General features: G+C 36.6%; 7 protein-coding genes across 9 annotated transcripts; 4 read left to right on the top strand and 3 right to left on the bottom strand.

Annotated features, from left to right (window-relative positions):
* Positions 1–1698: 1698 nt before the first annotated feature.
* Positions 1699–40697, bottom strand: LOC306874312 (protocadherin-23-like; the record flags this gene model as incomplete). Its single annotated transcript, XM_079424287.1, has 20 exons — positions 1699–4295; positions 4468–4609; positions 4838–5124; positions 5252–5382; positions 5548–5699; positions 5946–6157; positions 6636–6749; positions 6913–7764; positions 10209–10418; positions 11337–11471; positions 17224–17463; positions 18591–19431; positions 24848–25005; positions 25130–25226; positions 25797–25984; positions 26387–27415; positions 30969–31205; positions 35022–35253; positions 35336–35527; positions 38958–40697. The coding sequence occupies 20 exons, from the start codon at positions 40695–40697 to the stop codon at positions 1699–1701; spliced, it is 9786 nt and encodes a 3261-aa protein (XP_079280413.1).
* A 2718-nt stretch (positions 40698–43415) lies between these two features.
* Positions 43416–50455, top strand: LOC306873986 (pleiotropic regulator 1-like). The gene is made up of 15 exons (XM_079423626.1): positions 43416–43735; positions 43936–44042; positions 44288–44424; positions 44603–44656; positions 44762–44855; positions 45745–45835; positions 46032–46130; positions 46353–46445; positions 46901–47050; positions 47149–47250; positions 47339–47441; positions 47579–47687; positions 48096–48235; positions 48402–48595; positions 48810–50455. Exons 1-15 carry the CDS (start codon positions 43727–43729, stop codon positions 48867–48869), a joined length of 1542 nt encoding a protein of 513 aa, XP_079279752.1. The 5' UTR covers positions 43416–43726; the 3' UTR covers positions 48870–50455.
* A 2701-nt stretch (positions 50456–53156) lies between these two features.
* LOC306874193 (fibrinogen gamma chain-like) lies at positions 53157–57753 on the bottom strand. The gene is made up of 9 exons (XM_079424043.1): positions 57642–57753; positions 57490–57546; positions 57195–57378; positions 56451–56535; positions 56156–56286; positions 55925–56058; positions 54655–54839; positions 53717–53994; positions 53157–53619 (listed from the first exon to the last, which is right to left on the bottom strand). The coding sequence occupies exons 1-9, from the start codon at positions 57699–57701 to the stop codon at positions 53438–53440; spliced, it is 1296 nt and encodes a 431-aa protein (XP_079280169.1). The 5' UTR covers positions 57702–57753; the 3' UTR covers positions 53157–53437.
* A 7296-nt stretch (positions 57754–65049) lies between these two features.
* On the top strand, positions 65050–66627 carry LOC306873528 (lecithin retinol acyltransferase-like). Its single transcript, XM_079422880.1, has 2 exons — positions 65050–65573; positions 65855–66627. The coding sequence occupies exons 1-2, from the start codon at positions 65055–65057 to the stop codon at positions 66005–66007; spliced, it is 672 nt and encodes a 223-aa protein (XP_079279006.1). The 5' UTR covers positions 65050–65054; the 3' UTR covers positions 66008–66627.
* Positions 66628–68938: 2311 nt separating this feature from the next.
* LOC306874311 (lecithin retinol acyltransferase-like) lies at positions 68939–70613 on the top strand (the record flags this gene model as incomplete). Its single annotated transcript, XM_079424286.1, has 3 exons — positions 68939–68951; positions 70009–70517; positions 70605–70613. The coding sequence occupies 3 exons, from the start codon at positions 68939–68941 to the stop codon at positions 70611–70613; spliced, it is 531 nt and encodes a 176-aa protein (XP_079280412.1).
* A 7718-nt stretch (positions 70614–78331) lies between these two features.
* LOC306873805 (uncharacterized protein) lies at positions 78332–95943 on the bottom strand. Of its 3 annotated transcripts, none has more exons than XM_079423292.1 (14): positions 95496–95943; positions 95311–95398; positions 95082–95160; positions 94336–94926; positions 93881–94080; positions 93262–93358; positions 93039–93094; positions 92756–92826; positions 92024–92180; positions 91818–91907; positions 91571–91732; positions 90354–90499; positions 86974–87109; positions 86019–86606 (listed from the first exon to the last, which is right to left on the bottom strand). In XM_079423292.1, the coding sequence occupies exons 2-14, from the start codon at positions 95383–95385 to the stop codon at positions 86487–86489; spliced, it is 1980 nt and encodes a 659-aa protein (XP_079279418.1). In that variant the 5' UTR covers positions 95386–95398; positions 95496–95943; the 3' UTR covers positions 86019–86486. The 3 variants fall into 3 exon arrangements, with proteins under 3 accessions (XP_079279419.1, XP_079279418.1, XP_079279417.1); XM_079423291.1 differs by having other exon boundaries at positions 94336–94929; positions 95496–95908; XM_079423293.1 differs by lacking the exons at positions 86019–86606; positions 86974–87109; positions 90354–90499 and adding an exon at positions 78332–78573 and having other exon boundaries at positions 95496–95934.
* LOC306873736 (neuropeptide Y receptor type 2-like) lies at positions 81857–82981 on the top strand (the record flags this gene model as incomplete). Its single annotated transcript, XM_079423221.1, has 1 exon — positions 81857–82981. The coding sequence occupies one exon, from the start codon at positions 81857–81859 to the stop codon at positions 82979–82981; it is 1125 nt and encodes a 374-aa protein (XP_079279347.1).
* Positions 95944–101805: the final 5862 nt, after the last annotated feature.

The following is a 101805-nucleotide window of genomic DNA, read 5'->3' as shown; positions in this document are numbered from 1 at the left end:
ATTATGGATTGCAGTGAAAATGAAAAAGGAAACATCCCCAGATGGTTTGTTTTGATGCTCCTGTATAACTTGTTTCTCAAGTCTTGTCTGAAAATGATCCATGTTGTCCACCCTGGAGAACATCTGTTCACGTTTAAGAGCATTGCTTCATAGTGTTTTCTTTGAACGCAACATTAAGCCCTGTTTAGCATCTTAAAATGGATTTCAGGCTTTTTTCAGTAAACAAAAGTTTATTTGTTGTCTTTCAACACCATGGTTAAAACACATGCAAGAATGCAAGAAAGTGATGAAATTTCACTGTGGCATGATAAATAATTTATTGATGAGCTCCATGAATTAGTTCTAGAGTTTTAATGAAATGTGTTTATGAGGAGAAAGAAAAATAAGAAATCATACATGCAACAAACTGTATAGTTTCTAAAACACAGTATAGAAAACTTTTAAACCTATTTAAACAGACACACAGACACAGACAGACAGACACACACACACACACACACAGAAGAAGGACCTGTAAACGAAGCAAATCAATAAGTAACACCGATTAAAAAATCATAACATATTCCAAACTTATTATGACAGCTTTCGTTCTCTGAAGATAGCATGGTTACTTTATTGTTAGCTGTTCATTTTTGTTAATGTACAGATCTGATAAGGAGAGAAGATTGATGGCTTAAAGCCGCTAAAGCATTCAAAGTACATCACATACGTAAATTAAAATGATGGTAAGTGGTGGGGGGTGGGGTGATTTGTGGGAAATGTGGTAATAGGCTTTTACTCAGTTTGAATTATAGGAGTTGTTAAACTGGCTAAGCCATAGCTGCTACCTCACTCATGGTTTTGGAGGCCCTTGTCATGGTTCTGGAACTTAGAATTGGCAAACAGTTGGCCATATTTAACAACTCAGCTATTGGAAAAAAATCTGTCTCTTCGTTCCAACAAAGCCTTAGTTCCACTTCTTCAAAGTAACACACAAACAAAATATTTGGCCACAATGTTTTGGTCAGCTTGACACACTGGCTTGAAGAGTCTTAATGTTGAGGTTCATAATTTGCATAAGGCCTTTTCTGTAATTTCACTAACTCGCTCAATGTTTTAACATACTGAAAATGCAAGAAGTGAGACAAATTATAATTACTGAGGACATTTTCTCATAACAGCAAGCCTGAAAATCTGGGTCAGTCAATACATTGGTGCATCACTAATATCGTAATGTAATCTTATGGGTATTTATAGATATTCCAAAATGTACAATAAAGTGCTTGATTTAACACACACACACACACACACACACACACATAGATAATTTCAGTGTACTTAGAGAGATCCTTGCATAGCTTTCTGTTTCCTAGCCCCCACAATTCAGGATTCTGAAACTATTTGGCAAAATTAAAATGAGATAATGAGAACAACATCTAATTTAAGTGAATCAGCAAAAACGAACAAACAAAAAAATAAATAAATAAAAAGCTAATATAATACAAATAATTGTGTGTTGTATTATGGTTATAACTGTGGTTATTAGAATTATTTATCAAAAATAAAATAAGTCTTTACAGTCATCTTGATTCATACAATAAATCAATCCAAAACAGTAAAATTCAAATATTACCCTAAAACACAAAAGCACACTGCAACTTAAAGAAGTGAAGATTTTTACATTTGTTTTGAAAAAACAAAAATATTTGAAATACAAGATTACACTTGAATCTCTGCTTCATCCAGGATATCTCTTGGCAGTGTTGCAATTTTTGTGTAGCATCCCAAACCTGTTTCTGAGACCACTGGAGAGGTACTAGGTGTCCTAACGGTAAGTACTGACAGAGAGGGGGAGAAACTAGGATTCATTGCTGAATGGGTCAACTCTGTGTTTCTAGTGTGAGTCTTGGTGTATGTGGGCAATCTGACCAGTGGTGATCTTCTATAGGGCATTCTGGGAGGGACAGCACGTATTCCTGGCTGGGCAACTGCTGTGATGAGAGGAGGTGGGCGTAGAAGGCTCTGAGACTCTGGCTCCACATCTCTGGCCCTCATTCCTTCATCTGGAAGCATCCCAATGTCTGTAAAAACAGAGGCCAAAGATTGGAAGCATGGCTGCCAGTTGAGAAAGTAGTCCCAACCGTAGCTTCCATGTAGCTGTTCCTCAGAGGAAATCAGATTGGTGAGTGAGCCCTCAACTGAACCTTGGTCATCAGGCATAGACATGCACCTTCTCATGACTTCCTCCACTTCCTTCATGTTGACCACCTGAGGGAGCATTCCCTCACCCCCTCCTTCATCCTTGAAATTATTGAGACTTTCAGAACTGGGCATGTCCAGTATTTGGACTATACCTATATTGGCACTGGAAGATGGGTCTTCATCTACCGAGTGGAAGGAGAGTTGGTCTGAGTCCCCAGGGATCCCTGAGTCTGAGACTCTTGACGCCTGTTGTGCTGTGACAGAGCTGAGCCGTTTAAAACATGCAAACTTGTTGATAATTTTTATCTCTTGATCTTCAGTAGTCTCTTCCTCGGTAGATCCTCTTCCACTCGAGGTTTTCGAGTTTGAGTTTCTTGAAGGATTTGGGATATCCATTCTTTGCCACATGTCTAATGGTTCTTGTAAATCTTGGAGGTTAATACCGCTGATACTGCTGTGAAGGTTCTCACCTGTTGTTCCTAAAGAGTCAGACTCATGGTTGAGGTTAGCAGACAAGGAAGTTGCTTTCTTTACAGATTTCTCTTTGAGCCTAAACCTTAGAACAATGTAAATAAAGCTAATTAAAAGTAGGAGGAACACTATCAATGACACCGTGAGACTGGCAGTTTGGACACTGAGATCAACACTTGCTGAACTGGATATGTTCACAACTACATGGCAGATTGACGTCCTGGAGACTAGTTTGGGGCTGCTTGCTAGAACAATTAGGTCCTCTGTTGTCTCATTTGAGATGGGGCTGCTTTTCTGATACACAGAGTTTGAGAGATATAGGTAGCCAGTTGTTTTGTTGACACTGAAAAATGGGGATGGGTTGACTAAAGAGTATTCCACCAAACCATCCAGACCACCGTCATGATCCATAGCCATCAGCTGGCCTATACTTTGGCCAACCCTGACATTGGTCGGCAGAGAGAAATGGTACACGTTCTGAGTGAAGATGGGGCTGAACTCATCAATGCCTTCAATTTCGATTCGTACTCGCAAGGTTGCCACTTGATCTCCTTTGTCACGTGCCTCAACCACAAAGCAGAATTGACTCTCTCCTTCATAGTCAAACGTCTGTTTTGTATGGATGTCTCCAGTAAGAGGATCAATTCCAAAGGCTTCTTTCTTCTCTGGGTTGCTACTGTCATAATCCACAAAACAGGCGGTTAAAATAGAATAAGTAAGAAGTCCGAAGGTTCCTGCATCTTCATCAACAGCATGTACTGTGCACACGTGGGTAAAAGCTGGCAGGTTTTCAGGCACAGAGCAGTTGTGGGTGGGGAACATGAAGAATGGGGAATGATCATTCTCATCCAGTACCAATATGTAAACAACAGCAAAAGATATTTTTTTGTTACTTGGGTTACCATCTGATGCTTGGACTGTTAGGGTAAATTTGCTATCCTTTTCATAGTCAAGTGTACCATTAACTTCAAGAATGCCTGTTGAAGAGTCCACTCTGATCAAGCCTCTGCTGTTTCCTGCGATAATGTTGTATATTACAGTCCCATTTTCTCCTATATCAGGATCATAGGCAGAGACATAGATAAGGGCTGTACCTAAGGGGCTGTTCTCAGTGACCTGTGCATGGTATTCTGGACTACTGAAAACAGGTGAATTGTCATTAATATCAAGGACTTTGACTGATACCACAGTTGAGCTGTTAAGGGGAGGGGTTCCCCTGACTTTTACAGTCACAGTCAATAAGTAAGTATCTGTGGCCTCTCGGTTCAGAGTATCACAGAGCACTATTTGGCCAACAGTTCGGCTTTGGGCTTGACCTGGAATGCTAACAACAACAAGGCAGAACCGCCTCTCGTCATTTCCACCTATGATTGCATAATCCAAATGCGTGTTTTTATTTGAGTAGTCCTTATCCTCTGCGAAGAGAGTGAGGAGAGTGCTTCCAACAGATACATCCTCAGGAACACTTACCCCATATGAGTTCTGCGTGAAGAACGGGGCATTATCATTAAAGTCCACCACCTCTATGTCCACAGAAGTGACACTAAATAGGTTTGGGTCACCACTGTCACGTGCCTCCACCAGTAACCGTAACATGTTTCCATTTGCAACATAGTTCAGAGGTTTGTTGGTAAACACTGAACCTGTAGGCAGTATAAAATTCACATTAATTCTTATTTTACACAAAGGATTGTTTTATTTTTATATCAAGACGCACTAAATATTACTATTTATACTACTATTTCTATCATTTAGTGAGTTAAAATTTCTTGTATTACTGTAGTTTGTGAGCAAATCATTTTTGTAGAAGATTACCATTGTCAGGATCAATGTAGAATCCTCTCGCTGGGGAGGAAAGAAGCCTATAAGAAATTCTTCCATTTTGGCCAGAGTCTTTATCAGTTGCTGATACAGACACAACATAGGAGTCTGCTGATGTCCGCTCCGGCAACACAACCTGGATGTGTGTAGCAAAAGATGGTCAAGTAAGAAGAGCATGAATACTGCATGATAGTATCCTACAATACTAATATGCATAATGTCCAGTGTACCATTAACTTCAAGAATGCCTGTTGAAGAGTCCACTCTAATGCACAGCCAGTTGGTCATTATTGCAAAATAAACATTGACAAAGTAATCAAGGCCCCTTCCAATAGTTTAATATAATACAATATAACAATTTTACCTGGTATGACTCCTGAGAGAAGACTGGAGGGTTATCGTTGACATCCAACACCTTGATGGAGATTTCAGCCTCAGTTTGATGGACAGAGTCTGATGCTTCCACTCTTAATGTATAGACAGCTTGATCTTCATAGTCCAGACTTTTAGTTGTGGTAATTACTCCTGAGTACTGGTTAATTGCAAAACTTCTGCTGATCTGATTCTTCTCTATGAATCTGTATGTTGCAGAAGGGCTAAGGTCTACATCATTTGCAGTCACTTGCGTGACAATGTAGCCAACAGGAAGATCTGTGCAGATTAAAAGGAACAAATATTTTCAGTGTGTTGTTCTTCAACACAGTGAAACTTATTAAATAAAATAAGAAAGGTGTCAGACTGCTGGAATTGTACTAGAACAAATAGATAAGTTTCATACTTTCTGCAATGGTTACTGGTTCCATGGATGGAATTGTAGGACTATTGTCATTCACATCTACAACCTGGACACGGACAGTGCAGGTGCCTGTAAGGGGAGGACTTCCCATGTCCTCAGCCTGAAGAATTAACCTTATTTAAAAAAAAAATACAAATAAAAATTCCTAGCCTGTTGAGCTACCAAAAAAAAAGGAATGATGATGTCTAAGGACATCCATGATTGGTCAAACAATTTCCAATAGACCATTTCCACATCAAATTAAATGATCGTAGAAGAAGCCAAGAAGTGTGTCATACTTGTAGGATGAGACAATTTCTCTGTCCAAAACAGCATTGGTGGCAAGAATCCCACGAACAGAATCGATCACAAATGCATTATTGTGGTTCCCATCCACAATGAAATAGCTGATCTGCCCATTTACACTGCTGTCAGAATCTGTTGCTAACACCTACAAAATGAAATCATGTTTGTTAAAATTGGGTCTGGTATGTAAGTTTAGTTTTTTTTGGTTTAACTAATGATCATACAGACCTAGCTTAAATTTTTATTCACAGTAGTTACTTCTATGATTGTGAAGTTATAAAAACTCTCCTTGTGCTATTGTGTGAATCAGTTTTATATAAAAAGTTATTCCATAAAAAAATAATTACCATAACAATCATGGCATTGTGAAGCAAAATCGCAAGATTATTACCTGCATGACATAGGTGTTATGAATTTGTCCCTCCCATACAGCTGTTCTATAGTAGCTTTGCTTGAACACCGGTGCATTGTCATTGACGTCCTGTAGAGTGATAGCCACCCTGGCGTAGGCTGTTTGGTGTCCGTTTTCAGCCAGAACCACTAGGTGAATTTTATGCTGTACCTCAAAGTCCATCAGTGTCTGCTCTTTAACTGTGATATCACCTGTCAACGGTGTCAGAATTATTACTACAAAGCAGCATGATACTGTTTATTCTTCTAGAACAACTGTTAGTTACATTTACTTTTTCAATACTAAAATATATATATTTTTAGAAATGCCTAACCGAAGGATGCCTAAGTTTTTTTCTTTTTAAATTTGTATTCTATTGTCAACAAAATGGCCAAAATAAAAGATGTTTAGTGATATTGCCATTCTTATTCTTCTTATTATTATTCATAAAATAAATTTATAGTATATTGCTATTATCATCATTAACTAGAATTACTACTAATAATAACAATGCATTATCAATATATTACATTAATAACAATTATTATATTATATGCAAAATTATGGTGTGTGTGATATATATATATATATATATATATATATATATATATATACACACACACACACGTTTTTTTTTTTTTTTTTCCTTAAAACACTATTAAATTGTTATGGTGGCTATACAATTCTCACCTGTAATTGGGTTAATAGTGAAGGCTTCATTTTCATTGCCACTGAAAATACTGTACTTGATCGCTCCTTCATCTGCTGCCTGGTCATGAGCTACAACATTTGCCACCCAAGAACCTTATAAATAAGAAATGGTAAAAACAAACAGTCAGTCTGGCATCCACAAATAATGACCTTCTCAGAAATACACACCTCTAATTTGACAGCGAAGTACATCAATTGTGAAACGTCAAGAGAAAATATCTCAAATCCGTGAGCTGAAAAATTGCTCAAAGTATACCTGTCTTGCTGTTCTCTGGCATCGTGACTTCATAGAGTTCTTCAGTAAACTGTAACGGTGGCTCTTCACCGTTAAGCTGAATGAGCACAAGGCAGCTAGAGGTGAGGGAAGGTCTACCTAGATCCGCAGCCCGTATACGGAGCAGCTTTGTCCCATACAACTCATTACTCAGGGGGGCTTTCAACCTCACAGCTCCAGACTCATCAACCTGAAACATCTCATCTTCTTCTGCTAAGCTAAAAACTACTGTCCCATTGTCTCCCTGGTCCGGATCCTGGGCTGTAACCTTTATGATGGGTCGACTGGGACGTGTGGTCATGGAAGACACTGACACATGCATGGACTTGTTAATACATGCCGGTGGATTGTCGTTAATATCTTCCACTTGTATTGTAACTGTAGCGACTGAGCTGCGTGGACCCTGGCTGCAGCCGTCAGTAGCTACAGCACGGAAAACATGCTGGGAACGAGTTTCACGGTCCAATGGCTTTGTGAGCCTTATCACACCAGTAGAGCCATCAACATAAAAGTTTCCAGAATTTTCCTCCTCCAAGGAGAAGGTCACTACACCATTGGGCCCCTCATCGGGATCCCATGCAATCAGATGTAGGATCTCTGAACCTGCATGGAGCCCCTCGCTAATGCTGGAACGATAGCTTTTCCGAGTAAACAAGGGGCTGTTATCATTTTCATCTGAGAGGGTAACATGCAGCAGTGCAGTGGAGCTCAGAGGTGGATGCCCATGGTCAGCTGCAGTGATGACGAGCGAGTAGTTGGATCGCTCCTCTCTGTCCAGGATTCTCATGGTGCTGATTCCTCCAGTAACAGCATCAATGCTGAAACACTCTTCATCTTCTAATAGTTGACAAAAAAGAGACATAAGCACTGATCTTCACATTAGGATAGGTTTTTTCAAGTATACATTTTTCATATATATACTACTTTTCAACAAAGAAAATAAATTTTTAAAGAAATCAACACTTATTCAGCAGGAATAAAACTTATCAAAGAATACTGAAAATACAGTTTCCACAAAAATATTAAGCAGCCCAACTCTTTTCAACACTGATAATAAAAATAAATGTTTCTTGAGCTTCAAACTAGCATATTAGAATGATTTCTGATGGATCATGTGACACTGAAGACACTAATGAAACACTGAAATTTCAGCATTGCCCTTACAGGAATATGACATTTTTAAATATATTAGAAAATAGCTATTTTAAATTTTAATAATAATTCACAACATACTGTTTTTTTTTTTATATATATAAAAATGCAGCCTTGATGAGCAAAAGTGAATTCTTTTAAAAACATAAAAAAAAATCTTAAACCTTAAACTTTTGACCAGCAGTTTGTTGTACAAGTTGTTTGCACATTAAGTAGCAAATACAAATTTGGACACTACAATTCCAATATATCAAGCAGGCATTAGAAATGGTTCAACAAACCATTACAGTGAAATAATTTTTTTTAACTGAATAATTATTTTTAAACAAATACATATACAGACATGGCCAAAGATATTGGCACCCTTGGTAAATATGATCAAAGAAGGCTGTGAAAATTAATCTGCATTGCTAATCTTCTTGATATTTTATAAAAAAAATCTAACCTTTCATTGGATAATAAGAATTTAAAATGGGGGAAAATATCATTATGAAATCAATGTTTTTCTCAAATACACAATTGGACAATTATTGGCACCCCTAGAAATTCTTATGAGTAAAATATCTCTGAAGTATATTCCCATTCATATTCACAATTTTGAGCACTCCAGGGTGATTATGAACATGAAATTATCCAGCCATGGCTTCCTGTTTCACAGAAATATAAATAGGAGGGAAAACAAAGCCCAAATTCCCTTAATCATCCATCACATTGAGAAAAACCAAAGAATATATTTCTGATGTGCAGCAAAAGATAATTGAGCTTCACAAATTACTGAAGTTGCTTTAAGGAAGGGAAAGGGAAAGGAAAGGGAAAGCGAAGTGGTGTGTGGCCAAGTATGGTGATTTGTGCTCTGCATTTAACCCATCCAAGTGTACACACAGTAGTGAACATACACCCGGAGCAGTGGGCAGCCAATGCTGCGGCGCCCGGGGAGCAGTTGGGGGTTCAGTGCCTTGCTCAAGGGTCTCACCTCAGTCGTGTTATTGAGGGTGGAGAGAGTGTTGGTTATTCACTCCCCCACCTACAATCCCTGCTGGACCTGAGACTCGAACCCGCGACCTTCAGGTTACAAGCCCAACATGTGTACAATGAAATATACTGCTGTATTTTTGATGTTGTGGGCCTATATTTCTGCTGGAGGTCCTGGACATCTTGTTTAGACACATGGCATCATGGATTCTATCAAATACCAACAGATAAAAAAATCAATAAGAGACTGACTCTGTTAGAAATCTTATAATGGGCCATGTTTGGATCTTCCAACCGTACAATAATCCAAACACAAACCTCAAAAACAACAAAAAAATGGGTCACTGGGCATAAAACCAAGCTTCTGCTATGGCCATTCCAGTCCTCTGACCTGAACCCTGTAGAAAATGAGTGAGGTGAATTGAAGAGAAGAAGCACCGTCATAGAGCTGTGAATCTGAAGCATCTGGAGAGATTCTGCATGAATGTATTGAATAAAAGGGTGCCGTTAATTGTGGCCAAGGTGTATTAGAAAAAAACATTTATTTCATAATAATATTTCCCCCCATTTAAAATTCTTATTATCCAATGAAAGTTTCATTTTTGTGAATTTTTTAAATAAAAGATCACACGAGTTACAAAAACAGTCAGTTATGTCTATGAAGGTAAACAGCTGGGAAATAAATTGCATGATTATTTTAGATCTGTGTGGCAGCAGCATAAATGAATTAATAAATCCACTGCTCTGTTGTCTCCTCTGAGGCTGGGACTCTAAATAGTGTTCTGTGCTCGTCTGTGCAGCCAAAGGCAGAGCAGTTAGCATGTTTTGCTCAAACTTTCACCATGGCATTAGAACTGGTTGTTGCTTGCGAAATCAAAATGACGGCGCCGTGGGTGGAAACTTACAGATTAAGGGGCGGTAATATTATAATGAGATCCCTTTGCCCAGTCACCAAGGGAGCGAAATCAGACGCGCTCGTTTTTCAGAAGCTTGCAGAAAAAGGCTTACTAAAACAAAGTCACTGGGTTAATCTTTTTCACGTTTCCTTGGTTGATAGATGCACTGGGGACCTGATTATAGCACTTAAAACCTGGAAAAGTCAGATTTTCATGATATGTCACCTTTAAATTAGAAGGCCAAATGAAATCGCTTACCTTCTATGGAGTACTGAATGGTTCCATTTAGTCCATTATCAATATCTGAGGCCTGGAGGATGTGAATAACTCCTGGTGGCAAGTTCTCTGGGATAACTATGTGCAAGTCAGGCTGAGAAAATTCTGGAGTGTTGTCGTTATCATCCAGGACAGAGCACAGGACTGTGGCAGTGCTGGACAGAGACGGAGTCCCACTGTCCTCTGCCTGAACTGTAAAGCAGCCAAAAATACATGAGGAGGTGACCTTGTTATGTTAAGATTTGTGACCCTGGACCACAAAACCTTCTTAAGTGTCAATTTTTCGAAATTGAGATTTATACATAATCTGAAAGCTATATAAATAAGCTTTCCATTGATGTATGGTTTGTTAGGATTTGAAAAACCTATACAAATACAACTATTTGAAAATCTGGAATCTGAGGGTGTAAAAAAAAAAATATTGAGAAAATTGCCTTTAAAGTTGTCCAAATGAAGTTCTTAGTAATGCATATTACTAATCAAAAATGAATTTTTGATATATTTACGGTAGGAAATTTACAAAATATCTTCATGGAAAATATCCTTAGGATTTTTGGCATAAAAGAAAAATCTATAATTTTGACCCATACAATGTATGTTTGGCTATTGCTACAAATATCCCAGTGCAATTTAAGACTTAAGAAGGTTTTGTGGTCCAGGGTCACATTTTGTAATGAGCATGCAATTACAGCCTTTTGAAAACACTGCCAACATGTCCTGAAACAAAGAAAAACAAATCGGCTTAACAGGGTTATTAAAGGTAACTGAAACTGAAACCTTTATTTTATTATAACACTCCATAAGCAAAAAATGACTTGTAAAACATCTGAAACCATTTACTAAGCAAATAGCCCCATTCCAACCAATTACAATTCTACAAACAATATTAATACAGCATCAAATGTACTAGTTAATGTATCATTTAAGCACGAAAAGAAAACAAATACTGAACAGTTAAAAAAACTGCACCAATCAAAACATGCATGTTAAAGGAAGTAAATAGTGGACTGTGTATGATTTTGGTGCTTGTTTTCTGGAGAGATGAGTGAACTGCAGTAGTAGATATAGGGATAAGAGGGAGGGAGGATGCAGGCAGACAGTAGATCTCACCTCTGAGAGTAAAACTGGATTGGATCTCTCTGTCTAGCCGAGTGGAGGTGCTGATCTCACCAGTGTGGGAGTTTATCGTAAAAAGCTCATATCCAGGACCAGGTAACAAGCTGTAGCTAACAGCAGAATTCGCCTCTGTGGGAAATATACACACACTCTTCACACAACGCTTCACAGATTGGTCTTCAGATCTGAAGATTCGTTTGTCTAATAGAAGTTTATGATTATGACTGCATGACAGAGAGTCTTACTATTGTATCGTATTAGTACCACTGTATTAGTAATTGGCGTGTATTTTCCTTCACTTTCGTGTTGAGGGTTACAACAAATACAGAAATGATCAGTGTTTGAAAGCTGAATGAGGTCTGTTTACCATCTTGTCTGGCAAAGTGCTGTTTCTGAGCTTCTTATCTGATCTCTGAATTGAAAACAACACTAAAGAAAAAAAATCCTACTACTTTTAACAGCATTGCCAAGAAAATACAAAGGAAAAGTAGGGAAAAATGGGACAAAAGAGCTGGCCTGGCATATAACCATCACACTGGTGGAGAATTTGGATTTGTGGTCTATGTAGAGCAGAAGTGTGAAAACAAACACACAGACTTAGATGCACACAATTTCAGACAAAAACACAGATTTATAATCAAACACACAGCGTGATTCCACATTGACCCTCATTCAGACACACTTACAGTTACATACAGACATGGGACAATGACAGACAGTTTTGGTTTCATATGGTTTTGAAAAACCTTTCTAGGTAACACTTTATTTTGGTAGTTAACTTTAGACATTCTACCAACTGTAAGTCACTTTGTTTCTACTGACTATCAGGGTTGGGAAGGTTTTAAAATATATTTCAATACAGATTATAAAATACATGCTTTTAATTTGTAACATTTCATTAGATTACAGAAGTTTAATATGTCATGTAACGACAGACAGTTAATATTTAACCCCTTAAGTGTCACCCCCCCTTTTTGGGGGTAGAGCTGAAAAGGGGGTGTCCAGATTCAAATTAATGTAATTCTGGAACGGCTTGGAATATGAACCTAATTTTGGGCTCGTTTTTAAAAACACACTTGGAAGTTTCTTGTACAAGTGAAAGAAGTTGAATAAAATTTTTAATAAAAAAGTTATAGGTGTTTAAGTTTGTTGTAATAAAAAAAGTAATTTAATATTTATTTATATTTCATAAAAAAAAAAAAAAATTAATTTCATGTCAAATGAAAAGCCTTCAGTCTAAAGAAGTTGTGTTCCAAATTTGACATTGATATCACAAAAATCACAAAAACCTCAGTCCCTGGATGTGGCAGGGACTGAGGACCATCTGTGACTTCGGAAACAAATCCTCCGCGGAGGTGAGAGCAGATCCGTTGCTGGCCGACGAGTTAAACATCTTCTACGGCCGCTTCGATGGCAACGGCGGCGGCGCGTTTCTGCCGACCAGCGCGTTTCTGCCGACCAGCGCGTTTCTGCCGACCAGCGCGTTTCTGCCGACCAGCGCGTCAGGAAGCAACAGGCAGAGCAGCGATGATCCTGTAATCACCGTGTCGGAGGATGAGGTTCGGAGGGCGCTAAAGAAAGTGAACGTCAGGAAAGCAGCCGGACCTGATGGGATAACCGGCCGTGTTCTGAGGTCCTGCGCCGATCAGCTCGCTGGTTTGCTCACTTCTATCTTTAATGAGTCCCTTGCTACCGCCGTGGTTCCCACCTCATTCAAAAAATCCATCATTATCCCTGTGCCAAAGAACAATAAACCCTCTTGCCTGAATGACTATCGCCCAGTTGCCCTCACATCTATAGTCATGAAGGTTTTTGAGAGACTTGTAAAGAGCCACATTTGCTCCTCCATCCCTGATACTCTGGACCCTCTTCAGTTTGCCCAAACAGATCTACGGACGATGCCATTTCTCACGTTCTCCACTCTTCCCTCACACACTTGGATAGCAACAATGGAAATTATGTAAGCCTGCTATTCATTGACTATAGCTCAGCTTTCAACACTATAGTCCCCATCAAGCTGGCATCTAAACTCACAGACCTCGGCCTAAACTCCTCACTCTGTGACTGGATTCAAGACTTCCTCACCAGCAGACCTCAAGTGGTGAAAGTTGGCCAGTTCACCTCAAACTCCATCACTCTGAACATAGGAGCCCCACAGGGCTGTGTCCTGAGTCCCCTGCTCTACTCTCTCTACACGCATGACTGCGTGTCCTCTCACAGCTCCACATCTATTGTCAAATTCGCTGATGATACTGTGGTTCTGGGCCTCATCTCCAACAACGATGAGACCGCATACTTGGATGAGGTAGAGAGACTCACATCATGGTGCCAGGACAACTGTCTCTCTCTGAATGTGAGCAAAACTAAAGAGCTGATCATGGACTTTAGGAAGAGACAGCAGCAGCCCTACACTCCTCTTATGATCAGTGGGATCCCTGTGGAGAGGGTGAGCAGCTTCAAGTACCTCGGTGTAAACATCTCCGAGAACCTGACTTGGACTACACACATCCAAACACAGGTTAAGAAAGCCAGGCAAAGACTGTACCATCTGCGACAGCTGAGGAAATTCAGGGTCTCACCAGCAATCCTGAAAACTTTCTATTCAGGGACCATAGAAAGTGTATTGACTCAGTGCATCTCAGTGTGGTATGGAAACAGCTCCAATCAGGACTGCAAAGCACTACAGAGAGTTGTGCGCTTAGCTGAGCGCATCTCAGGGTCTGCTCTCCCCTCTCTGCAGGACATCTACCTCAAACGCTGCAAAAATAGAGCTGTCAAAATAATCAAGGACTCAAATCACCCTGGTAACCGACTATTCACTTTGCTTCCATCTGGTAAGCGCTTCCGTAGCCTGATGGCAAAAACTGAGAGACTTAGGAGGAGCTTCTTCCCCCAGGCCATCAGGCTCCTAAACTCTAACTCTGTGTCATAACATCACTTGACTCCATGTAAATATCACCATATCAATAAGCTATGCATAATTTTTCTCTACCTCATATTGCTGCTATTATATACCCTGTACAACTTTTTTGCACATTAGTTTGCACATTCCTCTTAGTACTATTTAAGTCAACAACATACTGACCTGCACATTTATATTTATATTTTTTATCTTATCTTTTTATTTTATTCTTTTATTTAATTTTATTTTTTCTACTTTTCTTCTCTTAATATTTGTATACTTTATAATTGCATTGTCCTTGGAGCGGACCTGACCTACATTTCACTGCTGGTTATACTCTGTATAATTGTGTATGTGACAAATAAAACTCTTGAATCTTGAATCTTGAATCTTGAAAAAATGAGGATTCTGTGTTATTTTTAGTCGCTATACCAACAATGTCCACTAGGTACTAGTCATGCTCCCTGTATGATTTGTTATGGACGACTGATTTGATTTACAATTTTTGTTTTTATTCAAACAGCAATAATAGGTTGTAAATGATTTTTTTAAAACCATAAATATGACATAAAAAATTTAATATGACCATATACAATAAAACAACTACTACTGAAAACACATTGGCCTTAGAAACAGCTCTGGCTGCTTACTGAGACTTATCTGAATATCTCCCCTGTTCATTATTGCATAAAGTTATGAGGATGGGCTCTTTCTAATCAGAAATCTTAATCAAACATAGCTACTAGACTGTTGTTACAGAAACTTCACAAAAAAAGTTTATTTCATGTATGATCATACATGAACTTGACATGCATTAAATTTTTTACTGAATACTTGCATCAATCATATACAAATATACATATTCAATTTATTCTCAAAGTTTTAGATAAAAACTAGAAAATATGTTTTGTCTGAATTATTGGCAGCCAAAAAATAAAAAAAATAAAAATTATTTTGTGATTGTATGTGTATGTATCAACTTTTTGTAACAAAAGCCAACTTCTTGGTGTGTTTTTTTTTTGTGCTAAATTTTCTTGTCACAAATTAATGAATTACTGTCACTACATAATTTTAAATATAAAACGGTGGTCAAATATGAAAATACAATCTCTAAGGTTTCCAATGATATATAGTTTGTCAAGATTAGTTTAGGTTTAGTATAGAATATTACGGTTTTAAATATGTAATGGCTTTGGGCCCACCGGTGGGCCGGGGACATTTATGTAATTTTTTTGAATGAGGCAAATTTGATCAATTCAGTCATTTTGTCTTTTGGAGTATATGTAAACATTTGTTATGTGAAATAGCTTATTCAGGGCAGTGCTAAATAAAAATTGTTATGATCCTCTCATTTTGCAAAAATTATTAACATTTTTCATATTCCGCAAGGGCTATGAAACTTATGAGGATGCATTTCCAGAGTGTCAAACAATCACCAATTGCTGTTTACATTATTTGCCCGTTACAGTTACACAAAAGAAATAGAAATTATGCCATATTAATATATAATTATGTTTCCCTTTTCAAGAATTTCATTGTTTTAATGAGGCTTTTTTCTTAGGATATCAGTTGTATCACGTTAACATTTTTTGTTTTGTGCTGGCAAACAAAATCAACATTTTAATGAAAAATCTAAAAATATGCGGTTCATAGAAGACGTGAATGGCATATGCAATGTATTTTTAAATAAGTGAATAAATAGGACAAAAAATGAGTGTCAGGTCACTGACCCACATGATGATACACTCACTCAAATAGACACATAAGCTGGAAACTTCACAAGCAGCTACAAACGTCATATATCAGCTTAATGAGTTTACTCAAATCAAACTGCATTAATGCAACAGCAAGAGACAGTTGAATCAATTACTTCAATTCAATTGAATAATTGATTAATATCAATCTTTATCTGATGAACATTTGGCACAGCGGTTTTAGATGGGGTTTCGTGAGGTTTAACGTAATGGAAGATAAAATCAATGAAAAACCATAGACCACACTGCTGAAAGGAGTGAATTCTGGGAGAAAAAATAACTGGCCTTTATTAGCACAGATGGCTTGAGTTAGTGAATCATCACACACAATTTCAAATATCCTGCAGGAGGCCTGACTGCTGTTCTAGAATAACGTCAGAAAGCAGAGACAGGCAGACACTGATATTGCGGCTGAGGTATTTTAAAAGGGTCTGGTAGGTTTGTGAATATTTGGACTAGGTTTAAGGCGCACAGAATAACACACGGCGTGCAAAAAAGAACACAAAGAGCTGTTGATTTATGTTAGCAATCAAGTTAGATGAAACATAATTCAGGAGGATGTATGTTTTTAACAGAAATCTGCTAACTAAATAAATTTCAAGTCTGATGACCAAGGCCATCTGGACTTCCAGACTGAAATCATGATGGACAAATATGAAAGAAATCCACTACCTTAAGTTACTCATGCTGAAATGTTTTGCACACTTGAAGCTACATGGAGACTTGCTTCTGTTACAGAAATGTGTAACATGAAACAGTAAATGACAATACTATACTATTGGATAAAGAAAACTATAGATTAATACTATTCAAATCAAACCTCACAAACTGTGTATGTATACTGACATCAATGAAAGGGTTATTTCAAAAGCTAAACATTGATTAAGAAAATAATATGGCAAACTTAATGCAGGTCATGTGAACACTCACAGTTCAGCCAAACAAATAAAAAAAATAGTAAGGCAGCATGATGAAAATTTTGTACATAATGCAGAAACTGTGACAATTATAATGAAACCATTTAAAAAAGCATGGAGGAAGTTGGAAACTTTGTGTAATGCTGTGTCTGTGAGTAACCATACTGCCATCTTGTGGTGATTTCTGCAACAGTTTGAATATCAACTGATATTTCATTTACAATACATGTTGTTTGACCCAGTTAAATGTTAAACCCAGTTTAGCTAAAATATTGTAAAGGTCTCATGATGAGATTTTGAGGTCTTACCTGAATCCAGGTCAAAAGCAGTGACTGTGACAATGATCTCTACGGGTTCTCTGTTCTCCATGACGGTGGTATTGTAAATGTGCTGCTGGAAGACAGGAGGATTGTCATTAACATCCATAATCTTCACTGTGAGCGTCTGAGTAGAGGACAGAGAGGGGATGCCGCTGTCTCTGGCCTGGATGGTGAGGATATGGACATTCTGGGATTCATAATCCAGGGATGAACTCAGGTACAGATGCCCTGCAAGAGAGAAATATTATCTGTCTAAGATTTTCCAGAAAGGGTGCATTAAATTGACTAAAATTGAGAGTACAAATCTTTACATTGCTACAAAAACTAAAGCAGTCAAACTGTTAATCAGCTAAACTGTTCTTAACATTAATAATAATAAGAAATGTTTGGAGCACCAAATCAGCATATATTATTTCTGGATAATGTGAAACTCAAGACTGAAGTTAAAATGTTTTAAAATATATTAAAATAGAAAATCGTAGTCATAAATTGTAATAATATTTAACAATATTACTGTTTTTATTTAGCCTTGGTGAGCAAGTCTTTATTTTTATTTTTTAAATATATAAAAAAAAATCTTACTGACCCAAACATATTACTAGTTAATACTATATTCGCTGCATGTGCAAATTGGTTATGTCAGGGATTTAAGAGGCAGAGTAAATTAAATAAAAAATGTAAGAAATTTTATTCAAGATTTAAGAGTAAATTTAATTTTATGAATTTTCTTTATTTTGAATAATGTGTAGTGATCAGTCATGCCAAATAAGACCAAAGACATTTTTATGAAGGTAAGCTAAATTTTACGTTATCTTTAACTATAAGCGATTTTATCCTAGACCTACATTAATTTACATCCCTAAACCCAACCTATAATAAATCATTTATAATTCCCATATAATAAATACTAAATTCTGCTTCTCACATTCAAGGCACTTTAAAATCTTGCTCCTCCATACCTTACTGATCTTCTTCATATCTACACCCCTCCTCACTCTGAGATCTTCACACTCACTCTCTCTGGTGTCACCACGTATATCATTAACTACCATGGGAGCTAGAACCTTCGTCTATGGAACTCTCTCCCTCTCGAAATTCGGAATAGCAACAGTCTACATATTTTCAAATCCCGTCTTAAGACATATCTTTTTACCAAGGCTTTTCTATGACCTGTTTTTTTTTGTTGTTGTTTTTTTTTTTTACTAGCCTGTACTGTATTATACTGTTTCTATGATGTGTGTATGTTTTTAAGTTGTGGTGTACATCTGTTTTAACTATTGCTTGTTTGCTTGTAAGGTGACCTTGGGTGTTATGAAAGGTGCCGTTAAATAAAATGTATTATTGTTATTATTTACCTGTACTTTCCATATGAAAGTAGCCCATCTCATTTCCTGAAACTACACTGTAAATGACATGCCCGTTACTCCCTTCGTCTTCATCTTTAGCCATCACATGATGAACCAAAAGTCCCACTTCTGTGTCCTCTGGGACACAAGCCATTTCAGTGGAGACAAATGTGGGACTATTGTCGTTGATATCCAACAGAATCGCCTGAGCTATGACTGATGTTTGTTTTCTATCAGTGGGCTCTTCTCCGTTGTCACTGACAGTGACTATGAAAACAATGTTTTTGGTGTGCTCACGGTCCAACCGTCCATTTGTTTTAACAACTCCAGTGTGAGGGTCGATGTGTAAAGGCAGTCCCTCAATGGCAGGGTAGGGGTCATAGGTCAAAGAATAATAAAGCTCACTGTTACGCAGACTTCCATCACCATCATGTGCATTAAACACATACACCGACGTTCCATTGGTAACATTCTCATAAACACCGAACACAACAAAGTTGTCATTACCAGGAAACCAGGGGGTGTGGTCATTGACATCAACAACACTGATTGCCACAAATGCAGTGACATTATACGTGGGAGGGGCTTCTGCACGTACAACCAGGAAGTAGCGCTGTGTGACTTCGTAGTCCAGATGTTGTGCCACATAAAGCTCGCCACTAGAACTTTTGATGCCAAACTGCAACCTACCATCACCTTCAACAATAGAATATCGTAACTGCATATCTGGTGCATTAGAAATCCCAAGTGATCCAACGACAGTTCCCAGTTTTACATCTTCCCCCACAGTGAAGTATTTGAGGCTCTGAAAATCCTTTGAGTTTCCGTTTTGTTGGTCAAAGGCATAAACCTGGAATAAAAAACAAAATTTACTTAAAATCCACTTAAATTTTTTTAACTATTCTTAAAACATTTACGACAAGACACTGCAGGTGAATTAGCTACAGATGTTTTTTTAATGTTCCGCTTATTATTTGGACTAATAAACATATAAGTGTTTATTTTTTATTGCACTTCATCTATATGTGTCTGTAGATGTCAATTAAAATACATATAATTAAAGACTGTTTTCTCAAAATGAATATTTCTCACGCACTGAGCCAGAAATCTCCACTTAATTAGCACTTACACATACACCAAACTTTCCAGTACAATACATATCTATATTCTGAAGGTTTTTGCAGAGGGATTTGTTCATGTATTATTTACCTGATTTATATGACACCTTATTCCTGAAATCCTCATAACTCTATTTCTGTCATGACAACTCTCGGAGGGATTAGCATGGTAATGTACATGACAATTTTAATGTATTTGGTCTTGGCAGAATAGATCTGCTACGCTGCTGCTGCTGCGGCAGAGCAAGTACCTAGACTTGCTACTGCCAATACATCCACAACATGCTGCCTTGAGCATGTAGGAAATACTGCTGCTGCACACATAACACATATGAATAACCCCCATATAGCATACATGAATCACCTCATAGCAGATCTACAAAGGTGGAGCGGGGGAAGGTGGAGGGTTTCTAAAGTGTGCTGCTAACTGCTACAGCAACAAAAGCCAGGTATTTTAATATTGAGCAGTGAGCTCACTGGCTACTGATACAGGAGAAAACGAATCAGCTGTGCCATGTGATAATGATGTCATTAGGTCAGATTGAGTTAGACATATTGGATTGCGAGTTTCATGCCAGAACTCTGAATCTGTCCTTTATTTAACTCTATTTATCCTTTTAAATAATGCAAATTACTGCATGTTTACCATCTTCAAGAAACAGCTAAAAACACATCTATTCCATATTTATTTGACCCTCTAATTCTAGCACTCTCTATTCTAATTCTATTTGATCTATTTGTTGACTTGACTCTCTAACACTAGCTTTCTCTATTCAAAATTGTGGCCAGTGAAAATGCTGAGTGGCTGGTCAATTTGGAAAACCACTAGCCACAGTGGCCGGTGAGCAAAAAAGTTAATGACAAGCCCTGTATATATCCTAAATAAATAGCTTCCAAACAGCCTTCTTTTTAAAATAATTTTATAATACTGAGGTGTAGAGTGCAAAACTGGTTGAGTAGCCACTGCCAGAATAAGCATCTCATCCATTGTGGATCGTTTCTCAGTTATGAATCTCTGTTCACTCAGAGAGTCAGGTCTCTGGCATACCAAGAGGCTTGTTACTGGTCGGCCTTGCAAAGTTCACAAAGGTAAAAAAACTTGAACCTGACAAAATTTTATGGCAGCGGCTATTTGCAATAGATGCTATTTACACTCAGTGCAAATAGCAATTAGATGCTATTTTCATTAAGTGCAAATAGCAGTGTATTCTAATTACACCAAGTGAAAATAGCAGTATTTTTTAACGATATGCTATTTACACTAAGCGCAAATAGCTATAGATTCTATTGACACTATGCTAAAATGGCAAGATTTTCTGCTATTTATACTACTTATTGCAAATAGTGGCATTTATCTGCACCTCAGTATTGTAGTACATTATAAAACAGTACGCAATAATAACATACTGAGTGTAAATTATAGTTTTAATTCAAATTATTAAATGGATGCCACCTTATTGGGACAATAAAGCCCTCCCTACACCTACCCTAACCCTGCCCGATACTTTTATTTTCAACTTTTTGATTATTTCCATTATTTTTATTGAAAACAAATGCCTTTCTGATGTTATATGAGATTTGAAAAGGGAAAAAAAAGTTGGCAAAAGGAGGGCTCGAACTCGGGTCGATCTCGTCAAAAAGCATGAACCTTGCCATCTACCCCACTGAAAGTAATGCTGAATTAGCATCTTTTTTTAGTATTGACAAACCCAATCACACATTAGTGAGCGGAGTTAGTGTAAATAGCCATTGCCAACAAGGCGAGTTACTTGCACTTAGTGTAAACAGCAGGGGCGTGTCTAAAGCATTTTAAATGGGGGGGGGGGGGGGGGGGGGGGCAGTCTGGGGCACTGCCTTAAAAGAGGGTGGCCGGGGGGCGGGGATTATCTCTTTCCTCGCAGCAGGCTGGAGGCTCAGAACGTGGTCGTATCTGTTGTTGCCTCAAAGCTGTCTATTAATTGCACAGTGTGAGATTCATTGGTCCTCACAGAACTTTGTGAGATCGCGATGAACAAAGAGTGACAGCTTTATTGGTTATGAGCACTCTTTGCGAGCTTTCTAAGCAATCCATTTAAAATGTAGAACTTTGTTTTTTGCCCACACACACGTTGCAAAGTTTTGGGAATGACATCTGCATATTTATGTGGGATTCGCTCTCGAAGTAGCAGCATATTGATAGCAATAGAATGGACAAAATATGTGAAAATGTGCATTAAGAAAGCACCCCCACTTATTTCAGAAGCAGCCTTAGTGATTACTTCTGGAACCTGGTTGATATGCTTCTATAACTATATACAAAAACAACAAAATACAAATGTACTACATAAAATAATTTAATAAATGCATATTTACAATTTAAGCACTTAACTAAAATAAGTATTAATAAAATTAATAACTAGAGAAGGCTAACTATATTCAGCTTGCTTCCATTTAGTGAGAAAAGCCTACTCTTCACTTGAATTAGAAAAAAAAAGCTTTTCTGGTCTTCAGTGATGCGAGGAAAACGTTTGAGCATACACACAATATCTGAGTGAGGCCCGAGCCAATTCATAAAAGAACAATGTAGATTTAAAAGCACACGTCCAGTTTTGTGCGAGTGACGGAAAAGCGCTTGCGAGTGGAGAGATTTGTGCTCGCGCATTACATGATCGCGTAACATTATGCGCTCTCGACATCTGTCATTTAGATCACGCTAAAATGCCTAAAATGAATAAAGAAGAGAAGAAAGCGGCCCTAGGCAGCTGCCTACACATGCCAAGATACGCCAGATGCAGTTAGAAATTAACTAAAAACAAGCCTATCGCAAGACATCTGGTAGGGGGGGCACCTGGGGTGGCCAGCCAAATTTCAGGGGGGGCCGGTGCCACCCCTGGCCACCACGTAGACACGCCCCTGGTAAATAGACACTCCGAAATTATATTGGCACAGGAAGTCCTTATTGTGCCAGTTCTCATTGAAATGACTGGATTTCGCACACATTTCACATATAAATGATAAATGTGACCCTGGACCACAAAACCAGTCTTAAGTCGCTGGGGCATATTTTTAGCAATAACCAAACATATATTGTATGGGTCAAAATGATCAATTTTTCTTTCATGCCAAAAATCATTAGGATATTAAGTAAAGATCATTTTCCATGAAGATATTTTGTGAATTTCCTACCGTAAATATATCAAAACTTCATTTTTGACTAGTAATATACAGGTCCTTCTCAAAAAATTAGCATATTGTGATAAAGTTCATTATTTTCTGTAATGTACTGATAAACATTAGACTTTCATATATTTTAGATTCATTACAACACAACTGAAGTAGTTCAAACCTTTTATTGTTTTAATATTGATGATTTTGGCATACAGCTCATGAAAACCCAAAATTCCTATCTAAAAAAAATTGCATATTTCATCCGACCAATAAAAGAAAAGTGTTTTTAATACAAAAAAAGTCAACCTTCAAATAATTATGTTCAGTTATGCACTCAATACTTGGTCGGGAATCCTTTTGCAGAAATGACTGCTTCAATGCGGCGTGGCATGGAGGCAATCAGCCTGTGGCACTGCTGAGGTGTTATGGAGGCCCAGGATGCTTCGATAGCGGCCTTAAGCTCATCCAGAGTGTTGGGTCTTGCGTCTCTCAACTTTCTCTTCACAATATCCCACAGATTCTCTATGGGGTTCAGGTCAGGAGAGTTGGCAGGCCAATTGAGCACAGTAATACCATGGTCAGTAAACCATTTACCAGTGGTTTTGGCACTGTGAGCAGGTGCCAGGTCGTGCTGAAAAATGAAATCTTCATCTCCATAAAGCTCTTCAGCAGATGGAAGCATGAAGTGCTCCAAAATCTCCTGATAGCTAGCTGCATTGACCCTGCCCTTGATAAAACACAGTGGACCAACACCAGCATCACTGACTGTGGGTACTTGACACTGGACTTCAGGCATTTTGGCATTTCCCTCTCCCCAGTCTTCCTCCAGACTCTGGCACCTTGATTTCCGAATGACATGCAAAATTTGCTTTCATCCGAAAAAAGTACTTTGGACCACTGAGCAACAGTCCAGTGCTGCTTCTCTGTAGCCCAGGTCAGGCGCTTCTGCCGCTGTTTCTGGTTCAAAAGTGGCTTGACCTGGGGAATGCGGCACCTGTAGCCCATTTCCTGCACACGCCTGTACACGGTGGCTCTGGATGTTTCTACTCCAGACTCAGTCCACTGCTTCCGCAGGTCCCCCAAGGTCTGGAATCGGTCCTTCTCCACAATCTTCCTCAGGGTCCGGTCACCTCTTCTCGTTGTGCTGCGTTTTCTGCCACACTTTTTCCTTCCCACAGACTTCCCACTGAGGTGCCTTGATACAGCACTCTGGGAACAGCCTATTCGTTCAGAAATTTCTTTCTGTGTCTTACCCTCTTGCTTGAGGGTGTCAATGATGGCCTTCTGGACAGCAGTCAGGTCGGCAGTCTTACCCATGATTGCGGTTTTGAGTAATGAACCAGGCTGGGAGTTTTTAAAAGCCTCAGGAATCTTTTGCAGGTGTTTAGAGTTAATTAGTTGATTCAGATGATTAGGTTAATAGCTCGTTTAGAGAACCTTTTCATGATATGCTAATTTTTTGAGATTTTCAAAAAATTTTGGGTTTTCATGAGCTGTATGCCAAAATCATCAATATTAAAACAATAAAAGGCTTGAACTACTTCAGTTGTGTTGTAATGAATCTAAAATATATGAAAGTCTAATGTTTATCAGTACATTACAGAAAATAATGAACTTTATCACAATATGCTAATTTTTTGAGAAGGACCTGTACATTGCTAAGAACTTCATTTTGACAACTTTAAAAGTGATTTTCTCAGTATCTTTTTTGCACCCTCAGATTCCAGATTTTCAAATAGTTGTATCTCAGCCAAATATTGTCCAATCTTAACAAACCATACATCAATGGAAATCTTATTTATTCAGCTTTCAGATGATGTAGAAATCTCAATTTCTAAAAATTGACACTTATAACTGGTTTTGTGGTCCACCTTTTTTAGATTGAACACAGAAAAGACAAATCAATAAGCAAGTCTTCAGCCCTACTTTGACACACACACACACACACACACACACACACACACACCAGTGTTGTGATGTGCCAGTACCAGCTCCACTAACCTGTATGTGAACAACTGCAGTCTCCTCCAGAGGAAAAAGACCATCATCTGTGGCAACAACTCTCAGGGTGTAGCGCTTCTGTGGGTTTGAGGAGAACCGTGATGTCACCCTGACATCACCATTACGGTTATCAATACTAAAGTGGCCCAACTGATTATCTAAAAATATGAAGAAACATTAGACATCTCATACTAAATCACAATATTTTTCCTTCGAGCAGGGGGATATAAACACAAATGACCCATGAATTAAAAATAAATAGTCCTCTCCTCATCAGTTTACCTTTCATTGTGAATGTGACAGTTCCATTCTCTCCAGCATCCAGGTCTTTAGCAAACATAGTGATTACAACATAATTCACTGGAATGCCTGCCCACACCTGCACAAAAAGCCACATAAACAATTTGCTAATTATATATGCATTTGGTTGATGCTGTTACCCAAAGTAATTTACAGTGCACTGTAATTTTTAGTGAATTTTTTAGTAGCATTACTCCAGTCTTCAGTCACATTATCTTTCAGAAATCATTAGTATGCTGATTTGGTGCTCAAGTTATTATCAATCCTAAGAAAAGTAGTTAATATATTGTTAAATCCAATGAATTTTGATGAATATAAATTTACATGAACAGAATTTATTAAAATGATTAAAATAGCTGTTTAACAATGTACAAGTCTTTACTGTCAGTTTAGATCAATTTTATGCACCCTTGCTGAATAAAAGCATTGATTTCTTAAAAAAAAAAAAATTACTGACTTTTGAACAGAGTATACATTTACAATATAAAGACATTGTACTTTCAGAATTACAGAAAAGCATCACTGAAACATATTACTTCTTGTGCTCAATGTACATAAACTCTATAATTAACCTGTTAATTTAATTTAAATAAAATCTACAATTATATTTTCTATTGCTTGTGTTTTCTAGAAAAAGTATTATTATGACCTGTACGTTTAGCTGTTTAGTGGCAGGTAGGTGTGTGAACTGTGGGGGGTTATCGTTGACGTCTGTGACAAGGATGTGAAGAGTAGTGGTGGTGTTAAGACGTGGTCGACCCTGATCTGTGGCCATCACCCTCAAAACATGCTGTGCCTGCTCCTCACGATCCAAAGCCACCATGTTTATGATCTCTCCTATAGCCAGAAAAAGAGAAAGAAGACACAGAACTGGTGTAGGATTTTTGCAAGGAAATTTCACAAATAATTACAAAGAAATAGCAAGTAAAACATTGAATTGAAGGGGAAATTTTGAAGTAGAAAGACAGAAATTGTATTTTCTTGTAAAACATACTCCAATAATCTGTTTTTACAATGTAGAATATTTTGTATAATGTAGAACAATATCCATAAAGAAAAGGTTAGAAGGTTATTTTATTTATTATGGTTATTTTATCTTGGTTTATTTCAGTTTAGTTTGGTTTACTTTTATTTAAAATACAAAATCATTTTTAATGAATTTTTGGATTGCTTTTTTGATAAAGCAGTGTATGAAACAGTCTGAATGAAAATCAGCACTAATGTGAAAGTAATTCTAACCTGTTCTGGGGTTGATGCGAAAGTTTTTTCCCTCAGACAGCAGGATGTAGGACAATACTCCATTGTTACATGAATCTCTGTCTGTAGCTTTTACTGTTCCAATCATCCCATGAGGAGACGGTCCCTCCTGCAAACTGAAGAAGTACACATCCCTACTGAACACAGGTGCATTGTCATTCTCATCCTGAACCATGACAACCACCGTTGCTGTGGCCTCCGTTTTGCCATTTTGTGCCTTTGCACACACACTAAATCTGTAGATGGGTTCAGTTTCGTAGTCAAGACTCTGAGATACAAACATCCATCCAGTCTCTGGGTGGATTCTGAATGGTGGGACTCCAGAGAGGGTTTTAAGGGAGTAAGTAATGGCAGGGGGCGCTTTGCCAGGGGTCCCTCCATGCTGGGATCTGGCTCCATGAGCACGTACCTGAATCATTCTAGTGTCTTTTGAAGCACTTTCTCCAATTTCCACTTGATAAACCAAAGTTTCAAAGGCCAGTGTGTCTTCCACAGAGCCTAAGGAATCCATCTCTATCACAAGACGTAATGTAGAGCTCAATGAAGGATGACCGTCATCCTCAGCTATGACGCTGAGCTCGTACCTCTGGCTGGAATCTCCAGAGAGGTTGCTATTTAGCATGAGAGTCCCAATACGTGGGTGAATGGAAAACAAGTGGCTCTCAGGACGTAACATATAGTGTATTCTGCCATTAAGACCGCTGTCAGCATCATGGGCATGTGCAATGAAAATTGGCGTGCCTGGAGGGGTGTTATGGGATATGGTGATGTGTTCTGCGGTCTTCTGGAACACAGGAGGGTTGTCATTGACATCAGTGATGGAGATATTGACCTGAGCACTGCTGTAGATAGGAAAAGTTCCCGTGTGGAACTGTATGTTCAGAATAACATAAGAGAGGGACTCATGGTCCAGTAGCTGGCCAGTGGTGATGATGCCCAACTGGGAATCAATTGAGAAAAGCCGCTGAGGGTCACCTGAGGATATGATGTATGAGACTAGCTCCACTGAATCTGAAATTACAAGGAAAAAGACCACAAAAATATCATTAATATGACATGAAAAAATAAGATACACAAGATAAAAATAAATAATAATAAAAAAATATGTTTTATAAGTAAACACTATTTCAGTCTTACTACTTTAATATTTTACATTTTATTTAATGTGTTACTTGTCATTTGTTTGTAATTATTTTTTTAATTTACTAACAATTTCTGAACTTAATAAAATAATCCTACACAACACTTTATTTTAAGGTACAATTCTCGCTACTAACAAACCAGTAACTATGTATTTTGCCTTAATAAACTCTAATTTGCTGCTTATTAATAGGTAGCGATTAAGTTAGGTATTGGGTAGGATTAGGGATGTAGAATGTGGCCATGTAGAATAAATGCTTGATAAGTACTAATAAACAGCCAACATTTTAATAATAGGCAAGCTAATATGCAACTAGTTAATAGTGAGATTTGGTCCCTATACTAAAGTGTTACCCAGTTTTTTTCAGTGTACTTTTACCTTTAAAGGTATAGTTTACCCAAAAATGAAATTATGCCATTAATTACTCATGTTTTTCCAAACCCATACTCTTTTTCCATGCACCACAACATGAGAGTTTCTGAATAATAATTTTGAACAATTCTCCATTAATTCTCCCTTAGAGTTTTATGAAAAATAAAATAAATATTTTTATTCTATGTGTGAACTATTGGTTCACAGTTTTATTTAAAGGATTTAATTTGCAGGTCAAGTATGAAATGATCTTATTGATAGGGTGTTAAAGAAAATGGCTGAATATTTTTAATGCATCACCTATTAACTGTAACATAAATCTTTGTCAATGTCACACAGACTGTATACTTATAAATTTAGAACTTAATGACACACTTACCCCTAACATATGTAAAAGTGGTGTTGTCATTATCCTATTGTTTGACAGTTGAGACTTTGAAACGGCTGGAGAAAACCAAAGCCCCCAGAGATTAAGCGACCTGCCCCCCTCTGCAACTCAGAATTTCTGAACCTACATTTGACTTGAAGAGAGGGTTAATCAGCTAATCTAAATGTTAACCTCAACTGACTGTCTACTGTTGAAGTGCACTCTAAACATTTGTGTGTGTGTGCATGTGTGTAAGCCAAAAAACAATGCAAATCACTTAAATAAATAAAAAATTTAATATTTTAAGCGAGTAATTCAACATATATATTTATAACGCTTAATTTTATGATTAAAACCAGTACATTTTTACTGCAAAACCAAATCATAATCTAATATTTACTAGCCTTTTATGGAACTTTTTAGGCATTTCCACAAAAGCACATATACTAGGTATATACTTTGATAAGAGCATACTATTATAAAATAAAAATCTAAAATGACCTCAGACTAAGTAAATGTGAATCACTGAGTATGTTAAGAATGTGTGATTAACCCTAATACCTTAATGAGCATAAAATACTGTTCACTAAAAACAACTGATTGTAGACAAGGAGAAACAGACCACAGCAAATCTCATTATCTATCCCAACAACCCTGCCAACTAAGACTGATATTTAACCCTCTGATCAGCTCATCCCTGACCCACAAACTGGATTAGCCACTGGGGGTAACAATGACTGGAAATAGTTACTAGTGGAAAAGCAAGTAATGTATGTAATGTAAAAAAAAAAGAAGAAAAAAAAAGGGTCTGCTTCTTCGGTTAATACCGTTATTTTTTAAATTGTCTGTGCCTATAATAATAATAATAAAGTAGTGTTTTCTTTACACAAAAATAAAAAAATACAGACAGAGATGGTATCTTAACCTGGTATCATAGTCACAGCCAATACAGTAGCCTATCATATTTTCTAGATTTTTAAATTTCTAAATGTAGGCTACTAAACAAAAGAAAAAAATCTATTAATGCTTTAAAGACATTAAAGTATTTTTTAAAGATATTAAAAATGTTTGCTGCAAATTGTTAAAAAAAAAACGCTACTTGTATAAAATTGCGTTTTGAGGAAAAAAAACAAAGGGTATAGCCTCATCGCATTTTATTAGGCTATTATTCAGAAATGATGTAGGCTAAAATGCCGGTAAATCAAAAATGTTTATAAACATTATAAACAGTTATTAGTTTCTCTCCACAACAAATCTTCTAAACTTAAGGATATTGCCTATAGGTTATAAAAACGTCATTCCAAAAACAAATTAAAGGTGAAACTGATGCCTACCTCTCTCACTCGGCACGAATCCAAATGTTTCCATATTCTCGACGTATAGCCTACTAAAATATTATTTATTGGCTTTTACTTTCATCGATGTAAAACATCATCCTTCACATCGGCAATAACAGCACAGTGAGGCGGTGGTCACGCTTAATGCAACAGACTGGACAACGGAGCACTGTAACTTTTTACAGGTTTCTTTAACTGTATTTTATTTTGATAATGATCAGGCTGCAATGTCGCAAAAATATGTGTCTTTGTGTGCGTGAGGCGCCAGCGCGATATGGCCATACCAACGCTGGTTGGTTATACAGATGCAAGACATTCAAAACTGTCAAGCAATTGCAAAACAAATAAAACTGTAAAATAAAACTGTAAAACAACTTTCTGCAGTCTCGTTTTCCTTTCCGAGAACGTTGGAATGTCACAATGAACCGTAGGCCTAACTCAGCATTTTTTTTTCTTTCGTTTTGTTAATCTGTCAGTGATTTACGTGAAATATATTTAGTGTATAGGCATATATATTCCTTTTTATGTAAGCCTATAGTTTTATTGTGTTTTCTCACAGGTGCATAAGATCTGTTGAATCCAGCTTACACTGTCGTCGGATAAACTCTAACGCTGATGTTCTGACGATGTGTGCACCCTGTCAGATTTTGCTACCTCCCATTAAAACAGATGGTAGCAGAATTCATTGCCATTGCGACTAGAGTTCACAGCTGAGCGCGGGCGGGCATTTCACTCGCTGGATGCGTCAGCATCACATTTGCATAGTCTGTACTACTTGAATTCCTGATTGGTTGACAGTAAATTTCAAATATTAAATGGAACCATAAAATAACGTTATTAACCGGTTAATGGCCATTTCAAATTTTCGATTCTGTTCAGAACTATAAAATTTGATTTTGTTTCTGTTTCCGGTTCTGTTCCAGTCAAAATTTCATTCGTTTCCAGTTTTCGTTTTCGTTTTCGTTCCTTGAACCTTGAACTGGCTGCTCTGTAAATTCTTCGTCATCAGTTAGGAACCTGACTTGACTAATAAAGAATTTATTATGCACTTTGTAAACCTTATTGTAAAGTGTGACCTATTTCACATGATGTGTTACAAATGTTTGTTGGGTCTCTAGTCTAATGTTATTTAACAGAAAAAAAAATATATATATAATACTGTATAAAAGTGTTGTTCATTGTTAGTTACTATTAACTAATCCATTAACTAATGTTAACAAAAACAACCTTATTGTAAAGTGTTAACAAATAGGTTTCTTCTTCAACTAAATGAACGTAGTGTCACACTGTCCAGTCTCAAATAGGGCAAAGTGTGAACATTTATCAGAAGAAGCAGGGAAAACTCACTGGCAGGGGTAACAGCCTGAACCAAACCAACAGAGGAGCCCACGGGTGCATCCTCAGAGATAGAAAAGGTGTAGTGGGCTTTTTGGAAGAGGGCAGGAGGCTGGTCGCTCTGCAAGATGTTCACGGTGATGTTAGCAGGATAAACAGCAGACATGCCTCCTCCGTCCTGAGCAGAGACAGACAGCTTCACACTGCTTCTGTGCAGCTGGGAAAGTGAAGCGTTCAGGCAGACAGAACCTGAGGAACACAAAAAAACCCTACATTAACATCATAGAGGACACATGCACAAGGTGTTAGCTATTATTGCCGCATAGATGTTTGATCAATTCAAAAAGAAGGTTTAACTAAGTACATTACAGACTGAAATTTAAGGGTCCTGAAATTAATAATCTTAATGACAATATCTTGATTTTAATGTGTAATAAAAGCTAATTATTTAACTGCTAGATAACTTAGAAACTTGGTAAGCACAAGGCCATGATGTTTTTTTTAGATGTATGTCAAATCTTTTAAGAAAAACATCTCATCCCTGATGGTGACATGGTGGATATGTTTGTGCCTAGCTCCACTTTTGACAGATGGTGGTGGTGGTGGTGGTGGTGGTGGGGGGGGGGGGGGGGGGGGGGGGGGGCTGCTAGATTCTGTCACCTTGATCTAACTTAAAATCCTTAGCATCTGTTGATTTAAACCAGGAGTTGTTAACCTTAGACATGCGTGCCCCCACTGGTACACAGAAGGGTAATCACTGGCATGCAAACAAAAGAGATTAATATGTGTGTATTTTATTTGGTTGTTTGTTTTAGAATTTCCTAGCACCTGTATGCCAATAAACAAGAAATAAAATAAAATCAGTGTTCCGCTGATATTTAGTCAAAGCTGACATGAGGCGATATTTGTCAACTTTTATTTTGACAGCACTGAGAACTGTGCATCTGAGTCAAATAAGTCATAATAAAAGTCAAAAATAAAAGTTGTTGTGTTTTGGGATGCACCAACGAACATAGGAGTCTCCATAGACTCCCTCCATCTGAGCTTCTGAGGACACTGTGGTTAAATTACGTAAAAAATATATATCTTTAAGGATCAATACCCAAGCTTTGTGCACGAACATCAGCTCCAGACAAAGTATTACAGTTTTGTTTTCTAAATTGCCTTCTTGGCACTGTAAGGCTAATGTTGCTAAAGCTATTCCTGTTTTCACTGATGCTGCCTTCACATGCTACCAGAATGATACTATATAGGAATGTGGCAGTTAAAAATTGCATATGAAAGCAATGTGAAGTCGACTGCTTGAATTTGTCAAGCTCAAAATCACATGTGGGACTTATAAAGTTTGAAAAATGAGAACAGCTGTCATTATTTTTATCGCGCTGTGTAATTCATGAGCGATCATTTATTATGCACAGTACAATCAGATTACTGACTTTTAAACCGAGTACGTTTTCTGTAAAGATAACAGGCTTGTACTAATAGTGGAATGTTTATTTGCAAAGGCTTGCTGAAGCTTGAGCTCTTGGAGCTCTGCCCTATTCTGAAAAGGGCCAGGAGCACCAGCTCATTTGCATTTAAAGGGACAAACACAAAAACGGTACGTTTTGGCTCATACCCTAAAAGTGGCAATTTTAACAATCTATAAAAAATTATCTATGGGATATTTTGAGCTAAAACTTCACATAATCACTGTGGGGACATCAGAGACTTATTTTACATCATGTGAAAAGGCATAAATAGGTCCCCTTTAAGAAATTGCTATTTGAAGTACAAATCTGTTTATTTTTAAGATAAAATTTTTGGGAAGTTGACTTTTTTCAAATTGATTAATTTTCAAATTATTTATTTCTAATAAATAATTAGGGCTGAGGATGGCAGATGTGGCCAGAGCAATAAACTTGCAATGCCCATACCTAAGACAGTGCTACAGCGAGACAGGAAACAGAGCATGTGTAACCATGTATCTCCCTAGATGTGTTCAAGAACTTGCAAATGTCTTGGTGGAAGAGTGGAGGAACATCTCTCAAATCTGCTGCAGTCCATAAGAATAAGATGCACTGTAGAACTTAAAGCAGTCCCCTTTTTCAGGGACTCATTATTCCATTTCTGTTTACCAAATGCCTGTTAAACTTGTCCAGTTTATGTCTAAGTTGTTTAACTTTTTATGTTAATCCAAATATTAAGAAATGTATGAAGAAAACATTAAGAAATTTGCTGGAAATAAATGCAGTTGAATTTATTCTCTGATGAATTCAATTTTTAGCTTTGCCCAACACCTGGTCATCTAATGGTTAGACAGAGACCTGGACAGGCCTACAAGCCACCCACTGTGAAATTTGTTGGAGAACCGGTGATGATATGGGGGTGCTTCAGCAAGGCTGGAATTGGACATATTCATCTTTGTGAAAGGACCGGATTCTTTCTTTTCTATCGTGAAGAAATCAAGCTGCATACAAGGTTGTCCTGGAAGACAAGAAACTTGCTTCCTTCTGCTCTGACAATGTTCTCCAAATCTGAGGACTGGTTTTTCCAGCAGAACAATGCTCCATGCCACACAGCCAGGTCAATCAAGGAGTGGATGGAGGACCACAAGAGCAAGACCCTGTCATGGCCAGCCCAATCTCAAAACCTGAACCCCATTGAAAACCTCTGGAAATGTGATCAAGTGGAAGACTGATGGTCACAAGCCATCAAACAAGGCCGAGCTGCTTGAATCTTTGCGCCAGGAGTGACATAAAGTCACCCAACAGCAATGTGCAAAGACTGAGGAGAGCATGCCAAGACACAAGAAAGCCGTTAAAATCAGGGTTATTCCACCAAATATTGATTTCTGAACTCTTCCCAAGTTAAAGCATTAGCATTGTGTTTTCTTAAAAATGAATATGAACTTGTTTTGTTTTCTTTGCATTATTTGAGGTCTGAAAACACTGCATCTTTTTTGTTATTTTCACCAGCTGTCATATTCTGCAAATTAATTGCAGTGAATTAGTTTTATATGAATTTCTCATGTTTTCTCATGTTTCAATGTAAAAGGAAGAATATTTACTCAGGCTTCTGAGCACTACTTAAGGAGTAAACACACTTAGGGCATACAGTAAAGCATAGGTTCATTCATCTTTACCACTGCTGCATTAAAGAGAGAGAGACACATATATGTAACAATTAACGGCAGAACAGTGATTGTATGGGCTTATGGAAAAATAAATCACAGCCCTCCAACTTCATTACAGAGTAATCTGATTACTGTAATGCGTCACACCAAACAACACAGCTCAGCAGGAGCTCTATGTGTGCGAACAGTAAAGGACACTGACAGTAACGTACCATACAAATAATTTTAATAATAACAGTTATCTGTATTTCCTAAACTACTAATGTGATTTTGATATTTGACATCTATATACTGTATTATAGACCATTACTTAAAATAAATTAGGGAAAATTTAATGTTTAAATATCTATGTCATTGTCATTTTCAATGTACTATAATTGAAAATTATAGAATTATATGTAGATATGTAAATATTCCAGATTAAAAATTAAACATTTTGCCAACATTTAATTTTATGGATCTATTCAGTAACTGGAAATTTTCACTGTATGTGTTTTACTTAGCAACAATTGCAACATTTTATAATAATATAACTGAGTACATTATATGAAGCATAATCACAGATTTATGTAGACACTTATGTAGCACTGCATGACAGTCCACTTCACACAATCTGCACTCATGTTTAGTCAGGATTTAGAAAGGTGCTGTGTAAATCCACAGGCCTCTTACTGATATGTGACAAAAGCAATTACTGTATCTGACTCTCAGTCTGACCGTCAAGAAAAGCATGCACTATGTTGTCTAAACAAAATATATGAGTTATCTATGCTGTCCTATGGACTATAGTATCACACACACATCTGACTTGTTCAAAGTTAAATTTTAGCTTGATCTTAACAGTGACAGCACAACAGTTTCCTTCATTTGAAGTCTTTCTATTTAAGGTTATTTAATTGTAAATAAAAGATTCTCGGAAGTAAAAGCAGATTTCAGTCCTAACATGTTACCTGTTGACTGGTCCACAGTGAATAAAGAGGCAGAATCTCCTGGCAGAAGCTCATAGCTGATTTTTCCATTGTTCCCAGAATCCCGGTCAGAAGCAAAAATACTGAGTAGCTCAGTGCCAGGCTGCGCATGGATGCTCACACTTGTGACGTATTTCTCAGGACTAAAAACAGGAGCATTATCATTCACATCCTCCACATTAATGTGAACAAATGTCTGCGAACTGAGCCCATCCTGTTCAGAAAGAAAACATAATTACTAGCTTCTTTTTCCATTTAATGTCAAATTCCACAATGCCAGTATTAACAAAACTCACTTGATCTTCAGCTTTAATTGACAGGTCAAAGGTCACAAGGCCAGCTTCATGATCAATATCTTGAGACACACAGATTTCCCCAGTAACAGAGTTGATGTGAAAGTAAGGGTGGTCATTCTTGCTGCTGAAGCCATCATAGAGGGAGTATTGCACTGATCCAAACACAGCATCATCAGCATCTGTGGCAGTGACCTGGACCAGATGGAAATGTATAAATAAAGTAAATCTTATCTAGACCTGCAGCTGATACAATTTCCTTGGCCTCCAGTGCGAGAATTACTCAGAATCTCATGTAATGTTGTGGTCACACCAATATGTTTTTGAGGTAAAATACTTCTCATATTGCATATTTAACGCCAATAAAATCTATAACTATTCTTGCACAGTTTATACATGAATGGCACCATTCTTCCAAAACTAGGAGCCTGTAATCAATCATCTGTGTATTGGGAGCACCAAAATGACCATGCGGGCAAGCATTATCTCATTAACACTGCTTATGGTGTTGGCTCAGCAAAAGGTGTCTCAGATTAACGTTTTCAGATTTACTCTTTAAACCTTTTGCGTGGAAAACATACTTGTGTGTACTTTCTGAGTAATTTGCAGGTGATGAACAACAGTATAAACACAATAACCTTGTTTTCTTCATGACTCTAAGACAATTCACACTGCACCAACAGATGCAGACATAACAACAGACATACGGCAAGCCTGTTTTTCGTCAGGTTTTGACGGATCAGTGTGTTGGCGACTGTTGCCATTGGTCAGTGTTTGTCTTAGCTGATTGAACATGTTGCGTCTGCATTTGTCAGGTCTTGGAATGTCTGAGAAGTGAAGTACTATAATTGGTTGATTGCGTTTGTCTGCATCTGTTGGAGAATTGAATTGGTCTTCAGACTAATTGAAGATACATCTTTTGAAACAGCTGGAGAAACACATTCGTAATGATATTATATTTTGGTGAATCTTATTTTGTACATATCAAATGTGTATGTCCTACTGACATGCATACCTTTTTATGGAAATAGTATGTTTACTGTTAATCAAATTGAATGAATTCAATGAAGTTGCTAAAATGTTAAATAGTTGAGTTTTCTGATTTCTGATTGTGGCTATGGACAAAAAGAGAGATATCTAAAATATCCCCTGAAGACACAAAATTATCTGAAAATATGCAGTACTGTGTAGAAGTGTTTTTTTGTTGTTCTTAGTTTTTTTTACAAAAACATTTGTCTAAATTAATTTGACTAATTAATATATTTATATAAACAACTGATATGATTTGGTGTGGGGTTAGGATGGACCTTCATGCATACTTTTCTTTATAAAAAATAATATGTTTTCTATTAATCAGATTCCTTTTTGTGTTAAAAAAGGAATGTGTCTGAATTTCTTGTATTATTAGGAAATACATCAAAGAACGAAAAATGTGCTTGTCAAGCTATTTCATGGAGTCTTTAAGCTTTACACTAAAGTTTACTATACCATAAATATATATTTTTTAAAAAAACAGACATTTCCTTTCTCTGGGGAACCAAATAGTGTGTACTGACATAATTAATAATAACAAATCAAATACAAGTCTTTTTTTAAGTAGATGAATTACACAGAGTGGAAAATGTTGCTTAGTTTTTCTAAATCAAATTTTCTGTTGCTGAGTCACTGGAGTAAGATTTTATGTTTTTTAGTGTTCTACATGTTAAGCGGTGGTACTGATTCTTATTATCATCTGTCGTATCTTTAGCAGCACCTTTTGATCTAAGCCTTTCTGTCATAAAAAAAGATATCATACTAACATTTATGAGCCCAGGAGTGGGTGGAAGACTGAGATCTCTGTTCAAAGTCTAAAAGCAACTGTCTGAGATCATGAATTCCAGAAACACTCTTTGCACGCAGAACTGATTGTGGCTATGATCAAAAAGAGAGATATCTAAAAAATATATCCCCTGAAAATATGGCAAAATGTTTATGGACATGGAGTCCTACAACAGATGGCACAGCACCCAGAGCCCTGATCTCGACTTCAAAGAGTCAGTCTGGGATTATATGAAGAGACAGAAACAATTGAGACTAAAGCCTAAATCCACAGAAGAACTGCTGCCACCTCTCCAAGATTAAAACTTTCTTAAAAACTGCACAAGTGTACCTAGTAGTACTGTTTGTAAAGCAAAGGGTGGTCACACCAAATATTGATTTGATATGATAGTTACTAAATTATTGTTACTGATATAACAAAAACCATCCAAAGTATTGTTTTATAAATGTATACCAAAGTAATATTACTATAATTTAAAATAACTCTAATATATTTTAAAAAGTAATTTATTCCTGACGGCAAAGCTGAATTTTTAGCAGCCATTACTTCAGTTCTCAGGGACACATGACCCTTTAAAAATGTAATATCCTAATATTATAAATGTTGAAAAATTTTAGCAACTTTTGTAACATTTTAAGTCTTTTAATGTCACTTAGGTATAAGGGAAAGGGGTTCTAAAATATGGTCATGCATTATTATGTGCTTTAGAAGTACTACTAAACAGCCAATATGCTATTAATATGCATGCTGAAAAGCAACTAGTTAATACTAAACAGTGTTCCCTAACCTAAAGTGTTTCCAATAAAATATTGAAGCTGCCAATGAAACTGTTTGATTTGTCACGCCGAGTGCACTTGTGCCAGGCGACAGTTTCCCACACAAGGAGACAAAGCAGTGAGCGGTGTGTTGTGGCTATTTTGCAACACAGCTGTCTTTGTCTCAACAAAAAGTCTTAGTACTGTCTCTGTTTTGAGAGGGAGTGTGTGTGTGTGTGTGTGTGTTGTTGTGATAGTAATTGAGTGTTTCTTCTAACCTTGTGATCCCTACAATCATATATTTGTTGTGCAAAGGCTTCATCCACAATAGCTGTATAATTAGTTAGTCAGTTAAAGGGCTTACCAGAAACAAAACATGCCTCACACCTGTCTTGGCCATGTTGCACTGCATATTCTTCTTTGTTTACAGCTAGGATAGTTCAACCAAAAATTAAGATTCTGTCATCATTTGCACACTCTCATGTCTTTCCAAACCTGTATGACTTTCTATCTTCTTTTAAACATATTGAGAATTTTTGGGGCATTGTCTTCTTTTTTTTTTTTGTCCATAGAATGTAAAAAAAAGAAAAGATTTTTCGAAGTTGTCAAAAATTATTCAAAGTTTATTAATGGCATATTTTACAAAACAATACTATTTAAGTCTTTCTACTTTAAAATGTAATGTTTAATTCAATGTGTTACTTGCAATTTCTGTGCAATTATCTGTGAAATTTCCTAGCAATTTCTAACATTTTAAGTTTACAATACAAGTCAATGGTTACCAAAACTTTTTGGTTACCAACATTGTTCAAAATATCTTCTTTTGTGTTTGCAGATGAAAGAAAATCATGCAGGTTTGTAACAAAATGAGGGTTTGTAAATTATGACAGGATTTTCATATTTGGATGAACTTTAATGCTGACTTAAGCTTTGACTTTTGACAAAGACATTTTTTCTTAAAAACACAAATGAATTTGACAAGAGTAATAGTGGCATATTATTACTGGTTGAGGTACAAATTCATGAAAAGGAGTGTAATAATAATTTTTACCTGTAAGATGCATGTCCCAACAGCTGTGTGCTCTTTGACTGTAACGTTATAGAATTGTTGTTTGAATATAGGTTTATTGTCATTGACATCTACCACATGGATGGTCACGGTGGCTGTAGAGGACAGAGAGGGTGAACCACCATCAGTAGCCACCACCAAGAACCTCAGCTCTGTCTCTCTCTCATGGTCTAGGCCTGCAGCAGTGGTAATGAGACCTGATGTTGCATCTATATTCAACAACTGCTCCTGCTCTGGCTGCGTAATAGAGTAGATGATTCCAGAATCTCCTCCTAGATCTCTGTCTGTGGCCTTGACTCGGAAGAGAGCTGTTCCCTCATACACATCCTCAGGAACGCTCTCCTCATAGATGTTTTGGTCAAAAACAGGTGGATTGTCATTCACATCCGTGACCTCAACCTGAAATGTTGTTTCACTGCTCAGAGGAGGAGAACCGAAATCTCTGGCTGTCACAGTGAGTTCATACAAGTCCTTTACCTCTCGGTCCAGTGGGCCATTCACACAGAGAACATAAAGAAAATCATCAGTGGATTTGAGGGAGAACATCCCATCCCCACCTTGGAGGTGCACATCAATCTTCTTGACATCTCCTAAATCTGGATCTGAGACTGCAATCCTTGCAACATAGTCTCCAGGTCTCGCCCCCTCGGATACTTCAGGTGCTCCGGCCTCATTAAGAAAAAGGATGCTAATATTTGGGTGGTTGTCATTGACATCCAGGACTTTAATACTTACAAATGTGCTGGAGGATTCAGGCTGAATCCCAGAATCCCATGCTGTCACAACAAGCTCAAAAAATGACTGGTTTTCATAGTCCAAAAATTTATTGACACTGATGATACCTGATGAACTATCAATAACGAAAAACTCATTTGGGTCACTTTGACGGCGGTTGATCTTATATGTGACCCAGCCATTGCTGCCAAGATCTGGGTCTGTCGCAAATACCTGGCAGACAGGTGTCATTAATGGGGTGTTTTCCCATACAACAGCATGGTACTCTGTCTGATTGAACACAGGCTGGTTGTCATTTTCATCAAGTACAGTAATATGCACTTGCAACTGGCCTGTTTTGGGTGGTAAACCACCATCGAATGCCTCAATTGTGAAACTGTAGAAGCTTGTAATTTCTCTGTCTAATCTTGCTTGCAGAATAAGGTCAAAACTGAACATATCACCTCCACTATTGCGGATCTCAACTTTACAAAGTTTCCTCATGTCTCCGTCTGCAATTCTGTAGCCCTGGATGCCATAATCACCCTCATCCTGGTCCTGAGCTCCTTCCAACTCAAAACAGGTTCCTGGAGGGCTCAATTCAGACACATTCAACTGTATTGTTTTTACAGGGAATACAGGGGAATGATCATTCACATCCTTCACCTCGATGATTACTTTAATAACTTCTCCTGTTAAAGTGGCGGCCGCGAACTCGTACTTATTTGTGCGCTCTCGATCCAGCACCACGGCAGTGGAGATGATCCCGGTGTCTCCATCGATCTCAAAGTCTCTGAACACATCTGAGTCTCTGCTCTCAGATACAAAGAATCCAGAACTTTGGGTTTTCGCAGGTAGTCCTGCTCTTATGTCCCCGACAATAGTTTTTGCAGGTAAACCTTCCTCTATGGACAGACTGAGATTGAACACCTGTGCGCAACCGTCCTCACAAAATAAGGCAAATAAGAGAAATTGAAGTAAAGTCTGTACGTAAAACTCCATTTTCATATGAAAACATTAGTATAAGTTTGTAAAGAGGAAACAATAAGTCTTCGCACTATCGCTTCTGGCTGAAGTTCACTCTCCAAAGCGCGTTTCTTCAGAGGCGGATGCTGCTCCGTGTCTTAACAGCTTTACAGCCATCTCCCCTCCGCTGTGTGTGTGTGTGTGTGTGTGTGTGTAGCTTGAATACAGCATGGCCTACTGAATGAGAGGTGAATGCTGCAAATGAGAAAGAAGTCAGTATGAGCTGTGTTACTTACAGCACGAGCGCCTGATGAGTCACGTGATGCGAAGTATCTTGAAGCAGGTGTAAAGACCTTCTGTTAATTGCTTAATAATTATAATATATTATATTATATTAGGCTTTATTATGCCTTGTTGCGTCATTCAATATATTATTAGGCAAATAAACTGAAATATTACAGCAATTTAGGCATGTCTGGCAACCAACAAATAGGAATAGCTATATGTATTTACTATCATTAAAAGTAAATATGACACTTTGATAAGTTTTTTTGGACACCTCAGTTTTCTTTGCAAACTACTTATATTAAACATAGGAGACATATGTGTGCCATGGTTGTAGAAATTAATTTCTTTACATCTTGTTTATGTGAACCCATTGAACCATACTGAAACTAAACTAGGAGAACTAGAAAAACTATGAGACTATGAGGAAGAGCAATTCTCATCCTGTGGCTCCTCTTAGTGGAGAATAGTATTACATTAATTTGTGTCTTGATGAGCTTGAGCGTGACATCTGAAAAATATTAATGCATCTTACAAGTCCCTATTATGATGACACTTTGCAGAAATTTCACAGTTGTATCAGAAGCCAGCAATCAAACACAAATAATGAAATGAAGATAACCCCAAAATGAACATAATTATCTCCCAATAAAATATGTTAGAGCTGGACTTAAATGTAGTACAATTAAGTTTTTTAATTAAGTACAATTTAACATTATTTTCCATGACTTTTTCAGGTTTACAAATCACACTTTTTAAAAGACCTCATCTAATGAGTTAAAATAAGAAATATGGTGTCAGTTTATATTGACTTTAAGCTGGTTTCGCTTATGTTTTGGCTTGTTTTGTCTTATTGTAAACCATTTCAAAATATTGTGTGACCCAGGAGTTGTGCTGGGACCCCTACTGCTTCCTGGCCCTCTGGTTTAGATAATGTTGTTGGCATTCATCTGGTATGATCCTATATAAAACTGAGCTCTGTTCTGACTAATTAAACCCTGTCTTTAAGGAAGTGTAAACATGCTGACCTCACCTCACTGTGAAAATCCCTCTCCACCACCCCACCTGCACTCTTATCTGCTTTTTATTGTAGTTTACTATGCTTTTTAAGCAAGTATCTCTATGAAGCCACTGTTTTTTTCCTAATAACGGGATTAAAATTATCACAACATGCTACTTATTTAAATTTAAATAAAAAATATTAAAAATAAGTTTTTATTCATTAACTGTGAAAGTAGTATATATGGAAGATGCTGTTCAATTTTCATTAGCAGACCAGGGGTTTTGAAAAACAGGTTTATTACCCCTTAGCTAATATAAATAGATAGATAGGTAAAATACACGTTTTTGGCGGGATTCCTCTGGTAAAAAAATAATAACGTTATTGGGATCAGTGTTAAAGTGTGTTTTTTTTTTTTTTTTCAACAACATTATAACAGAACAAAATAGGCTAACAAATACAACTGTAAATCCTCTCAGACTGAGACATTCATATTATTCATACTATAACAGAGAAATAAACCACCATACCAGATATTAATCAAAATTAAACAAATAAAATAAAATAAAATAAATAAAATAAATAAAGAATACATTCATGCATCCTTAAGCAACGTAGGGGATCAAACAAACATTTTATAAAGGGGAGAATACATAGCTAGATCTTAAACAGTGGATCGTTTAGCATTGTTATATATCACAATATTGCCCAGTAAATCTGCTCAGTGTAAAGAATTAAGCCATTATAGAGGTAACAGAACTTACTATAAGCTGCTTTGAATCTATTTATTGTGAATGCTGTGCAAATAAATAATGAACCAAGTTGAAGATTCCTTATTATTAGAGATGCCGGACAATGATAAACGATCAAATAAATGAATGAATGAAACTTAATCCTTACAAACAAGTGTCCTGGGATCAAAGAGCTGCCACATATAATATTTCCATATATGATTTTCTTTTATTTATAGTGTGATGGCGAACAGTTTAATGCAAATCACTGTATATTAAATCTACAGAGATCAATTATTAAGCCATATCTTATTTGAGTTGTTACCGTGTTTCAGTTTAACTTTCATCCGAGTTCAGTAGTGAATGTAGACATTATATAGGCTATTATTTTATGTTTATGTGATTCAACTTAAGATCGCGTTGAACGATTAACGCTTAACTGTATCAACAGCGTTAATAAAAAGCAGAGGTATTTCATGCAGACACTGTTAAGGGCTAACTTATGGCATCTATTAATGTCTGCAGAAAATACCTCTTTCAGCTTTCTAAGGCTAAAAAAACACGTTTTTCACACCGGCTGTGCAAAGGGCTATGGCAAATCATGTAAAGTGAGCCTTAACCACTCCAACGCGATCTTAAGTAGAATAATAGAAACATTAAATAATATCAACGTCTATATCCACTAAGTTATATTTGTCTCCGCGGTAGCTCCCGTTACCTAAATTCCCAGAATGCATTGCCGCTGTGACGACACATTCCCAGACTCTACACTGGAGTTTTTTTTATTATTTATTTATTTTTATTTTATTTGTTATTATTATTTTTTTGGCAACACTAGTTTTTTTTATTATTTATATTTTTTGGCAACACTGGAGTTAAGCGGACTTCTCACATATTTCTGACGTAACGCTCTACCGGAAGAAGCTTTGTTGCACCCGGAAGTTGATTGTTTTCCATGTCCGGTGCAGATTGTGATTGTTTGGTGTGTGGTGAAGCTTTAAGTTTGTTTTTTTTAGTTTGACCGCCGAGTCGGTTTTTTTAAGAAAACAGCAAACATGACTGAGGTAAACTGGGGCTTTTGTTTCAGATTGATAGTCTAGCCACATAGTTCCGTGTTTGTGCATGAATGCGGCGTGCTGTGTTTTTACACATGTGTGGTCATCTGGATAAGTGTATCTCCAGCTTCTAATAGCTTATAGGTTGTTATTTTTGCCTGACTGATCCGGTCGCCTCATTTTGAATGTCGGTGTTTGTATTCCTACAGGACGTGCAGAAGCACTCCGTCCACACGCTTGTGTTTCGTTCTTTGAAAAGGACGCATGATATGTTTGTATCAGATCATGCTAAACAAGTAGCGCTGGACGAACAGAGGTAAATACTCAACCCTGTTGCTCTCAGGCTTATAATACTGAAAATCTGGCATGTTGGTGATACGATGTAACCAACGAACATTATTGGTTTTGTGCAGGTAGTTTAACTTGACAGGATAATAGATGAAATACTGAAATTTTACGTTGAAACATTTTACAAGTCTGTTCTTTATGAAAAACCTGTAATTATTGTTTGTGAGTCTGTATATCAAGCTAAATGGCTCGTTAATACTACTTTCTCTTTAGCTACAAGATGAAGATGACTGTGAAGATGAGAGCAGAATACAAACCTGTGTTACACATGCCTGTGTTGAAAGAGGGCAGAGACAGAGGGCCACTCCATGCCTCTGACCCATATGGCCACCCGGGATACCCACTGCCTGGTATAATGTGACCTGTTTCTTCTAGGAATTGATTCACATAAACTGAACTCTTGGTCCTTTGTGTTTTATTATATTAATGTTTTTAGGGACTAAACGTCTCAAATACTTTATCAGTGTAATTAGCAACATTGACTTTGACTTTTCAGTTTGCTGTAATTGTTGGACTTAATTTATGCAGATGTTGGTCCAGATTACTTGGTGACAGGAACTCATCCGTATCCATCAGCTCCAGGTAAGTCTGTTTAATACTGGAAACCTAGATGCTGAACATTTAAGTTGATTGCACAAAACTGTATTTTCCAAAGAGGCCTAATAATTTATTTTCTAATGTTTTCAGGAGTGGCCCTCACTGCAGATACACAGATACAGAAGATGCCCAGTGAAGCAGGTGTTCACTCAATGGCTCTGGCCCTTCCTCCCTCTCAAGCAAGGTGATAAACTAGTTCAAGTTGAGCTTTATTGTCATTCCGCTACATGTGGGGACATACAGTGGAACGAATTGTCATGCCTCACAGGACCACGGTGCTACATAAATACAGACATACAACAATGAAGTAAAACACTGTAAACCTATACACAAGCTAACCTACTGACATATTTTGACTATATAAATATAATATATATAAATGTTAACCTATACATAAACTAAAAAAATACAAACTATGCGAATGCTTCACATAATACTGTACATGTGCAAAGAGAAACATCGTAATTCAAGCAGCTGGCTGGGGAACAGTGCAAGATGATTTGTAGTGCATGAGCATGTAAACATACATATATTATTGAGTCTTTTGTGGCATTATGTACACACAGCAGTGTGTGAAAAGTGTCTAGTGCGCATAGAGGAGGAGATTGTTACTTCAGGTGGTTTGTACTGGCCCACTCACCTGTGTGTAGCTCACTTTTGTGTTACTTTGAGACATTGAAAATGCCATCTCATGAGCTGCTTGCATATAAAAGAACAGCTCTTCAACCAGTGCATATAAGCTACTTATTTAATTAAATCACAGTGTTTGCAATTTGAAAATCACACTAAGCCATAATCTTGATTTGGTTCCAATATAAAAATGTAAACAACATGTTTCAGTTCCTGTCTACAGCCTTAAACTGACAAACTTGTCGTATGTGGATAATTCAAGATACACATATCTTATTGAATCAAAAATCAAAAATTTCTTCACGGGTGCTTTAGTCTTTGCACTGCAAACATTTTGGACCATGTTCTACTCCTGTATGTAATGTTGCTCACCTGTGATTATATTCTGATACTAATTTAAATGTAAATGAGGTTTTGGAGATGTGTTATTCCTCGCTTTGTAGGCAGGAAGCCAGTCGAACTGCAGCCAGTGTGGCAGATATCCACAGACATGCAGGAGGTGCAGAGAGATCTCAACCCCCACAACACGTGCTGGTGAGCATCAGCTTTTATTTTTATATCAATTATTAAAATTAATCGTTTTAGATTTAGTTGCTTGTTCTTAGAACGTAATCTTAACCCATATGTATTTTAGTAGAAGTACAAAATCATTTAACTAATGATTTTGTACTTCTGTGTGTAGATGGTAGCAAATTTTTTTCAAAGATGTCTTTTTTTTTTTGCCTTGTAGTCTTTCATGGATGGAGGCACAAAGACTTCTGCACTGGTGCCAAGAAAGGCTCCTACCATGCCTAAACCTCAGTGGCATCCACCATGGAAATTGTACAGAGTGAGTGCTCAGCCTTCCTCCAGGAGTTATTCAGCATGTTTGTTTATTTTATTCCTGAGTAGTACTTTTGAATAGAAACTGTCATTGTTTTTAATTTGCTGTGTGTTTGGAAATCATGTGTAATGGTTTAATTTTAAAGGCCATTATGATACAGACAAAAAAAGTCTGTATGGACTTGGAGTTTCTTTGGATATGATGATGTTCTTTGGTTCTGTCTCTCAGGTGATCAGTGGCCATCTAGGCTGGGTCAGATCTATAGCAGTGGAGCCTGGAAACCAGTGGTTTGTGACTGGATCGGCAGACAGAACTATAAAGGTGATCTATCTGACTTCAAATTAATTGAAAGAAAACAAAATGATAAAATGGCTTAGTGTGATTTATCATATTGCGATTATCATATTGCAAAGGCTGTTGTTTATGTTGTTTAATATATATATATATTAGTTCACACTAAGCCATATCATAAATTCTGTAGTAATATAAATCCGTCTGTCCGTCCAGCCGTTTATTATCTGTCTGTCTGCATATTATCTATACATATCTATTTATTTTTATGTGTGTATACTGTATATGAATTGCCGAATTGTTCAGCCCTACAAACAAGTACAGCAAACCGTTTTTAAAAACAGTTTTTTTTAAATGTGAAAAATCACAATGACCCCCCCCCCTCACACACACACACAACATGGAAAACTAGTTAAGATAATTATTAACTTGTATAGAATGTTATGGATCAGGATTAGTGTTAAGCTTTTGTTTTGTAATGCTAGATCTGGGATCTTGCCAGCGGTAAGCTGAAGTTGTCTCTGACGGGTCACATCAGCACGGTGAGAGGGGTGGCTATCAGCACACGCAGCCCTTACCTCTTCTCCTGCGGGGAGGACAAGCAGGTTAAATGCTGGGATCTAGAGTATAACAAGGTAGAACTATACAAACAAAAACAACGTGTATTCAGTCTAAACTTTACTTGCAGGATACAAGCATGGATACATTTTTCAGATTTCTGTGTTGTCCGCAGGTTATTAGGCACTATCACGGTCATCTAAGTGCAGTGTATGACATTGACCTCCATCCTACCATTGACGTACTGGTGACCTGTAGTCGAGATGCCACAGCCAGAGTAAGATAGCAGTCCTCACACTTTTTTCCAGCTGATTGACCATGAACCTACTGTACAAAAGTATTAATGTATATTGTCTGTGTTGTAGGTTTGGGACATCAGGACCAAGGCAAATGTCCACACCCTTTCTGGACACACCAACACAGTGGCTACAGTCAAATGTCAAAGTGCCGAGCCACAGGTTATTACAGGTATGCATCCATCTTTTGTTTATTTAATTTTTTTCATTCTGCCTTCTAAACAGATGCTGCTGCTACATTTCTAAAGGAAATACCTTGTGTTTTTTCTGTTATGTTCATGCTTAGTGTGCTTTATATTTCTTCTTCAGGAAGTCATGACACCACCATAAGACTCTGGGATCTGGTTGCTGGCAAAACAAGAGCCACGCTGACAAACCACAAGAAGTCTGTCAGAGCATTGGTGCTCCATCCCAGACAGTAGGTTGCTTATGTGTAACGTGATTTTAAGTGAACAAAAACAAGTAATTCTGTAAGAAACATGGTAAACTAATATAAATATAGTTGTAAACAGTGTAAAGTAATTTAAGTTGTAAATAACAGCCCTATGAAATCCAGTTCCCAATTTGTGCCACATTTGCATTTGTCATTTATTTTATTTTTTATTTGTTTTGGATGCTGTCTTTGATGGTATTATAAAATGTATTCATTAAAAATTATTATAACAATTTTAGCCATAATTTAATTTGTTTACCATATCACAAAAATCATAGGTCTCAAATCAAATAAAACAATGTTACAGATTGTTGCTTGTCTCACACACTAAATTCCAGCTCCATAAATCTGATTCAAGTCATTATTTTCCTTACGTAACCCTCTCTTTAATAGGTACACCTTTGCGTCTGGTTCTCCAGACAACATTAAGCAGTGGAAATGTCCTGATGGGAACTTCATCCAAAATCTTTCAGGACACAATGCTATTATCAACACACTGGCTGTCAATTCAGATGGAGTTCTGGTGTCCGGAGGTGAAATACTCCTTCACTCTTTTTATGTTTCTAAGCCAGTCCTGCTAAAAATCTGTTGTATATAAACAGTTGAATTTTGTCTTCTACATTTGTTCCCTTTTTTTCTTGATGCCTTCTCGTACATGCCATTGTTGCATCTGACCTTGGTTATCCTTTTTCTTGTCAGCTGATAACGGCACTATTCACATGTGGGACTGGAGGACTGGCTACAACTTCCAGAGGATTCATGCAGCAGTGCAGCCTGGTTCTCTGGACAGCGAGTCTGGCATCTTTGCGTGTGTGTTCGATCAGTCTGAGAGTCGGCTCATAACAGCAGAGGCTGACAAAACCATTAAGGTCTACAAAGAGGACGACACAGCTGTAAGTTATTGGTTTATTATTAATTCTTACTCTACTCAAATGTATTATTGATAATAATAATACAATCAATTTGTAGACTCTGAAATATTTATAATGGGAAAAGTTTATCAGATGGAAAAGAATTACCTTGATTTTCTGCTGTAAACTCTCTAAATCAAGTTTTTTCTTAAAGATTTTCAAATATTTCATTTCAATTTTTTTTGTTTTCTTTCAGACTGAAGAATCCCACCCGGTTAATTGGAAACCTGAGATTCTGAAGAGAAAAAGATTTTAATTTTTTCTGTATTTGAAATCTTTCATTTTGTTACATTTTAGTACGCTGATTTCTAACAGTTTCTACTTAAGGCATAAACGTAAACAGTACATTCACAATTTAAGTGAAGTCAGGAGACTTAAAATCAGATCAGACATTTAGCTTTGTTCTACCTATTTTAAAAAAAGAACATTGCTGTTGTATACATTTCTTGTATACACTGTTTCTTCCCTGTCTACTCTAAAAAGCATAAGCAGGTGTGACCAGGCCTGCCAATTATTCCTTCTGAAAGGCAAGAAATCTAATTGCAATGTCAAATGTTCTTTTTCACATCTGATCACTATTGCTGCTCTATCAGAGATACAAACAAAACAACTTTGTAAATATTTGCAAATGATGGTTGTTTATGGTTTTCCAAGTTTAAATAAACTGAGCAGTTGACACATTCATAAAATTTTTTGACAATTTACAACAAATCCCTATGAATTAATAAAAAAAACTGTCTGTACCATAGATTTTGTCTTGAAAATTGTATTGTTTCCTGACATATTTTGTAAAATAATAGAAACTTGGTTTCAAAAAACATGGGTTTCATCATATTGGACTAGTCATCATTTCATGAAAATCATACATTTAAGAACAGGGAGTGCAAGCCAAAAAAAAAGGTTCCAGATCCTCTACAGCCCTCATTCACCAAAGTGTAAGTTTATTTTAAATATATAGTCTGATTAGTTCAAGAATTTACTGTGTAAAAAATGTACACGCAGAGGTTTTGTTCATTCAACGATTGTGTATATGTGCTGTATTGTTTCTTGGGTGGCTACATATGGCTGCCAACCTGGGGCTCCAGAAACATGATTGGGAACAACTGGATTAGTTGAAATCTTTATGCATAATTTACATTGCACAGGTATATCCTCCTCCTTTAAATGTAAGAAAGTCATGGAAATATTTCCATTTTGCTGTCAGAAGTGCACGAGCCTTTTGCTTTGCGATTCTCCAGTAAACTTGTGAACGATCGCTGCTGTGCGCATGCACGCCAAACAAACAATGAAATAGGAGCGCAATAATTTGAAAATCCCGATATATACCATATCGCAAATCGGCCAAAAAATACTGAGATATGAATTTTTGCCCATATCGCCCAGCCCTAGCTTCTTCAGTTAAAGATAAAACTTAAAGCACTCTTTTTGATATGTCCTTTTTAAGACAATGTTTAAAAAAAGTAGTTTTTTCTTTATTTTAATTAAATCTAAAAAATATTTAATGCATTATTTAATTATACCATTAATAATTAACTGAATTTGTAGTTTAAATGACATTATACTTTGTGACTTCCTGCACTTGCTTTACTTCATACTTCAGTATAGTAAAATATCTCAAATGTTATAGTAGTTATTTTATAGTAAATCCAAAAGCACTAGGGAGTGGAAATGGTAACCGAGCTAATGAGTGATCCTCTGCTGCCATCTACAGGTTATAATGGTGATTTCATGTCATTTTCATCTTAAAAGTCTTTGTTTTCCACCAGGAGACAATTTTTGGCATATTTTGTTCATGTCATCTTCACGAATAAAAAGTGAATTTAACTGCACAACTGCAGAGATAAAAAATAATAAGGCTTTGTATCTGTGTCACCTTTTCCATTCGTGCTGAGCTTGCATCCTTGAAGACTGCAGTCCTTTGTCATAAAACTAAGCAGTATATATCATCTTACCGTCCCTCGGCTCCTCCCTTCCGTTCACAGTCCCAGGAATTCTGATCATGCACACCTGATGCCATTTACCTTAATCAAGGGCACTTTTTAATCACAACTAATATTATCTTTTGACCATAAATATCAGCAGCTGTACCAAATTGCATATTTTTGCTCAGTTTGGGCCTTTGAATAAAACTGATGTTTTTTCCACACTTAACCACCATGGCTGCAACAGCATTTCACAAGTTTGTGTGCCCATATAATCTTAGCATTAGGGGTAAATGTATTTGGCTTGATGTCTGCAATGGAGGGCTCAGAGAGAAACCATTCTACTCGAGCTCCGATAGCCCCCTATCACAGAAAGATAAATAAATAATTAAATATGCATAAAAGGAGGAGATGGGGAGGAGGATGGATGCCGAAAGAACTAACGACGGAAGTGGTAAGAGGCTGTCTTTAATACTTGGATATTAATTGGAAGAGTAGATGTGCCAACAAGTACTCAACACCTCAGGGAACTCCTTCAAGATTGTTACAATACAATTCCAGGTGACTTCTTCATGAGGCTGGCTGAGAGAATGCCAAGAGTGTGCAAACTGTCATCAAAGAAAAATGTGGCTATACTTTGAAGAATCGAAAATATAAAACGTATTCTGGGTTATGTAATGTTGACTACATAATTCCGTATTTGGTCTGTCATAATTTTAATACTTTCAGTATTAATATACAGATTGAAAACAATAATAATAACAAAAAACATTAAGTAAGAAGGTGTGTCTAAACTGGTAATGTATGTCAGGTTTTACAGGGTTAAAACAGGGGCGTGTTATTGCCTGAATAGGAGGTGTTTCATTATGGACCAAAAGGCTAGGACTGGCTCCAGCATCTCTGCCATGCTGTGACCATGAATAGGACAAGCGGTTTGGAAAATTAATGGCTGGTTTGAAGGAGAGTCAATCTACGCTCACAAATGTTCTGATCTTAAATTCTGTCACTCGAAAATTGAGTGAATTCATGTGCAGCAAGATATGGCTTTGGACCGAGATATGTAGAAATGCATAAATATAATCATTCACAATTTCACATCTTCGCTAATAATTAAATTTATTGATTGACCTGACAGATTACCCCTTATATGATGTTACTGAGCAAAAATTAACAGTGATAAAGTTCCCAATACAGCAATATTTCTGACACAAACAGGTACATCTCTACTGATGCATTCATAATAGATGAGATACAAAAACTAATTGCATTTGAAGGAATAGTTCACCCAAAAATTAAAATGTACTGAGAATTTACTTACACTCAGGCCATCCAAGATGTAGATTTTTTTTTTTTTGGTAACAGATTTAAAGAAATTTAGCATTACATCCCTTGCTCACCACTAGATCCTCTGCAGCGAATGGGTGCCGTCAGAATTAGACAGTTGATTTTGCTTCTGATTCCTCTCCTCATTCAGATAAGAGAACTTTTTCACTGAAAGAAAGATTATGGATAGACCCGTATTTGAGCAAAGGTTTCAAGTAAAAACGTGTTAATGATGGATTTGTTTTTATCAGCTGTTTAGACTATCATTTCTGATGGAACCCATTCCCTGTAGAGCATCCACTGGTGAGCAAGTGATGTAATGCTACATTTATCCAAATCTGTTCCAATGAAGAAACAAACTCATCTACATTTTGGATGGCTTGAAGGTGAATACATTTTCAGCCTTTTTTATTTTATTTTTGTGTTATATTTGTGTGTGTGAAATATTCCTTTAACTCAATGACAATAAACCATCCACACATTTTCTTTTAAAGATAGTTACATAATGCTGGGGGGAAAAAAAATTATAAACACTGATCATCTATCTATTTTGTATGTGAACAAATACATGAAAAAATACAATACAAAAAAGAAGGCACTTTCCTGTGTCGAAATAGCTGACTTAGTATTTATTGATTAATGCACCACAGTACAGATGATGAAATCGTCTTTCAACAGGGAGCTTGGAGTGCAGCCTGATTACCCCCATGGCAGTGTTCTATCATGACAGTGGGGCAATATTGACTTACTGATCATGTGGTCCACAACTCCTACACCGAGGTTAACACAACCTGAATAACAAACACTGATGCACTCCCACTCTCACATTTTTAATGGGGTTGACATTTATATATTTTTATTATAAAAATCCTTAATAATAACCTTGTATCTTAATAAGGTTTCTCTTTACTTTTTACTTTTTTCCTAGCAAATTTGCACTTTTCTTTTTTGCACCTTTTGGACAAATTGTTTGTGTGTCTTTGTTAAAGAGTATTTACATAAATGAGTACTGGAATTTAATTCATTTAATTACTACAGGTTTAGGGTAAAGGTTTGGTCTAGTGTTAGCTTGAAGTTATGTGTAATTTATTACTATAGTTATTACTAAATGTAACCTGTGTTATATTTACCAGGGACACATTAAAATAAAGTGCTACCCAGTTATTTATTATTATTATTATTGAAGGTTCCATGTGTTTATTTGTGTACCTTTGTAATATAATATACCTGTTTTAATTTTTACCTGACCTACATTTCCAGTTCTCACAATATTTAAGTAAAGAGGACTACAGAATACCTTTCATTTAAAAAAGACAGAGAATTTTATTCAGTCATTGACAGTGCAATGTGTTAGATCAGCTGCAGCAAGTGAGTTGATCAAATTTTTTAAAATGACCAATATGACTTGTGTATGAAGCTTTTCCAGAATTAATAGGTGTAGAATGGAAAATCTCAGAAACCATTAGACAGATGTTTACGCTCCCTTGAAAATGCCTTGTCCATGTCATTCCCATGTACTTTTAGCTTCACAATAACAAAATGATAGCTCAGAACAATGCAGGGAGCTTTGGTGAGGTCTTTAAATGTCTCCCAGGCCACCAAACTGCTTGGCACCACTATGCTGACCATCAGTACTGATTCTGTTGATGGGAATGATCTTCATAGTGGTCTCCTTCAGAGAATACCAGCGACTGTGCCATGTACCCCAGATAATGCCATTGTCATATCCATTCTGTGTGTCCTTCTCTGTGTACTTGCCACCTGTGAGGACAGAAATAATACATCAGCAAAGAGACTCCTGCATGTATAGTATTGACGTTTGATGGATTTATGAAGATGGAAGGGTGGAAGGGTTTACCCTGGTAGTATTTCCCGTTGAGATGAGCAGCATGGCAGCGGTTCATCCACCAGCCAGACCCTTCCTGCAAGGCACAGTTTTCATGGAACTTGTCGTTGTCTTTGTCAGGTGTACTGAACTGCATGCCATTGTGAGATGTGTAGAATTTGTCACTGGGATCATCCCCAAAGTCATGACCATCAAAGGCATCACCAGCATCTCCACCAAAGTAATAAGAATATGTCAAGCGGTACGCATCAACTTCTGGTCCAAGTTTGAAAGTGGCGTAGTCAGCATACCTAAGAAAACAAGTTTAACAAGGTAAATTTAAGATAAACATTCCTATTGATTGTTTTGCGCCCTACGGTTCAGCAGCATGTTTGATCTGACTGAAAACATGATGCAACATGACTTGGCAAGAATCAATTTTGGTTGCAGAGCAAAGTCCTGTTTGGTGACTGCCGATAGGAAAACTTCTGCTTTGGGAATTCATGGATAATTCTTGCTCAGGTTTGACACCAAAAGCATTCCTGTTACTCAAGCTGTAGAGCATGGTGCTAGCAACGCCAAGGTCATGGATTCACAGTGAATACATGTACTCATGAAATGTATAACCTTGAATTCAATGTAATTCAGTTTGTATAAAAGTGTCTACCACAGGGGTGCCCAATCCTCTTCCTGAAAATCTTTCTTTTCAGTGCCAACTGCTCCAACAAACCTGTCTGTAATTGCAAGTCTGCACGTGTTCTTGAAGATCATAATAAGCTGGTCCAGGTGCATTTGATTACGGTTGGAGCGGCACTTTGCAGGAAGGAACAGTGGGCACTTCTGGTCTACCGAGTGTGTGAATGTGAAAATAGGTGATTTGTGAGCTCCGCTTGTGAAATTAAAACCTAAAAATGTGCAATATTAGGAAGAAATGTGTCAGAGTAACAAAATTAGTTTCCATGGTTCATTACTTTTTTTTGCCGTCCCAGTCGACCATCTCTATCCTCAGTACATAAGGCACACTGGACTGAACAGACAGCAAATGCATCTTCTCATTCCCCAGCCAGAACTCTGTTGTGTCATCTGGTGAGAGGTACCCAAAACCTTCCTTATACTGAATCCACTTTTTGTTGAAGTCAACACTGCCATCACGTCTCTGAAAAACATACAATGGATTTTGATCAATAAAGCCTTTGTAACTGGTTCTACTCGCACAGTTCAGGGCAGTTTTTGAACAAGTAGCATTAGGATTTTAAAGATCACAGTCAGTCTTTAGTGGCCTCTTGTGGCCAGGGTAGTTTACCTGAACAGCACTTACTAGCTGGACTACATTATACTCACCCTCCTTATACCTCACTCCCATCTGAGTCACGGCACCAACATACTGGTCTTACTCGCATCTACTCTGAGCAGGATTTGAACTAGCATAAACCAGCACAAGAGGCTTCTTTTTTCTTAGTAATGCACTGATACCAATATTTTGGCTGAAATGATAATTGTCATATTTTCACATTATTACTCTCAGATAAATGGCTAAAGACAAATAAATAAATAATTTAATCAATTATTTAATAAAATCAAGACTAAAAACTAATGTTTTAAAAACAAAACACTATAATTTTTTAAACAAGTGCATGTAAGCGTCACAACATAAACTGTATATTATGAATAATAGCTCTCTCTATATATATTTTCACTCATGACAACTCTGAAGATTTTAGCATGGTAATGGTTATGACAACGTTAATGTATTTGGTCTTGGCGGAATAGATCTGTTACACTGCTGCCGAATTGCTGCTGCTGTTAGTTATTGCTGTAGTTGTAGATTATTGCTGGTCCTGCAAGCAAGTACGGGAACCAATTCATACTGCAATATGGTGCTGTGAGTATTTAAGACATACTGCTGCTGCACAAATAGCATATAAACTAACCCATAGCAGATATATACAGGTGGAGCTAGGGAAGGTGGAGGGTTTCAGAGGAACTCTGAAAGCGCACTGCAAAATGCTCAAGGGAATGCTAACCACCAACTTAAATGTAAAGCAGCAAGCTCATTGGCTGTGTATGCAACATGAACTAATCAGCTTGTGCCCAGTCGTTTAACGCTGTGAATATCATCAGTTACGTTAATACCCATCAGCCTGCGTCACCTAAAGTTTCATGACTATATATATAATTGTATATCCTTACATTTTCTCAAAGGAAATTATGTCACTGTGCATTCTCTGTTGTGCCACGTACCCTCTGAAGTACAGTCCATCCACGTCCAAAGCTGTCTATCTCACAGTACACCAGGAATGCCTCAGGAGCCCTTGCTGGTTTCACATAGTAAAGCCCACTGACCTTACCACCTTTGTTTGCAATGTCTTGACAGTCTGGGGGAAAATAAACATACTTCAGCCCTCTAATCTTATGTACAGCAAATTCAGTGTGTCAGTTGTCATTAGGATGTTAAAAATTGTCTGGTTTTACCTTTGCCTGTGACTGTCTGAATCTCCACAGTGTCTTTGCAGGGCTCTTTGCACATCTGGTCCAGCTGGACAGTCATCTGCTTCAAATCGGTTATTCTTTTCTCATTAGACTGTAGGATTGACTGCAGTTGACTGGGGAGGAGAGGGGAGGAGAGGAGAGGGGAGGGGAGGGGAGGGGAGGGGGGATAAAAAATAAGAATACTTTTTAAAAAGCTATAAATTTCTATAATGACATTTATTAAACTTATGACCATATTTAAGATAAGTAATATAAAACAAAGAAGAAAAATGCTCACTATATTTGATCTTCCTGAGTGAGAATGCTCTTCTCAAATCGCAGTATATCATCAAGCATGCTTGTAGATTTTTTGATGTATGAGTCTGACAAAAAGATGGTGGTTATGAAAATCAAGTGAAGTTTCACATTTACTTTAAAAATACAGTTCAGACATACAAAGGCCTGAATATACCTATTCAATGATAATCATGTTTTACTTTCCGTATTAAAATTCATTTTGATATGTTTTGGGAGGCATAAAAAGTATATAGTGATGCAACTGAAGAAGCCCTTTTAAAATAATAAAAAAAATTAAAAATGTAATCTTTATTTCTTTAAGTTTTTCTCTTATGGTCCTGTGGTGCGACCAAATTGCAGAAAAAAAATCATAAAATAGGAAATTATATAATGTCAGTAAGTCTTATAAAATATAATATAATTTTAGGTCATGAAATGTCATGTGGTGTGACTCCGTAATCTTATTTATGAATTAATAATTTCCGATGTGTAAAAAACTAATAAATAAATAACATTTAAAATTATTTTTTAAACATTTTTAAATTATAAAATATGTATATTCACATGTATTCAGGGTGTAAGAAAAAATATTTTTACTTGATATCCTTATCTATTATTTTTTTTTTTTCAAATAACAGAAATCTCCAAAAAGCACCTGAGAGGTCATCCAAGACCTCTGTAACCTCTGTACACATTTTGCATTAAATAATTTTTTCAATTGATAATTAATAATATATTGTGCTACCTGGTGCTTGTTTCTGTGCTTGTGTTTCTGAGTCTCTCAAGTAGACCACTTTGTCCTGCGCTCCTCTGGTAAGGTTGGCGAGATCCTCTAAATCCTGTTCCATTTGATCCAGCTCTCTGTCCATATCAGGCTTGTACCTCTGGAAATAATCAGCGACTCCACATGTGGTTGGGCAGTATATCCCCTGAGGAAGAGAGAATTGAAAGTCACTGTTAAAATAGTGACTGTTACCATGAAGCTTCTTAAATGCAAATATATTACATGAAAAAATCCAGAGCAGACAATCTGTACTTACAAACCCATCATTCGGGTTGCATATATCTTGTGCTGTTGAATAGTCCCCTCTCACTTGCTTAAAATGATAAAAGGAAGAAAAGACAATTAGTAAAAAAAAAAAAAAAGTAAAGAAAACTTCTAGCAATAAAATAACATTTTTATGTTGCTCACCGCTGACGTTAATGTGGACAGCAGCAGGATGGAAACAGTCAAATGCATGAAGGAGGCCATGTTGGACCTGCAATCAGTCTGGTCCCTTGAGATTGTGAGGGACTGTTGACTGCTACAGGATATTTATCCGATCAAGGTCCTGCTCAGAGATGGAGATAACGGTTCACTATACAAATAAGAGCTATCTCCACCCCTCTCTTACTCACGGTGTGACACAGATCTAACCGTAAATTAACAGAGATTGGACAACATGTCCATCTTAATGCTGAGAACATGCTAATGAACATTAAATGGGCAGAGACAATCGTACCGTAGCCTGCTACTGTATTTACTCAGTTAACTTAAAGCCAATAAAGCCAATAACTCACTTAAAGCCAATAAATAATCCTTATTGATGACAATTTTATGTAACTTTTTAACTTTAGTTTAATAAGGAAAAGACAATGAAACAGTTAGTTAATTTTTTCCCCACAAATTAGTTTGTAACCAACCAAAAATTGACAATAATTTAAAACCTTTAGATTACATCTTGTAATCAAGATGAAACACTGCTTTGTTGAAAATAGTTTTCTACTTATAAGCATAATATACAAACAATATAAACAAACAAACAAACCAAAAAGACAAACAGATCTATTACCATGACGCAGCACATTTCTATTGCTACAGAGCCTATGGGTCACTATCCACTCTATTTTAAGTTAATGATTTGTAATGTTTTTCTTGTCCAGTGCTGGGAGATCAAATGTTTCACAAATCTCTTGGTGACATGTACACACAAGCATAGACAAACAAACACTTGTGCTGACATACTTTAATCCAGTGTCACTGAGGCAAAAAAAAAAAAGATGTCTTTCTTCATTTTACTGGTAATGACCTAAGTCAAGGATTGCTAAATGTGACCCTGGACCACAAAACCAGTCTTAAGTCGCTGGGGTATATTCGTAGCAATAGCCAAAAATACATTGTATGGGTCAAAATTATAGATTTTTCTTTTTATGCCAAAAATCATTAGGACATTAAGTAAAGATTATGTTCCAAGAAGATACTTTGTAAATTTCCTATGCTATAAATATATTAAAACTTAATTTTTGATTAGTTATAAGCATTGCTAAGAACTTCATTTGGACAACTTTAAAGGCAATTTTCTCAATATTTAGATTTTTTTGCACCCTCAGATTCCAGATTTTCAAATAGATGGCCAAATATTATCCTATCTTAACAAACCATACTTCAATTGAAATGGATCAGCTTTCAGATGATGTCGAAAAATTGACCCTTATGACTGGTTTTGTGGTCCATGGTCTCAAATATTGAATATTAAATTATATATATATATATATATATATATATATATATATATATATATATATATATAAAAAAAACCTAACAATATTGGTCCAGTGAACCACCTGAGGCCAAAAATATTGTCTTTCATCATTTTACTGGTAATAACTAAAGATCAATGTGATATAAAATGGTCGTCCATATTTTCATAGTATTTATGATCAAGAAGTTACTTGCATTCAATTTTCACTACTTATTTAAGCAGTATTGCCGCTGTTTTCCATAGATTAAAAAAAGAAAAAAAAAGTTATGAGGTGTTTGCGTTATTACTATTTTGGAGTATTTGATGACTGAATATTGCTAGTAAATATTTAATTGCTTTGAATATTAATACTGTTGCTCAATACTTGTCTATGTTTTCAGGGCCACAAACACCAGTACCAAAGGTGATAAAGACTTTGAACGTGTTTTTACCAATTTAACCACTAGGGGATGTTGCACATCAAAATATTACCGTACATGGTCCAGATCTCTGTTACCAAAGAAGCAGTACACACATCAGCAGTTGTTAAAAATATTACTTGATATACTTGTACAATAAACTAAATGGGTAAAATGAATGAGTTTCACTAAGCTAAATTGGGTTCCGGAATTAGAGGTGGGAGAAAGTTTAAGCAGAAATGGTTCAGCTTCATAATAAAATAAGCATCATTGTTTGTCTCAAAGCAGAACTGAATGAAACAGAACTGTGTTTAGTGCAGTGTTCAGACAGGACTTGAATTCTCATGGGCCTGAAACTATTAAAAAATGTAAAATATCACAACAAAAAAATCAAAGTTTGGACACTGAACATTTATGCAAACTACTGTTTTTGGTCTTCTAATATTAGTCTAAAAAGTAAGCGTTCCCCGTTCTATTTATAGAAAATAACACATGCCATTTATCAATGAAGCCTATCTGGTAAAACTATATAAAGTTGCATTTTTTTTTTTTTTTTTTTGAGGACTGTTGCAAATGAATGTTGATGCATTTTATTCACAAAAGTATCGCTGCATGAAGGGTTTGGTGACAAATATCCAGCTTCCTTTGAAACAGATTAAACTCTTATAAACAACAAGTGATAAACAAGATTCAGTGAGTCAAGCAAAGGCCAGCTCTGTTTTTCTTCTTTAACTGCGGTAGCAGTAAAGGACATCTGAAAGAAGACTGATCTTAATCAGAGCTCTTCATTATAACTTTTTTTTTTTACAATCAGCTCAGAAATAAAACTGCTGGATTCAGTGTCTGTCAATAAAAAGCTTAAAATAAGATAAGAATGCTGATCCACAGGGTCGACCCAAAGCTTCCTTCACTGTGCATTAACAAATAGCAGATGAGTTTACTGGGGCAGTGGGTCTAGAGAGTGACATTCTTTACTTTTATATTTCTACAAAGATCCCCAACAAGGTTTCTTCGTTGTGTTTATTTTCTGCTTAGGTGTATCATGAAACTCTGACTCTGCCAGTAACAACATTAATGTGACCAGGCTGTGACCCGATTTTATGGTGTGAAACCATATTGAACGTGGTAGACGACAGATATAAGGCATGGCTGACCTGAGAGTCAACTTCAGCGTCTGTGAACTTAAACAACTCTGAACTCTGCCTGAACCTCTCTAAAAACCAGATGGAGAGCTGCTTCCATTTCACAAGTCCCAAGATGCAGCCTGCCAACTCTTCAGTCTCCCAAACAAACGATAAGAAATGTCACCACCATTGAAGCGATCATGGGAGGTCATTGCCGTCTAAACTGCACAGAAATGAACAGAAAGCCTTAGGTCATTTTGAGGTTATTTAATACAAAGCCTGAACTGAGATTCCTCCAGTTGTATATATACCATGATGAAATTTGTAAAACTGCAAGACCTTCCCTATTAATATGATTGTGGTTTTGGCTTGTATACATATATTGTATTGTGAAGATTATTAGACCTTGTGGTGCAGAGCTAAACAGTAGCTCAGCCCTATCCAAATCCAAACAACCATATAACATTCTAATGTGTACAAATGAAGTATTTCACATGGGGCCTTTAGATAAATCAAACAGAAGGATGGATTAGCTGAACACAGCTTCAGAAGTGTTTGAAAGTGCATTTGGAAAAAATGGCTGGTGTCAATGCCATCCACCTGACTTTAACCCTATAAATCCTGCTGTATCATATTTGACACACACATTTTTAAATACCTGTTGTACCCAGTCTACTGCATCTGTCATCTTAAATGATAGTTAAATGATAGTTTTACACTTTTAGTTTTTAGTATCTTTTCTACTTTTTCTTGAACTGATTATTAGAAAGTAAAACTTATTGTTAGAAATATTTCAAGATAAACAGCTACTTGTCTGAATTAACTTACTCTAGGTTTACTTGATTGATTTTTTTTTTTTTTTTGGGGGGGGGAAATGTATGCTAAAATGTGAGCATTAAATATGATACATCAGCCTTTCAAGAAACATTTGTTTGTACTTCATCATTGTATTGCATTGCAATACGTGTTGTCTCCCACATTAAAAATACAGAGCTTCCATCATACATTATTAGGATATATGATGATATTTATATGCATTTTATGTAAACAATCTGATCTACTGTTATAAAGAGTTCATTGATTACATTTCAAGCTATCAGAATTTCATCTTACTTTTTAGCCATAAATAACTGCACCAAATTTTATATTTTTGTTTAATTTGGGCTTCTTAATAAACTTGATGTTTTTCCCCCTTTTTTGAATATGAGCTCCTGTTTCATACTATATGAGCTGTTTTTGAGTTTTCTAATTATTTCATGCTTTACATTGTTAGAAATATACAGATATTTTTAACTGCTTCTCATTGGTATTGTTTATGTGTATAGTCGTGCTAAGCAGTTACTCAGGTTTATGTCTCCTGTCCATTTGATTTACTGAAGTCCTCTGCTCCTCTGTCCTCAACATTAAAGCACTCTGCTGATCCTTTTTTTCTTCTTCAATGTTTTCTTCAAAACTTTGTAAATAGGATTGGAAGGAAGAATAAAATAATAATCAATAAATGTACAAAAACGTGTTAAGTTAAAACGAGTTAAGAATAGTACATTTCTCAAGCCATTATCTGGCATCCTGTAAATGTGATCATAGTGCATTTGTAAGTGGGGAGGTCATACCGAGGGCAGTGTAAGTTCAGCAGCCGTCACTTCAAGTGAGGTTCTGTAATGACCAGAGTTTCACATCTGCCCTTCAGACCTTAGACTGCCTGTTGATCACAGCTGCCAAATATTCAACACAAAATAAATGGCTTTAAAGGCTAAAATAATGATTACACTATGATTATTTATGCTACACAAAAGCCTTTTGCAAATGAGGAATGCATGTGATTTAAACAGAAGACATTGAACGTGATCAAAAATATATATATATATTTATAAAGGATCTCCATTTTATTGCATCACAGTGCACGCTGGTGATGATTTTTTCCACTGATGTTTTAACTGTTGCACTTACTATAGTTCTACTTAATGAAATCTGCTTAAATTAAGAGTTATCATAGCTAAAAGCCAAAATACTAAACATACAGCAGGTACAATGACACGTCCAGTTCTAGCTCAACAAAGAAAAACAAAACTGGCCTATATTCAGCTATTACAGATACCTTGAGAGATTTATTGGGTCTCTCTCTGATGTTACCATCTGTCCATATATTACAGATTCCTTCACCTCTCCCAGTTTGTCAACTCAGCTGGCAGCAATCTTCCACAAAGTCAACAGTATATCCATATAGGCAGACATTGTGTGCTGAAATACAGCTGATTTAAAATTATGTTTGAATAATTTTATGCTGAAGCTTAAAAGAAAATTTACTCACCCTCAGGCCATTCAAGATTGTAGATTAAATTGTTTCCTCATTCAGAACAGATTTTGAGAAATGTAGCATCATATTACTTGCTCACCAATGGATGGGTGCCGTCAGAATGAGAGTTCAAGCAGCTAATAAAACATCACAATAATCCACCTGACTTCAGTTTATCAATTGACATCTTATGATGTGAAAAACTGCATGTTTGTAAGAATCAAATTCATCATGAAAATGTTTCTAACTTCAAACTGCTTCTTCCGGCTAATATAAAACCCATCAAATTGCTTTCCAGTGAAAAAGTTGTCTTATTTGAATCAGAAGAGAAATGTGCACAGATTATGCACCGTTTACAAGCAAAAACTGTCCAAAGGTTCTATACAATTTTGTCTGTGGATACTGATGTGAGAGGAAAACAGGGGACTTTTTCACTGGAGGAAGCATTATTATGGATTATGGACTGGTATTTTGGCCAGAAGTGACAGTTTGAAGTTAAAATGCCTTAATGATGGATTTGTTTCTTACAAACATGCAGCTTTTCACTTAACAAGGCGTCCAATAAATATTAACAAGGAATCAATTATGAGCAAGTAATATTTCTCTAAATCTGTTCTAATAAAGAAACAAACTCTACATCTTGGATGGCCTGAGGATGGTTAAATTTTCAGCAAATTTTTGGGTGATTCCTTTAAGAACTAATTATAAACTAATTACATTAGGCTACTTGATTTTACATTATAAACTATATATTATAAAGTGGAACAAAAATACATAAATGCAATATAATAATGCTTCTTGAAAAAAAAAAAGTTTCTTGATTTTTTTTTTTTTTTTTTTTTTTTTTTAATGCATTCACATTGTAAAAAGAATAGATATTGTTATGATTGTTGTGGACAGAAAAATCTCAGTCTTTCTCTTTAAGATTTTCTGCTGTCTTTTCTGATTAGCCACTGATATGTAGGTTAAATCGCACTTGGAGCCAAACATTGTGGAGGAAGAATAGTGATTCTGATTTCATGCACTAGATTGGACAAATAGGTCTAATGATTAAAACAGAAGTTTTAAGAGGTTCTGAACGGATCTGGGTACAAAATATTTCAAGATTATCCATGCAATGACCTGATTACGACAAAGAATTGTTATTACATGCCACTGCTAATTAAGGCCACTTCTTCTACTGACGCTTGCAGAAATCTTTTGGGTGCTTAGGAGAAAGGCTGGGAGGACCAATGTGTATGAGAACAGCAAGTGTTATTGTTAGAGGATAATCAGCCTCTGCCTCTAATTAAGGGGCTCACGTTTCACAAACTAGACTACAAAATCAGCTCAAAGGGAATTCAAAACATGTTTTGAGCAGAGGGGAATCTGGTTCTGGATAAGCTTCTTCACATGTTTGAAACAGACATGCATGAAAAAGTAGAATGCACTATATAGTGGCCACAAAATATATGGATTTTAATGTCTTTTTAAACAGTGGTAGGCAAAATAATGTTTAGTTCTTGGTTTGGTTTACTTGGTAGGTTAATTTACAGTCACATACTTGAGTTCTTGTACGTGAATAATTATTGCAATGCAAAAAGTATAAAAAGTATGTTTATTGTCAGACTATTTCTATACACTCTTAAAAATAAAGGTGCTTCACGATGCCAAAGGAGAACCTTTAACATCTGAAGAACCTTTCTATTTCACAAAAGGGTTTTTTTTGTGGCGAAAGAAGGTTCTTCAGATTATAAAAAAGGTAAGGAAGAGATGGTTCTTTAAAGAACCCTTGATTGAATGGTTCTTTGTGGAACCAGAAATGGTTCTTCTATGGCATTGCTGTGAAGAACCTTTTGAAGCACCTTTATTTTTAAGAGTGTACAGATAGATAGATAGATAGATAGATAGATAGATAGATAGATAGATAGATAGATAGATAGATAGATAGATAGATAGATAGATAGATAGATAGATAGATAGATAGATAGATAGATAGATAGATATCAGGAATGTTATACCAAAGTAAAAACAGCCTATATTAATCAAGATTTCTAACATTCTTTTTTTTTTTTCAATAATGTTATTGTAAAATGCTACCAATAGGGTTACTGTTTATTTGCGAAAACCACACAACATTAAGTAATCAAGTGTTGAGCATTAAAGTGGTTTAGTGTGGGAATGTAACTTCCAGCCAATCAGAATACTGGGGACCTCGGACCTCCTCAGTCCTGAAGCACATGCCATATATAAATTCTCCATCGACTGTGAAGTCTGCAAGACATAAAAATGCTAGACTCGCTGACGCTTCTATTTGAGAAATTCTTTCTTTTCTCAAACTTTAATATTTTTAAAAGTCTATGGCAGGAGGAGCCGGAGCGTGCGGTGAAATGGCCAGTGCTCAGGAGAGGAGATCTATTGGAGGTGCAGCGCACTCTCTTCATTCATTACGGCATCTATCTGGGCGATAACAGGGTGGCGCACATGATGCCTGATATCATGACAGTATTAACCAACAACAAACAGCTCATCAAACCAGTCGTCACTAACAAAAGACTCATATTAGGCTGTATTTACAGAAACGCGAGTATACGTGTAGACTCGGTTGAAGATTTCGCGTATGGAGCTCAGATTATGGTGAATGATATGGATGTGAAAATGAAGTGTCAAGCACTGATGAGCGAAGAAGTCGCGAGGAGAGCAGAGAAACTGGTCGGCGATATTCCGTACAGTTTATTATGGAATAACTGTGAACATTTCGTGACATATTGCAGGTACGGGACACCTGTGAGCCAGCAGACAGAGAAGGTGAGTTCGACAAAAAAAATACGATTTTATTTAACATCGAATCTTTTGATATTATAATAGCCTGCATAATACTATAATCTACTTATTAAAATGTCATAGAATTAATATTGGTTAACAATATATTGTAGGATTAATATCATGTTATCTGAATGTCAATATTGCAGCAAACATGCATAAATAAGCCTATTCTGTAAAACCAATATTTTGGTTGGATAAGAAACAATTGAATTAGATTTGGACAAAGTCTGTTAATGGCATGTTTAATGTATTTTCTTTTGCAGTTCTGTGACTGTCTGAAAACCATCATTCGGGACCAGAGAAGTGTGGCCTTAACTGTTGGAATAGGAGTGATGTACATCATGTGCTTTGGCCTGGCACCTTCAACTACATTACCCACAATCTTTATTCCCTTCATTCTGTGGATGGCTGGATGAGAGACACTTTCACTACATCACGTTAAACAACAAAGCTCAGTTTTAAAGGGGACAAGTAGCCTACACAACAATGCAATGCATTAGTGCCACAGTGGAATATGTGTAAACATGCAAAGTCTGATTATGGAGTCAAACAATGTTTGAGCATCATTTGCTTTTTTCTTCTATATATGTTAAAAGATAAGCTCTGTCATTTAAATAGTTCATGACAACATGCTGTTAACTCCGCCTTTACAGCACTGCTATATATTTTTCATCTTAAACCATATGCCTAAAATTGGTAAAGCCAATATTGTTGTAGATTAAAGTTACAGATTGCATGTACTGTTCACTAAAGGTGCCTTATTTGTATTAAGCAGAAGTGTTTATGATCACTGATATGGAAATGAACTGATATGATCAATTTTAATGTACTATGGACTGTGATTTAAGACCTACCTGTATTTTTTAAATATTTTTTTATTGTTATTAAGCTCTGACGATGCTTGATTGTGAATTTGTACAGTTTCAATGTATATTTAATACCATAAGTTTCTGAACAAGAACCAGAACAAAAATATGCAGACAGAACAATTTGATGAATGTTGGCATTATGTATAAATAAAATTATTATTTCTAGTTACTGCTGTAAACAGTTGATTGGATGTATTACACTATTACAAAAATACAAAAATAGGCAGGTTGTATACAAGGTTAAGACAATGTTAGTTAGTTAGTAAAAGTTAGTGAGCTATTTTTTTTATTCAGTTACATAAAAATCCAAATAATAAGACTGATTAACCCTTGGCTAACTGGTAGTTTGTCAGATTAGTTCTTAAGACACTGTCTTAACATCTCTGAGCTGTTCATCTCTTAGTCTGAGTTGCCATCACTAAACATTTTTAGGCCAGGTCAATTTTCTATTCATAAAAACAACAACAATGGCGAAAAAATGATTTCAAATATTTATTGCAAACTTCTTCCAAACATGAATTCATATAGGGAAAATGAGGAATAAAATAACTGAATCAATGAATAATGGCACTAAAGCAAGGATGTGAGCTGAATTTAAGAAGTTAAAAAAAGTGGTCTAAAACAGTGGGTCTCAACCTTATTGACCCTCCTGTCACGCTGCTCGGGGAGCAAGGAACGAGGAGACAAGGAGAATGTTCAACATTATACTTTTAATGATGGTAACATGGAGTACAGGGGTGAGACAATCAATCCCGGAAATGGGAGACAGGGAGACACAGGGCTTAAGAACACTGGGAAATCAAACGAGGAAGAACAGAAACAGGTGAGGAGTAATTAAACACAGGGCTGGGGACAAATTAACTAAAGACTAAAGACTCTAAACGAGGAAAGGAACAGAAAGTCCAAATATGGGCACGAGAGGAGGGGGAAACAAGACACAGGACTGACATTACGCCCCCCTCCAGAAGGCGCGTCCTTGCGCCATACACCATCCAACGGGGAGGGGGGTTGGGCGCCCTGGAGGCGGGACAGGAGACTCGGGAGGCCATGGCGGGACTGGAGACTCGGGAAGCCATGGCGGATCCGGGAACTCTGTGGCCTTGGCCTGGCCACACAAGCCGTGAACATATGGCCCCTCAAAAACATTTTCTTGGTGAAATTCCCCTCTGGGGGCCATTGAGGAGGAGCTCTGTGGGGCGCTCTGGAGGAGCGGGCACTTGGGGGCGCTCGGACAGCGCGGACTCTTGGGGGCGCTCGGACAGTGCGGACTCTTGGGGGCGCACGGACAGCGTGGACTCTTGGGGGCGCTCGGACAGCGCGGACTAGGGGACAAGTAGCCTACACAACAATGCAATGCATCAGTGCCCCAGTGGAATATGTGTAAACATGCAAAGTCTGATTATGCAGTCAAACAATGTTTGAGCATCATTTACTTTTGCAAGACACTGGACTGACATTACGCCCCCCTCCGGAAGGCGCGTCCTCGCACCATACACCATCCAACGGGGAGGGGGGGTGGGCGCACTGGAGGTCTCCAGGGGACAGGAGGCAGGACTACCGGCCTCCAGGGCGGAGCCCGTTCCGGGAGCCATGGCAGGACAGGGGACTCAGGAGGCCATTGTGGGACAGGAGACTCGGGAGGCCATGGCGGGACAGGAGACTCGGGAGGCCATGGCGGATCCGGGGACTCTTGGGGGCGCTCGGACAGCACGGACTCTTGGGGGCGCTCTGGAGGAGCAGAGCTGGATGGAACCAGCGGAGACGCAGGAGACCTGGACGGGACCAGCGGAGACGCAGGAGAGCACTTGCGCGGAGCAGGCACTGGAGGGCACTTGCGAGGAGCAGGCACTGGAGGGCGCTGTCGAGGCACAGGTACCGGAGGACACTTATCTTTCTCTGGCGGGCTTGCCATATTCTCGGATGGCGGGCTTGCCATCCTTTCCGCCGATGGGCTTGGGGGAGCCGCGAACGGCGGCATGAATTTTCCCGCGAACGGTGGCTTTAATTTCGCCACGTACTGCGGCTGGCCTGGGAGAGCCGCAAACGGCGGCGGACTTGGGAGAGCCACCGACGATGACGGGCTGGTTCTGGCTCGGGCCCAGACGTCTCCCAGACACCGGTAGATCCCTTTTCTCCAGCTCAATCCTGTGGTGTCTGGGGGGTCCATAGGGCGGTGGTCCATAAGATGGCCGCGTCGTGCAGCTTCGTCACCGCGGCGAGCCCACAGAATTCCCCGGCGTACTCCACGAAGGGGAGATCGCGCTGGATAAGGGCGAGGAGGCGGGCAGGGAACTCCATCGCCGCGGGAAAAACGGGAAAAAAAACAAAAGAACAAAAACTTCTCAAAAAACGGAAAACAAAACGAGGGAGGAGAAGTGTCGCTTACTTCGGTTAGGTCCGGGATTCTGTCACGCTGCTCGGGGAGCAAGGAGCGAGGAGACAAGGAAAACATTCAACATTACTTTTAATGATGGTAACATGGAGTACAAGGGTGAGACAATCAATCCCGGACATGGGAGACAGGGAGACACAGGGTTTAAGAACACTGGGAAATCAAACGAGGAAGAACAGAAATAGGTGGGGAGTAATTAAACACAGGGCTGGGGACAAATTAACTACTAAAGTCTCTAAACGAGGAAAGGAACAGGAACTCCAAATATGGGCAGGAGAGGAGGGGGAAACAAGACACAGGACTGACACCTCCAGTGTTCAATACAATATTAAGAGCCCTCCTCGTTTAGAGTAGATCTTAGAAATAAAGGTTAACAAAGGCCATAGAGGAACCATTTTGGTTCCCCAAATAACTGTTTTTGTCTTAGTGTGAAGAACAATTTAATATTCTAAAAAAACTATAAAGAAACTTTTGTGCAATGAAAGTTGTTTTCATAGTTTTTTTCCCCATATACATTAATTTGTTTTATGTCAGCAAATAGCCCACCATTGTTTAGTTGGGTCAGATAAAATAAAATTATAAAAGAAACCAATCTAGATTGGCTTGAAGAGTAAACATGTTTGAATAAGCTTTTGATGCAGCCGTACCGAATTAAATCTACCTTTTCTTCTCCCATTCTCCTCCCTCTTCCCATTGCATATAGATGCATAAAGCTCATTTTGTTATCACATTAAAAATTAACCTGGTTTTGAGGTTCTCTACTGAAAGATTTTTTATACTAGAAGTGCAAAGCCACCATCAGGCCTGTACTTGACCAAAATGATTTGTCTAATGACATACTTATGATACAATTGGTCAAGGTACAAACAGTCTTCACGTTTTGTTTAAACCTGTTTCAACAAGCAAGCATTATACAAGCATTAATCTTGCTGTTGACCTGGGACTTTCACCTCCTGGCAATTAAGACTGACTTACTCAGCAGGCCATTTAAATATCTATTTATACATGGTGTGGTTTGTATAAAACTTGTAAAATCACTTGTAATGTGATGCACAAAAGCTGCTTTATTCAATGAACAACATCACTTCTCCCAGAGCAAATCAAATAAATTGAACATATGTGAAGTGAACAGCATCAGTGTGTAGACTGCCTTCAGCCACGATCGCACTCAGACTGCTTAATTTCTTCTTCATCACCTCAACACTGGAGGATGAATATGAAGAAGACAGGCGGAAGAAAACCTACGACATCTCTCTTTACAAGCGTGATGACCTTTTGGATGTATCCAGGACTCTTTTTATACATTTTGGAATCTACTTAGGTGAGGGTCGTGTTGCTCATTTCATCCCAGACATCCTACAAGTGTTCACTAAAGAGAAGTCCATCGTTGAGCAGATGGTGACCAACGAAAGACTGATTTTGGGAGTTTTGGCCAAAGCAGCCAGTGTCCGTGTGGACTCTTTGGCGGATTTTGCATACGGTGATCAGATTCAGGTTAATAAAATGGACAGTATGGTCAGTGTACCGTCACTGAATGGAGAGGAAGTGGCACGACGGGCAGAGAAGCTAATTGGATCTTTCTCCTACAGCTTACTGTGGCACAACTGTGAACATTATGTCATGTACTGCCGCTATGGTGTTGCATTTAGCTTCCAAACCTTTCAGGTAAGAAAACAAAAAAAAGGTGGAGGGTGGATATATATAGACAATTTGAATATAGATACACTATAAATCTTTTAATTTTTTTGATAGAATCCTTAACGCTCACCAAGGCTGCATTTATTTAATCAAAATACAGTAAAAACAGTTATATTGTGAAATATCATTACAATTTAAAATACATGCATCTATTTCCTGTATGCGGTGAATTGGCAGTATGAGACTAAGAGGAGACATTTATTGTGCAGGCAATCAATGAGCCTGAAAATAACATTTTAGTTTAATGACAAAGCAGATTTTAACATAAATTAATAATGGACACTAGATTTAAGCACCTTGCGTTCTATGTGTGGACATAACAGTTGCACTCTAAGCCTCCCATAGCATTTATTTACTTGTCCACTTTTGTTTTCAAATTCCAAATATGATTTCACAATTTCCTCCTACACAAGCACAGATTATCTCCTATTTGAATATGTCAGTGAACTCCTCTCCTCGTGGTTTATTCCCCATAAATAGAGCTGAGAAAGATGAAAGGCATCTTGAACATTTTGTAGTAACCTTAACCTCATGTGCCATGAAAAACTGCTAAATGCAAAAGAATAAACAGGGTTATTTTCAGAGCACAAAAGCCTCGTTTGAGCTATAGCTACAGTTCATAGCCTTTATATGGAGCCAAACAACTCAAACTATGAATATGATTCATTGATCCATTTCTAATTTCTAATTTCTTGCTGTCATAGGCTATATATATATATGTATGCTCAATTAGGTCTGAATAGGTAACATAAACTAACACTGACAGTATTGCAGTAATCTATAGGTTAATGTTATTTTTTGTTTAATTTTTCAAGTTATAAATGAACAGTTTAAGTATTATGAATGAATGTGAAGTAGGCTACTAATAAAACTGTACATTTCTAACACTAATATTAAAAATCTATTTAGAACAAACTGAAAATGAAAATGATTGTTAGTTAGTGAAAACTAATGCATTGCTAACGAATGTAATCTTTTTGTAAAATATATTTTTTTTATATATATTTATACAACAGTATTTAATCAAATAATATAAAATGAGCGTAGCTATTTCCTTTTAAATGTGACGAGCATCATGCTACTACATTTGCGTAAAATAGTTTTAATTAAATTTCAGTACAGATTACAATGCAATACTCTTATTATACTAAAATCGGAAAATGTGACATTCAAAAATCCTTTTATTGTGCATTTTGCAACACAACAGTAGCAGCACCATCTAGTGGACAGTGGTAAGAACAACACTGTAAGAACAACACGAGCAGAAAGATGGCCTTCCTGTCAGCTATATTCGAGGTCTTTATCATGTTTTATCTAGGCGCTTTGACACCTCTCACCGCCCTCCCCATTGCCGTCATTTTCTTCACCATCTGGATGGCATCTTGAAGACACTCCGGGAGGAATCTGTCCTTTAATGTTGATCCAGAAACAGCCACAAAAGCATCAAAGCATTTACTCTTGTCAACAACTGCAGACTGTCCTTCACTACATGGCAACAAAATGTCTTGGTATCTGTGTCTAGAATATGTGTATGTTATGCAAACTATAAATGTTAAGATATGGCGATAATGATACCATCATGAAACTTTTCATTAAACAAGTGTTAATCGCATGCCATTTAATTATAGGATATAGGCTCCTACATCTGATGCATCATGAATGTATGTGATCTTTGATAATTATGATGATCAGTTTCACCTAAGCACTATTTTTGTAATAAAGAAGGAATACTTATAATTAGGAAACAATAGACTAGTGTAATGTGCTTGAAGATAACAAGCCAAAAGCGGAATTATACCCCGGAATAAGTGAAATAAAAAAGTAAAAGAGAGAGAGAGAGGAAATTTCATACTACATGACTGAAGGGAAAAAACAAAACAAATATCCAGGACGTCTTGAAGTGTTTCCACAATTCCAACATGCACTGACAGCATGGAAACCTTAAAAGACAGAATAAACATGATAGCCCTTATTTCTTTATTTACGTAATCAGTAAATTATACATACAGTCATGGCCAAACAAATCTGTAAATATGATCAAGGAAGGCTGTGAAAATTATCTGCATTGTTAATCCTTTTATCTTTTATTTAAAAAATTCACAAAAATCTAACCTTTCATTGGATAATAAGAATTTAAAATGGGGGGAAATATGAGAATGAGAATGAATGACAATGTGCTTTATTGGCCAGGTATGTTTACACATACGAGGAATTTGCTATAGTGACAGAAGCTCCACAGTGCTTGATAGAATGAAAGAATGACAGAAACACAACAGGACACAGATAATAAAAGAATCATATACAAATAGGCAATGTACAAAATAGCAAAAATACAATATATAATATAGACAATTATGTATGTACAGGTCTGGTATGTGCAAATTTGAAATGAAAATAAGTATGTGTGATGAATAAATTTTGTATAATAGTGTTGTGTGTTCCACGTTTATTGTGAAGTGTTCATGAGATGGATTGCCTGAGGGAAGAAACTGTTTCTGTGTCTGGCCGTTCTGGTGCTCAGAGCTCTGTAGTGTCGACCAGACGCCAACAGTTCGAAGACTGAGTGTGCTTGATGTGAGGGGTCCAGAGTGATTTTGCCAGCCCTTTTGCTCACTCTGGATAAGTACAGTTCTTGGAGAGTGGGGAGGGTTGTACCAATGATTTGCTCAGCAGTCCGGACTACCCTCCGTAGTCTTCTGAGGTCAGATTTGGTAGCTGAGCTGAACCAGACAGTTATAGAAGTGCAGAGGATGGATTCAATGATGGCAGAGTAGAACTGTTTCAGCAGCTCCTGTGGCAGATTGAACTTCCTCAGCTGGCGAAGGAAGTACAACTTCCGCCGGGCCTTTTTCACAATGGACTCAATGTGATTGTCTGACTTCAGGTCCTGAGAAATTGTGGTGCCCAGGAATCTTAATGACTCCACTGTCGTAACAGTGCTGTTCATGATGGTGAGTAGGGGGAGAGCAGGGGGGTTTCTCCTGAAGTCCATGATCATCTCCACAGTTTTGAGCGTGTTCAGCTTCAGGTTGTTAAGACTGCACCAGACAGCCAGCTCCTTAACCTCCTGTCTGTAAGCAGACTTGTCGCCATCCTGAATGAGGCCGATCAGTGTGGTGTCGTCTGCAAACTTAAGGAGCTTGACAGAGGGCTCTTTAGACGTGCAGTCGTTCGTGTAGAGAGAGAAGAGCAGTGGGGAGAGAACACAGCCCTGAGGAGCTCCAGTGCTGATCGTACAGGTGTTGGATGTGAATTTTCCAAGCTTTACTAACTGCTGCCTGTCTGTCAGGAAGCTGGTGATCCACTGACAGATGGAGGTGGGGACGGAGAGCTGAGTTAATTTGGGCAGGAGGAGTGATGGGATGATGGTGTTGAAAGCGGAGCTGAAGTCTACAAACAGGATCCTCACATGAGTCCATGGTCTGTCCAGATGCTGCGGGATGAAGTGCAGTCCCATGTTGACTGCATCATCCACAGACCTGTTTGCTCTGTAGGCAAACTGGACCTATAAGGGTCCAGTGGTGTCCTTCAGATAAGCCAAAACCAGTCTTTCAAATGATTTTATGGCCACAGACATTAGAGCCACAGGTCTGCAGTAAGTCCAGTAATTTTGGGTCTCTTTGGGACGGGGATGATGGTGAAGCGTTTGAAGCAGGAGGGGACTTCGCACAGCTCCAGTGATCTGTTGAAGATCTGTGTGAAGATGGGGGCCAGCTGGTCAGCACAGGTTTTCAGACAGGCTGGTGTCACACCGTCTGGACCTGGTGCCTTCCTTCTCTTGTTCTTTCTGAAGACCTGGCGCATGTCATCTTCACTGATCTGCAGTGCAGGAGGGGGGAGAGGGGGGTTGCAGGAGGTGTGAATGGTGTTTTTTCAAAGCTGCAATGGAACTCATTCAGAATGTCTGCCAGTTGTTGATTCTCCAGAGTGCTGGGGGATGGTGTCTTTGTCACCATCCCCCAGCACTTTGCTGGGGGATCTTTGTCACTCTGATTTCCTTTTCCAGTGTGTATTTGGCCTGTTTGTACAAGACTTTGTCCCCCTTCCTGTAAATATCTTTTTTGGCCTGATGGAGCTGTCTGAGTTTTGCTGTGAACCACGGTTTGTCATTGTTGTAGGTTAAATGAGTCCTGGTAGGAATGCATATATCCTTACAGAAGCTGATATATGATGTTACAGTCTCTGAGCTCGTCCAGATCGTTTGCAGCAGCTTCAAAAACAGTCCAATCAGTGAAGTCAAAACAAGCTTTTAAATCTCGCTCTGCTTCATTTGTCCATCTTTTAACAGTTCTTAATACAGGTTTAGCTGATTTCAGTTTCTGCCTGTTGGTCGGTATAAGATGAACCAAACAGTGATCAGAGAAGTCTTAAAGCTGTCCGTGGAACAGAGTGATATGTGATAAACACAGAGCTGCAGAGTTTGAAAAATCCTTGTTTGTTCGGGAGAGCAGAAGGAGTTCATCCGTTTTGTTGGGTAGAGAGCGGAGATTCGCCAGATGGATGCAAGGCAACTGCATTCTAAATCCGTGCTGACAAAGCTTCACGAGCGCGCCGGTTCGCGTCCCCCGTCCCCCGTTCTGCGCGTCCTGAAGCGTCTGAAGAGCGCCGCAGCTCCGCCAACTACAATGTCCAGCAAAACGTCCGAATAATCGAAATCCGGTAAAAGAATTTGTGGTGTGTTCTGCCGAATGTTCAGCAGTTCATCCCTGGTAAAACTGATCGTGCTTGAGAAACAAAAAACAGAAAAAACTAACAAAAACAGTACAAACACTGAAGAGCTAAGCACTGTAGCTGCCATGTGCGGTGCCATCTTAGATCGTATGATTTATTTCATAAATCATTATGAAATAAATGTTTTTCTCAAATGCACATTGGACATAATTATTGGCACTATAAATTCTTATGAGTAAAATATCTCTGAAGTACATTCCCATTCATATTCACAATTTTGAGCACTCCAGGATGATTGTAAACATGAAATTATCCAGCCATGGCTTCCTGTTTCACAGAAATATAAATAGGAGAAAAACAAAGCCCAAATTCCCTTAATCATCCATCATAATGAGAAAAACCAAATAATATATTTCTCATGTGCAGTAAAAGACAACTGAGCTTCACTAATTAGTGAAGTGGCTTTCAGAAAAGAGCTAGAGCGGTGAAAATTCCCATTTCCACCATCAAGGCAATAATTAAGAATTTCCAATCAACATAAAATGTTACACAACTGCCTGGAAGAGAACGTGTGTCTGTATCGTCCTAATGCACGGTGAGGAGTAGAGTTTGAGTGGCTAAAGACTCTCCAAGGACTACAGCTGGAGAATTGCAGAAAATAGTCTCAGGATCTATGGAAGTAAATAATAAAAATAATATATTTTTTATTTTAATAAAAATAAAAAATAATGACAATAGTTTTTGAAACATAAAGCATGCTGAATTCCACAAATCGAAAAAAAAGAAAAGAAGATGCATTGCAATTAACAGTGCTTCGTCGCCTTAGAATTATAAGGTTCTATCTGACATTTTTATCAAAATGGAATTATTCGCATATTCTTATTCTGTGACAACTTATTTATATTATGTGATGTTTCTTTTGTAAGCTGTGTACATTTTGGGCCTTTTTTTAAAAACAAAATGGGTTCTATCTACAGAAGTCTATGGAATGCAAAACCTTTGAAGCTCAATATCTCAATATTGCTCAGAATTCAGATAGAACCTTATAATTCCAAGGTGACGGCTTGCATTTTAATGCCTTGTATTTCCAGGGCTTGCATTTTTAGGTCCTGAAATTTAAAATAGTTGTTTATTTAAGCTGTGAATATTGCAATTAAAAATATTTCACACAGATTTTCTTTATTAAAAATTCAATAATTCATATTCACCTTGCAGAATTCACTTCAAAAATATTAAATCTGTTTAAAAATACGATGCATAATATTCGACAGGCAGATTTCGGTCATTTTATTTCACTTTCCAAATTCGCTGCCACAAATTTAGAGGTTAAAATTCGGCAGAAAATTCAGCGGTGATCATCTTGGAACCGCAGGAATAGCAGTAGAGCACTGATGCATGATCTCCAGCTGATGTCAGCCGCTCACCAGCAGGTGGTACAAGCGGCTGTTGATGAAGGCCATATGTGTATCAAGTCATTCGTTTACAAAAACTGTTTTGCAGAAATGGAGTAAGCGTTAAGTAGAAGTTTTGATTATCAGGGCCAGTATAAACGTGTAAATGCTGATTGTGTGTATGTTTAATTCAACATCTTTGCTGTTTCCCGTAGCCTACATGCAAGCAGCTTTATACCACAAAGGAGATTATAATGCTCTTTTACCCAACGCTAAAATACAGAACTAAAATTACATCTGAGGAAGACATATAGGCCTACTGCTTTCGGTTGCTTAGTTTCTGTAACTTTGTATCATGGCTTGTGTGATGCTGTGCTGTAATACTGGGGTTCCCCTCATACGTCACACTCCAGGATTCCCCAACGACACGTAACCTCAAAAACAACACAAAAATGGGTCATTGAGCACAAAACCAAGCTTCTGCTATGGCCATTCCAATCCTCTGACCTGAACCCTGTAGAAAATGAGTGGGGTGAATTGAAGAGAAAAAGCACCGTCATGGAGCTGGGAATCTAAAAGGTCTGGAGCGATTCTGGATGAAGGAATGGTCTCTGATCTCTTGTCAGGTGTTCTCTAACCTCATCAGGCATTATAGGAGAAAATTTAGAGCTGTTAAACTGGCAAATGGAGGTTTAAAAAAGTATTGAAGAAAAGGGTGCTGTTAATTGTGGCCAATGTGTATTAGAGAAAAACAATTATTTCATAATGATATTTCCCCCATTTAAAATTCTTATGATCCAATTAAAAGATTTTTGCGAATTTTTTAAATAAAAGATCAAAAGGATTAACAATGCAGATTCATTTTCACAGCCTTCTTTGATCAGATTTACTAAGGGTGCCGATATTTTTGGCCATGACTATTCATATATGATGTATTGAAATGTGTATTATTTATTTATCTCATTTCTAAAAGCTTCATATGCAAGATAACAAATTCAGTGTAATGCATATGCAACGTTAAGGACTAGGTATTTTAAGGACAGTCCATACTAATTCTATTCAGCAATTATGGATTACAATGAAACATTTAGTAATATTTGGATGGTCCTGAGTGCCATAATGTAGTCAAAGAGAACAGTAATGGGGATAATGATGATTAATAATTAATGGAAAGATGCTGCAGACAGCATTTACATTAGCTAGTGTCCTACACAGTCTGGCTCCAGTTCAGTGCAGGGGGTAATTACTTAGGGAACATTCTTACTGCATCCACTTGAGTAGTTTAAGGAACTATTCAGGCTTGTTTGTTTGCATAATTCAGGCATCCTTCAGTTATTTTTAGATTAATTGAGCAGACAAGTACTATTTCACCTTTGAATTAAGAAGATTGTTGCACTTGCAACAAGCAAGTTGTTTAAGTTGAGTATGAAATGACGCTGAGCATACCTTTTTAACAGAGCCAATAAATCAGCTTCCTTTGTTTTTACATGTGAGTGAAACCTTGCAAATATCTCAAAGTATGAGGCCATGAATGTCATATTGAAATAAACAAAATTGTTATGCTACATTCTAGATAAAAAAAGCTGCTTTGATAAAATAACATCGTCAACATGCATCTCTCTTAACACTTTAAAACTGCAAAATGAAAAGACCTCAAAGTTAGAGCAAATTTGGACAACATCTTACTAATAAATAAAATGAATAAAAAATAATTTCTTTAAGAAGTTATCATTTTTATTCTAAATTTGACAACAATACATATGTATAATCTATTTATAGTGTATACTATAGCGTTTTTACTGTAAAGTAAAACAGTTGACAGCACAATGGATCACAGGATCAACATCAGAAACAGCGCTTCAGGGAGATGGTTATTTCTGTCCTTGTGTTCTCTGTAGTGTTGTTGTGCTGCTGCTTCTATTTAAGCCTATTTGCCTGGCTGGACATTTACCTCAGTCTCCCTGTGGAAGAGAATGAAATGAAAATCAATACCAATTAATCACACAGTCAGTAAGTGACTAATGCTGCCAGCTCAGTTCAATCAAAAAGCTATTGCACTGAGATTTAGGAGGATTTAGATATCATAATGTATATAGATCATTTCTTCTAATTCTTTTTTCTACCCAAATGTGTCATGGCAACCAAACTGCAATTATTGATTCAACAACATATAAAAAGAAAATAGAAGAAAACACATTCCACAGGTCAAAAATAGGGGTTTTCATATGCTACTGAAGGAGAAGGTTGTTTAAACAGTTGTTCCTGCAGTTACTAATAACATGCTGTAGTTTGGTAATGCTGTGCCAAGAATATTCAAGAATATAAATCACTATGATTTTCCCACATGGTCTTTCATTATCCACAATGGTAACATAAAATGCACAAAAAGCACATATTCTGCTCTTCCAAATGATGTTTCTTTTATTTCTTTATTTTTTTAGCTGTTTATTTTTTATGGATGGCCCCAAAATGAAATTTATTTCACATTTCTGAAAAGATTTATAAGGCATTTTATAATTGTATTTATAAACATATAAAACATTTGTTATAGAAATATTTTTCACTCAGAAATTGCTAGTAAACTCCACAAACATTACAAAGAATCAGGAAGTAGCATATTCAATTAAACATAACAAAGTTTGTCATACAATTGTCATGTGGGTTTAGAACAACATGAGGTGAGTAAAGGATGACTTTTTTTTCGCAAATGATCACCTTTTTCTTATTTTTTGTCTTATTGTGAACAATTGATTGGTGCACATTATACCAAAGAGAGGAAAAAACTAAATTATTCTTAAACCACGAGTAATTTGCTCTGGGTTGCAAACAGCAGACCATGTTGACTTTATCTTTAATCAATATCCTTAATGAAGCACAGCAAAACTAATTTAAAACCAGAGGGCACCTTCCTCAAAGTGTACGCAATGGTGGACAGGAACTGGAAAATGCTATAAATCACTCAGGATCATTTAATGCTGTGATGTTTAACTTGAGAGCAAGACAAGAATGCATTTATAGTCTCAGTGCAGTTCTGCATGGTTGAGAATATTAATGCTCTGGCAGTTTGTGAATTTTTAAATTGAATTATTGCAAGCAGCAGTCTGGTTCCTAAAAGTCGTCCTGCGAAAGTATATCATAATTGCTGTCTGACTTAAAAACAAAACCTAATGGACTAAAATTTTGAGGTTCTTGCATTTCTGTTTCTTAATAGTGGCCAGCCGGTTACATCTATTAATGATGAAAACTTTCAGGTCCCTGATTTGAAAACTGAATACTGTATATTCATACTAATTAATCTCAAGATAATGAATACATTATGCTAACATAGCTGTATTCCATCAGATGAAACAGGCCTAGTGTTATATGAGAGAATAATTATAAAATACTAAGACATGATGCCATCATCACTTGACAACAGACAAGATCAGATCTTATGACCTACAGCAGCAAAACACAAAGGACTATTGCTAAGGGTAGTGCATACATTTAATTGAAGGTCTGACAACAAAATTGGGAGATTCTTATCATGATAGTTGACGTCATACATCCATGTCTACCTAATGTGGATCAGGAGGACAGACAATTGCACTTTTGTCTTTATGATTACATTTCCTTACATTTGAAACCTCTTTGTACCTGTGCCATAGGCTATGTAAAATGACAATGTGAAACAAAGAGCTGAGCAAACATGTGAATGACATTAAATTATTCATGAGTAAATCAACTGTAATTTGTTGCAGATATCAGAAAAGGAAAGTGATAATTGAGTTATTTTCATGTCAGTAAATGATCTTAAAACACTTAACACTTTGTAATAACTTTAATTAACATTAGAAAACATTATTAGCATAAATTATATAGGCTATACTAGTACTTAAATGTAGGCTAAAATTTGAATGTCAAGAACCTTTCATAGACTTTTTTTATATGAAATATTAATTAACATAATGACATATCCATAACCTCTGATCTGTTAGCATTAAGCTTATATTATAGCTGTAATTGTAAAGCAAACTGTGGCTCATTATGAAGTCGGATGTCAATCAACAATCTCGCTAGCACAGCTGGATTTGCTCACATACAGATCATGTAGAGGCAGCCTGTAGACTCCCAGCAGACGCTCAGGGAAGCGATCCTTTTCCTTCTGTGCATCGAATTCATTCTGACTCGTGTTACTGACACTTCTTGACGACTGTCGTGATAAATTTGATATGGATTCTGTCTATTTTTTATCTTCTGCAAGATACGTACGTGAGCTCATATTGCATGAAACTTGACAACTTGAAGGTAAGACACCTTAAGGACTTACTCTTTTCAAAAAATCAATTGAAATTCAATTTCCTTCCTAAATTCATTTTCTTTCTTTCTTTCTTTCTTTCTTTCTTTCTTTCTTTCTTTCTTTCTTTCTTTTGATCAATCCAGTTGTTTCTTTTCTTTTTTTATATATAGCTATAATTTATTGCCGCATGTTATTAGTGACAATACCTGCAAACTTACATATGCAAATAATCATATACTATAGATAATAAGTGCACACTCATTTATTAATATAAAACATGAATGAACGTTTATATATGCATCAAATGTGAGTACGGGCAGTTTTAGCTTATAATAAAAAATAATAATCAAAAATTATGAATTACAAAATTATAATAGTCTATTTGAAAAAAAAAAAAAAATTGATTATAACTGGCTAACTAGTTACCTGATGCTAACTTGAGGTCATTTTTAAATATAAAGTCCAAATATTTTTATTTAACCAACTAGTTGGGGTACATTTGATGGAAAAACAAAGGATTTGATGTTCAGAACAGAATAATTGCCCTCTGGGGGCAGGCGTTTTACCCCACACACTATGATTGAGAAAAAAACCATGTCATTTTGAAAATATATTTATTTTTGTATTAAATTTTATATTTATATTTTATTAAATAACACGTACTCTCTATCTACAGGCCTTACTGTTCTCATATCATATATAACTGTGATGTTCTACAAAACAACAATAAATAGTAACAATAGTAACAATAAAAATTTATTTTGACTTTATCTTGAGGTTATTTTGGGAAAAACAGTGAGGGGGGGGGGGGGGGGGGGGGGGGGCCCATGGGGTGTTTTTCCCTACTCTACTCTAATTAATTTTCTGTTTTGAATACAATATATATTTTTAATTCGCCTAATTTTTCATTTTCACTTTACTCTTTTTTTTCCAGAGTAATTGACTTAAGTGAACGAATGCTAAAAATGGATATAAGAACTGAAATGAGCATATCTGAAGACGAAATTCAGTCTGCAAACTTTTCTACACCAGCCACTATCCAAGTTGAGGGTGTCTTACTAGACGGTCTGGAAGACAGTACAAAACTTGTGGGTGTTCAAGTGATCTTGATTTTGGCTTACAGCATCATCATCGTCTTTGGCGTGACCGGGAACTCCTTGGTCATATATGTTGTGTACAAGTTTAGAAATTTACACACAGTGACTAACTATTTCATTGTCAATTTGGCTGTAGCAGATTTGTTGGTCAACACATTGTGTTTGCCTTTTACTTTGATGTACACGCTCTATGGAGAGTGGAAATTCGGACAGGTGATGTGCTACCTGTTGCCGTACGCACAAGGCTTAGCGGTCCACATTTCGACCATCACACTCAACGTTATAGCTCTGGACAGATACCGCAGCATTGTCTACCACATGGAAACCAAGATGTCAAAAGACATGTGCATAGTCGTCATCGTGATCACATGGGTGGCAAGCGCAATCCTTGCCAGTCCTCTAGCTATCTTTCGTGAATACGTGACCTTTGACTTGACGCCTGACCAGACAATTCAAGGTTGCGCTGAGAAGTGGCCTGGAAGTAGTGCGGATGGGACCATCTACAGCATCGCCATGTTTTTTCTACAGTACGGCCTGCCATTGTCAATCATTTCATTTGCATACACTCGGATCTGGAACAAGCTAAGAAATCACGTCAGCCCTGGCGGTGGCCGTAGCGACCGTCATCAACGGCGACAGAAAACGACAAAAATGCTGGTTGCTGTAGTTGTGGTCTTCACCGTTAGCTGGCTACCCTTTCACGCTTTTCAGCTTGCTGTGGATATTGATAGTAGTACATTGGAAATGAAAGACTTCAAATTGCTCTATACGGCTTTCCATATTGTGGCCATGTGCTCCACGTTTGCCAATCCCATCCTCTATGGCTGGATGAACAGGAACTATAGAAGATCTTTTATGGCTGTGTTCAAGTGTGGATGGTTAAACAATGGAATGAGACGGGTTTGTAGCAGTGAGACAGTAAGGGAGAAATGTACACGCAATAAGCAAAGTACAATCAGTGTGGCCTTCACACAAGAAAACACGATGCTGTGAAGGCTGTTTGCTTTTTACAAAATGTGAACAAAATCCAAAAAGTCTACTGTAAAGAAGCATTGTAAGTAAATCTAAAGACTGAACACTCAAATTGTCTGATATTTGACAAATTTATGAGATATTTGTGGTGACTTTGTGACTAAACACTTATTTAGTATGGAACATAGTTTTTTTTGTTTGTTATAATGTAATATGTATTTGGTTTTATATTATCTGTAAAAAGAGTAAGTGAGGGATCTCATGTTGAATATATTCCAGTGTTTGTTTCCTGTGAAAATAAATGTTATTTTATGGAAAATAGTTAATTAAAAAGGTATATAAATCACTCATCTTGTGCATGTGATTCAAACATTTTAATTACTTGAAATAAAAACAAAGCATTTTCATTTAATGTACTAAAATAACTCAAATTAAAACTGAAAAATAAATAAATAAAACAACAATAAATAATACAGTTTAAGGGCATATAAAAAGCAAATAAAATGACAAAAATACTCATCAAATTTGCTAAAACTAAAATTTTAATGAAAAATACTAAAATAAAATCTAAAAACGTATAATATCTCAATTTTACTAAAATAAAAATGGATTCAACAGACCACCAAAAGATAACAGTGCAGTAAAACTGATTTAATTTGTCTGTAGTCAAAGTGTTTTTTTCTAAAACTCACTTGAATTTAATATATTGGTGCCTTTACAGTTCGTCTGAAACAAGTTTAGCAAAAGTATAAGAGGTTTATACAAAAATGCTGTGTGTGAATCAACAATTTTATTGAGCAGCGAGGCAGCAAGCCAGCTGCTTTCGGTTTCAGACACCTCATGTCTCGCAGGTAATTAGGTTACTTGGCCTCTAATACTTCACATTGTTCACAATAAGAGCTCTCACAAGCGATGAAATAATACGGAACCATTTCGATTCCAAGGGTGAAGTGTTTTCTTTTTCAAATGGAATACTCTTAAAACAAAATATTCTCATAAACAGCAACAAGTCTGTCTGGTGGGCAGTTGTCTCAACTTTTTTGTTATGGATATTCATGTTTCATATTACTGAGCTCTTCATTATAAGATGACCAAATGATTGCATTATGAATCAGCCTTTTGTTGTAATATAGAAAGGGATTGTGATTTTTTGCCCACCAAACAAGCCTACAGACTATAAAACAATCAAGAAATATGGTTTACAAATGTAATTTAATCCATCAAGACCCACATCCTAATTCTGATAGCCACTGGCCCATGAAAGATCAATCAACTGACAGGAGCAGACCGATCAATAATTACTGAGCACAAGGGGACAACATAAAAATAGAATAAGAGGGTCTCAGAGTATTGATTCTGTCAATTACTGCCCTGTCTGTCTTTGAATGTCCCAAAAGCCACTCCTATTATATCTACAATTTAATATTGAATTCCTGTCTCTGCACAAAATGATTTATCTATAGACATCTTGCTGCATTAGGGATTTTATTTCAAGCAGATGGCTTTCAGCCTTAAAGCTTCATGTGCATTACCAATGGTGCCATCTCATAGTCATCCATTGCTGATTTGCTCTTATTGCATAATAAACATAATAAAATTGCAAGTTTAATAATAAGCCTATTAACCTATTTAACAATTATTTAACAATGGGTTAAATAATAAGAATATAAGCTTAACAGTACTTTTCTGTGGATGGCAAATTTTGCTCTAATGTTAAAACAATAGCTCACAAAAAAAGAAATTTGCTGAAAAACCTTTAGGCCATCCAAGATGTAGATGAGTTTGTTTCTTTATCAGAACAAATTCAGAGAAATTTAGCCTTACATTATTTGCTCACTAGTGGATCCTCTGCAGTGAATGAATGCAATCAAAGAGAGCTGATAAAAGCATAACAATAATCCACAAGTATTCCACACAACTGCAGTCCATCAATTAACACCCCATGAAGTGAAATCCAAAATGTTGATGGATTTTGGTGTGAGAAAAAAATAGGGAATGGTCTTTACTAGAGGAAAATGTTATTATGGATAGAGGACTTGTATTTTGGGCATAATCAACAACTTAAAGTTAAAACTCCTTAATGATGGATTTGTTTCTTACAATACATTTAATTTCACAAGACTGGATAATGGACTAATTGATGGACTGGAGGGGTTTAGTGGGTGATTTTTTATCAGCTCTTTCTGATGGCACCCATTCACTGCAGAGGATCCATTGGTAAGCAAGTGATGTAATGCTACATTTCTCCAAGTCTGTTCTGATGAAGAAATTAACTTGTCTACATTATAAATTATCAAATTTTCATTTTTGTTTGAACTATTCCTTTAAGGACCTTGCTGCTGCTGCACAACTGCAATTTCCCCTTACAGGGATAAATAAAGGTTATTATACTATACTCTCTACAATAGCTTGATGTTGATTGGTAGGGCAAAAGGTGCTGGTTTGTTCCTAGATGAACCCATGAGTTGTCTAAACATTATAGCACCATTTCTGTCAGGACCACTATCGTCAAAGATGATTGACAATTAGCACACAGTTTGGATTGGCGGTATGGTTCTGTTCTGGGCAAGAACTCCCTGCGCATCCATGCGGCCTAGCATGGATGAGAGCAGGGAGAGCAGCGATAACCGCCCAGGGTAAACAGAACAGAACCAACAAAAGTATTGCAGATATTGTTAAAGTTCAGTTAATTGTATGTACACATTTTTGAATTAGTCTGATTCAAAAGAAAATCAGAAGGCTGGATCCTGACTGACAGGAGTCGTCGAGGATGGAGGAGGGTAATTAGCTATTGAGCAATGCGAAAACTGCTGATAATACTGACATACCTTATATATGGATGCTTAGATAGGTGTCGTATTCCTATAGGTAGATGGGGGTCAGCTGAGAGTCAGCTGATGCAAGCTTGACTAACGTGACCTGCCAGAACTAACGCTACACTTGATATGTGAAGGTGATTACCTTTAAAAAGATCACTTAAGCAAAGTATAGGGACCCTGCATAATTCAAAGCAAAAATAAATAAAAAAAACTGTTGGAGAGTAATACGAGACGACGATGATGAACAAGATATGTTTTATCGGAGTTTATCATCAGAACAAACAATAAAATATATATAAAAAAAGAAGATGTATGGACTAACAAATAAACCTAAGTTACTTCAGTCCAGTAAGTGTTCATATTAAAATATTACTAACAATATAATAGTTATTCTTATGTTCACTTTATGAAATTTGATAAAGGGGTACATTTTTAGAATTATAGTAAATAGCCTTAAAACTTGCTTTAAAATAACAATTATCAATCAGATGACCGAAGGCACATAGAATATTGTGTACAACATGTTTTTCAGTAAAGTTTTTATCATGTTGGTAATTTAAAGGCCTTAGAAATTTGCATATCAAATATAATACAGTATAGGCTTGATAGGGTTAAGGGAATTTTGATTTATTTATGGTTTGATTCTTTCTGAAATGTAGTTATATCAAATGTCAAAGAACAGGTTACAAATAAAAATTAAATAACGCTCATTTTCCAAATGGGATAGTTTTATTTGGTGGGCTCCAGGGTGGAGGGGGCTCATCTTGAAGAATAGCCTGTATCCTCTTTTCTTTTCTCTCTCTTTTTTGTTGAAACTCTTTTCTTTTCTGTAATAAAATGACCAGGACAATATAAATTCAATAATCAAACAATCAAAAGATTTTGTTCACAATATGTTCATTGAAAACTAATGCATTTTAAAAACATGTATGTCTCATACATGTTATAATAATTATAATCTGTATAATGACAACAATTAATTGGCAAATGACCTTTGACATGTGATTTGGTTATTTTGATCTTTTAGTTTAAGAAGAGCAACTTCTTCTTAAGCATAAACAGCAATGTCATGGATATGTATTTTCTAAATCTCTTTTTACAGAGCTGATTGATACATGTGATTGAGAAATAGCATGTAAACTTCAAGGCAGGTTGTCTATTCATTAACTAGTACAGAAATTTGCTGTAACATACCAGCCATTTCTCATACATCTCCAAGGCCATTTTTTCTTTTTCCTCCTTTTCATATTTCTCCTCCACTTCCTTTATCTTCTCCTTCCTGCGTTCTGCCCTTATCTTGTCTTCAATAACATCATTCTTTTGGTCACTCCTGTAATATGTAAAGCAATTAACGGAAAGTCAAGTTCTGCACAACAGCACAGTTATTAATGTCAGTCTGTAACCTGAGGCATTACAAAGAGAGCACATTTAATTCAATACATAATTGCTTGAGTGAATTGAGCATGATTAAACGTGCTAATTAACAAAACATATTAATAAATTAGTGTTATGTATATACAGTGCCTTGAAAAGGTTTTTGCCCCCTTCCTGTTTTTTTTGCAGTTTTGTCACACTTAAAAGATTCAGATCAAACAAATTTTAATATCACACAAAGATAATGCAAGTAAATACAAAATGCAGTTTTTAAATGATGATTTCATTTATTAAAGGAAAAAAGCTGTCCAAACCTACCTGGCCCTACGTGAAAAATTAATTGCCCCCTCCTGTTAAATCATGAAAGAACTGTTATTAACCACATTATTTTAGAAAGCGGAGTTCAATTTCACTAGCAAAACACAAGCCTGTTTACTGCCAGACCTATTTAATCAAGAAATCACTTAAATAGAACCTGTCTGACAAAGTAAAGCATGCTTAAAGAGCAACATATGATGCCGCAATCAAAAGAAATACAAGAACAGATGAGAAACAAAATAGTTGACATGTATCCGTCTGGAAAGAGTTATAAAGCCATTTCTAAGGCTTTGGGACTCCATCGGACCACGGTCAGAGCCATTATCCACAAATGGAGAAAACTTGGAACTTAGAGTGACTGGCCTACCAAAATTACTCCAAGAGCGCCATGACGACTCATTCAGGAGGTCATAAAAGAACCCAGAACCACAACTAAAAAACTGCAGGCCTCACTTGCCTCATTTAAAGTTAGACAATTCAACAATAAGAAAGAGACAGGGCAAAAATGGCATCCATGGGAGAGTTACAAGGCAAAAGCCACTGCTGACCAAAAAGAACACAAAGGCTCGTCTCACATTTGCCAAAAATATCTATATTATCCCCAAGACTTTTGGGCAAATACTCTGTGGACTGATGCGACAAAAGTTGAACTTTTTGGAAGGTGCGTGTCCCGTTACATCTGGCGTAAGACCAACACAGCATTTCATAAAAAGAACATCATACCAACAGTCAAACATGGTGGTGGTAGTGTGATGGTCTGGGGCTGCTTTGCAGCTTCAGGACCTGGACGACTTGCCATAATTGATGGAACCATAAATTCTGCACTCTATCAGAAAATCCTGAAGGAGAATGTCCAGTCATCAGTTTGCAGTGTTGTGCAAGTTACTTCCAAACTGTAATACATTATAGATTACTTGTTACTGTTATTTAAAAGTAATGCCTTACCTTACAATATCACTGTCTCAGAATTGTGTTACATGACTCCTGTATTACTTTTGCGTTACTTTCACCAAAATAACCACAGAAGAAGAACTTAACATTCTAAAATGACAAAATGTACTAGAGCTCTGCACGGGCCTCAAATTTAGGCCCTAGCCCGGCCCATGTTTCAGCTATTAAAATTGTTCAGTTTTGTATGTAAAGGCAAAGTGTTTATATTTCGTTTTGCGTTTTTAGTAATTCACAAGTTCTAATTCAAGAACTAATTCAAAAGTTCAGAAAAACATTTGGAGCATTTTTTGTTCATTAAATAAGTTTTTTTTCTTAAAAGTAATGACCAAGCTGCCAGTGGCAGACCGGCAGGCATGTTTGATCAATTTAGCCTTCTCAAATCATCACGACTTGCCTAAAATAAAATCTATAGATATACTAAAACAGTTCAAGCATATAACAATGTTTAAACATTAAACCTAGATAAATGTGCGCTGCATCCAGAAGTTTGTGAGGAGAATGGAAGTTAAAGCGCAGGACATGGAGGCACCAGCGCAATCAATTGCATTTTTTTCAATGGAAACAACTTACGCCGTAATTTTTGCTCATAAAGGTAAGAGTAATACATCATTCGGAACTGTAAAGGGTCTACTTTTATTTGTGTGCACTCAAAATATCAACAAAACGTCGTGCTTTTATCTTGAACAGGAGCGCTTAACAAAAATGAACCGAAATACATGCCTTACAGACATGATAAATATATCTAAAGAAAGCTTTAAATTGCTACTTATCGAAATAAATAAAAATTAAAACAAAAATCTTTAATATAATCGTTATACGTGAAGATGCACTTCTCTCTAAAGGCGCATCTAGCGAGGAGATGACGAATCCTTACTATTTCCCCCGGACACATTCATAATTATTAATTACTTTTGCTGGGGCTTCTGCTTTATTGTGTGTATTTGAAGGCATAACTCTTCAGCTGTGCTGATGGCTCGCTGCTGCTGCGGGACATTAAACACCGTCGAGTCTCTTTTGACAGTCGCGGCAGCACAGACTCATGTTATTTCCACCAGCGCGACAATTTTTTCATCAATAATTGGCGAATGTCTAAAATATAAAGACAAAGAGAAGCCTAAAACAGGCCCGAGGCCCGGCCTGCGTCTGAACTATGACGTGAATATTGGCCCGAAGCCCGGCCCTAGGGACGTAAAAAAACGTTGGATCCGACTTTAAATTAAAAAAAAAATTTGGGCTAAAAGTGTGCTGTAACGCAAGCGTTACTGAACATGTACCGAGTAAAATATTACTGAAAATTGAGTAGCAATGCCTTACACTACTGCGTTACATCAAAAAATAATCAGTTACTGTAATGCATTACTTTTGTAACGCGTTACTCCCAACACTGTCACTTTGTGACCTCAAGCTCAAGCGCACTTGGGTTATGCAGCAGGACAATGATCCCAAACACACCAGCAAGTCCATCTCTGAATGGCTCAAGAAATACAAAATTAAGATTTTGGAGTGGCCAAGTCAAAGTCTGAACTTAAATCCGATTGAGATGCTGTGACATGACCTTAAACAGTCCATTCCTGCTCGAAAACCCTCCAATGTGGCTGAATTAAAACAATTCTGTAAAGAAGAGTGGGTCAAAATTCCTCCACAGCGACATGAAAGACTCATTGCCAGTTATCGCAAACGCTTGATTGCAGTTTTTGCTGCAAAGGGTGGCACAACCAGTTTTTAGATTTAGGGGGCAATTACTTTTTCACGTAGGGCCAGGCAGGTTTGGACAGCTGTTTTTCCCTTAATAAATGAAATCATTATTTCAAAACTGAATTTTGTATTTACTCAGGTTATCTTGGTGTAATATTAAAATGCAAAAAAAAACTAATCAGGAAAGGGGCAAAAAACTTTTCATGGCACTGTAATTAAAAATGTATCTTTCTTACCATTCAGTGAATGCAGAGATGGAGTCCCTCTTCTTCTCTTCTTTCTCTTTGACCTGCTTTAGTTTCTGTCTTCTCTCAGTCTGTTTCTTTTGTCTTATTCTGTCTTTAAGGATACTGTCATGCTCCTCTTTCCACATCTCAAAAACCTGATTTTCGAAATGTTTAGAGTGTGATATATTTATGTGAAAGATAGCACCAAAATTGCATTTAGCAGTATATATTGCATCTACCCTGGTCAAAAATAAAATGTACAAAAATGTATTTGAAATAAATTTATTTTATGCTAAGTATACTACACATAAATGTACATATTTATGCACTTAAAAAAATACCCTGCAACTGTACTTTTGGTATATACTAAACTGCTAAAGTAAACTTAAAGTCTGCTAAATTGGAACAACTAATTCGTACTTAATGCACTTTAATTGTGTGGCAGTAGTGCTGAGGTCCAACTAAAGATATACTGAAGTACAAATAATCCAGTCTCTCAATTAATAATCAATGGAGTCATGAATCCTGCATGCATGATGGTTATAAATAATAAAGCATTAGCAAAATTTTTAGTTTAAGATAAGAAGTGTGTCACACTACAAGACATGTCAACTTATATCCCAGTATTTCTGGACAGATACTTCTTCCGCCTAAGCTATACATAACAGAAAAACTAATGATAAGCGTAAAGACTGCAGACCTGAAACCCCTGCAGACATCAGGAAGAAAAAGACATGACAGTTCTGAAAATGGCTAAAATGCTGAATTTAAAATGCATTGAAACCAAAGATACTGCTATTATATCCAATTTAGTAATGGTGTGATTTAAAGCAGAGATGGGATTCTGCCTTAACGGGCACAGTGGCAAGGGGATTCTAGTTCAAATAGAAGTGAGAAGCTGAACATCTCCACAAATGTCTGTTCCACAAGGCGTTTAGTAAAGGGTTCACAAGGCTGCAGTGCAGTTTAATATCGGTACAGCAAACCACATTTACAAACATAAAAAAAATCGGTTCTAGTGTTGTGGACCTCATGTGCAGTGGATAAATACCAAACAAAAACAAAACATTATAGTAATAACAAATCCCTAATATCTTTTTAATATAGTCAAATATTTACAGTGCTTCTAATATGAAAAAAAAAAGTTCTAATGAACAATGAAACATGCTGTTTCCTTTTTTCTTGCCAATAAACAAAATTAATAATTACCGATGAAAAATACTGACCTGTTTTGCGGTTTCCTTTTTTTCTTGCTTTTTATCCATTTCCATTTGTTGTTGCTCGATTGTCTCCTGCTTTTCTTTTACTTTCTTTTTGATGACTTCACTTTTTTTCTCTTTCCAGGCATCATAAGTGGCCTTTGCATCTGCAATTTTAGCAAGATTTTCCTAGAAGAGAAATGACAAATATTTAATAAATCATTCCAGGATTGTTGTTACTATAGAATTCAGTTAAGCATTTGATTTATCTTACCTCTTGCATCTTCTCCTCTTTTAATTTCTCTTCCTGTTTTTTTGCCTTCCTTGTTATTTTTAAAGTTTCTTCTTTCTTTTTTAGCCATTCCTTTATAGATACACATTTTAGATACATTAAAAGGGCTTCTTAATATATCATAGGTCAGTCTCTTGACATGATTTAATTCCTTAAATATTATGATTACAGTAAATGATTAGTCTAACCTGGTACACAGCAGCTCTTAGTGAATCTGCTGCTTCTGGAACCTGTTGGCTCTCCTGTGTCCTCTGATCCAAAACCTTCAATGTTCCCAGGTATTTAGACTCTGCTGTAAAGGAGCTCTTGGATTTTCTGGAACTGGATGACCGAGAGCTTGAAGGTCTAATGTCCAGAAGATATTGTTCTTTGAGTTTTCGATGTTTGATGCATTTGAGTTACAGTTTTAAGTTAATAGTGATGTTTTACTCATTAAAGCATAAAAAAACAGATATGATTAAAATCATGAGCATACCAGTGACCAAGTAAAAACTATTTTATTATATTAAAAATATGTACCTCCAAGAAGGCAAGATTGAAAAAATAATTAACAGAAGTGTTAAGAAATGCATAAACATGGTGAGATTTTCATGACCCAGTGTGAATAAAAGTATGTTAATGTAATGTTCTTCCAAAAATTAAAGAAATCTTTGGAAATCTCAGAACTCTCAGGTTTCATAACAAATATTTTCAATTGTGTTTCGAAGATGAACAAAAGTTATATGGGTTTGGAACAACATGAGGATGAGTAAACAATGACATTTTTCTTTGTGAACTATTCCTTTAAGTATGCTGTAACATCCTCATCCAAATGCTGTGTGAACATCAAATGGAAAATGAATTTACACTTTAAAAAAAGAAGGGAGACTTTGCTTCCTTTTTGCCTTATACAGCGTGAGGTATTAAACAAATTCACTAACCTGTCTGTTGATTTTCTAGACATTCGGCTTAGTGTGGTTGACGTGTGGTCAAGATCACCCTGGGAACTCTCCTGATTGGAAAAGTGTGAAGACAGATTTAATTAAGAATTAAATTAGCATTTAAATTTGACATGGCATTCAATTGACCTTACTTTGTAGGGTACTGCTTCCTTTAGTAACTCGTTTCAGAAGTTGTTTAATGCGGACACTAGATGCCATTTTAGAAAACAATCCTTCAGAATAATAAATAAGAACAAGACTTTTCACTTTTAATTTAACTTACATGCTTTTCTTCAAAGGATGTTGAGTCATTTCTCTCTTTGCTCTCTTCTGAGGCAGCTGGAATGAAAATGACATTTAAAATTATTAATAAGTATTTAACTATAATTTACTTTAAACTATTAGATGTCATGTCACAGATGACCAATACCAATATAGCAAAATGTAGTCTCACTACTACAGAATCTCTGAACATTAAAACAGTCTAAATTAATTTTCACACATACCACTGCCTACAGTATCTGGAACCTCAGACATTTGCTCTGCAGTTGAACAAGATTGTGTCTTGGACTTTTCTGACATGGCCTGGTCTTCATCTGGACCCTGTAGTTAACATAAGGTTGAAAAACAAAACAAGAGTCTTTCAAAACATCTCCTGGATTTAGAATTGATCAGCTTGTTTCTGTTGGGAGATATTATCTACCACAAAAAAATAACAGCAGATTCTACACTCTTAAAAACAAAAGGGGTTTTACAGCGACACCTAGATAAATCATTTTGTGTTTCCCAAGAACTTTTTAGTGAACAGTTTAGTGAACAGTTTTCTTAGTGTGAAGGACATTTTAATGACCTGAAGAAACCTTTTACACTATAAAACACCTTTTGTGCAAAGTTTTATGTAAAATTTCCATGGATATTAAATATTCTTCATGAAACAATTGGTGCCAAATGCTGCCAATAAAGAAATCTTTGTTTTTAATACTGTACATATGGCTCCACTAAATTCATACTTGTAATAAAAATAAAAAAAAAGTAACATCTCTTAGCTTGGGTTTTAGCATTTACAGTGTTTAAATGGGTTTTCTGCTGATACTTTTTGTCTTTCTTCTATTAAGACATTCTCACCAGAACACTATCATTGGTAGAGGTTTGACTCTTCTCAGTAGAGAATGTGTTGGAGAGGGCTATAGACATAGAGGATGTGGCTGTTCTGCTGCAGGCAGTGGTCTCTGCTTGTGCCTCCTCTTCTAACTGACCACTGTCACACATATTTGCTGTCCTCTGCCTGGGTTTGGGTCTGGGTGACATGTCTTGAGCAAGACAACCTGTTTACATTAAAGAAAGTGTATTTTAGTTTCTGACACTTCTTAAGCTGATTTTCTAGACAGAATAAAAATCAACCCCAGCTCTGGAAACCTTTCAGAAGTGAATAATTTAAATCAGAACATAGTCATTTGGGAGCAACCATTAAAATTCAAATTCAAGATATAAATACAAAGCAAATAGTAATATTATTGGTAACTGGCCTTGCAAAGCTCACAGACCTTAAACAATTGCACACATGCAAAGACTGCACTGACCTGTGGAGAGTTTTGGTTTAACTCTTCTCTCTCTAGGTTGGGGAATGGGTAGTTCACCGTCTTCAATCATTTGGTTGTCCTCATCTTTTTGTGAAGGCAATGGCAATGGACTGTCCCACTGTGAGCCATCTGATGTAAGAGGGACGGAGGATTCCCATTGGCTATTCTCAGAGTTTAGTGGCAGTGGAGATTCTGACAGGCTCTTCCTCAACTTTGTTACTGATTTTGACTCTTCATCCTTCTGGAGTGAAGTGGATTCTGGTTGAAACTTGTCAGACAGAGAGGAAGAAGGGGAATCTGACTGTTGGTTTTTCTCTGGAGTATAAGAATTGCTTGGACTTTGAGAAGTGTTCCTGGACTGGGTGGAATGGAAAGAGCTAGGTTGGTGATCTGCACTTCCTGTGGCGTTCAGCTGATCAACGTGCACAGGTGAGCTGGTCCTTCTTGTTTTCATAAAAGATACTTTTTTGGGTTTGACATTTTCCTCTTCATCATCTGAAAGCTTGAAATTGTTGATTTTTCCTTTTGCCTTTCCAGCTTTAAATCTCTCTTTCTTCTGTTTTTGTATCTTAAGGAGTTCGTTAAGTATGTCTGCTGAATTCAAATATAAAGGTAAAGAACGATAAGAATTACAAACATTGCTAAATAAACAAACTGATTCAAGGTAAGGTCTGTAGATTTGAGTACACCATTAGTGCACAATACAGTGAACAAATTTATGATAAGCATGGCATTGTAAATCCTACCATCATCATCGTCGTCGTCAAAGTCATCAGAGTAACTATGCCTGTTGCCTCTAGCAGACACAGCTTTCTTTAGCTCATCCTGAAATTCAGCAACATGCTCGTGTCATAGTCAGTATTTCTGCGGTTACAAACATTCAATTCGAAAGAATAGATACGACTTGAGACAGAAACTGATGTGTCTGACAACAAACTAAAGACATTTTTTTAACTAATGATTTGACACTAATACCTGAAAAGTTGTTCTTCTGGATGCTTTCGGGCTTTTCGTGTATGCAAGCGTTGTAGAAAAAGGCTCGTCATCCATCTCATCGAACAGACTGTTTAAAATATGATAATGTATTATATAAACAAACATGCTCGTTTTAGATGTAACTTATCATTTGCCCATCAAACGTTCAGACGATTAATACCTACCGTAGCTTCAAAACAAATGAGCTGTAGCAAGCGTTGATCAGATCATCTTGGACGCCATTTGTTTACACGAGTTACCAAAGCAACTTCAGAATAAAGAACGTACAAATCCTACTATGAAGATGGCTTGGCGTGGTGACGTTGCTTGCTGTAGCATACTATGGCAAACGCCTTTTACATTGAATGCCCTAAGCTTTACCAGTTTATAAAAACAGAACAGCTCCAGTTCAAGACAGATGTAGAACACTTTGGATCACACACAGCTCATCTCCATCTCTGTGAGTTACCGAAACTCCCTAGGAGAACAAAGGGCGCTTAACAGAAAAGTTATGTAATATGGTTCTGGTGTTCTGAAAATTCGATTATTCATGCCTGTCCTGTTTCGTGGTAAATCATAATAAACAACTTTTGCACATTTTTAGAGAAGCATCTCACTGCAGCCCACAAGATTAAGGGGCGTGGTTGTATCCAGATCCAACTCCTCCCACCTTACATATACCTAAACCCATAGACCCATCTCCACGCCCTCTCTAAACCCACCCCATCTGCAGCGAGCCCTACTTGAATTTTTAACACAGTGATCAATGTGAATTCTTATTATTTAGTCTTAAAACTTCTTAGTGTGATAACTTGTTCCTCGCACAAAAATCAGACGGAGACGTGATGGCTGTTCCAACCAACATAGCAAGCTTTATTTTGTTCTCAACAGCACAACGGGTATCTCGTTTCTTACGTTACGCAAAACCTTCCTTTAATTCACCCATGAACATAGGGTTATTAACAACTAAATAAACATTTAGTTGGTTTACTCATGAAACAAAACAAAAATAATAATTCCTTTGGAACATCATATTTTCCAAATTACTACAGACAGTATTCTATTAATTATAAGAAATAATAAGATATTTAGAAAATATATGAATAATTTACACTGACGATCCTATTCAAAGGTTTACGTCATCTAGGTCTGCTGCTTTTTGAGCATCAATGAATGTTTGCATCTTTTGTTATATAGTTGTGTATAAATCCATAATTTACCCTAAGTGTAAAGAAATGGATCCCAAAATCATATCTGTTGGACAGAGGTAAAAAATGTAGAAGATGCTGGAAAACCAAGAAAGTACAGGACCTGAAGATATATTTTAAGAACAGTGGGCAGAACTGCAGACAGACATAAGAACAGTCACAGATCATCCAGGTTACAACACAAAGAGTTACTTACAAATTGTAATCCGTTACTGATTCCAAATTACATGACAATAATTGTATTTGACCGATCTTGTTTTTCACATTGATTTAAATAGGATAATCTTGTACCTTATTGATATAAAAAAATACAAAGAGTAAGAAAAATATTCCATTTGTTGTTATCAACAACATGAAATGTATTGAACATTATATTACATCAATGTTTCCCAAGCTGGTTTGTGAAGGAACTGCAGGGGGTTTATGAGTTTAATGAAAAGCTAATAATTAATTAAATAATAAAAATGTTAAATGAAAACAATTTAAAACTGAATCAAAATAAAACATTTACTAAAACAATAAAATATTTAATTTATTTACCTGCATGTCATGTGACCATACCATGTGTCAGAGAACCATGAACATGCAAATTTGATACTTAATTATTAAAATATTTATTTTAAAATTTCAGGGGAACTTCAAATAAAAATGTATTAGGTGAAAGATCAGATCAGATGAAAAAAAAGTTTTTTTGTCTATTTTAATGTATTTGAAAGAGAAATGCCTTCCAAAGTAATACATGGTAAAATAACCTATACTGAGTGATAATTCAAATAGTTAAAAAGTTGATGTGCTCATCAGTAGCGGATTATTGAAAAATTATTGCTATCGTGTAAATAATATTAGTCATGTAATCCATAAAAAAGAGGCTAACCTTCAGAGACTAACCAGTGACACGATGAGAGACAGCAATGTTGGAGGATTGAATGCAATGCTTTCAGATTACCTTATGTCTCATTCTCCGAATGAACGTGAGAAAACATCACAGTACAAAGCACTTAATATTACAATAATAACGCCTTCCTTTCTCGCTTGATCTGCAATAGCATAATGGAACGATGACGTGTCATGTCTGTGCGAAGGTTGCATGGAGGTATGCAAATATATGTTGACAGGTGGTAGAACAACCTAGCCCTCGGACTGAATATACATTTAGTACATTTAGACCACTTACAATAACTTAGCGATTGGATGTGAAGAGACTTTCAACCAGCATAACAAAAAATGTATTTGAACCAAATCTCCTTTAAGAGTCAATAGTAGGCCTATGTAAATGTCTGAACTGGATCATTGTGTAAATTTAGCCATTATTTTATCTTGTGGACTGTATGTAAACTCCTATTATGTAAAATAGCTTAGGGCAGAGCACATTTTGCAGATTCTGAAAGCTAATTTTATCTGTTGCACAATTTTCTGGTTTGTGCTTGTGTCTGGCTGGGTGCCTTCTTGTCATATCTGGACCAACTGCTGAATAAAACTGAAAATAGAATACCATATATACCCACCAGGGGGAGGTAGACATCGTAAAATATTCCTGCACTGGGTATAAACATCTGCATCTGAGAGCTAACTGATCAAGGTCATGGACAATGGAAAAGAGGGGACAGCAGAGTAATGTGTTATAATTGTTTTGTTACATTTCAGTGTTCTTTTAATCACTGAAATATAGCAGATATTACCATAATGAAAAAGCATTTTAAGAAAACTCTCTTTTCTTGCAACCGTTAATGTCAGTCAGCAGTACTGGGTAGTAATTGATTAGGTCTACATGGATTCTGGATGACATAATCCGATTCTAAAAATCCTACTGTGTGTCATTTAGCTTTGAATATATTCATAAATGTTGTGTAAATAAATTTGAAAACCATGCTTCTGAATTTGAGGGGAAAAGCACCTCTCAAGCAATTAGACCATGTATGAAACAAATAATTATGCAAGTTACTAAACACTGGTGATTTACAGCTGTGAAACACTATGTCATCATCCAGAGACCTTTAGTAATTGTTGATTCTGGAAGTCTGGATAGAAATATTTCAAACCTGGAAGATTTTGGGCATGTAATGTCATTGTTGTTTTCATTTTTATTAATGTATGTTCATCTAATGCAGGGATTCCCAAATGTTTTTGTCTGCTAAACCCCGTAAAATAAAATATTTACTTGAAATATCTCTCAATAAGTTAATATTTCAAATAATTTAAAAACACTTTTTTATGTTGGTTAATGGTCACACTGACATGAAGTCTTCAAGTATTTTTTTTTTTTTATGTATTATTATTATTATTTATTTTTATTTTTTTATTTTTATTTATTAGCATTTTTATAAACCCATTGTAGTTCTGGGAAACCCTAGTGTAAAATAGTGTTTAATGCATTTCATGATGTTGATGGAATTGACAAAAATGTAATATATTTTCTTTCTCTTTGCGAGAAAGAAGATGGTATGTTTAATGTTAGTTTAAAATAAGTTTTATTAAAAAGAATTCTGAAAGTAATCTAAAAAGTACTAAGATTACATGACCTAAATTAAGTAACCATGACAATGTACAGTTTTCTTTATGTAATCTGTAATCACTAACAGATTTAAATTTGTAGGTAATCTACCCCGTTCTGTTAGTTAGTAAACTTTTTTGTTTTACTGTAAGAAAACATCAATAGAAAAAAAAAGATAATGCCCTTGCAGAAAACTACCAGTACATTTCTGTTACATTTACTAACATTTCCTTCAATACATAAATCCTTCATATTAACACTGTATGGGGTCTTTAATGTGCTTTTCTTATTGTGTATGTTTGTCTCACAAAAGGCAATGTGATATTTCCAGCCATGTTTTCCAGTCCAACCTTCAAGCACCACAAATGTCTTCTTAATAAGATCTTGACCTCTGTACGACACTATTTATTTCTCCATCACATTCTTCTTTTTTCTTTCCTGTTCCTTTCCATCTGGATTTTTTTTTATACAAGAATTGTCTGTGATTATTCACACCACTCTCATCAGCTGTGTTTGGACAGCAGCTGTTTATATCACTTCCATAAACTGTATTTGTCATGACAACTCTCTGAGAGTTTAGCATGGTAATATACATGGCAATTTTAATGTGTTTGGTTTTAGTGGAATAAATCTGCTACACTGCTGCTGTAGCAGAGCAAGTACCGAGACATGCTGCTGTGAGAATACTGCTGCTGCTGCACATATAACATATATGAAATAACCCCCACATATAACATACTGTACATGAAATCATCCAAGTCTATACAGGTGGAGCTGGGGGAAGTGGAGGGTTTCTGAAGTGCAACACAACTGCTACAGCAAACACGAGCCAAATATTTGAATGTTGAGCAGCAAGCTCATTGGCTGCTGATACGAAAAGAAACCAGTCAGCTGTGCCATGTGTCATTATGTCAGATTGAGTTAGAACCTATCAACCTGCACCATCTAGAGGTTCACATAACTTTGAATGCATTGGTATTAATTCATAATGACTTCCATTAACCCTTGTGCATCAATAAAAAAAAAGTTACACTTAGGTCCATAGTGGACAAAAATGTCCATGTCAAAAAAACGGTCATAAAATTTGGAAGCTTGGGAGCAGAGACTTAAGTGTGGTCTCATTTTAAAGAAGACCCATGGCAGATTATTGTTGAAGTAAAAACCGTTTAAAAAGTGAAACAAAAAAAAAGTTATACAGGTTTACGTTTATGAAAATGATTTATGAACAATATTTTCTATGTTATTTTATGAATATTTTATATATTAAACATGTTGAACTCTAAACCTGCTGGAAAATCAAAGCCATAAATCTAAACAAGTTGTGTTCCAAATTTGAGGTTGATATCTCAAAAAATTAGCTTTCAGTAAAATTTTGTTTGGGCGCAGTACCAAATTTTCCCCATTAGATGCCAGCAAAACTCTGCTGGTGCACACAGTGCTTGTTTGTCACACTTGAATGTTTCAGATCATCAAACAAATTTAAATATAATCAAAGATAACACAAGTAAACACAACATGCAGTTTTTGAAGGAAGTTTTTTATTATGAAGGGAAAACAAAATCCAAACCCACATGGCCCTGTGTGAAAAAATGCTTGCCCCCTAAACCTTGCTTGTATTTGTGATTTACAGTAGAGTTTTTCTTTCTCAAATATTACAAGCACACACACTCAATTTTTTATGACACATACAAACCACACTATACCAACACACTTACACAATTATAGCTGCATTATTTATCCAATTGGCTCTATAATACGCAGAAGCAGAAAACAGGAATAAAGCGAATATTTGCTTTATAGACCCTTTATATACCAAACCTGAAAAAATGGCACCATCTGGTAAAAAATAGTAAAAAATTTAATTTTGAAGCCTTGCCAACAGAATGAAAGCCAATTAACAAAAACTGCACCATTTTACAGTTAAACGGCACTGCGATTAAAAATAGCAGTTTTAAGGGGTTTCAATGGGGACATTTTTGTCCTTAAGGTCCTGAGTGTGAGTATTTTTTGTACGGAGGGTAAATAGATTTTTTTTAAGGAAATGAGGGTGAAATATTAAAATTCCAATAAAAATAAACACCTGAGCCAAAATTTATGCAGTTGGCATTAACACAGGCACACTTATAACAAAAAACAAAACTGAAATGGACAAAAATGTCCATAAGGTCGCACAAGGGTTAATACCTCATTAACATTATTAATTTGTGTCTAATTAGAACATTTCATATGGCCAAGACAACTATAGAGTAGAATCATATATAAATATTAATTTGGAATTTACAGTAAAAATTATCAAAGGGCTAAGTAAAATAATACTAGTCAAATCACTTAGCAATGTAACAGTTTTGAAAGTCTTATATTCCAGGTTTAATCCAATTAGCTTAAATCTATAATACATATGATATGTTGTTGATTATCACAAAAATTTTATTCAATCAGTCCCTAAAAAATTTAAATATGGGTTCCAGTGAGAGGCTTACAATGGAAGTGAATCGGACCAAAGCTTAAATGTTAATATTTGTTTAAATAAATTGTTAAATGTTAATATTTAGTCTATAGTTTGTTTGTTTGTATATAGTCTGTGTGTGACAATAAAGTTTAACTGATCTGGACTGCAACAATATGCTAAATAAAATGATTTATGTTTGAAAATAAAATGCTTATTAACATTTTTTTGTATGAAGATAGAGTATTTTACAACTTTGTTGCTATGATAATGTATTATACACCATAAACTAAACATACAATAATATAATCAACTACACCTTTTTTAACAGAATAATGAATATACTGCAA

Source organism: Barbus barbus (genome assembly GCF_936440315.1).
Source record: "Barbus barbus genome assembly, chromosome: 8".
Classification (NCBI taxonomy): domain Eukaryota; kingdom Metazoa; phylum Chordata; class Actinopteri; order Cypriniformes; family Cyprinidae; genus Barbus; species Barbus barbus.
This window is presented reverse-complemented; position numbering and strand designations above follow the sequence as displayed.

Bases quoted from the DNA above. Each gene is read 5' to 3' on its own strand.
- LOC306873986 (XM_079423626.1), top strand. The intron at 44,425-44,602 runs GTATAATGTGAC...TAATTTATGCAG, and splicing joins CCCGGGATACCCACTGCCTG to ATGTTGGTCCAGATTACTTG. The intron at 48,236-48,401 runs GTGAAATACTCC...TTTTCTTGTCAG, and splicing joins TGGAGTTCTGGTGTCCGGAG to CTGATAACGGCACTATTCAC.
- LOC306874193 (XM_079424043.1), bottom strand. From the start codon at position 57,701: ATGGCCTCCTTCATGCATTTGACTGTTTCCATCCTGCTGCTGTCCACA. The intron at 57,547-57,641 runs GTGAGCAACATA...TATCATTTTAAG, and splicing joins TGTCCACATTAACGTCAGCG to CAAGTGAGAGGGGACTATTC. The intron at 56,287-56,450 runs GTGAGCATTTTT...TCTCCTCCCCAG, and splicing joins ACTCAGGAAGATCAAATATA to TCAACTGCAGTCAATCCTAC.
- LOC306873528 (XM_079422880.1), top strand. From the start codon at position 65,055: ATGCTAGACTCGCTGACGCTTCTATTTGAGAAATTCTTTCTTTTCTCA. The intron at 65,574-65,854 runs GTGAGTTCGACA...TTTCTTTTGCAG, and splicing joins TGAGCCAGCAGACAGAGAAG to TTCTGTGACTGTCTGAAAAC.
- LOC306873805 (XM_079423291.1), bottom strand. From the start codon at position 95,385: ATGGATGACGAGCCTTTTTCTACAACGCTTGCATACACGAAAAGCCCG. The intron at 94,930-95,081 runs GTAGGATTTACA...ATTTGAATTCAG, and splicing joins TGACGACGACGATGATGATG to CAGACATACTTAACGAACTC. The intron at 91,908-92,023 runs GTTAGACTAATC...GTATCTATAAAG, and splicing joins TAAGAGCTGCTGTGTACCAG to GAATGGCTAAAAAAGAAAGA.